At 39.8% G+C, this 144,179-nt stretch overlaps 3 protein-coding genes and 2 pseudogenes across 4 annotated transcripts in view; 1 reads left to right on the forward strand and 4 right to left on the reverse strand.

The window, feature by feature from the left end:
- The window catches only part of LOC103015391 (uncharacterized), a 5,818-nt pseudogene extending 5,224 nt beyond the window's left edge, over positions 1-594 (reverse strand).
- Positions 595-29,849: 29,255 nt separating this feature from the next.
- Positions 29,850-42,426, reverse strand: LOC103015116 (tRNA wybutosine-synthesizing protein 2 homolog; annotated as a pseudogene).
- A 1,398-nt stretch (positions 42,427-43,824) lies between these two features.
- CSTF2 (cleavage stimulation factor subunit 2) lies at positions 43,825-70,184 on the forward strand. 2 transcript variants are annotated; one of them, XM_007181447.2, is made up of 15 exons: positions 43,825-43,958; positions 45,109-45,187; positions 45,532-45,701; positions 46,742-46,878; positions 47,374-47,493; positions 47,587-47,724; positions 50,073-50,196; positions 54,926-54,988; positions 57,830-57,889; positions 58,536-58,677; positions 59,783-59,958; positions 60,124-60,401; positions 63,911-64,021; positions 65,101-65,226; positions 67,404-70,184. In XM_007181447.2, exons 1-14 carry the CDS (start codon positions 43,901-43,903, stop codon positions 65,221-65,223), a joined length of 1,779 nt encoding a protein of 592 aa, XP_007181509.1. In that variant the 5' UTR covers positions 43,825-43,900; the 3' UTR covers positions 65,224-65,226; positions 67,404-70,184. The 2 variants fall into 2 exon arrangements, with proteins under 2 accessions (XP_007181509.1, XP_007181510.1); XM_007181448.2 differs by lacking the exon at positions 57,830-57,889.
- Positions 70,185-70,799: 615 nt separating this feature from the next.
- Positions 70,800-97,843, reverse strand: NOX1 (NADPH oxidase 1). Its single transcript, XM_007181446.2, is given in 15 exon segments — positions 70,800-71,042; positions 75,522-75,646; positions 75,842-75,988; positions 76,413-76,575; positions 76,792-77,025; positions 77,750-77,844; positions 89,082-89,183; positions 89,846-89,876; positions 89,963-90,144; positions 90,248-90,393; positions 90,731-90,818; positions 91,061-91,168; positions 94,321-94,352; positions 94,355-94,415; positions 97,799-97,843. Coding segments are annotated over 15 exon segments (1,686 nt in total). The 3' UTR covers positions 70,800-70,915.
- Positions 97,844-127,231: 29,388 nt separating this feature from the next.
- The window catches only part of XKRX (XK related X-linked), a 16,959-nt gene continuing 11 nt past the window's right edge, over positions 127,232-144,179 (reverse strand). Inside the window, exons 1-3 of the mRNA XM_007181445.3 lie at positions 139,641-144,179; positions 135,125-135,393; positions 127,232-129,116 (exon numbers count right to left, since the gene is read on the reverse strand). The exon at positions 139,641-144,179 is cut by the window's right edge and continues 11 nt beyond it. Coding sequence (XP_007181507.1) covers positions 128,371-129,116; positions 135,125-135,393; positions 139,641-139,975 — 1,350 coding nt within the window. The 5' untranslated portion in view covers positions 139,976-144,179 and the 3' untranslated portion in view covers positions 127,232-128,370. The remainder of the gene's footprint in view (positions 129,117-135,124; positions 135,394-139,640) is intronic.

Genomic DNA, 144,179 nt, shown 5'->3' on the forward strand with positions numbered 1-144,179 from the left:
GCTAGGAGGGCACAAGCTGTTGCAGATTAAGGTCTGAGACAAAGCCTGAGACACTAAGACGTGGAATCCCTGGGAAAGTGAGGAGAACAAAGGGGAGAGTGTTGTGGTTATTGACAATGAAACAGATGTAGTGCCATACACCATCTGACCCCTAATACAAATGAAAAATTTAAATAGTAATTACCCAGATTTCTGATAATAGAGAAATATACCCCAAAACTCCTAAGAGAAAATCTTGCATTCTTTCTCTGCCCATTGAAGTTGTAAATCTTATAATGTCTTTGAAATGTAAATACCCCAGGAGCTAACTAAAACACTGCCCAGGATTGCTCGAGACTGGAGGGGGAAAAAGGCAGAAGAGGCTTTTTAAAACACATACTGCTATAGAAGCTCCCTTGCCCAAAATCAGTTCACAGCCTCTATATGATTATAGGTCAAGGGCAAATACAAATCTTAAAAGTCTTCTCCACAAATATTAGTAAAAAGCTTTATCCATTTGAGTGGCTAATCTTAACTTGTTCTGTCTGCGAGTCACATTTGGATTCAACTATTATTTATAAACTAGTGAGTTTTGTATTGCTGTACCTGATTCATGGCTAAAATTTTGAAATGAAAGCTATATGGTCTCTGTTTGTGTCTGTCTGTATGCTTTTGTATGTCTATTTTTACCTGTTATATATGATATATTTCTACATCCGAATGGTATTGTCAAAATTAATTTATAAAAGAGCTCTATTTAATTGGTAAAGGAAAAAAGCTTTAATATCAATAGTGTACTTAGGTAAAACTATAATTAAATTTTCTTTCATCTTTGAGAAGAACAAAGTTTCCTTGAACTATTGGTTTGTTCTTGATAAGATTATGAAAAGTTTTTCTTTACCTTTTAAGTAATCTTCCTAGAAAACAAAGATTCTGTGTTTTATCAAAATAATTTTCTGTGCTTCATGTTGTCTTTATCAGTTCTTTCATTACTTAAGAAAACTGAGGGGCTTCCCTAGTGGCGCAGTGGTTGAGAGTCTGCCTGCCAATGCAGGGGACATGGGTTCGAGCCCTGGTCTGGGAAGATGCCACATGCCGTGGAACCTGTGCTCCGCAACAGGAGAGGCCGCGATAGTGAGAGGCCTGCGCACCGCGATGAGGAGTGGCCCCCGCTTGCCACAACTAGAGAAAGCCCTCGCACAGAAACAAAGACCCAACTCAGCCATAAATAAATAAATAAATAAATAAATAAATAATAAATAAAGATAGAAAATGGAAAAAAAAAGAAAACTGAGTCTTCTCTGTTAAAAGAGCTAAGATTTTTTATGACTATGTAACTTTCTGATTTTGCCTTCAAAGTCCTTAATTGCCACTTTGGCTAAATAGATAACTAAATATTATTTCACAGTGACCTATAGTCCTATTTAAGCAAGTCTTTTAAAACCTTTTTTGATATTTTTGACAAACTTCCCCAAAATCAAATTCTAAATGAAGTCTTTTTGACTTCAAACTAACTTTGGGATTTTCCAGAGGGTCCCTGGAACATCTGAAAGATTTGTCCTCTCTCCTGATAAAAGAGAGATATTAGGGACTTCCCTGGTGGCGCAGTGGTTAAGAATCTGCCTGCCAATGCAGGGGACAAGGGTTCAATCCCTGGTCCAGGAAGATCCCACATGCTGCAGAGCAACAAAGCCCGTGCGCCACAACTACTGAGCCTGCACTCTAGAGCCCATGAGCCACAACTACTGAGCCCACGTGCCGCAACTACTGAAGCCCACGTGCCTAGAGCCTGTGTTCTGCAACAAGAGAAGCCACCGCAATGAGAAGCCTGCGCACTGCAACAAAGAGCAGCCCCTGATCGCCGCAACTAGAGGAAGCCCGCGTGCAGCAACAAAGACCCAATGCAGCCAAAAATAAAGAGAGAGAGAGAGAGAGAGAGAGAGAGAGATTAAGCTAATTAGACTTATTTGATGTGTTAAATTTGATATGTTAAATTACTCTACTGACCACAGTAGAGACCAGCCCACTGCAGAAGCCATTTGTTTTCTTTGTTTGCCACAGTGCACTATGTGTAGTTTCCAAACAAGCGTGTCAAACCAGCCAGCATTTTCAGGAGGCCCCTGTACTCAAGCAGTGATCCACAAGCATCTAATATATGGACCACCCCTGGCCACACAGAAGTCGTGACCAACTCAAGATACCTCTTTTCCCTCACAGATGCCTCTTTACCAAGACCCATTTCTCAGGTCTCCTGGCCGGCTCAGCAACTGTTGGTTCAAAAACTGGCCCCCATACACAGAGGGCAAGGAGACACTGAAGAAAGAGATAGAGCACTCCAAATTGGTAGGTAGCAGTTCTAATAAGCAACGAAACTTATATACAAGGCTTGTCTTGGGCAGCTGCAAGATGAGTAAATCTCTGCACCAGTCCACGAGAATGTTAAAAGTTTATATAGAGGCATTAACTAGGTTCAGTCACATACACAGTCCAGATGGCCTCAACAACACATTGCTCTTTCAAGGCTGCATCCTTGAAAATGGCTCCTAGTGTTGGAACAGTGAATAGAATGTACATTCCAAGGACAGGGGAAGAGGTGAGTAGCCTCTGATTGCCCAGGTTCAGCTCATGGGTCAACCAGTGGTCATGTCCTCTCAATGACCTCCATCAACAATAATTCTAGTTATTTTAGAAATGATGTTACAGAAATAACCAAATTCCCTTGTCAATTGCATTACAATGAACTCTCATCAGATCTTTAACCATGGCCATTTTAAAGTCTTTTGTCATTTACAGACAGTTATTTTTTTTACTCTGATGCTTTTGCAAAAGTATTCCTGCAAAAGTGCTTCATATTCAAGGAGATTCATGGAAAAGACTGACACATACAGGCTTCTGATAAAGAAGATTATACCACTGAACTGAATAAGAATTCACAGAACTCTAAGGAAAAAAAGGATGAATTTATAAAACTGCTAACCAAAGATCAAGATCAACAAGAATTAATTATATTGGACTAAATGAACTGATGAGGATGATTATAATTTTTACGTGTTTTTGTTTGAAACATTGTTGGTTCTTTTATGCTTTGTTTTTCCGTATTTAAGATAATCTTTCTCTCTTTCCTCAAGTTATTAGCAATTTGCTAACATATACCTTTGTAAACAAAGATGAAACGTTTATCTTTTTCTCCCTACCTGATCCCTCCAGGATTCAGAAACTCTTGGTGAGTAGTCTTATTTTATGGCAACATACTTATTTGCATAAGTTCAATAAGAATCTGTTTTCATTGAAACAGGACACAATTGGAAACTTGGTTATATTACCAAGGCTTTGATTGGAATGTCATATTTTAAAATGTGCATAGAATCAGATATGACCAGACAGGTAATAGAAGAAATTCCCACTAATGCCTGGTGTACAGATGGATCTAGTCAGGGCAACCCGCCCACATGCATTTCAGTGGCTATTCAGCCCAAACTGACACCATCTGGATGGAAACAAGAATGAACCATAGCAGCCTATGTGCTGAACTCAACAATTTGGCTGGTGATCGCTCATGAGCCCTGGCTATTAGCCCTTTGTACTGACAGTTGGGCTGTTCCAAAGGGTTTAACCTTATGTCTTGGACAATGGAAAACCAAGGGATGAATAATCACAAATAAGCCCTCATGGAGTCAGGATATGTAGAAAGACATTTAAGTTCATCTGCAAGAGACTGAGGCAGTCCTCACTGTCCTCCACAGCAGACTGGGTGCATAGAAAGAGTGGCCACTGTAGCACTCAGGTGTGATGGTGTATTACCAAGGATGCCAGATTGCCCTTGGAATACAGTGACTTGGCTAATGCAGCAACAACATGTCCTGTTTGTTCTAAACAACAGCCAAGGCAACTGCCAAAGGAGTCTGGGGCCATCCACAAGAGTTCCCAATCGGTGAGGCACTGGCACATTGATTATATTAGCCTCCTCTATCTCACTGAAGGTGCTAAATACACTTTGGTTTGTGTGGACACTGCATCTGGCCTAACCCAAGCTTTCCATTGTTGCCATGCAAACTAGGCTGCCACCATTAGGAGACTAGAGAAGCTGAGTACCATGTACAGACACCTTCATAGAATAGACAGTAACTGGGGGTTCACATTTCAAATGTCATGGTATGCAAGACTGGCAAAAGTACATGACATTCAGTGGAAGTTCCATCTTCCCTATAGCCCACAAGCAGCAGTGTTGGTAGAAAGGAAAAATGGAATATTAAACAGCAGATTAAATTACTAACAGGTAAAATGACCTTGGCTGAATGGACTAAAGTATGGGCCCAGGCTTTATTACATTTGACAGATCAAACAGTAGGACCTGTTTCCCCATATGCCAGACTGGTTGATACACCCAACACCGTGAAGGTATAAAAAGGTATGGAAGTCATGGAAGACAACTATTGCTTCGACTCTCATCATGGATCAACATGCTATGCTGCTGAGAACACCAAGCCCCATCACGCCTAGGGAAAGTGTTATCTACTGAAATTTGCAATGTTGCAAATCCCAATCATCCCACCAGGATGGGTGAGTTACTTTGCACCTCTGGATGAAGGAGAACTACTCAATCTCCACTGGGATCCCACCATCCTACTGCAAGTCAGACCTACTGAAGCACAACATACCTGGAATGGAACATGCACCATTGAAAGAGGGGAGAAGGTGGAAGTCCTGGTCAGCATATCCCACCCCCCGTCTATCTCCTCATGCCTGACAGTGCTGCCTCCCCTGGCAACGTGTATGGTATGCACAACCAGGTCAGATTCCTAAAGCTGCAGTCATGTTAACACCTACATATCAGACAACAAGTGTTATTCTTACATGAGACGACTTCCCCATACAAGTTCCTGCTAAATATCTGTCTTTCCAACCTTAGACTTCTGCTGTCCCTGTCCTGTGGTGTCCAGTCACTGGATGGGCACAGTTTCCACTGCCAGGGTCATTTGGCCATTGTCTTTATTCCTAACATTAGCCTAGAGGACATTATAGCACACATAGAATCCCTTACTAGATTCACCAAACAAGACTTAAATGATAGCCAGCAAAGCCTTTCTTTACTGAACACTGACAAGTATCTAATGAGAAAAACCATCCTCTAAAATAGGATGGCCTTGGACAGTATTACTGACTCACAAGGAGGCACCTATGCCATTACCCAAACAGAATGTTGTATGTTCATACCTGATGAGTCTACTAATGTATCATCTTTATTAAATCACATGAGGACACAAGTGAATGCCCTGAGTGATGCAATCTCACTAGGGGACTTAGTAAATCAATGTTTTGGATCATGGGGTTCTTGGTGGGAAAAAAATTGTTACTTATATTGAGAATCATTATCTTTATCTGTGTTTTCTCTTGCATGTGCTTATACTGTTGCTGAGGCGTCTACCTCCAATGTAGCCAGAGAGCTACCAATCGAGCCACGTCCATGGTATTAAAACTCTTTGCTGATTACTTAGAGACACTGCAGAAGAGGGGGATGTATAAGATTGTAAGAGCTGGTCACCAGGGATGGAGTATTAGAAGAGGTTATTGAGAGGACTTGACCTCCAGTTGACCTGCAAGCTGGACCTGGGCAATCGATGGCTGCTTACCTGTTCCCCTGTCCTTGGAATGTACATTCTGCCCACCATTCCCACACTACGAGCTGTTTCAAGGATGCAGCCTTGAGAGAGTAACATATTGTTGAGACAATCTGGACTGTGCACATGACTAAACTTTTAAGATGCCGGCTGGTGGGTGCAGAGATCCGCTTGTCTTGTGACTACCCAAGATAAACCTCATATGTAAGTTCCCTTGCTTATTAAAACTGCCACCTACCAATCTGGAGTGGTCTCTTTCTTGGGTCTCTCCTTGTACTCCAAGTATGGGGGCCAGTTTCAAATTTCACCCAGGGACTCCCAAGGTTGCAAACTAACATGAGCCCATATCAGTAAATTCGGCCTGATCCAACTTAGTGTTCCTTCCACCATTACCCTACATTCTTAGTATACATTCGTACAATTTCCCCAGATTTCTGCTTATATAAATTAGAAAACTCAATTAGTTCATTTGGAGTGTAGTGCACTCCCTCATGGATCACACTTTGTACCTCATCTTTAGAGGCCTGCTGGGACCTGAGTATAGTTATAGGTCTACAAGCAGAGAAGGGTGATGGGAGTGGATCCTGAGGGGTCTCACCATGATCTTGTATGGCAACTGCCTAAAGGGAGGCAATTACCATTTCCTCAAGCAATGCCATGTTAATCCCCATAGACAGGTGGAGAGGACCATATCACTGTGGGAGGGGAAACTGGGAGTGGAGATGCTGCTGCCGGTAGGGGTAAGGAGGCTACTTTTTCTATAGTTGGGGAAGACACTTTTCCTGGGGCTGAGGATATCAACTCAGCTGGGGGTAAGGAGGTCGATTCCACTGAAGATGGGGAGGCCGCTTCCACTGGGGGTGGGGAGATCTCTTCCACTGGCAAAGAAGATTTATCAGTATTTAGAGGCTCAATGTCTCCAGCTTCATCAGCATCTTCCCACACATTTCCATCCCAATTTGCAGGATCCCATTATTTCCTAATCAATGCCTTCACTTTAACAGTAGACACTCTGCAAGGCTGAGTTAAATTTGTGTTGTAACTCAGCCAATTACAAGGTGAAGTGCTGTGTTCGATTTTCAGCAATTTTAGCTCTGCTTCTACAGGCGATAAGACTCTTCTTCAAGGCACACAGAGAAGCTCTTAGGTCATTTACATAACACTCGAGCTAGGTATTCAAATCCCTGAGCTTATCCTTTTCTTACACCACTTTGTCCAGCAACATTAGAAGCAACCAACCACATCATTTAATTAATCTTCAAAAAACGTTGAAAAGTATCATTCACTGAGTCACTTAGCCTCTTGCTTCTTATAAGTGGTTGATTAGGAGTATATATTTTGTGTATCTCTATAAACAGTTCCCATCATGGACTATTAATGTTCTCTTTACTACTGGAAATAGAGTCATCAGTGTCTTTAAATCTGATCACATTAGAAAGCCAATTCCAGAAACAACAGAACCAAATTATTTAGGTCTATTACCTATTTTGAGTTAATTTTTGTGAAGGGTGTAAGTTCTGGGTCTACATTCATTATTTTGATAATTCTCTTTAGTGGTATGTGTTCCTTTCTTTTTAGCTTTTGTGTATCTATTGTAGGTTTTTAATTTGTGGTTACCATGGGCTTCACATATATTGAATACTACTACATATACTTCTTTTAAACTGGTAGTCATTTAAGTTCAAACACATTCTAAAACATCTACATTTTTTACTCCCCTCCCCCACATTTTGTTTTTGATGTCATATTTTACATCTTCATGCTTATCCGTTTACTGTTTATTGTAGCTATAGTTGCTTTTACAACTTTTTGTCTTTTAATCTACATGCTGGCTTCTTTAAATGATCTTCAATTCTTACTGTATATTTGCTTTTCCTACTGGGATTTTCCTTTTCCTATAGATTCTTCTTTTCCATTTAGAGAAGACCCTTCAACATTTCTTTTAGGGTGTTTAGTATTGCTGAATTCTTTTAGCTTTCGCTTGTTTGAGAAGTTCTCCTTCTATTCTAAACAATGAGCTTGCTGAGTAGAGTATCCTAGGTTGCAGGTTTTTTCCCTCAGCACTTTGAATATATCGTGCCACTTCCTTCTGGCCTGCAAAGTTTCTGCAGAGATATTAACTGATAGCTTTATGGGGATTCCCTTGTATGACTCTTTTTCTCTTGCTGCCTTTAAAATTCTCTTTTGCCATTTTAATTGTGGTATGTCTTGGTGTGGGATCTGTTTGGGTTCATCTTGTTTGGGACCCACTGTGCTTGCTATACCTCAATATCTGTTTCTGTCTTCAGGTTTGGGAAGTTTTTAGTGATAATTTCCTCAAATACATTTTCGATCCCCTTCTTCCTCTCTCTTCTTCTGGGACCCCAATAATGTGTTGGTATGCTTAATGTTATCTCAAAAGATCTCTTAAACTGTTCCCATTTTTTTAACTTGTTTTTCTGTTTGACGTTCTGGTTGGATGATTTCCATTATTCTAACTTCCAGATCACTTATGTGCTCTTCTGCTTCATTTAGTCTGCTATTCATTCCTTCTAGGGTGTTTTTTGTTATTGAATTCCTCATTTCTGATTGGGTCTTTTTTATATATTCTAGTTCCTTGTTAAAATTCTGTGTTCATCTTTCTCCTAATTCAATTAACATTCTTACTACAATTGCTATAAATTCTTTATCTGGTAAATTGTTTTTCATTATTTGCCTTTCCAGGGTTTTCTCTTGCTTTTTCAGTTGAAACCAGTTCCTCTGCCTTTTCCTTTTGCTTAACTTTCTCTGCCTCTATGAGTTCAGGTGAAACAGTTACCTATTGTGGTCTTAAAGGGGTGTCCTTATGTGGGAGCATCCTTATGCAGGCTATGTGTGCCCAATGCCTTTGGTAGGAGAGCTGGATTTGACGTGGATGCAAGTCACGTCTTCCCTCAGGGCGTGCTGGCAGCTATCGCCTTGGTAGGAGGTGGGGCTGGAGATGGAGGTGCTAGTGCTGGAGCCAGGTGTGAGATAGGGTTTCCCCTCTGCTCAGTGGCCATCACTGCCCTATCAGGGACAGGGTCTGCTCCCAAGTTGCTAGAGCAGAAGTCCTGAGGGTCAGGCCCAAGCTGGCTCTGTTCCCTTAAGTGTGTGCTGTCCCCTCTCCCAGCATTGGGACCCTTGACCCAGAGGAGGAGGAGTGCTGAAGCAAGGGGGGCCCACTAGTGCTTTCAGCTCACGTCAGCCACAAACAATGGTCCAAGCTGTCTCTGATGCACTACCTGTGCAGGTATCCATTGTTTCCCTCACTCTGCTCACATGGAGTACTGGGTCCAAGTCCCCTTTGTCCCTCACAGCCAATCACTCCCCCTAGCCTTTGCCACCCCTGCCCTATTGTAGAGCCACACCACAGGGCAGGGGGTCCCATTTGGACTCTCAGCATGTATCTGGGGGTGAGCTGTGATGGACTGGCCACTGTCAGAGTTCTGGGCTGCTTCTGATGTGCTGCTTGAGTAAGCGCCAACAATGGCCACTGCCATCCCACCCAAACGTTGCCCTGGGACTGAGTCACTTCTGCATCCTTCTGAGCTTTCTCCCAGACCATGGCAGTCCTAAATCCAGTCCCGTGCCGCAATGTGGAGTAAGGGGGGGCTGAAGCATTCACATGGCTCAGGCTGGGGCACTTGCTGAGGCAGTCGCAGGAAACTGGCAGCCACTTGAGGAGTCCTTACTCTGGCCTCTTCGCCCTACCTCAGGGGCAAGCCAGCACATATGCATGCCTCAGGAGTGGAGTCCAGGCTTCCCTAGCCCTCCTGTTAGTTCCAATGGTCCCAATCAGTCAAGGGTGCTCATCTCCCCTGTGTAGGACCCCAGGACTGGGGCATCCAACCTGTGACTTGACCCACTCACTTCCCAGGGTGAATCTCCACCCATGGAGTCTCCCCTTTCCTCTGAGTCCCCTGCCAGGGACACTGGTCCTGACCTGATCACTTCTCTTCCCTTCCTACCTGATTATGTGTGGATCTTTCTTACAGCCCTGGTTGTACATGAGTCTTTCTGGCAGCTTCTAGTTTTCAGTGAGAATTGTTCCACATATAAATGTATTTTTGATGTGTTTGTGTGGGGAGGCGAGCTCCATGTTCTCCTGCTCCGCCATCTTGATCAATCCCTCAATGTATTTTTAAAAAATTTTATTTATTTATTTTTGGCTGTGTTGGGTCTTTGTTGCTGCGCACAGGCTTTCTTTAGTTGTGGCGAGCAGGCGCTACTCTTCCTTGTGGTGCGTGGGCTTCACATTGCAGTGGCTTCTCTTGTTGTGGAGCACGGGCTCTAGGCATGCCGGCTTCAGTAGTTGTGGTGACCGGGCCCAGTTGCTCCGCAGCATGTGGGATCTTCCCAGACCAGGGCTCGAACCTGAGTCCCCTTTGTTGACAGGCGGACTCCCAACCACTGTGCCACCAGGGAAGCCCTCTCAATGTGGTTTTGATTTGCATTTCTTTAGGGACTGTTTATATTGACCATCTTTCCATATCCTTATTTGTCATTTGCAAATCTCCTTTGGCGAATATTCAATCTTTGCCCATTTTCAAATGGACTGTCTTTTAATTATTGAGTTGCAAGAATTTTTATATTTTTGATATAAATCCCTCATCAGATATATGATTTAAATATATTTTCTCCTATTTTGTGGGTTGTCTTTTCACCTTATTCATAGTGTCCTTTGAATCCCAAAAGTTTTTAATTTTGAGAAGTCCAATTTATGTATTCTATTCTTTTGTCATTTATGCTTTTGGTGTCATGTGTAGGAAACCATTGCCTAATCCAGTCATGAAGAGTTCTTTATACTTTTCATCCCTTATATTAAGGTCTATGATCCATTCTGAGTTAACATTTGTGCATTATCTGATGTAAGGATCCCAATTCATTCTTTTGCATGTGGATATACAGTAACTCCAGCACCATTAGTTGGAAAGACTGTTCCTTCCCCACTGAATTGTCTTGGCACTACTGATGAATTTCAATAGATCATAAATGTTAGGGGTTATTTTTCTGGACTCTCATTGAATTCCATTGATGTCTATGTCTATCCTTATATAAATACTGCAGTACCACACTATCTTGATTACCGGAGCTTTACAGTAAATTTTGAAATTGCAAAGTGTGAATTCTCCAACTTTGTTCTTTTTCAATATTGTTGGTCATTCTGGGTTCTTTGTATTTCCATATGAATTTTAACATTTGCTTTCCAGTTTATGCCATAAAACAGATGGGATTTTTATAGGAATTCCATTGAATCTATAGATGAATTTGGGGAGCATAGCCATCTTAAAAATCTTAAATATTCCAATCTATGTACATAGGATGTCATTCACTGATGTAGATATTACCTAACTTCTTTCAAGTATGTCTTATACTTTTTAATAGACTTTATTTTTCAAAGCAGTTTTAGGTTCAAGTAAAATTGAGTAGAAGATACAGAGACTTCCTATATACCCCTTGCCCCCGCACATGAATAGCCTTCCCAAATAAAAACATTCTCCATGAGAGTGGTACATTTGTTACAGCTGATGAACCTACATGGACAAATTATTATCACCCAGAGTCCATAGTTTACATTAGAGTTCAATTTTGATGTACATTCCATGGGTTTAGACAAATGTATAATGTCATGTATCTACCATTATGGAATCATACAGAGTTGTTTCAATGCACTAAAAATCCTCTGTACTCTGCCCATTCACCCCTCTTCCTCCCTAATCCCTGACAACAACTGATCTTTTTACTGTTTTCATAGCTTTGCCTTTTCCAGAATGTCACAAAGTTGGCATCATACAGTATGTAACCTTTTCAGATAGACTTCATTCACATAGTAACACACATTTAAGTTTCCTCCATGACTTTTCATGGCTTGATAGCTCTTTTTTTTTTTTAGCACTTTTTAGGAATATTTAGTGATATTCCATTGTCTGGATGTACCACATTTTATTTATCCATTCTCCTACAGAAGGACATCTTTGTTGTTTCCAAGTTTGGGCAATTAAGAATAAACCTGGGGTCTTCCCTGGTGGCGCAGTGGTTGAGAGTCTGCCTGCCAATGCAGGGGACATGGGTTCGAGCCCTGGTCTGGGAAGATCCCACATGCCGCGGAGCAACTAGGCCCGTGAGCCACAATTACTGAGCCTGCACGTCTGGAGCCTGTGCTCCGCAACAAGAGAGGCCGCAATAGTGAAAGGCCCGCGCACCACGATGAAGAGTAGCCCCCACTTGCCGCAACTAGAGAAAGCCCTCGCACAGAAACGAAGACCCAACACAGCCAAAAATAAATAAATAAATAAATACAATTAAAAAAAAAAAAGAATAAACCTGATATACAGCCAAGACATGGAAGCGACCTAAATGTCCATCAACAGATGAATGGATAAAGAAGATATGGTGTGTGTGTATGTATGTATGTATGTATGTATATATATATATACACACACACACACACACACATGATAGTATATTACTCAGCCATAAAAGAGAATAAAATAATGCCATTTGCAGCAACATGGATGGACCTAGAGATTAACATGTTAAGTGAAGTCAGACAGAGAAAGGCAAATATCATATGATACCACTTATATGTGGAATCTTAAAAAAAATTATACAAATGAACTTATTTACAAATCAGAAATAGACTTGCGGACATAGAAACAAACTTATGGTTACCAAGGGGGAAAGGAGGGGGGAGGGACAAATTAGGAGTCTGAGATTAACAGATTAACACTACTATATATAAAATAGATAAACAACAAGGACCTACTGTACGGCACAGGGAACTAAAATCAGTATCTTTTAATAACCTATAATGGAAAGGAACTGAAGAGAATACATATGTATGTGTGTATATATATATATATGAATCACTTTGCTGTACACCTAATACTACCTTGTAAGTCAACTACCTTTCAATAAAAAGTTGTTTGTTTTGAAAAAAAAAAGAATAAAGCTGATATAAACACCCAAGTGCAAGTTTTTGTGTGGACATAAGCTTTCAACTCCTTTAGATAAATACCAAGGAACATGATTGCTGGATCACATGGTAAAAGTATGTTTACTTTTGTAAGAAACTGACAAATTGTCTTCTAAAGTGGCTGTACCGAGGATTAACCAAGATGGCAGAGTAGAAGGACGTGCTCTCACTCCCTCTTGCGAGAGGACCAGAATCACAACTGGCTGCTGGACAATCATTGACAGGAAGACCCTGGACTTCACCAAGGAGGATACCCCACGTCCAAGGACAGAGGAGAAGCCACAGTGAGACGGTAGGAGGGGCGCAATCAGAGTAAAATCAAATCCCATAACTGCTGGGTGGGTGACTCACAGACTGGCGAACACTTATACCACAGAAGTCCACCCACTGGAGTGAAGGTTCTGAGCCCCACGTCAGGCTTCCCAACCTGGGGGTCCAGCAACGGGAGGAGGAATTCCTAGAGAATCAGACTTTGAAGTCTAGTGGGAATTGATTGCAGGACTGTGACAGGACTGGGGGAAACAGAGACCCCACTCTTGGAGGGTGCACATGGAATAGTGTGCGCATCGGGACCCAGGGGAAGGAGCAGTGACCCTGGGGGAGACTGAACCAGACCTACCTGCTGGTGTTGGGGGGTCTCCTGCAGAGGCGAGTGGTGGCTCTGTTTCACCGTGGGGATAAGGACACTGGCAGCAGAGGTTCTGGGAAGTTCTCCTTGGCGTGAGCCCTCCCAGAGTCTGCCATTAACCCCACCAAAGAGCACGGGTAGGCTCCAGTGTTGGGTTGCCTCAGGCAAAACAACCAACAGGGAGGGAAACCAGCCCCACCCATCAACAGTCAAGTGGATTAAGGTTTTACTGAGCTCTGACCGCCACAGCAACAGGGAGGGAACCCAGCCCCACCCATCAACAATCAAGTGGATTAAGGTTTTACTGAGCTCTGACCCCCACAGCAACAGTCAGCTCTACCCACCACCAGAGCCTCCCATCAAGCCTCTTAGATAGCCTCAACCACCAGAGGGCAGACAACAGAAGCAAGAAAAACTACAATCCTGCAGCCTGTGGACCAAAAACCACAGTTACAGAAAGATAGAGAAGATGAAAAGGCAGAGGGCTATGTACCAGATGAAGGAACAAGAAAAAACCCCAGAAAAACAACTAAATGAAGTGGAGATAGGCAACCTTCCAGAAAAAGAATTCAGAATAATGATAGTAAAGATGATCCAGGACCTCGGAATAAGAATGGAGGCAAAGATTGAGAAGATGCAAGAAATGATTAACAAAGACCTAGAAGAATTAAAGAACAAACAAACAGAGATGACCAATACAACAACTGAAATGAAAACTACACTAGAAGGAATCAATAGCAGAATAACTGAGGCAGAAGAACGGATAAGTGACCTGGAAGACAGAATGGTGGAATTCACTGCTGCGGAACAGACTAAAGAAAAAAGAATGAAAAGAAATGAAGACAGCCTAAGAGACCTCTGGGACAACATTAAACGCAACAACATTCGCATTATAGGGGTCCCAGAAGGAGAAGAGAGAGAGAAAGGACCAGAGAAAATATTTGAAGAGATTATAGTCGAAAACTTCCCTAACATGGGAAAGGAAATAGCCACCCAAGTCCAGGAAGCGCAGAGAGTCCCATACAGAATAAACCCAAGGAGAAACACGCCGAGACACATAGTAATCAAAGTGGCAAAAATTAAAGACAAAGAAAAATTATTGAAAGCAGCAAGGGAAAAACGACAAATAACATACAAGGGAACTCCCATAAGGTTAACAGCTGATTTCTCAGCAGAAACTCTGCAAGCCAGAAGGGAGTGGCATGATATACTTAAAGTGATGAAAGGGAAGAACCTACAACCAAGATTACTCTACCCGGCAAGGATCTCATTTAGATTTGATGGAGAAATCAAAAGCTTTACAGACAAGCAAAAGCTAAGAGAATTCAGCACCACCAAACCAGCTCTACAACAAATGCTAAAGGAACTTCTCTAAGTGGGAAACACAAGAGAAGAAAAGGACCTACAAAAACAAACCCAAAACAATTAAGAAAATGGTCATAGGAACATACATATCAATAATTACCTTAAACGTGAATGGATTAAATGCCCCAACCAAAAGACATAGACTGGCTGAATGGATACAAAAACAAGACCCATATATATGCTGTCTACAAGAGACCCACTTTAGACCTAGGGACACATACAGAATGAAAGTGAGGGGATGGAAAAAGATATTTCATGCAAATGGAAATCAAAAGAAAGCTGGAGTAGCTATACTCATATCAGATAAAATAGACTTTAAAATAAAGAATGTTACAAGAGACAAGGAAGGACACTACATAATGATCAAGGGATCAATCCAAGAAGAAGATATAACAATTATAAATATATATGCACCCAACATAGGAGCACCTCAATACATAAGGCAACTGCTAACAGCTATAAAAGAGGAAATCAACAGTAACACAATAATAGTGGGGGACTTTAACACCTCACTTACACCAATGGACAGATCATCCAAAATGAAAATAAATAAGGAAACAGAAGCTTTAAATGACACAATAGACCAGATAGATTTAATTGATATATATAGGACATTCCATCCAAAATCAGCAGATTACACGTTCTTCTCAAGCGCGCATGGAACATTCTCCAGGATAGATCACATCTTGGGTCACAAATCAAGCCTCGGTAAATTTAAGAAAATTGAAATCATATCAAGCATCTTTTCTGACCACAACACTATGAGATTAGAAATGAATTACAGGGAAAAAAACGTAAAAAAGACAAACACATGGAGGCTAAACAATACGTTACTAAATAACCAAGAGATCACAGAAGAAATCAAAGAGGAAATAAAAAAATACCTAGAGACAAATGACAATGAAAACACGACGACCCAAAACCTATGGGATGCAGCAAAAGCGGTTCTAAGAGGGAAGTTTATAGCTATACAAGCCTACCTAAAGAAACAAGAAAAATCTCAGTAAACAATCTAACCTTACACCTAAAGGAACTAGAGAAAGAAGAACAAACAAAACCCAAAGTTAGCAGAAGGAAAGAAATCATAAAGATCAGAGCAGAAATAAATGAGATAGAAACAAAGAAAACAATAGCAAACATCAATAAAACTAAAAGTTGGTTCTTTGAGAAGATAAACAAAATCGATAAGCCATTAGCCAGACTCATCAAGAAAAAGAGGGAGAGGACTCAAATCAATAAAATCAGAAATGAAAAAGGAGAAGTTACAACAGACACCGCAGAAATACAAAGCATCCTAAGAGACTACTACAAGCAACTTTATGCCAATAAAATGGACAACCTGGAAGAAATGGACAAATTCTTAGAAAGGTATAACCTTCCAAGACTGAATCAGGAAGAAACAGAAAATATGAACAGACCAATCACAAGTAATGAAATTGAAACTGTGATTAAAAATCTTCCAACAAACAAAAGTCCAGGACCAGATGGCTTCACAGGTGAATTCTATCAAACATTTAGAGAAGAGCTAACACCCATCCTTCTCAAACTCTTCCAAAAAATTGCAGAGGAAGGAACACTCCCAAACTCATTCTATGAGGCCACCATCACCCTGATACCAAAACCAGACAAAGACACTACAAAAAAAGAAAATTACAGACCAATATCACTGATGAATATAGATGCAAAAATCCTCAACAAAATACTAGCAAACAGAATCCAACAACACATTAAAAGGATCATACACCACGATCAAGTGGGATTTATCCCAGGGATGCAAGGATTCTTCAATATACGCAAATCAATCAATGTGATACACCATATTAACAAATTGAAGAAGAAAAACCATATGATCATCTCAATAGATGCAGAAAAAGCTTTTGACAAAATTCAACACCCATTTATGATAAAAACTCTCCAGAAAGTGGGCATAGAGGGAACCTACCTCAACATAATAAAGGCCATATATGACAAACCCACAGCAAACATCATTCTCAATGGTGAAAAACTGAAAGCATTTCCTCTAAGATCAGGAACGAGACAAGGATGTCCACTCTCACCACTATTATTCAACATAGTTCTGGAAGTCCTAGCCACGGCAATCAGAGAAGAAAAAGAAATAAAAGGAATACAAATTGGAAAAGAAGAAGTAAAACTGTCACTGTTTGCAGATGGCATGATACTATACATAGAGAATCCTAAAACTGCCACCAGAAAACTGCTAGAGCTAATTAATGAATATGGTAAAGTTGCAGGATACAAAATTAATGCACAGAAATCTCTTGCATTCCTATACACTAATGATGAAAAATCTGAAAGAGAAATTATGGAAACACTCCCATTTACCATTGCAACAAAAAGAATAAAATACCTAGGAATAAACCTACCTAGGGAGACAAAAGACCTGTATGCAGAAAACTATAAGACACTGATGAAAGAAATTAAAGATGATACCAACAGATGGAGAGATATACCATGTTCTTGGATTGGAAGAATCAACATTGTGAAAATGAGTATACTACCCAAAGCAATCTATAGATTCAATGCAATCCCTATCAAATTACCAATGGCATTTTTTACAGAGCTAGAACAAATCATCTTAAAATTTGTATGGAGACACAAAAGACCCCGAATAGCCAAAGCAGTCTTGAGGCAAAAAAATGGAGCTGGAGGAATCAGACTCCCTGACTTCAGACTATACTACAAAGGTACAGTAATCAAGACAATATGGTACTGGCACAAAAACAGAAACATAGATCAATGGAACAAGATAGAAAGCCCAGAGATTAACCCACGCACCTATGGTCAACTAATCTATGACAAAGGAGGCAAAGATATACAATGGAGAAAAGACAGTCTCTTCAATAAGTGGTGCTGGGAAAACTGGACAGCTACATGTAAAAGAATGAAATTAGAATACTCCCTAACACCATACACAAAAATAAACTCAAAATGGATTAGAGACCTAAATATAAGACTGGACACTATAAAACTCTTAGAGGAAAACATAGGAAGAACACTCTTTGACATAAATCACAGCAAGATCTTTTTTGATCCACCTCCTAGAGTAATGGAAATAAAAACAAAAATAAACAAGTGGGACCTAATGAAACTTCAAAGCTTTTGCACAGTAAAGGAAACCATAAACAAGACGAAAAGACAACCCTCAGAATGGGAGAAAATATTTGCAAATGAATCAACGGACAAAGGATTAATCTCCAAAATATATAAACAGCTCATTCAGCTCAATATCAAAGAAACAAACACCCCAATCCAAAAATGGGCAGAAGACCTAAATAGACATTTCTCCAAAGAAGACATACAGACGGCCACAAAGCACATGAAAAGATGCTCAACATCACTAATTATTAGAGAAATGCAAATCAAAACTACAATGAGGTATCACCTCACTCCTGTTAGAATGGGCATCATCAGAAAATCTACAAACAACAAATGCTGGAGAGGGTGTGGAGAAAAGGGAAACCTCTTGCACTGTTGGTGGGAATGTAAATTGATACAGCCACTATGGAGAACAATATGGAGGTTCCTTAAAAAACTAAAAATAGAATTACCATATGACCCAGCAATCCCACTACTGGGCATATACCCAGAGAAAACCGTAATTCAAAAAGACACATGCACCCGAATGTTCATTGCAGCACTATTTACAATAGCCAGGTCATGGAAGCAACCTAAATGCCCATCAACAGACGAATGGATAAAGAAGTTGTGGTACATATATACAATGGAATATTACTCAGCCATAAAAAGGAACGAAATTGAGTCATTTGTTGAGACGTGGATGGGTCTAGAGACTGTCATACAGAGTGAAGTAAGTCAGAAAGAGAAAAACAAATATCGTATATTAATGCATGTATGTGGAACCTAGAAAAATGGTACAGATGAGCCAGTTTGCAGGGCAGAAGTTGAGACACAGATGTAGAGAATGGACATATGGACACCAAGGGGGGAAAACTGTGGTGAGGTGGGGATGGTGGTGTGCTGATTTGGGCGATTGGGATTGACATGTATACACTGATGTGTATAAAATTGATGCCTAATAAGAACCTGCAGTATAAAACAACAAACAAAACAACTAATACTAAACTTTCATTGGGTTATTTGTATGGAAATATGTTAATATAAATGTTTCAGACATTACATGAAATTTCTAAAAATCTTGTATTTGTATGGAAATATGTATGGAAATATGTTAATATAAATGTTTCAGACATTACATGAAATTTCTAAAAATCTTATATTTGTATTTGTATGGAAATATGTATGGAAATATGTTAATATAAATGTTTCAGACATTACATGAAATTTCTAAAAATCTTATATGTTCTGGTATAATGTTATAAGTAATAATCCTAGTTATTACTTTAAAATGTATATCTCAGAAATAACTAATTTTCTTGTCAACTGCATTATTATGAACTTTCATCAAATCTTTAACCATGGTCATTTTTAAGTCTTTTGTCATTTACAGACAGTTCTGGGTGTACTCTGATGATTTTGCAAATATGTTCCTATAAAAGGGTTTCATCTTCAAGAAATTCATGGAAAAGACTCTGACAAGTACAGGTTTCTGGTAACTGACTGTACTGCTGAACTGATTGAATAAGCATTTTCAGAACTCTAATGAAAAACTGATGAACTCATAAATAAGTGCTAACAAAAGATCAAGATGAAAAAAAAAATTAATTACATGGGACTGAGTGAACTGATGAGGATGAGTATAATTTTTGTGACTTTCTGTCTGAATTAAAAAAAAAATCCCACAAGGACTCAGAGGCAAAGAATATACAAATCAATTTTCACTGCAAAGTAAAGGAGCTGTTACAGTGGAGGATTACTGGACTGAATGTCAATATTATGACATAGTATGAGTGTGTTTCATGTTTGGTAATTGCAATCATTGTTGCTTTTGTTGTGGTCATCCATGTACAATGCTTGGTGTCAGTCTATTTATCTCTTGTAAAAATAAAATACAGTGTGTGTGTGTGTGTGTGTGTGTGAAAAAATAAATAAATAAAGTGGCTGTACCACTTTGCATTCCCACCAGCAATGAATGAGAGTTTTTGTTCCTCCACATCCTTGCTAGCATTTGGTGTTGTCAGTGTCCTGGATTTTGGTCATTCTAATAGGTGTATAGTGGTATCTCATTTTTGTTTCAGTTTTCATTTCCCTTATGATGTATGATGTGGAATACTTTTTCATATGCTTAATTTCTACCTATATATCTTCTTTGGTAGGGGTCTGCTAAGGCCTCTTGGCCATGTTTTAATTGTGTTATTTTCTTATTGTTGAGTTTTAAGAGTTCTTTGCATATTTTGATAACAGTCCCTTTATTAGGTATGTCTTCTACAAATATTATCTCCCAGGCAGTGGTTTGTCTTTTCATTTTCTTGAAAGCCTTTTGTAGAGCAGAAAATTTTAAGTTTAATTAAGTTCAGTTTATCAATCCATTTTTTCATAGACTGTGCCTTTGGTGTTGCATCTAAAAAACCACTGCCAAACCCAAAGTCATCTAGATTTTCTCCGATGTTATATTCTCAAAGTTTTACACTTTTTTACATTTAGGTCTCTAATCTATTTTGAGTTGTTTTTGTGAAGGGTATAAAGTCTGCATCTAGATTTTTTTTTTTCGCATATGGATGCTCAGTGATTTCAACACCATTTGTTGAAAAAACTATTTTTGGTCCATTGTGCTGTCTTTGCTCTTTTGTTAAACTGCATGGTACTGGCATAAAAATAGACACATAGACCAATGGAACAGAATAGAGAGCTCATAATTAAACCCTTGCATATACAGTCAACTAATATTTGATAAAGAAGCCAGACACATCCAGTAGGGAAAGGATAGTCCCTTCAACAAATGCTGTCAGGAAAACTGGATAACCACATGCAGAAAAATGAAATTGGACCCCTATCTTACACCACTTACAAAAATTAACTTGAAATGGATCAAAGACTTAAACATAAGACCTAAAACCATAAGCGTCCTAGAAGAAAACACAGGGAAGAAGCTCCCTGACATTGGTCTTGGCAATGCTTTTTTTGATGTGGCACCAAAAGCACAAGCAACAAAAGTGAAAATCAACAAGTGGGACTACATTAAACTAAAAAGCTTCGCACAGCAAAAGAAACTATCAACAAAATGAAAAGGCAACTTACAAAATGGGAAAAAATATTTGCAAACCATGTATCAGATAAGGGAGTAATATCAAAAATATATAAAGAACTTATACAATACATACAACTCAATGATTAAAAAAATCCATAAATGGGCATAAGAACTAAATAGACATTTTTTCAAAAAAGAAACCCAAATGGCCAACAGGCACATGAAAAGGTGCTCAACATCACTAAGCATCAGAGAAAAGTAAATCAAAGCTACAATGAGATATCACCTCACACCTGTAAGACTAGAAGTCATCAAGAAGACAAGAGATAACAAGTGTTGGCAAGGATGTGGAGAAAAGGGAACCCTTGTGCAATGCTGGTGGGATCTGTAAGCTGGTTCAGCCACTATGGAGAACAGTATGGAGATTCCTCACAAAATTAAAAATAGAACTAACATATTATCCAGCAATTCCACTTCTCAGTATATACCCAAAGGAATGAAAGCAGGTTAACAAGAGATATATGAACTCCTATGTTTACTGCATCATTATTTACAATAGCCAAGATATGGAAACAAACTGACTGTCCATTAATGGATGAAAGGATAAAGAAGATGTGATATATATAGATGCAATGGAATACTACTCAGCTATGAAAAAGGATATTCTGCTCTTTGCAACAACATGGATGGACCTTAAGGACATCATGCTAAGTGAGATAAGTCAAACAGAGAAAGATAAATAATCTATGATATCTCTTATATGTGGAATCTAAAAAACCCAAACTCATAGTAGCAGAAAATAAAATGGTCTTTACCAGGCGCTGGGGGGTGGGAGAATGGGAGAGATGTCATTTAAGAGTAAATACTTTCAAATAGATAAATAATTCTTAGAGACCTATACACAGTACAGTGATTATAGACAACAAAACTGTATTAAACATTAAATTTGCTAAGGAACTAATCTTAATTGTTCCCAATATTAGAAGAAATGATAACTATGTGATGCAATAGAGGTGTTAATGGTACAGTGGCAATCATACTGCAAAATAAATGTATCAAATCAATATAATGTACACCTTAAACTTACACAGCGTTATATGTCAAATACAACTCAATAAAAAAAATTAAAAATAGAAAGTCATCAAACCACAAAAGAAGAGATAAAGAGAGGAAGAAAGGAATAAATGAACTACAAATAGCCAGAAACCAATTAACAATGTGATAAGACCATACATATCAATAATTACTCTAAATGTAAACTAAACTCTCCAATCAGAAGACCAAGAGTGGCTGCACAAATTAAAAAAACAAACAAACCAAGACCCAACTATATAATGCCTGCAAGAGACTGACTTCAACTTTAAGGACATATATCGATTAAAGAGAAGGCCTGGAATAAGATATTCCACTCAAATGGAAATCAAAAGCAAGCAAGGATAGCTATACAGTAGTCCCCCCTTACCCATGGAGGATATGTTCCAAGATCCCCAGTGGATGTCTGAAACTGCACAGTATAGAAGCATATATATATATATACTATGTTTTTTCCTATGTATACATACCTACGATAAAATTTAATTCATAAATTAGACATAATAAGACATTAACAACAATAACTCATAATAAAATAGAACAATTCTAACAATATACTGTAATAAAAATTATATGAATGTGCTTTCTCTCTCTCTCTCTCAAAATATCTTATTGTACTGTACTCACCCTTCTTCTTGTGATGATGTGAGATAATATAATACCTACATGATGAGATGAAGAGAGGTCTGTGGTTGTGTGTCAGGAGCAGACTATGTCAGTGATTGGGGATTCCAGGTGGAACAGAGTGGAATGGTGTGAGATTTCATCATTCAATTTAAAATTTATGAAATAAAAAGGATCATAAGAGACAACTATGAACAACTATGCCAATAAATTGGACAACCCAGAAGAAATGGATAAATTCCTAGATACAACCCATGACAACTGAATCATGAAGAAACAGAAAATCTGAATAGACTGATTACAAGGTAAGGAGATTAAATCAGTATTCAAAAACCTTCCAACAAACAAAAGTCCAGGACCAGATGGCTTCACTGGTGAATGGTACCAAACATTTAAAGTAAAATTAACACCAATCCTTCCAAACTCTTCCAAAGAAAAACAGAAAAGAAGGAAACACTTTCAAACTCATTTTACGAGGCCAGTATTATCCTCATAACAAAACCTGGCAAGGACACCACAAAAAGAAAATGACAGGCCAATATCCGTGATGAACACAGATGCAAAAATCCTCAACAAAATATTAGCAAGATGAAATCAACCCTATAAAAGAATCACAGACCATGATTAAGTGGAATTTATTCCAGGGAAACAAGGATGGTTCAACATCTGCAAATTAATGAATGTGATATATACCACATTAACAAAATGAAGGGTAAAAATCATATGAACATCTCAATAGATGCAGCAAAAGCATATAACAAAATTCAACATCCATTTATGATTTTAAAAAATCTCAACAAAGTGTACACAGAGGGAACATACCTTAACATAATAGAGACCATATATGAAAAGCCCAAGCTAACACCACATTCAATGGAGAAAAACTGAAACCTTCCTCTAAGATTAGGAACAAGACAAGGATACCCACTCTCATCACTTTTATTCAACATAGTATTGGAAGTCCTAGACACAGCAATTAGGCAAGAAAAAGAAATAAAAGGCATTCCAATCAGAAATGAAATAGTAAAACTGTTGCTATTTGCAGATGACATATTATATATGGAAAACCCTAAAGACTCCATCAATAAATTCTTAGAACTAATGAACAAATTCAGTAAAGTTGCAGGATACAAAATCAGAAAATGTTGCATTTCTATACATTAATAATGAACTATCATAAAGAGAAAATAAGAAAACAATCCCTTTTATGACTGCATCAAAAAAAATTCTTAAGAATAAATTTAACCAAGGAGGTGAAAGACCTGTACACTGAAAATTAGACGACATTTATGAAAGAATAAATGGAAAGACATTCCATGTTCATGGACTAGAAGAATTAATGTTGTTAAAATGTCCAAACCACCCAAAGCAATCTACAGATTCAGTGCAATCCCTATCAAAATTCCAATGGCACTTTCCAAAGAAATACAACAAATAATCTTAAAATTTCTTTGGAACCACAAAATACCCCAAGTAGTCAAAGCAATCTTGAGAAAGAAGAACAAAGCTGGAGGCATCACACTTACTGATTTCAAACTATATTACAAGGTCATAGTAATCAAAATAGTATGGTATTGGCATAAAAACAGACACATAGATCAATGGAACACAGTAGAGAGCCCAGAAACAGATCCACGCATATACGGTCAATTTATGACAAAGGAGCTAAGATATACAATTGGGAAAGGGCAGTCTCTTCAATAATTGGTACTGGGAAAACTGGACAGTCACATGCAAAAGAATGAAACTTGACAACTACCTTACACCATACACAAAAATTAACTCAAAATGACTTAAAAACGTGAACGTAAACCTGAAATCATTAAAAAGAACTCCTAGAAGAAAACATAGGCAGTAATCTCCTTGATACTGATATTGGTAAGAATTTTTTGGATTTGACACCGAAAGCAAAAGCAACAAAAGCAAAAATAACAAGTGGGACTACATCAAACCAAAAAGCTTCTGCACAGTAAAGGAAACCATCACCAAAATGAAAAGGCAACCTACCAAATGGGAGAAAATATTTATAAATCATATATCTGATAAGGGGCTAATATCCAAAATGTATAAAGATCTCATACAACTCAACAGCCAAAAAAATACAATTGAAAAATGGGCAGAGTATTGCAGTCCTAGCCACAACAATCAGATGAAGAAAAGGAATCCAAATTGGAAAAGAAGTAAAACTGTCACTGTTCGCAGATGACACGATACTATATAGAAAAAAATCCTAGACACCACCAAAAAACTACTAGAGCTCATCAATGAATTCAGTAAAGGTGCAGGATACAAAATTAACATACAGAAATCTGTTGCATTTCTGTACACTAACAATGAAGTATCAGAAAGAGAAATTAAGGAAACAATCCCATTTACTATCACATCAAAAAGAATAAAATACCTAGGAATAAACCTACCTAAGGAGGTAAAAGACCTGTACCCAGAAAACTGTAAGACACTGATGAAAGAAATTGAAGACAACACAAACAGATGGAAAGCTACACCGTGTTCACGGATTTGAAGAATTAGTATTGTTAAAATGACCATACTACCCAAGGCAATCTACAGATTCAATGCAATCCCTATCAAAATGCCAATGGCATTTTTCACAGAACTAGAACAAATAATTCTAAAATGTGTATGGATATGCAAAAGACCTCGAACAGCCAAAACAATCTTGAGAAACAAAAACAGAGCTGGAGGTACCATGCTCTCTGGCTTCAGACTATAGTACAAAGATAAAGTAATCAAAACAGCATGGTACTGTCACAAAAACAGACATATAGATCAATGGAACAGGATAGAAAGCCCAGAAATAAACCCACACACCATGGTCAATTAATCTACGACAAAGGAGGCAAGAATATACAATGGAGAAAAGACAGTCTCTTCAATAAGTAGTGTTGGGAAAACTGGACAGCTACATGTAAAAGAAGGAAATTAGAATATTTTCTTACACCATATAAAAAATAAACTCAAAATAGATTAAAGACCTAAATGTAAGACCAGAAACCATAAAACTCCTAAAAGAAAACATAGGCAGAACACTGTGACATAAACTGCAGCAATGGGCTTCCCTGGTGGCGCAGTGGTTGAGAGTCTGCCTGCCAATGCAGGGGACACGGGTTCGAGCCGTGCTCTGGGAGGATCCCACATGCCGCGGAGCAACTGGGCCCGTGAGCCACAACTACTGAGCCTGCGCGTCTGGAGCCTGTGCTCCGCAACAAGAGAGGCCGCGATAGTGAGAGGACCGCGCACTGCGATGAAGAGTGGCCCCCGCTTGCCGCAGCTAGAGAAAGCCCTCGCACAGAAATGAAGACCCAACACAGCCAAAAATAAATTTAAAAAAAAAAATCCCTTAAAAAAAAAAAATAAACTGCAGCAATATTTTTTTGGATCTATCTCTTAAGGTAAAAGAAACAAAAGCAAAAATAAACAATTGGGACCTAATTAAACTTAAAAGCTTTTGCACAGCAAAGGAAACCATCAGCAAAACAAAAAGACAACCTACTGAATTAGACAAAATATTTGCAAATGATATGACCGATAAGGGATTAATATCCAAAATGTATGAACAGCTCATACAACTCAACATCAAAAAAACAAACAACTCAATTAAAAAGTGGGCCTGAATAGACATTTTTCCAAAGAAGACATATAGATGGCCAACAGGCACATGTAAAGATGCTCAACATTGTTAATCATCAGAGAAAGGCAAATCAAAACCATTAGATATCACCTCATGCCTGTCAGATGGCTATCATAAAAAAAAACCACAAATAAGAAATGTTGGAGAAGATGTGGAGAAAAGGGAACCCTTTTGGTATACTGTTGGTGAGAATGTATACTGATGCAGCCACTGTGGAAAACAGTAGGGAGGTTCCTCAAAAAACTAAAAATAGAACTACCATATGATCCAGCAATTCTACTCCTGGGCATATATCCAACAAAAACAAAAACATTAATTCGAAAAGATACATGCACCCCAATATTCATAGCAGCATTATTTACAATAGCCAAGATGTGAAAGCAACCTAAATGTCTTTCAACAGACGAATGGAAAATGAAGATGTGGTATATATATACAATGGAATACTACTTGGCTATAAAAAAGAATGAAATTTTGCCAATTACAACAAAATGGATGGACTTGGAATACATTATTCTAAGTGAAATAAATCAGACAAAGACAAATACTGTATGATATGTGGAATCTAAAACATAAAACAAACTAGTGAATATAACAAAAAAAAGGAGCAGACTCACAGATATAGAGAACAAACTAGTGGTTACCAGTGGGGAGAGGGAAGTGGGAAGGGGAAATATAGGGGTAGGGGATTAAAAGTTACAAACTACTATGTATAAAATAAATACGCTACAAGGATATATTGCACAGCACAGGGAATATAGTCAATATTTTATAATAACTATAAATGAAGTATAACCTTTAAAAGTTGTGAATCACTATGTTGTACACCTGAAACTTATATATATTGTAAATCAACAATACCTTAATGAAAAATCATGTTAAAAGAGCCAATGCTTTTGTAACTGAGCTCTAATTATTAAAGAATGAATGATTAAAATAAAAACAATAAGAGAACAAGTACCTCGATTAAAACATGGGCCTTACACCTTAACAGACACCTCACTGAAGAAGATATACAGATGGCAAATAAGCATATGAAAAGAAGCTCCACGCCATATGTCATCAGGGAATTGCAAATTAAATAACAAGGAGATATCACTATACACCTATTAAAATGCCCTAAATCCAGAACACTGACAACACTAAATAGTGGCAAAGATGTTGAAGAGCAGAACTCTCATTCATTGCTAGTACAAATATAAACTCGTACAGCCACTTTGAAAGACAGCTTGGTGGTTTCTTACAAAACTAAACATATTCTTCCAATATAATCCAGCAATCACATTCCTTGGTATTTACCTACAGGAAGTGAAAACTTATGTCCACATGAAAATGTGCACACAAGTATGTATAGTAGCTTTATTCACAATTGCCAAAACTTTTGAAAGCAAACAAGATGTCCTTCAGTAGGTAAATGGATAAATAAACTGTGGTATATCTAGACAATGGAATATTACTCAGTGCTAAAAAGAAATGAGCTATCAAGCCATGAAAAGACATAGAAGAACCTTAAATGCTTATTACTCAAGGAACACAAACTGAAAAGGCTACATACTGTATCATTCCAACTATATAACATTCTGGAAAAGGCAAAACTGTAGAAACAGTAAAAAGGATCAGTGGTATCCAGGGGTTGTGGGGCGAGTGGTGGTACTGAGTACACAGGATTTTTTAAGGCAGTGGAATATTCTGTATGATACTACAATGACTGACATAAGTCATTATACATTTGCCCAAACCCACAGAATGTACAGCATCAAGAGTGAACACTAAGATAAACTATGAACTTTGGGTAATTACGATGTGTTGATACAGATGCATCAGTTGTAATAAAAGTACCACTCTGGTGGGGTATGTTGAAAATGGGGGAGGCTATGTATGTATAGAGGCAGGAGGTACATGGGAAATCTCTGTACCTTTCTCTTGAATTTTCTATGAACCTACAAACTGCTCCACACACACACAAAAATTAAGCCTTAAAAAAAAAACCACAGGGCTTCCCTGGTGGCGCAGTGGTTAAGAATCTGCCTGCCGATGCAGGGGACAGGGGTTCGAGCCCTGGTCTGGGAAGATTCCCACATGCCGCAGAGCAACTGGGCCCGTGAGCCACAACTACTGAGCCTGCACGTCTGGAGCCTGTGCTCCGCAACAAGAGAGGCTGCAACAGTGAGAGGCCTGCGCACCGCGATGAAGAGTGGTCCCTGCTCACTGCAACTGGAGAAAGCCCTCGTACAGAAACGAAGACCCAACACAGCCAAAAATAAAATTAATTAATTAATTAATTTTAAAAAAACCACCACAGAATGGAAGGAAATATTTGCAAATCAGGCATCTAATAAGGTTCTAATATCTTGAATATATAAAGAGCTCTTACAATTCAACAACATATTGACAGCCCAATTAAACAGTGGACAAAAGACTTGAATAGACATTTTCCAAAGAAGTTATACAAATGGCCAGCAAGCAAATGAAAAAATGTTCAACAGCATTATTAGAGAAATGCAAAACAAAACCACAAGGAAATACCACTTCACACCCACTAGGCTGGTCATAAGCAAAAAAACAAAGTAACAAGTGTTGATAAGGATGTGGAGGGGGACTTCCTTGGTGGCACAGTAGTTAAGAACCCGCCTGCCAGTGCAGGGCACACAGGTTCGAGCCCTGGTCCGGGAAGATCCCACATGCCGTGGAGCAACTAAGCCCGTGCGTCACAACTACTGAGCCTGCGCTCTAGAGCCCGCGGGCCACAACTATTGAGCCCGCAGGCCGCAACTACTAAAGCCCACGCACCTAGAACCCGTGCTCTGCAACAAGGGAAGCTGCCACAATGAGAAGCCCACGCACTGCAACGAAGAGTAGCCCCCACTCGCCACAACTAGAGAAAGCCCATGCGCAGCAACGAAGACCCAATGCAGCCAAAAATAAATAAATAAATAAATAATTTTAAAAAAACAAAACAAAATAAAACAAAACAAACAAAAAAAAGGATGTGGAGGAAATGGAAACTTTGTACATTGCTTGTGGGACTATAAAATGGTACAGCCACCCTGGAAAGCTTGGCACTTTCTCAAAAAGTTAAACACAGAATTACCATATGACCTAGCAATTCCACTCCTAGGTACATGCCCCAAAAGAACTGAAAACAGGTGTTCTAAATTTATCTAAAATGACTGATATTTGCATACCTCTGTGATTATACTAAATACCACTGAATTGTTCACTTTAAATGTGTGAATTGTATGTTATATGAATAATGTCTCAGTATAGCTGTTATGTGCGTGCATGCACGTGCACACACACACACTCTCTCTCTCTCTCACATACATATGGAATGAAGTACTAATATGTGCTACTACATGAATGAACCTTAAAACATTATGCTAAGTAAAAGGAGCCAGTCACAAAGGACCACATATTATATGATTCTATTTATATGAAATATCCAGAATAGGCAAACAGAGACAAAATATACATTAGTGGTTGCCCAGGGCTTGAGGGAATAGGGGATTGGGGTGCTTATAGCTAAAGGTTATAGGGTTTCTTCTGAGGTGACAAAAATATTCTAAAATTGACTGTGGTGATAGTTCTAGAACTCTGTGAGTATACTAAAAACCACTGAATTGTATACTTTGTGAATTATAGTTCAATAAAGCTGTTTTTTCTTTAAAAAAGTTAAAACATATCACTAGGAGACAAGGGGATTACAACTTGAGTTGAACTAATAAATTAAGGGAATCAACTATGGAAGCTCACTCACAGATGGAACCCTTGTGCCCCTGGATTCACCTCCTCTAGTCAATTAGAGGACAGGGGTGGCGGTTCATATCCAGAACTCTGTGATCCACATGGGCACCACAGGATTTTACTAGCTGAATATGCAAGATCTGTGTCTTCCATGGTTTACTGTGCTCTTGTTGGTAGAGAACGGCAACGTGAGTTTCTACAGGTTGAGCCCACCTTTGCCACTGTGGTTCGGTGACTACCACCAGCATTTCCCTCACAGACACCCTAGTAGCTTTATATTTCCGCTTGTCATTGATAATTTGCTGAGGATACTAACAGTGCTGCTTCTCTTCTATGTCCCTGCTTCCAGGAAGCTAGATTCTTCTTCAGGAAAGGTTCCACATTTCAGTGGACATGCAAAATGCCTCCAGTGTCCTGGTGTAACATTTGGCAGGCAATGAACCAGCCTTCTTCAGAGCTAAGGACCAGCCCAAGAACTACCCTGTCAGCAATGTGCAACAGTTTCAGCTACAAGAGGTGTAAAGAAAATGAAATGAGGAACAACAGCAGTACTTTCAAATAGGACATAGCCATAGCACAGCAAGAGGGAAAATGACTATAAAGATTTTCTGAATTCTCTTTTCCACTTGTGTATTTTGAAAAGACGAAAAACAAAGAAACAAATGTTTCTCCACTTTATTTTGTAGGAAATAAGGAAGACTCATTTTTCATGAGTTTTCACTCCAACTTAACATTTCTCCCATCATTTTCCTCTCCAATTTCTTTTAGAGCAGGCAATCCACATCTTTAAACAGCATTAAAAATCTAAAGTCCCATAGTTTTATTTCAACCATTTTATTATCTTTCTGTACTAGTTCCAGACCTTGGCTGCTTACCCATCTCCTCCTTTACCCAATTACATGCAACTAACTATCTACATGTATCACTCAAATTCTATAAGTGAAATCATTCAATATAAGAACAGTACTTTGTATAGTGAGATGATGAAGGTAAACAACACAGTTGGTCTTACTTTGGATATTTTCTGAAAGTCACTGCCTGGTAGTATATGTGGAAAGTCACTCAAAAGATATATTTCCCCTGTACTCACCTTCCCGTTATCCTCAAAGTAAATTTGGCACCGATGTGCTACTCCATTTATCTCTAGATATTTTTCTCAGAGCAGGTAGAGCATGAGGATTCCAATCACAGGCATGGATGAAGGCAGCATCAGCATAAACTAGGAATGGTAATGTAAAATAGTCAATCCCTACAGGAAGATTAGACACTGGTTGAGATTATGGGTCCCAAGTGGCCAACCATAAATATAGGTTCCAAGCTCTAAGACTCAGAAATAGCAATCTCCTTGAAGGAACACCCAGCTGTGGACTGAGTTGGGAGTTAATTTCCTATAATCACAGCCAAGGGACGTAAGAAGGCAGAGACACTGACTACCTCAGATGTAAGAAGTCCCCTTATTCAAATTTGTTGATGACTATACTCTAGACCTATCTTTATCTTCCTCCTCATTATCAATAAGCAGATACTTAGTACTATATTGACTGGGGTACTTACATACCTGTTCTTTAGGGATAAGACAACATTAATACAAATATTTAGAAGATACATAGAAACACAACCAAACATTGAGTACTTTGAGTATTTATACCATACACGTACCAAAGGCCAGTGCATTCTCGGTAATAACTGAACAGTAGTGTTCAAAAGACAGTAGATAGGGAGGTATTAGCACTCTTTACATTACTCTGGGCAGAGTTTAAAAGGTTATTTGAATGACAGTCTAGTGAAGGAAATGATGAGAAAACGTGTCAGGCATGGGAGTCATGGGAGAAGGTTCACGGGTATAAAAAATGTGGCAATCTAATAGGGGGTGCTGACATTCTGGAGGAGGACTTTAGACTTCATCCACGGTGAAACAGGAAGAGCCTTTAGGAGAAGAATCGCATGATCAAAAGGAAGACAATTTCTTCTTACACTTTAAAGAGCTTACCTGACAAGGGGACATTAAATTTGCCGGGAAGGTAATAAAGAATTTTTATTCTACTAACAAAAACAGATTTGGAGTTCACTGTACTTTAATAGGAATATACCATATTTGAACAACACAATTTTCTCATGGCCTTGAAGAAAAACACTGATTCAAGAGTTTCAAGAGTAGACTGGACCTGAATAGGGGTCTGGGGAATAGGTTACTACTTCAAGCCCATGGTCCCTAGAATCATCACCTGCATAGAGACCCCCACACACCAGTGCTTCTCCAGTACAGGGCAATGACATCACTCACAGCTTCTCGGTGATATCTCAAATGAGAAGATGCACTGGGTCCCACCAAAATCATTCCTAGGAAAAGAAATATAACAAGAAGGAAGTTGAATAACAAAGGCATCAAATTTAAAAAGTAAGAGCTCACAGTTGTTCGTGACATTACAGTAGCTAGTTCAGACAAGAACTGAAACTAAGAATAATAGCTAAGATGTGAATGCTTACCATGTGCAAGGCACTGTGCAAAAGCTTGTGTTCTAAATCACTTAATCATCAGGACTTCCCTGGCGGTCCAGTGGTTAAGATTCTGTGCTTCCACTGCAGGGGGCGCAGGTTCGATCCCTGGTCGGGGAACTAAAATCCCACATGCTGCAGAGTGTGGTAAGTACATAAATACATAAATAAATAAATCACTTCATCATCATCCCAACAACCTCATGAGGTTATTATATCCACATTACAGATGAGGAAACTGAGGTTCACAGACACACAGCTAGAAAGTGACAGAGCTGGCATCTGAACCCAAGGGATCTCTTAGTTTGTGCTCTTAAATTGCCTCCAAATGGATAGTAAACTATCATTCAAGAGAATTGGGTTATGACCCTTCCAGATTTCCCTTTTTCTTTTGCTCCTGTTAACCACCTCCTACACACACATACCCCTCCAAATGGGTTTCCACTGGTTCTATTACAGTCATCTAGATCTTTCATATTCTGGAAGACATTCTGATTTACTAAAAGGAACCAGGTCTCCTTGGAGAAATGGCTGGTTCTCCCATGGCTGTGGCAGGGAATATATAAAATGAGCAACCTGTAGTGCCAGAAAGTAAGGAAGTGTTCAAAGAACAAAACAATGGGGACATGCCAAAGGGATATAGGGTCCAACGTGAAAGAGTTTCTAATGAACAAAGCTGGAACAATTTGAGAAACAAAATAAATAATTCTTCCTTATAGAAGAATGCTAAATAATTTATGTAGATTCTCACCCTCCAGGAAGTGGAGCTTAATCTTCCCCAACCCTTCTTGAAAGTGGGCTGGACTTAGTGACTAACTTCCAAAGAATAGAGTATAGAACGTGGGGAAAATAACTTTATGGAGGAAAAAGCTGGCAAAGGCTGGTCAGCTCATCAAAGCCTTGTTATGATATGATGAGAATGGTATTTTACCTTTGTGGTCTTCCTCTCAAACACCCATAACCCCATTCTCATCATGAGGAAAAAAATTAGACAAATCCCAATTGAGGCACAGTCTACAAAATAACCTGAATAGTACTCCTCAATACTGTCAAGGTCATCAAAACAAAGAAATTCTAAGAAACTGTCACAATCAACAGGAACCAAAGGAGACATGAGAACAATCTAACGTGGTGTCCTGGATTGGATCCTAGAACAGAAAAAGACATTAAGTAAAAACTAAGGAGATCCGAAAAAAGTATGGACTTTAGTTCATCAGTATGGGTTCACTGATCATAGCAAATGTACCATACTAATGTAACATGTTGATAAAAGGGGTAACTGTGTGCAGGGCAGTGAGTGGGTGGATATGGGAACTCTCTGTACTATTTTTGCAACTTTCTGGTAAATCTAAAACTATCCTAAAATACAAAGTTTATTTTTTAAAAAATCACAAAACCTGGAAAAAGAAATAGAATCAAAGCCCAGCTTTTGTCCTCATTAATTGTGAACCTTGTATAAATCACTATCTAAACACTGGTATCTCTGTTTATAAAACAGATAGAATACTGTTTATTTCAGTGACATCTGCAAGTTGGTAAACTAGGAAACTCCAGGTTCCCCTTCCCCCCACCCACATTAACATTTTTTAAAAATCAACTAGAAATTAGCAAAAAATAACTTTACAGGAGATCTGGAAAACAGTCTATAGCAACCAAGCAAAACCTTAATCAAGAAAAAGCCACATAGGAAATGGAAGGAAATTCCATGGTATTTTTACTTACTTGTACCCCACCTCTCCTTACCCTGTAGTGCATGGAAGCACAGTCCGGGAGATGCAGTGGCCTAGCTGTCAATTCCCTCCCTCAAACTGGAAAGAGGAAGGCAGACCTTTTTTGCAATGTTCTAATCTGTCTAGGGGCTGCCTGAGGTACTGGTCTCTTAGAGTTCAGAAAGAGAAAAGTGGTATAGCTCGGATCTCAGGCTAGGAAAAGACAGGAAATGGTGGACACCGCTCAAGAAAGCTGCAGAGGGACTACAGTCTCGCAACATCTGGGGCAAGAGATTAGAGGTGGAAGAACACAACAGAACATCAATGGCCCCCAGAAGAAGCAGTGGTGAGAGTCTTTCGGAAATTAAGACACTTAAAAACAGATGCGTATTTAAGGGAATTGAAAAAGCACACACAGTGGCCTAGGCGAGACGTACGCCTAGAAAAGGTCCAAGAAGACTTTAAGCCTTCACATGAGGCTGATTCCAAGGCCCAGAGCAAACCTTGCTAATTAGTAAATGTCTTCCCCAGCACACAGCCTACCTGCAAGGCTGTTTTTTTCAAATACCCAATTTTCAATTTAAAAAATCACAAAACATACAAAGAAATAGGAAAATATGCCACATTCAAAGGAAGAAAATAAAGTGGCAGAAACTGTCCCTGAAAAGGCACAGGCACCAGAAGCACCAAAGACTAAAACAATTATCTTAAATATGCTCAGAGAACTAAAGGAAAACACAAAGAACCAAAGGAATGAGGAAAGGAATATATTTTTTAAATGAGAATACCAACAAAGAAACAAAAATTATAAAAAGGAACAAAAAAGAAATTCTAGAGCTGAAAATACAGTAACTCAACTAAAATACTCACTAGAGGGGTTCAACAATAGACTGACAAGAAGAAACAATCAGTGAAGCTGAAGTTATCATTTGAAATTATCAAGTCTGAGGAGCAAAAAAGAATGAAGTGGACAGAGATTAAAAGACTAATGGGACATAATCAAGCAACATATGCATTATGAGAGTCCCAGAGGTTGAAAGAAAGAAAAGAAGAGCAGAGAGGTTATTTGAAGAAATAATGGCTGAAAACTTCTCAAATTTGAGGAAAAACATGGATACACAAGTCCAAGAATCTCAATGAACTCTAAGTAAGATAAACTGAAAGAGGCCTACGCCAAGATACATTATAATCAAACTGTCAACAGCTATAGTGAGAATCTTGAAAGAAGCATGAAAAAGCTACTCTTACGTGCAAGGGATCTTCAATAAGATGATCAGCAAATTTCTCAGTGGAAACCTCAGAGACCAGAAGAAGTGAGATAATATATTTATAGGGCTGAAAGAATAAATGTCAACTGAGAATTCTGTATCTGGCAAAACTGTCCTTCAGAAATGAGGGAGAAATTAAGATACTCTCAGATAAATAATATTCAACATCGAAAAGGAAGTTTTAGCCATAGAAATTAGGCAAGAGAATTAAATAAAAGACATCCAAATTGGAAAGGAAGAACTAAAATTACCTGTTTGCGGATGACACGATCTCATATGGAGAACAGCCTAAATATTCCTCCCCCTGAAAAAACTCATTAGAACTAATAAATAAACTCAGCAAACCTGCAGAGTACAAAATAACAAAAGTAAACAAATGGGACCTAATTAAACTTAAAAGTTTTTGCACACAAATGAAACCATAAACAAAACAAAAAGAAAACCCTCAGAATGGGAGAAAATATTTGCAAACGAAGCAACCGACAAGGGATTAGTCTCCAAAATATACAAACAACTCATGAAGCTCAATATCAAAAAAACAAACAATCCAATCAAAAAATGGGCAGAGGATCTAAACAGACATTTCCCCAAAGAAGACATACAGATGGTTAAAAAGCACATGAAAAGATGCTCAACATCAGTAATTATCAGAGAAATGCAAATCAAAACTAAAATGAGGTATTACTTCACACCGATCAGAATGGCCATCATCAAAAAACCTACAAATAGTAAATGCTGGAGAGGGTGTGGAGAAAAGGGAACCCTCCTACACTGTTGGTGGGAATGCAAACTGATACAGCCACTATGGAGAACAGTATGGAGGTTCCTTAAAAAACTAAAAGTAAAGCTACCATATGACCCAGCAATCCCACTCCTGGGCATATATCCAGAGAAAACCATAATTTGAAAAGTTACTTGTACCGCAATATTCATTGCAGCACTACTCACAAGAGCCAGGACATGGAAGCAACCTAAATGTCCATCAAAAGAGGAATGGATAAAGAAGATATGGTATATATATATACAGTGGAATATTACTCAGCCATAAAAAAGAACAAAATAATGCCACTTGCAGCAACATGGATGGACCTAGAGATTTTCATACTGAGTGAAGTAACTCAGACAGAGAGAGACAAATATCATATGATATCGCTTATATGTGGAATCTAAAAAAAGGCTACACAATTATACTCCAATAAAAATATTTAAAAAATTAATTAAAATTAAAAAAGCCTACAAATGAACTTATATACAAAACCAAAATAGAGTTACATATGTAGAAAATAAACTTATGGCTACTGGGGGGTAAGGGGGGAGAAGAGATAAATTGGAAGATTGGGATTGACACATACACACTATATATATATAAAAGGTAACTAGTGAGCATCTACTGTACAGCACAGGGATCTCTACTCAACACTCTGTAATGGCCTATATGGGAAAAGAATCTAAAAAAGCGTGGATATATGTATTTGTATAACAGATTCACTTTGCTGTACACCTGAAACTAACACAACATTGTAAATCAATTATACCCCAATAAAAATTAAAAACAAAAACAAACAAAAACCCCCCAAAATACTGGAATTCTAAATTTCATCAGAATTACTAAAACATATTTATATTTTCCCAAATATTAAAATCATATTGAAGGACCCACTTACAAATAATAACTCAGTTCATTTCTGAACTTAGGTAATGTTTCTGTAGTAATGTTTTTACACATTTTTAATTAAAAATATATATATATTTAAGGTATAAAAAAAATAACATACAAAAGCCAGTTGCATTTCTATACACTAAGAATGAACAATCTGTATAGGAAATTAAGAAAACAATTCCATTTATAATAGCATCAAAAAGAGTAAGTAAAGAAACAAAACCAAAAAAAAAAAAGAAACAAAACCAAAAATAAACAAGTGGACTACATCAAACCAAAAAGCTTCTGTACACCAAAGGAAATCATCAATAAAATGAAAAGGTAACCTACCGCATGGGAGAAAACATTTGCAGATCATATAGCTGATAAGGGGTTAATATCTAAAATATATAAAGAACTCATAACAATCAAAAGGGAAAAAAGCAAACAATCTGACTAAAAAATGGGCAGAGGATCTGAACGGACTTTCTTCCAAAGAAGACATACACATGGTCAACATACACGAAAAGGTGCTCAACACAACTAGTCTTCTGGGAAATGCAAATCAAAAACCACAATGAGATATCACCTCACATCTGTCGGAATGGCTATTATCAAAAAGACAAGAGATAACAAGTGTTGGTGAGGGTGTGGAGAAAAGGGAACTGTTGTGCACTGTTGATGGAAATGTAAATTGGTACAGCCACTATGGAAAACAGTATGGAGTTTCCTCAAAAAATTAAAAATAGAACTACTACATGATCTAGCAATTCCACTTTTGGATATTTATCTTAAGGAAACAAAAACACTAACTTTAAAAAATATATGCACCCCAATATTCATTGCAGCATTATTTACAATAGCCAAGATATGGAAGCAACCTAAGTGTCCATGGATGGATGAATGGATAAAGAAAATGTAGTATACATATACAATGGAATATTATTCAGCCATAAAAAGAAGTAAATCTTGCCATTTGTGACAACACGGATGGACCTTGAAGGCACTACGCTAAGTGACGTAAGTCAGAGAAATACCATATGAGCTCTCTTACATGTGGAGTCCTAAAAAAAAAAAAAACTCATAGTTAGAACAGACTGGTGGTTGCCAGAGGGTGAAGGTGGTCAAAAGATACAAACTTCCAGTTATAAAATAAATATGACCTGGGATGTAATGTAAAGCATGGTGAATATAGTTAGTAATACTGCATTGTGTACCTGAAAGTTGCTAAGAGAGTAGATATTAAAAGTTCTCATCACAAGACAAGAAAGTTGTAATTATGTGTGGTGATGACTGTTAACTAGACTTACTGTGGTGATCATTTTGCAATATATACAAATATTGAATCATTATGTTGTACACCTGAAAATAATATAATGTTACATGTCAAATATATATACATATATATATATCAAACAATAAAATATTCAGGATTAAACTTAACCAAGAAGGTGAAAGACTTTTATGCTGAAAATTACAAAAGGTTACTGAAAGAAATTAAGGAATACACAAATAAATAGAAAGACATTCATGTTCATGAGTGGGAAGATTCAATATTGTTATGATGTCAATACCACCAAAAGCATCTACAAATTCAAAGCAATCCCTATTAAAATCTCAATGACATTTTGGAAGAAATTTTTTTAAAAATCTATCCTAGAATTCACATGGAATCCCAAGGGATTTTGAAGTTACAACAATCTTGAAAAAGAACAAAGTTGAAGGTCTCACACTTCCTGATTTAAAAACTTACTACAAATCTATTGTACGATAATCAAAACAGTGTGGCACTGGCATAAGACAGACATATAGATCAATGGAATAGAATAGGGAGTCCAGAAATAAACGCTCACATATATGGTCAATGGTCAAATGATTTTCAACAAGGGTGTCAAGACCATTCAATGGGGAAAGGGCAGTCTTTTGAACAAATGGCGCTGGGAATACTGGATATCCACATGCTAAAGGATGAAGTTGGACCTTTACCTTAAACCATATACAAAAATTAACTCAAACTGGACCAAAGATCTAAATGTAAGAGCTAAACCTATAAAACTCTCAGAAGAAAACATAGGAGAAAAGTTTCATGACACTGGTTTTGGCAAAGATTTCTTGGAAATGATACCAAATGCACAGGCAACAAATAAAAAAATAGATAAGATGAACTCCATCAAAATTTAAAACTTTTGTGTATCCAAAGGACACTACCAACAGAGTAAAAAGACAACCCACAGAATGGGAAAAATATTTGGAAATCATGTATCTGATATGGGATTAGGATCCAAAATATATATATATATATATATATATATATATATATATATTTTTTTTTTTTTTTTTTTTTTTTTTTTTTTTTTGGCCACGCTGCATGCGGGATCTTCCCCAACCAGGGATCAAACCCGTGCCCCCTGCAGTGGAAGCACAGAGTCTTAACCACTGGACCGCCAGGGAAGTCCCCAGAATATATTTTTAAAAACTCCTACAACTCAACAACAACAAAAAAACCAAACAACCAGATTAAAAAATGAGAAAAGGACTTAAATAGATATTTCTCCAAAGAAGATCTACAAATGGCCAATAAGCACATGAAAAGACATTCAATCTCATTAATCCTTAGGTGTTAGATAACAGAAAATATATATATTTGGTTATGTCCCTGGTTCCTGGCACAGAGCTCCTAAAACCTTTTCCTAAGAGCACTAGGAGCATCTCTTGTTCTAATATTTGGTCTTGGACCCCATCCCTTACACAGGACTCCTAAAAGCCTCATAAATTCCTAAATGATAAGAGCACTAGCAGCATCTTTTGTTCTGAGGCAACTCTGGGTGAGCTCCTGGATGGGGGCTGGTCACCAGAATAACCAAGCCATGATCAGAAGCTTGGAATTTTTGGCTCTGCCCCCTCCCCCTCCTCCAGAGAGGGGAGAGAAGCTGGAAATGGAGTAATAATTGATCATGCCTATGTGATAAAGCCTTCATAAAAATCCCCAAAGTAGGGGGTTCAAAGAGCTTCCAGGTGGATGAACACATCCACATACCAGGAGAATGATGCACCCCCAACTCTTCAGAGACAGAAGCTCCTGCACTTGGGACCCTTGAAGAACTCACCCTATATATCTCTTCAAATGGCTGTTCAACTGTATCCTTTGTCATATCCTTTAGTAAACTGATAAAAGTAACTGTTCTCCCGAGTTCTATGAGCCACTCTAGCAAATTAACTGAACCCAAGGAGGGAGTCGTTGGAACCTCTGATTTATAGCCACTCGGTCAAAAACACAGGTGATAACCTGGGCTTGCGATTGGCATAAGTGGGGGTGGAAAGCAGTCTTGTGGGACTGAGCCCTTAACCTGTGAATTTGATGCTATCTCCAGGTAGATAGTGTCAGAATTGAGTTAAACTGTACGACACCCAGCTGGTGTCGCAGAGAATTGCTTGTTGTGGGGAAAATCCCCCACCACACATTTGGTGACCAGAAGTGTCAAAAGTAAAGTGTTCTATGTGAAAGTAAAGGAGACACACAGGAGAGGAGAACAGTAGGTTTTTCCAGTATAGTACAGAAATGCAAATCAAAATCACAATGTAATACCACTTCATACTTTTTAGGGTGGTTATTATCAAAAAAACAAAAAACAAACCAGAAAATAACAAATGTTGGTGAGGATGAAATGGGAACCCCTGTGCATTCCTGGTGGGAATGTAAAACGGTGCAGCCACTGTGGAAAACAGTATGATGGTTTCTCAAAAAATTAAACATAGAATTACCACACCATCTAGCAATTCCACTTCTGAGTATATATCCAAAAGAATTAAAAGCAGGGACTCAAACAGATATTTGTACACCCATGTTCATAGCAGCATTATTCACAATAGTCAAAAGGTGGAAGCAACCCAAGTGTTCATCAACGCATGAATGGATAAACAAAATGTGGTATGTACACACAATGGAATATTATTCAGCCTTAAAAAGGAAGGAAATTCTGATACATGCTACAACATAAATGAACCTTGAAGACATTATGCTAAGTGAAATAAACAAATCACAAAAAGAAAAAGTGTTAACGATTCCACTTATATGAGGTATGTAGCATAGTCAAATTCATAGAGACAAAGTAGAATGGTGGTTTCCAGGGGCTGGGGGGGAGGAGAGAATGGGGAATTAGTGTTTGATGGGTATGGAGTTTCAGTTTTTGAAAATACGAAAGTTCTGGAGATGGATAGTGATGACAGTTGCACAATGTGAATATTCTTAATGCCACCGAACTATGCACTTAAAAATGGTTAAAACTGTAAATTTTGTTATGTATATTTTACCACAATAAAAGAGATAGCATACTAAAACCATCTCCCAGGTTTTGTGAGAATCAAGTGAGATCTATGTAAAAAAGCTTTGTAATCTATATGGCCCTTCACAAATATTAGCTCTTTTTAATCACCACCCTGTTTACCCCAGCCTGATGCCATTATCCACATGCTTAACTGAGCCATGCTCACCTAGCAGCATACTGTTGGGGTTTAAGTGCTATCCAGTGATATCCACCTTCATTTTGCTAGGCCCTGAATTCCACGTGCCAAGGCAATGGTCTCCCAGAGTTCTGGTTCTGAAATAGAACAAGCCCCCAAACAGACAAAAGTTTCAGACAAGCCTGGTGGTTCCTAGAGAAAAAATTCAAAAGACTTCCTCCTCTTACTCAGTTTTCCCCAATGCTTGGTTCGGAAACAGTCCTCATTCAGCAGCAAGAGGTCAGCATGCCACTGCCAAGAACAAAGGAAATCCTCCAATTCAACTGACCACCCAACTCCCTGGCCTGCTACCAAGCAACATATTTAATGAGGCAGCCTTTGAGCAGGTGAACAATCCTGAACCTCCTTTGAAGGAACAGGATTCTGGGAAAGGAATACAGGAAATATATTCACTGAGCATGAATTGAGAACAGAAGTAGTTACATAAGAAATAAAAAATGAAAATGCTAAAGCTGAAAGACCAGAACAACCTGCTTTGATGGGTTAGACAATTATCTGTAGAGTAGCCTCAAAGCTGAACCCTCAAACATTCTCAGAAAGTATAAATATTGGTGCAGAACCAGTGTGATAATGCAGTAGTGCAAAACCTAGGAATGATGCTTCTTTCTGGAAAGCTAGCCAATTGGTACCTATAGCCAGATACTGACCAGGATCTGTGTCAACATTCACGTGCTCTCTGAGGGCCCCAAGTTTCCTTATGTCTTGCAGGCACCACTGAGGATTCCTCCTAACTTGGGTAATGCTACAGTTCTCTTTGGAATCTTTTTTGTGAAATGTTGTCTATCCATAGGTTTCTGCCTTTCAAAGGGAGATTTCATTCCATGACTGTCTGAGGAAATTTAAATGTGGACCAAACATAAGCAGCACTTACTCCAGCCTTGGAAGTATGACCTTTTATGGCCAGGAGAAATAACCCAAGTCTCTGTGCCCTCACAATCTTGAATGTCTTTGCTTGCTTCACTGGTACCTTATCCAATATTCTTAGTGCCATTAACAAAACTGGATAAGAATTCAGGACTTTACCACAAAACTTTCTGCCAATGTCCCACAAATCTTGCCTGTGGTTTCCCAAATTCTTTGATTCTCCACTACATACCCTTTCTCTTCTGCTCAAAGCCCCCAAATAACACTTAGTCCCATTTGTGTAGAAATGCATCTTTCCTAGTTTTTCCCCTACCTCTTCATACAGCACCTATTTCCTTGTGTTAACTGAGGTTCAGTCATAATACCTACAACAGCATCAGACAACACCTTCTGTCTTCATTTTGCTACAACCTGGAGGCAAAAGGAATGTGTCACTCTGGGAGAGTAGCAACTAAGGGAAAAGACCCTCATGGACAACAGCAATGAGACATGGGGTCACAGGCACATGGTCTATAACTGAAATACAAATATAAAAAACCAAAAGCTTAGGAAATACCCCTTGTACACGTCTTCTTTTATAACCAGTAGGGGTGGTTGATGAAGTGATAGAACCAACAGTCCATTCTCCACAAATGGCTGATAGCATAACAAGCCCTGGCTAAGCGCCTCAACCTATTCTTCGGTGGTTCATTATTATGAGACAGTGATCCACCATCACCAGGCCCTATGCTCTAAGTTCTTTTCCAAAAACGGTTTAAAAAAAAAAAGTTACGCCATTAAAAATTCTGAGTTATACTGGTAGGCAGTAGATACAGCACTTAAACATGCAGCCTCTGGAGCCAAAGCAACCCGAGTTAAAATCATGTCTTAGCTGCTTCCTGCGTACAACCGGTCAAAGATATTTTCTGTTCCGAAGTTTTCTGATACCCTGCCTGCCAACGTCCTCCGCCGCCCCGCCCCCTCACCACCACGAAACACTTGGAGCCCCGAGGCTGCACGAGAGCAGGTAGGGGTCTCTTCTGCGTTTACCTCCCCATCTCCTCAGCTATGTAGGCGCCTTGACGTTGAGCGCCCCTCATTCTCTAGGCTGCCGCGACTGTCTTTCCTCATGTCTCCCCGAAGGTTCACAGCTTTTGCAAAAGAATAAAACGCACGCCGCTGGGGCGGGGCCAAGCTTTTCCCTCCCGTAACAGGGCGGAACTAAAATGAAAATGCCATGGTTGTTTATCATATGACTTCCCTGTTACCATGGTAAAGCCGCCGCCGCCTCATTATTGTGGTCGACAATTACTTGTGTTAGCCTAAGAAAAAAATGAGTAATAAGAAATTCTACATACTAAAAGCCTTCAAATCAGCCGAGCTCCAGCTCAGAACCAAGTTATTCTCAGGCGGGAGCCCAGCGCGGGAGAAGCTGGAGGAGTAGCGCTCTCGTGGACGTAACGCGTGCCGGCTGCTGACGGGATAACGCCGGGGGAGGGACCCTGCGTCCCTCTGGCCCAGGAGTTTCCGGCTCACGCGCCGTACGGAAGCGTGTTCGGCGCTGGGCTCACGCGCCGTACGGAAGTGTGCTCCGGCGCACCGGAAGCCGCTGGGAGAGAGCGATGGCGGGTTTGACTGTAAGAGACCCTGCGGTGGATCGTTCTCTACGTTCGGTGTTCGGTGAGAGGAATTCTGTGGAGCCAAGCATCGGGGAGGGACAGAAAAAGACAGGGATCGGCGAGCAATGCCCCCCTGCACCTCACAAATCTCCGCGGGAGCTGGTAATGGGTCGGGCTTGCAGCTCGACCTGCCTATCCCGTGGGGTGGCCAGCCTGGTGGACTCGTGGGCAAAGTGATGCTCCCCTTCCCCCGAGGTTTCGCAGCCTTTTCACCATGTGGCTGAGGAAGTTAAACCAGCGTTCAGCTTATATGCGTTTCTCTTTTCATGAGCTTCAATTATTATCCAGAAGTGAGGGCTCATGGCAACTGTCCCATACTACTTCTCACCCCCTGTCCCAGAATACAGGTTGTGTGCTGAGGGTATAGATCCTTGTGTCCACTTCCCGCCCTCTCATAAGGGCTTTCATCCTCTGCTTTTTACCCGTTACATTTTAGTTCGTCATTAGTGGTAGCCACTACCCGGCGTCTTAAGGTGGATTGTAAATAAATGAATGAATGAACGACTAAGACCTCATGGAAGAAATTTTAAAGAGGGTGGAGTCTATTCTGAGTAATCTTTTCAACCAAAATAAGTTGTTTATTTTAAAGTATGTGTGGTGATTTTAAAGCATCTTTTGGAAGGAACATGACAAAACAGTTCAGAATAATTTTTTTTTACGGAAATATAGTTGAGTTACAACAATTTTTAAACATCCTCCAGTACATTCATGGTCATTCTCCTTTGAGTGCGTGTATATGTAGAAATACGGACATATGAGCCGGCTTTAAAAATTATAATATTGACATTTTTAGTAGTTATTGATAAGACTTAAACACCTTCAGGTAAATACTAATGCCTAAATATTTATTTTCACCATAGTTAAGGAAAATCTAACACATGTCAGTTAAGTCTGAGAACTGATACTTAGGAGTGCCTACACCTTTTGTGTTTAGTCTAAGTGGTTTATTTATCTTGTAAATAAAGTCAGCAGACAGGATTGAAATCTTGTCTAAGGGAGTACCCTGGAACCAGGATTGGAGGAACGCTGTATTTGTAACAACTGTATTTGAACCAGTTGTTAAATTTGCAGTGATATATGTAGATACTTTCTCACTAAAGATCTAGGTTACAAACTCAGAATTTTGATATGTTATCTATTTTCTTCCTTAGTGGGGAACATTCCATATGAGGCTACTGAAGAGCAATTAAAGGACATCTTTTCTGAGGTTGGACCTGTTGTTAGTTTCAGGTGAGATCCCCTTTTACCACTTGGTGGAAGTTTCTTTAAAATCACCACAAATTTGGCCCTTAGTAATAATGGCAAGGCTTTTACTGGTGAGTTTTCACGTGCATTCTTCTTGTTTGTTTGTAACAGCTTTATTGAGATGTAATTCACATACCATACAATTCACATTCATTTTTACTAAAAGATACATTTTTTTCACTTAAAAAGATGTGCAAAAAATATTTCAGTGAGACAGAGCGATAAGGTTATTTGTCTTATTTGTCATGATCAAATTAGAACATGGCAATGTTAGTGGGAACCCTGTGTGTATGTAACATTTGTGCCTGACACTTGGTTCTGCTCTCCAGGTTGGTATATGATAGGGAGACAGGAAAGCCAAAAGGTTATGGCTTCTGTGAATACCAAGACCAGGAGACAGCACTTAGTGCCATGCGAAACCTAAATGGGCGTGAATTCAGTGGGAGAGCACTTCGAGTGGACAATGCTGCCAGCGAAAAGAACAAAGAAGAGCTGAAGAGTGAGTATAAACCCAAGCTGTGTGCAACATGAGTTAGTAAAGATGTAACAATGAAGATTTTCCACTTAATGATATGTTTTAGCATCTGCTGAAATGGTTATCAGCCACACAGCTTCTTTACCTGACCCACCTGAGGTGCCTGTATTAGGGAAGTGTGTATCTTTGAGAAATAAGGTAAAGTTGATTTAAGTCCTTCCATTGCCAAGGAGTTCATTTCCAGTTGAAGATGAGTTACAGGTTTACCACGCCATTAGTTATGTTAACTATGTCTGTCATTAGTGTTTGCCACTCCTGTAATTATGTTGCCAGATCTGTAACTGATGGGGTTACTGAGGCATTCTCATGGCTTTTTTCATGAGGTAATAGATCCAGAAATTCCATTTTGAAATTAGAATTTTTTTCTATTTGAAACTTTTGCTTCTGAAATGACTTGTGAAAGGAAATGGATATCCCTAGTCCCTAATTTATGTTAACATTGTTCACCTATACAATCCTGGTCTCAGCTTTCCTTTGAGAGTAGAAAATATACTTTGTCACTTTCCTCCACAGAAATAAAAGACTTGCAAGTCACTTATTTCTTTTCTTTTTTTAAAATATTTATTTATTTATTTATTTTTAGTCGTGTTGGGTCTTCGTTGCTGTGCATGGGCTTTCTCCAGTTGCACTGAGCGGGGGCTACTCTTTGTTGCAGTGCACAGGCTTCTCATTGTGGTGGCTTCTCTTGTTGTGGAGCACAGGCTCTAGGCACGTGGGCTTCAGTAGTTGTGGCACGTGGGCTCAGTAGTTGTGGCACACGGGCTTAGCTGCTCTGTGGCATGTGGGATCTTCCCAGACCAGGGATTGAACCCGTGTCTCCTGCATTGGCAGGCGGATTCTTAACCACTGCGCCACCAGGGAAGTCCTGAAGTCACTTATTTCTAAGCTCCAGAAAATTTAAAGTTATCTACAGGTCCTTACAGCAACCCTGGAAAGTAGATACTTGGAATGATTTAGCTCTTTAATTTGCCTCCTTAATGTTTTTGTACTTTCTTCCCAATCAGGCCTTGGCACTGGTGCCCCTGTCATTGAGTCACCTTATGGAGAGACCATCAGTCCTGAGGATGCCCCTGAGTCCATTAGCAAAGCAGTTGCCAGTCTTCCACCAGAGCAGATGTTTGAGCTGATGAAACAAATGAAGGTAAGAGGAGGCATTAGGTTATGGAAAATCATAGCATATCAACTCTTCAAGGAGTCATTGATGTTAATGGAAATTAACATTGAGTTAATGGAAATGATTTCCTGAGCTCAAATAGAAAGTGTGCCTGTTGACCAACATTTCTTGCACCTTCAGTATTACGTATGTGCACAGTGTATTGTATATTTTGTACAAAGAGCTTTCCATTTTTTGTACACAAACACACCTACACAATCTGGCAGGGTTTTTGTGGCCCATAGATATCAAATGTAGATGTTAAAATGTGGCTTTTTTCCTAAATGGTGGTATTATGGTATTTGAAATGCCTCTTCCTTCTCTTGCCTGCCATGACCAAGATTTTGTGTGCTATGTAAAAACTGATAATAGCTTTAAAAGCCTCTTGAATATTACATTTCTCAGATGGGAATAGCTCTAAATCACTGTCAATTTCTGAGTAATAAGTTTTGAACCTGATGATGAATCTGTTTATCTTCACAGCTCTGTGTCCAGAATAGTCCTCAGGAAGCACGAAACATGTTGCTTCAGAACCCTCAACTGGCTTATGCTTTGCTACAAGCCCAGGTAGTGATGAGAATTGTGGATCCAGAAATTGCCTTGGTGAGTGCTTCTGGTTCTTTTATGGAAATGCTAGGGTAAACCTTGAGTGGGGTGGAAACAGACAGCTCATAGATTTGTCTTTTCACTTTTTAGAAAATTCTGCACCGCCAGACAAATATCCCAACACTGATTGCAGGCAACCCTCAGACAGTCCACAGCACCGGACCTGGCTCAGGATCCAATGTGTCGATGAACCAGCAGAATCCTCAGGCCCCTCAGGCCCAGTCTTTGGTAGGACTTTATCCCTTAACATTTTTTAACTGCCTTGAAAATGTCATTTTCATTTTAGGAGGATATATTGGAAGAAGAATGGTGAGCAGCCAGAGATGATAATTTCAGTTTCCAGGCATAAAAGCAGTTAACAGGGTTGCAGAGTACATGACATCTGAATGAATACAGATTTAGCGCCAAGTTTGTAAAACAGAGATCCTTCCTTTATGCCCTTTTTTTATAAGCTGATTTTGTGTGTATGTGCATGTGTGGCACTGTGGTTGGCACTTTGTTATTCCATATACATTATCTCATTTAATACTTAGAGCAGTTGTATGAGGTCGGCACTCTTCACATCTCCATTCTTACTGATGAAGAAAGTAAAGCTTATTTTCCAAGTGTGACACAAAACCCTGAAGCCATGAAAAATTGGTATATTTGAAAACTGAAAAATTTCTGTACAGAGAAAAAGAAATAAACACCAAAGACAAATGACAAATTGGGAAAAAGTATTTGCCACACACGTGATGGACAGCAGGCTGATTACCTAAGGGCCGTTAGTCATATTCAAGAATGTTTATTGCCACATTTTAATAGTGAAAAATTGGAAACATCCTAAATGTACAGCAATGAAAGAATGGAGAAAATGTGGTATATTTATCCAATGAAATACTCTACAACAGTTAAATAAACTACATGTGTCACCATGAATGACTTTCAAAAATGTAGTTTCATATAGCAGTTAAGATGAACTAGGATACATGGTATCAACACAGGTAACTCAAAAACATAATGCCATACAGAAGTGAAAATAAGTGAATGTGGAAATATTTCCAAAATACAGGATGTATGTGTCTGTACATATCCCAAGAACATGTTGAGTGAGTTGCAAAGAATAAGTTTAGTATGTAATGGTTTACATAAAATTTTGAAACATCTATAAGAATTCTTAAGTGGTTGTCTAAGAAGGGGATACAGGATGCAATGGGGAAGACCATACAGGAGATTTCAATTATATATGTGATTTGTTTCCTAAGCTGTATGGTTATTTTATTCTCTATACAACTTAATATGTCTGAAATTTTTCATATTAAAAAACACCTCCTATAAATTAGTAAGAAAATTACCAATAACCCAGTAGAAAACTATGCAATGGACATGAACAGTTCATAAGAATGGAAATACAAATATATATTAAATGTATGAAAAGTATTCAACCTCAAAATAAGATAAATGTGAATGAGTACAATAAGCTATCATTTTTCACCTGTTAGATTGGCAGAGGTAAACAACTTGGATGGCTCATACAAAGTTATGGTGAGGGTCAGCAAACATCTTCTAAATGGCCAAATAGTAAATAATTTTTGGCTTTGCAGGTCGTGGAATTTGTCTTAACTACTCAGCTCTGCCATTGGAGTGTGAAATGAACCACAGACAGTACATAAACAAATGTGCATGATTGTGTTCCAGTGAAACTATTTATGAAACCAAGCAGTGAGCCAGATTTGGCCCATGGGTCATAGTTTACCATCCCCTGCTCTGATTCAATAAATACTTTTTCAGAAATAGAAAGGAAATAAATTAAGGTCCAGAGAGGTTAACTGCTCCAAAAATAACAATCTAAGTGGCAAATCCAGTATCTGAACCTGATTCTGTCTGACATCATAGCCTGTTTTCTCTTAACCACCTCACTATACAGTTTCCTCTTTTCTATTCTAGAGTTTTGTTTGTGTTCTCTGAGAATATATGTGATTTTTAAAACATTTATGTATATCTTAGTTTTTATTTTTCTATTCCAAGGGACTGCTCAGTTCTTTTGGGAATGCACAAATGAAAACATAACATTCCCTTTTTCTCCAGGAGCTTTAATGTAGCATTAGAAAAATTTTACATCCCCCTCCCAACTAGAATTATTTCTGAGGACAGCGATGAGAAAAGATTGGTCAAAGAAAATTTTCCATCTTAAAAATGTAGACTACCAGCAGTTCTGGTTTTTTTTTTTAAAGTCCTCATTTCTTTCTTCTTGCATTCAAGGCATTTTTTTAAAAAACTTTTACTGCCAGGCCCTCGTCTCTAAGTCAACAAATAGGTGCTATATATGGCCTCACCACACAGATAAGACTTGTCAATCTCTGCTTTTATAATATGGTCTGTCGTAATCGTGTTCTATGTAACCAGGCTCATTGCATGTATTGCAGCTTCTGTTCAAAGTGTGTTATAAATCTAATGCTGCATGAGTCATGCTGTCAGAAAAGGGTATTTGGTAGAATATTTGGGGGTGTCAATTTGAAGAGTTCTTTAAGGTCATAGACTTTGTGTGTTGAGTCTTCACAGAGGCATATACATACTCTGGTTTTTCTCTTGGTCAGAGTGGAATGCATGTCAACGGCGCACCTCCTCTGATGCAAGCTTCTCTGCAGGCTGGAGTTGCAGCACCAGGGCAGATACCAGCCACTGTAACAGGACCTGGGCCTGGTTCCTTAGCTCCTGGAGGTAACGTTTTCATTTAGAATTTTCACCGTTTTGGTATTTTGCTAGAGTTTTGTTATAGCAAATGGCATAGGGTAGCCAAATTACTATGTGGCAACGAGATCTTGATATTAAATTAATGTATAGCTAGGCAGTATATATCCTAGGTGGAAGAAATAGTTGATTTCTCATATACACATCCTATATGTCTGATTATGAGAACAGAGGAAAGAACAGTAAATTGGAAAAGTACAGTAAAATTCCAAGTTAACGAGGGGAAAAATAGAATGAATGGAAACTAGACCAAGCCAGCAAATACAGAGAAAAGGAAATGACATTGTGAAGTAAGTAATAATAAACATAGAGTTAAGGTAGAAGGAATAAAATCTCATATAGTCATTATTCTGCTAAATGTGAATGGACTGAATTCTCCCACTAAAAGCCAGACTGTCAGATTAGGTTAAAAAATACATGCGAGAAAAAAACCAGAAGCAAAATGCCTGGTCACATTTGTTATTATATGTAACAAACATAACATTGGATTTCATGAAATATAATTAGACCAAACAACAAAAGGAAAAAAGAATTCTAAAAACGAATATGTTCACTAAAATTGTGTATATAGGAATTAATATTACGCTTGTAGCTTTTCGTTATTTAACAATCATAACTTAAAAAGTTATGGGTGAGGGCTTCCCTGGTGGCGCAGTGGTTGAGAATCTGCCTGCTAATGCAGGGGACACGGGTTCGAGCCCTGGTCTGGGAAGATCCCACATGCCACGGAGCAGCTGGGCCCGTGAGCCACAACTACTGAGCCTGCGCGTCTGGAGCCTGTGCCCCGCAACGGGAGGGGCCGCGATAGTGAAAGGCCCGCGCACCGCGATGAAGAGCGGTCCCCGCACCGCGATGAAGAGTGGCCCCCACTTGCCGCAACTAGAGAAAGCCCTCGCACGAACCGAAGACCCAACACAGCCAAAAATAAATAAATAAATAAATAAAGTAGCTATAAAATTAAAAAAAAAAAAAGTTATGGGTGAAATAAGTGATTCCTCATATAAAACACCAGTATGAACATATGATGCGTATCAGTATTTAAAGTTTTTTGTACAACAAACTCACTTCTTGTTAATTTATCTAATCTGGGTTAGATTGACTACAACACAACTAATGGGCAATAATTTGGCCTTAAATTGTTCTGGTTTATAGAGAAACCAGTCTAAAGAGCTAAGTTGACAGGGAATGGGAGAAGGGATTTTCAAATAAATTTCAGCAAACTCACGATTTTCACTTATCCTATAGAGTTACCATTAAACTTACATTATCTTTCATTGAAAGAAATAGATTCTGTGTTTTATACATTTTTTTGTGTTATAGGTACCTAGCTTACCTTAAAATATCAGAAGTTGTAATGTGGTCCTACTACACATGACAAGTGTGCAACCCATGACATATGCAGCTCATTACATGAGTTGAAAAACACCCAAACTGGTCTATACCCTGTTCAGTGAGACAAGTACACGTCATGCACTTGGATGTCACAGCAATGTCAAGTTGCTATAAAAGTGTCTACTCTCCATTTCTGTAGTTAACAGTCACGAACTGTTAACATACAGTGTGGATCATTGTCATCTGTAGACCACACTTTGACAAAAAAATCTGTAGACAAAAAATAAGTAAGGATGTTGAGAAATAAAATAATGGAATCAATAAGCTTGATTTAATATAGAGAGGGAGCCTTATATCTTCCGATGGGAGAATATACTCCCCCCCATTAAAAAACGACCTTGTACTTAGCCATAAAATAAAAACAAATTTTTAAATGTAGAGATTTTACAGGCTGCATTCTCTGATTATAAGCCAATAAAGTTAGAAATAAATAATTAAAAGGTGACTGGAAAAAACCTTTACTTGTAAAGTTAAGGAACATATTCTTGGTAATCCTTGAATTAAAGAGGAAATAAAAAATTTATAAATTATCTAAAAGACAACAAAAAGTAGTACACTTCATACAAAAAAGTGCAGGAAATAGTGAAAGAAGTACTTAAAAGAAAATGAATACCCTTAAGTGCCTTATTAAAGAATAAAGGAACTCTGCTAGTTCTAAAGTATTAGAAAAATAATTTTTTAAAAAAACCAAGGTACCAAGAAGAGGGAATTAGTAAATACAAAAGTTGAAAGTAAGTGTAAAAGGAACTTAAATAATTGAATTTTCAAGTGATATTTTTTATGCGTTTGTAGCATTTATAGTTCTGAAGTTATCGAAACTTAAAACTTCACTACAATTTTTGAGATACCCTGTACGAAGCTCTTTGGCAGTTGATGAGAAGGGGGAACAAACTAGTAGAAAAGTAGGCAAAGGAAATGAGTAGGCACTTTATAGAAGAGCACATCATAGAAGAGCAAATCCAAATGGCAACAAAAACATTCATTTATATTCAGGGGATTTCAAATTAAGTAATGAGATTTCACTTTACTTAAACCCATCATACTAGCAAAAGTTTCAGAGATGACACTTAATATTGGTGGGGAGAGTGGTAGTATACATTGCTGGTGGAAATGTGAAGTTTTTCAGCCTTTTAAGAAAGTAGTCTCACATTAAAAATTCATATACACTTTGACCCACCAATTCCACTTCTGGGAAGCTAGTCCATATAGATAAAAGTGCCATTATGTGATAGTGTAGTATGATAAATTACCTATGTTGCCTTCTGCCATTGCTTTCCTCAGATCCTAAATTTTTGTATTGTTTTGATGAGTGGTCTGAATAAATCATAGAATGTTATGGCTAGAAGAGAGCTTTGAAATCATTTAGACCTCAAATGTTAGTGTGTATTAGCATCACCTGAAGGGCTTATTAAAACACAGATTGCTGGTCTCCACACCCAGACTTTCCAATTCAGCAGGTCTGAGGTAGGGCCCTGAGCTTTGCAGTTCTGACAAGTCTCTGGTGATGCTGACGCTGCTGGTCTGCGGACCACATTCTGAGAAAACACTGTTTAGATAAACTCGTTCACTTTACAGATGCGGAAGCCTGAGGGTATGTTAATTTTATCAAATCAGTTGTTCAAAATGACAATTACTTAGTAGCATTGGTAGGGCTAGCAGAGACTCAGGTTCTTAATTCATGGCTCTTTGGTTCCTGGCATGTTAAGTGGGGTAAGAGAATGTGACATGTATTGTACTTGGGTATTTTAGGTGAGTATTAATGACCTGCAAACAGTTCAGCTTGTCTTTTCTCCCCACTCGCAGCATATATTGTTCCTTTGAGGAAAACAGAATTATTGCTATGTGGGAAGGACCAGACAAGGACTTATGGTACATGTTTAGTCTTTGTATAGCAATCATACCCCTGCTGGTTAGAGTAGACCTGTCATTCTCAACACTATTAGACCCAGTGGCTCCTTTTTGTAACATATCTTGCAGTGACCCTTTACTATCCTGAAATGAAATGCACAGGTGACATAGCATACTTAACATGGCTTCCAAAAAACATCAGTATAGTTACCCTAACTATAATATAAAGGAGAAGTAAAAGGAAATTAATTTATAGTAAAAGAATATTATAGGGCTTCCCTGGTGGCGCAGCGGTTGAGAATCTGCCTGCCAGTGCAGGGGACACGGGTTCGAGCCCTGGTCTGGGAAGATCCCACATGCCGCGGAGCAACTAGGCCCGTGAGCCACAACTACTGAGCCTGCGCATATGGAGCCTGTGCTCCTCAACGGGAGAGGCCGCGACAGTGAGAGGCCCGCGCACTGCGATGAAGAGTGGCCCCCGCTCGCCGCAATTGGAGAAAGCCCTCGCACAGAAACGAAGACCCAACACAGCCAAAAATAAATAAATTAATTAATTAATTAATTTAAAAAAAAAAAAAAGAATATTATAAATACGCAAGTACTCAAGCACAACTACACTAGAAAACAATAAATAGCAGTCAGGTGCTTGCACCAATACTATAAAACTAAAAGACAGACCCAGGTATGTTGTTTTGGCAATTCAGATACCACAAGGACTGTTGACGTTGATGATGTGATTTTCTGAATGGTGAAAATGAAAACTCTTGGTAAAGTTCTTAACAAAACAAGATACAATACCCATAATTTACTCAGTAATTGCATTCTTGGAAAATTCAACGTGTGTGTGTGTGTGTGTGTGTGTGTGTGTGTGTGTGTAAAAACTGGGCAAAGAAGCGCTTTGTTTACAAATAAAACAGACAAGTTTTAAGTTCAGATGACTATAAAAAGGTTTCCATTTGTGTGAATCTTTAGCAAGACGTTTGAAAGTTTTGCAAGACAGGGTAATCCTTGATTTTGCGGAACTGTCTCATATGTTGCAGGACATCTAGTATCCCTGTTGGCTTCTCATAAAATGCCAGGCGTGCCCCCACAAATCTTTGTCAAAACTGCAACAGTATACCCACCCATTTACAAAGTACACTGGAAACATTAGTGCCTCCTGTGGGAGGAGGTACGTGGGTAAGTGCCGTTGTTCTATATTACAGAACTCCCTGCCAAGGTTTTGGTAACCAGTGAGATTGTGAATTCTTCTTTAACTCACTTTTCTGTCACCAAAGGCTAAAGTACAGTAACAAACTCCATCTTCTGTATAACTGCATTGTTTAGTGGTAGTTATGATCTTCCTTTATAGGTTTCTGCTTGTGGGGCAGAAAGAGGAAATTTGTTAACTCAGCCACTGTCCAGATTTTTTCCCCACTGTCCTAATTTCTGTTTTTCTTTCCTGCCCTTTATCTTCTAGGAGGAATGCAGGCCCAGGTTGGAATGCCAGGAAATGGACCAGTGTCCATGGAGCGGGGACAAGGTAAATAAATATTAATGTCCGATTAATGTGGACTAGACTTGGAAATGTTCTATATCTGCACTATCAGATATGGCAGCCACTAACCACATGTGGCTATTCAAATATTAAATTAATTAAATTGAATTAAATTGAGATTAGGTAAAATGTAAAACTCAGTTCCTCATTCACAGTAGCCACATTCTGAGTGCTCAGTCGCCGCGTGTGGCTAGTGGATACCATACTGGATATTGCAGATATAGAACACTTCCATCATTGCAGAAAATTCTGTTGGGCAGCACTGTCTTGACTTCTAGTGATTCAGAGCCCAGCTCTACAAGAATTGATGATGAAGCAAATGGATCTTTTGTTTCTATTTAATTTATGTCGCCTTTTCCTGATAGTTTAATGCCTCTACTTACATGTTCTCACTCCCTCTATGGAGATCTGAGTAAGGAATTTTAATTATGACCATGTAATATGTGACTGGGTATGTGGAAGACTAAATTTCAACCCCAGAGAAAACTGGGAGGGGGTCAAAGATCTGTGAAGCCTGCTTGGTAAGTGTATGTTATACTGTGGCAGCAACACTGGATACCACAGTGGCAGCTGCTCCAAAATGTCCACGTTGTTTCTCTATGTTACTGGAGTTTGAAGAAAAGAAAATGCAGTGATTCGGTTGAAACCAACATCAGGAAGAGAGAGAGTGAGAAAACAGAAGAAACTAACAGTAAAACTGAGTGCATCTTATAGGCCATGCACTTTAATTTTCATAAACAACCTTGTGAGTTAGGTGGCAGCACCTCAGTTTTCAGGTGAAGAGCTGGAAGCTCAGAGTTCTGAGTTACTTCCTCAAGGGGACATGGTAAGTAAATACTGGTATCTGAGTAACGTGGCCTGGGCTTGGTGCATTCATCTTCTTTTCCAGCTAATAAGTGGCAGAGCTAAGATTCCAAAGTCTCTGACTCTGAAATCTATCCTCTTTCTGTCAATCACACTGCTTCTGTTTCCTTCCAATGTCTTCCGTTCTTATTCATTGTGTCCTTGTGATGAGAAAGAACTGCTTTGGACAAGTGTAGGGAAGCTTAAGTTACTTCTTATTAGCATATGGTCTATAAGTAAAACCCATTAAAAAAACTTTTTTAGGGCTTCCCTGGTGGCGCAGTGGTTAAGAATCTGCCTGCCAATGCAGGGGACACGGGTTCGAGCCCTGGTCTGGGAAGATCCCACATGCCGCGGAGCAACTAAGCCCGTGAGCCACAACTACTGAGCCTGCGCGTCTGGAGCCTGTGCTCCGCAACAAGAGAGGCCGCGATAGTGAGAGGCCCGCGCACCGCGATGAAGAGTGGCCCCCGCTTGCCGCCAACTAGAGAAAGCCCTCGCACAGAAACGAAGACCCAACAAAGCCAAGAATAAGTAAATAAATAAATAAATATTTGAAAAAAAAAAAAACTTTTTTAAATTTATTTATTTTGGCCACGCCATGTGGCTTGCAGGATCGTAGTTCCCCAACCAGGGATTGAACCTGGGCCACGGCAATGAAAGTGCTGAGTCCTAACCACTGGACCGCCAGGGAATTCCCCAAAACCCATTTTTTTTTAAGCAAAATACTAAGATATAGGCCTATGCACTATACTCCTTGTCTATGGTTTGTATACTGATATTGGTTGCTTAAGTGACAGAGCTAATAATCTTGTCAGGCAATTGACAGTGGAACAAGCTCTTCGTCCAGACGTCTCATCTGAGCAGACCATGCTTTTATGCTGTTGTGCCCCACCCCCCTCGGCCGCTATCAGTAGATCGTGTATGTGCCCCAAAGTATTTTTGCAGTAGTGAGAAGGAATTAGAAGTTTCAGTCATACCTCTACCTCTCCCCCAGCCATCAATAAATCAAACTTTGTTTAATACATACTTCCAAAAGACATCTTCCTTCTTGATACAGTTATCTTCACCTTTCTGGTCAAAAGTTAACAAAGGGAAATGACTTGAGTTTTGAAGGTATATCAAGGATGTCTTCATGAAGAGACAAAATGAGACTTTTCTTTTATACTTTTCCTTTAGTACCCAGCAGAGGAAGCAAGAATCTTTCGTTTGTACCCAGTTTGTCATTCTTTTCCTGCAATCCATGCTTCTTTTACACATTTGTAATGTTGAAAAGAGACAATGAGATGTTTAAGAAGAGACTTTTTCTTGCCTTCTGCCACCTTTGTTTAGTGTTGGCGCCCTTGTCATCTTATTAGTCTTTATTTGCTGATGTCGTGATGTTTGTTTATCAAAAACTTACAGTGGCAGAGTACTTCTTGAGGAGTAATATTCTCTTTCTTTGTCTAAAGTTCATTCACTGCATTTCCCCATTTAATAGCAGAAATTTTTGTGCTTTAAATTATGACAAAAATAATACGGTGCCACTTCTGTTAATGGGCTTTTCCAGAATAAATCTTGCCTTCCAGATTCAGTGCAATTTCTTTCATTTTTTGCTTATGAAAATATGTTTACCTTCTTTGCCTAACTGGAGTTTCAGAAGCATCCCTTTTATATTTTGTTTCTCTTTTTCATAGTATCATAAGATTTAAGGGGAATCCTAGTAGGAGAGGTGTAAATTGAAAGTGGCTGGTTATTCCTGCCCAAATAAAATCAGTGGCCCACACGTTTTACCTTAGGAAGCAATCTCATCAAAGCAGAACAGTTTCAGATCCCAAAGAAGCTCATATAGTTTAGGAAGATTTTGTAGCCCAGGGCAAGCTAATGAACTCTTGGCTCTTTAACTTATATGTGTAAATCTCCAGTGTCTGTGTGCCTCTGCATGTGTGCGCAAGCTATTTTAAGTGTCTGTTCTTTCTCCTTTTGAACTTACTGCTCACCTAGGAACCCTACAGCACTCGCCCGTGGGACCCACCGGGCCTGCATCAATTGAGCGAGTTCAAGGTACCCATTGTATCTGCGGGTTTCCTTTTGCTTGTGGTGTTCAGGGTGGGACGTTGAGAGGTCAAGGGCTGCTTGGCAGTCATCCTCACGTTCGGAACCCAAAAGGGTAGTGTTTTGGGTTTTTTGTTTTTTCATTTTTTCCTTTTGGGGCCACAAGCCTAAGATTGACCTCTTCACACAGGGCAGAGAACATGGATGATATGGGCATCTGTCTGAGGCTGTACTCCCTCCCTACTGGTGTCAGGAGGCTTGGATGGAATAGCAGTCTGTAAGGAGACAGCAGGTTCTTGCAGAGCCATGGCAGTGTTCACATATGCCAAGACCCTACCTCTCTTTTGTGACTCTGGTCCTTGAAGTAAGATTGATTATAAGCAAAGCCAGAAGCCTAAGTTTCTTCAGGTTGCAGCGCTAGGCCTTGGCAGGTTGCTCCCCAGTTTGTTCTTTACATAATTCCATCCATACCTCTGACATGGAACAGATTCTGCCTACACCCTGCTTCTGTTCTTGAGCTGCAAGAGAAGTCTGTTGTGGTGAGGTTTCACCCACTCTAAGGGGTCTGAACTATGTTGTCAGTGGTATATAGAGTCATTTCTTCTTGCCTTACATGTCCTTCACAGCAGTACCTCCCCGTTTGTTTCCCTGTCAGTGCCGATGCAAGACCCCAGAGCAGCTATGCAACGTGGGCCCTTGCCTGCCAACGTCCCAACTCCTCGAGGTTTGTTGGGAGACGCTCCAAATGACCCACGCGGAGGCACTTTACTTTCTGTAACTGGAGAGGTAGAGCCTAGGTAAGCACTGACACAGAAGGAAAAGACTGGAGGAATCAGAATTTCCCCTTGCTTTGAGAACCAAGTCTTTTCATACCAGTTGTGCCTGTTTGCTTACTTCAGAAGATAAATAGGGCTTCCCTGGTGGCGCAGTGGTTGAGAATCTGCCTGCCAATGCAGGGGACACGGATTCGAGCCCTGGTCTGGGAAGATCCCACGCGCCGCGGAGCAACTGGGCCCGTGAGCCACAACTACTGAGCCTGAGCGTCTGGAGCCTCTGCTCCGCAACAAGAGAGGCCGCGATAGTGCCAGGCCCGCGCATCGCGATGAAGAGTGGCCCCCACTCGCCGCAACTGGAGAAAGCCCTCACACAGAAACGAAGACCCAACACAGCCAAAAATAAACATAATAAATAAATAATAAATAAAAATTAAAAAAAAAAGATAAATAAATATTCATGGCCATTGTCCAAGATGAAGCACTTCCTGGGCAGAACTATGTAGTTGAGTATGTCATTTTGAACTAACCATTGCTACTCCATCCTCAGAAATTGGAAATTCTAGCACACATGTCTAAACAGGAAAAACTTATATTGCTTATTGTTAGTAGTAATACTAGTAATAGCAATAATAATAATAATTGATATTAGTGGGGATTATGCCTCTCAATCTGCTCTGAGTACTTTACTGAGATCATCTCACTAAATCCACACAACAGCCCTGTGAGATTGATATTGATATCAGTCCCATGTTACAGATGAAGAAACTGAGACTTAGAGAAGTTAAGCAAATGTGCCCAAGATCACACAGCTAATAAATGATAGAGCCTAGATTTGAACCCATACAATAACCCATGTTCTTAAGCACCCTACTGCGTATTCATTATATATAATGGATATCCATTCATTCCTCCTTAATTTGAGTGCCCTGACCAAATACGAAATTCTAGAATACATGGATTTACATCTCAATAGCTTTTCTTTGACCTGTTTTGTGTTATTCTCTTAGCATTTGTAGACTGATGTTTGCATCAGCTCTTTATCTAATTGTACTGATCTTCTGGTTGACACTTTTTTCTTATTGTTTTGTTCTGTTTTGAAATATAACATTTTTTTCTCCGTCTCTAGAGGTTACCTGGGACCACCTCATCAGGGTCCGCCCATGCACCATGTCCCTGGCCATGACAGCCGTGGCCCACCCCCACATGAGATGCGGGGAGGGCCATTAGCTGAGCCCAGACCTCTAATGGCAGAGCCAAGAGGACCCATGCTAGATCAGAGGGGTCCACCATTGGATGGCAGAGGTAAGGGGAAACCACGTCACAAGACTGACTGGTAGTTGTGGGCTCATGATGAACGTGCTGTCTTAGGCTCCAATCTGGGATACAGAATGCTTTATTTGATTGTTGGTTATTCTTGCAGTAAAGGTGGGTAGCTACCCAGTGGTTTTCTTGCAACTGTTTTTATAGGTGGAAGAGATCCCCGAGGCATAGATGCACGAGGGATGGAGGCAAGAGGATTAGATGCTAGAGGATTGGAAGCCCGTGCGATGGAGGCCCGTGCGATGGAGGCTCGTGCAATGGAGGCCCGTGCAATGGAGGCCCGTGCAATGGACGTCAGAGGGATGGAGGCCAGAAACATGGATACAAGGGGCCCAGTCCCAGGCCCTAGAGGCCCTATACCTAGTGGAATCCAGGGTCCCAGTCCAATCAACATGGGGACAGTTGGCCCCCAGGGATCCAGACAGGTATATGTAACACTCACTTCTCACTTCTATGTGAAATCTTGATCTATTCAGGAATTGATTATTGAGGCTGATTATTACTGCTTTCTGATTTGGGTTGTTTTCTCAGCTCTTTGGGGAAGATTAGAATCTCCCTTCCTTTAGTTTCTCTGTTCCTTAGGGTGGTGGTTTTCTGACTACCAGGATTATAGTCCAAAAGTGTAACCTTGTCCCACAATTTCAAATTCCATTCAGAGCAGAATCCCTGATTTTAGGGGATAGAGAGCACATCAGTAGAATCTAGGCATGGATAATTTGAAAAATCTCCCCCAAATGATTCAAATGTATAACCCTAAGAACCACTGCATTAGAGCATATGAAGAGCTATTAGTGGTCATTTAGCTGATCTTAGGTTTGCAGAAATCTATTTTAATTTACTTTCATCACATAGCCTAAAGTGAACAGTGGAGTTGAAAGGCAGTTTACTAATGCGTGTCTTAAAAGCTGTGCAACTAAATTCTTATCTCTTCTTTCTCTTTATTTGGCTTTCTCCAGCTATGTGTAATGGTGGTCTATGATTGTCTATGTGTTCTCATCTCCATCCTTTTTACCCTCCAGTTGGTTGTGGGGAGGTAGTACATGTGTATCTTCCCTCTGAGTTTGGTTTGTTTTGTTTTGTTTTTCCGCTAACACCTTCGTTTCACTCTAACCCTTCCACCTTCATTTTTCCTCAATGTGACTTCCTCCTTCCTCTATGTACTTCTTTATCTCTTCTCTCTTCCATATGCTTCTGTGCCTTACTTCCCCTTTGTGTGTGTGTGTGTGTGTGTGTGTGTGTGTGTGTGTGTGTGTGTGTATGCACAAGAGAGAGAACTGTATTGTCAGAGCTGGAATGGAGCATGTCAGTCACCCAGTTCTCTCATTTTATAGGTTTGGAAACTGAGACCCAAGAATTCAGGTGACTTATCCAAATTCACACAACTAAAAAGTGGCAGAGCAAGGAATAGAACCCACTATTTTTTCCGCTATGCTACTCTGTCTTGTTATCTGCACGTTGTATATGTGTGTCTATCCCTCCTCTCTAATATGAAATATGAATATGTTGTTTTCTGGTATGTGTAGGAAAAAACTGTTTTCTATTGTTTTTCAAGTTTCACTTTAAAAAAATGTGTTTGTGGGCTTTGATTTTTATCATACCCTCTATGGTCAGTAGCCTCATAATAAAAATGGGTTTTATGCTTTCAGTCAGTCGTTCAACACATATTTATTGAGCACCTACTATGTACCAGACAGAGCTATAGATACTGGGGATATAGCAGTGTGAACAAAACGAAGTCCTGCCCCCATGGAGCTTATATTCTAGTGGGGAGATAAATAACAAAGAACTACATGATGTCCTTATATAGTTCTGTCAATAATTCTTTGGAGAAAGATGTCAAAAATAATGGTTGGAAGACCATGTATCAATAATTTCTTGCTCCTTTATCTGCTAGTACTCGAACTCATTACTCTAATATTACGTTTATTATAGTTTTCATTAGTAGATTCTATAAAGCCAATTAGATCTGAGGTAGAGAAAATAATTTTACCTTCAAACTTTTTAAAAATTGTTTAATATGTTTACTTATAAATAAATATATAAAATACATTCACTCATGTACAAAAGATACACAGTAAGAACCTCACTTCCTCCTCATACCTGTCTCCCTTGTGACCCCCATCTCCTATAATCACTTTTATTATAATGCATCTTTCTAGCAAATAAGAATATATATTCTTATTTTTGCAAATATGAATATACATGTATTCTTACTTTTTCCTCCTTTCACTGTTCTGCACCTTGTTTTTTAACCTAACTATGTCCTTAACTCATAATTTTAAATCAAATTTTGAAATTAACTTCAGTCCACCTTGTTGGAAACTTGTTGGTAAAAGGCTTATTATTACTAGGGTGATTATATAACTTACTATCCAAACAGGGACACATTTGAGAGTGCTGTTAGTAATTACTGTGGGGCAGAAGCTTAAACTGGGACTGTCTTAGCAAACCTGGATATGTGGTCAGCTGTATTATTACTTGAGAGCCTAGAACAGGCTCTTCTGGAAACTTTAAATGGCCATTATTAAATGGTTAGATCACATTACAGTACCTCAAATTAGTATTGACTGAAGCTTCAAAAAGGTTATTCTCATCCATTTTTCAGGTCTGTAACAGCTCATTAAGGTTCAGACTGGTCTCCGGATTCAGTATTGATAAAGAACAGAAAGTGATAATATTCTAGCAATCGGTACAAAGCTGTACTAATGCTTCATGTCTCTGGTGTCTTTGGGAAATTAGTTAATGCATCCAAATGAATGTTCCAGATAATAGAATTATTCAACCAAGTTTTTAAACTATTGTAATGAAAAATCATTTATAAAGTGTACTATACTTCCTTCTCTTCTTAAACAGGATACAAAAAATTATTTTGATAATTTTTGATTACTCAGGGTCATCATTAAATGTACCCATTATTGTATAGGCTATGATAGAAAGCATAGCATCTCCTGTTTTGGTTTCTGGTATCCTTCACTGTCAGTTTGTCACCTGGCTCTTCACATTGCTGTCATGATATCTGCTCCTAATGGTTTATCCACATTTCTTTCATGCTTTGCTGCTTCTCATCTGCTGGGGAAGCAGGTAACATGTTTGTTAACAATTTGTATTTAATAAGAGTACCACCTAAGCTCTGGGTGAATGCCTGAGTGTGAACATAAATCCAGCATAGGGACCTTTTAACAGTTATTCTAGGTGCTCTGAGGCCTTTTCCTTGGGTTCTGGTTGTCTTCCAAAACATTGAACCCGTCGAAGATCTTAAGTACCAGTAAGCATGATATAACTGCACTTTGTTAACTCAGGTCAGTCGTGTTTCTTGGTCTGTATGTAACAGAAAGCAACTGCTGCATATTCTCTGAGGAAAGTCATAAAAAGCAAATGTTGGGCTAATAGTAGTCCTTTCCCTGGAGGCCTTCCCATCTCCTCTCTGCCTCTGCCCTTATGATCATCTCTGCCTTACTTGTGGCATAGGGCCTGTGTCTGATTGAACTAGAGGTAGGCGGTATCCCTGTGACTGTAGCTTCCCCAGTGGACCAGCATACATTATTCTAGACTCTGTCGGCTTTCGTTTCTGTTTCCACTGTGTGCTAGTTTCTAGAATGCTCTCAGTTTCCGCTGTGCTTATGTGGCTGAATTTTGCTTGATTCGATGGTATCCACTTGTGCCGTGTGATACTTGTTGATGATGCTGGAGCTATTGTAAGAAATTTGTCAACTTGCTAGTTGATCTCTGGCTAAACCCTGCCTTCTGCTGATGCTAACAGTAGGAAATGATCTTCAGAGTCATTAATTTGCTTTTTTAACTCATATCCACAATCAGGTATTTTTTCACTCATATCCACAATCAGGTATTTTTTCACATTGCTGTTATTACTGGCTTCTGGTTACCTAAATGAGAAGTACCGAAAATCTCTCTTCATCTCTCTCTGTGCACATAGGTCCCAGTCATGCAGGGAGCGGGCATGCAAGGAGCGAGCATTCAGGGTGGAGGCCAGCCTGGTGGCTTTAGTCCTGGCCAGAACCAAGTCACTCCGCAGGACCATGAGAAGGTAAGTAATGCTGTCCAGCTGCCTCCATATGCACAAGTCTTTTGGAGTCCTCTTTTCACAGTCACCATGTGGAGGTCCTGGGTCTTCAGAGTCCCTTTGGAAATGATGTTTTTACTCTTAGAACTCTTTATGATCTTGTCACCTGGAAATCTGTGGGCTTGGTCCTAAAATTCTTAAATGGATGTATGTGAATGGCGGCTTATCTTACATTTCGACTCATCTGCCAGTAGATTTTTTGTGTGCAGGCCTGATTGACCTGGAAATCCAAATCCCTTTCTTCCTCCCTTTTTTACCTTATCCCTAAAAACAATAGCAGATTCCCCATGAGCATATCTTTCTGTTTCTATATTTGACCATTGTAGGGAGCTTATATCTGATGGAAAGGCTAAAACTTGTGAAAAGGAGAAACTTTTTTTTTAATTTATTTTATTTTTGGCTGCATTGGGACTTCGTTGCTGTGCGCGGGCTTTCTCTAGTTGCGCGAGCGAGGGCTACTCTTCGTTGTGGTGCGCGGGCTTCTCATAGCGGTGGCTTCTCTTGTTGCAGAGCACGGGCTCTAGGCACGTGGGCTTCAGTAGTTGTGGCACGCAGGCTCAGTAGTTGTGGCTCGTGGGCTCTAGAGCACAGGCTCAGTAGTTGTGGAGTATGGGCTTAGTTGCTCTGCAGCATGTGGGATCTTCCCGGACCGGGGCTCGAACCCATGGCCCCTGCACTGGCAGGTGGATTCTTAACCACTGTGCCACCAGGGAAGTCCCAGGAGAAACTTTTAAAGCAGGATTAAAAACTGTAGACTTCCCAGGGCTCACAGGTGTCACCTTAGTCTGTAAGAATTTGGGGTTCATGAGGGTGTCTGTTTTGAGTCTTCTGATCTTAGGCATTGTACTTGTGTTTTTCATTGTGCCTTTTCTCACCAGCTGGTTTTGGTTTTTTCTTTGGTTTGGTTTGATTTTTTTTTTTTTTGGCCTGCTGTTTTTTGTGTGTGAACTATCCTTCCTCTATCCTTCCTTTTTGGACAGAAGCTGGTGGTGTTTTTTTAGCTGCCATCATTAAAACTCACTACCTTTTTTTCCTCTGCACAGGCTGCTTTGATCATGCAGGTTCTTCAACTAACTGCAGACCAGATCGCCATGCTGCCTCCTGAGCAGAGGCAGAGTATCCTGATCTTAAAGGAACAAATACAGAAATCTACTGGAGCGCCTTAAAAGGTGAGCAGACTTACCCTGCCTGAGTCAGACAAGCTCCTCGTGCATTTGGGATATATACTTTCAAGCTTAACCAACAGGACTCTCCAAGGCCTGCACTCCTCTTGGCTAGACCCTTCACCCTTCAGTAGCTCAGTCCCTATCATGACAGGGGAAGGCAATAGGCATTTGTTCAGTTATTGAATGGATTGTAATCTAATTTAACCTTTCTTTCCTAATGACAAAAGTGACGTATGATCAATTTAACCAAATTAATCAAATACAGAAATGTAGAAAGTTCAGGGTAAAAGCTCTGCCCTCTCAATCTCATTCCCTAGACATAACCCCTAAATATAGTTTGATCGTATATTCCTCCAGAATCAGTTGTTATTTTATTCCAAAATAAAATAACATAAATAAAATAAATAAAATATTTCCCCATCAAAATGAAGAAAATACAAACCATTTCAATAAAACGTATAAGCATTCAGTTTCCAGTATTTATTTTACATTGAATACTTTGAGGTTAAACTATTACAGCACATAATTTAAGGTAGTGAATGTCCACCATCGCCATCAGTCCCTGTACATTTTAGAGGTTGCTGTACACTGCTGCCCTTATTTTTCTTGCTCATCAGTCAGGTAAAAAGGAACATAGTCATGTGACCTAAATTGATTACATGTATTGGCGTTTCTTTTTAAAAAATTTTTCCCCAACATCTTGTATTTCATAAACAATTCTGCTTTCTAAGAACAGTTTAAAATGTACATTGTCCCAATATCAGTTGGAATATCACATTTTGAATTTCTGCTTTTTATTCCATCTTTATTATAATTCCCATCCATGTATTATCATATGATATGACAGTGAACTCATTTACACTAACTAGCAGTCTTTACTAAATATATTGTAATTTAATCCATATTTGTAATGTTGTTAAAACATCCAAACTGGAAATGTGCATTATATCTGTATCTAGACTTTAAATGACTGACCTTTAATGGGAAGCTGTTGTAGATGGATGGAGTAGACTTTCAGTATGACCAGCACTTTTAGTCCAGATACCCAAGGCATTCAATTTTCTTCAGTAAAAGTATAGACTATTATAGACCTATAAAAGTATAGACCTGTTATATTCAGAGGAATAGATATATAAAAAAAAAACAACTATTCCTCTCTTTTACTTTTCCTAATGTATTTATGCCAGAGAAGGCATTCCCTACAATGTGAGGAAATTATGTTTTGGGATAGTAGAGGTAAAAATGTTTCTGAAAGTTCTTTCATTGTGTATTCTTGCTTATAAGATATCTCATTTTAAAGCCTTGCACATAAACCACAGGGCAAGGTTTTTTGTTTTATCTTTTATTTTGAGATAATTAAAAATTCACAGGAAGTTGGGAAAGTACTACAAAGAACCTTGTGTACCCTTCCCCTAGCTTCCCACAATGATAACATCTTGGGAAGCTGTTGTACACATACCTTTTTGGTTTATAGTGCAAAAGGAAGAAATTGACTTTGGTACCTTACCGTTAACTAGACTACAGACCTTATTCACCTTTTACCATTTTTACTAAACCTGCATTAATATGTGTGTGTGTGTGTGTGTGTGTGTGTGTGTGTACGCACACATAGTTCTGTGCAGTTCTGTGTATGTAGTTCTATGCAGGGAAGGTTTTAATGTGTATTTGCTGGTATTTGTGCATACTGTAGCCGAGATGTTGGCTCTCCCTCCGTCCTATACCTTGCTCATTGTGATCCAGCTCTGCTGTCACTGACAGGCTTATGTACCATTACCATCAGGTCAGTGGTTCTCAACCAGAGGCAGTTTTGCCCCCTACACGACATTTGGAAATGTCTGGAGACATTTTTGGTTATCACAGCTTTAGGGGGTATGGTGTGCTACTGGCTTTCAGTGGGTGGAGACCTGAGATACTGCTAAACATCCTGTAATGCACAGGACATCCCCCAATAACAAAGAGTTCTCTGGCCCTAAATGTCAGTAGTGTTGAGGTTGAGAAACTCCGCTGTAAGGGATGATTACTTTGGGGAAGCAAGAGGCAGACACCTTAGGGATCTGTCCCTGGTGATTTGCTCATATGTGTAGCCTCCCTCCCCCACCTTTAAATTTTTTTTTCCTGATGTTTGGGGAAGAGAACTTTGTCTCCACTTCTGATGGCTTTCTCCCAACTTTTCCTTACAGGTTTTCAAAACTACCTGGCGACAAATCTGGAAATTAATTCCATACCTTTGTTGAAATGTTGCAAAAAGATGGATACTTCATCCTAACCCTTGAATGACTCAAATTGGTGCCAGGTGGAGGACTCCCATCACCTTCTCTCAGAACAAAATCAGTTCATTCTGTTGTCTTAGTTTGTATGTTTTCTGTGACTTGAAATAAACTTTGAACACAATTTTAGTATACTGCAAATTGATATACATGACCTTTTTGCTTTTAAAAGGGTGAAACCTTACATGTGTTTTCTACCCTTACTGCAGTATTGAACTTTAATATTATGTTGCCATAGCTCTGTTTTTCCTTTTAAGTTAACCATTTATTCTTCTTGATGATATTTGAGAATTTCTCAGAAACAGTGTTTTCTGGAACTTAGTTTTTGCTTAGTTTGCTTCCAACAGGAATAATATTTGCCCTTTGAGAGCTTGCTAGAACTTCTGAGTCTACTGGGAGACAATAGCATGTGCTTAGAGCTGTAAAATGGTCAGAAGGCCAACAATGCAAAGAGCCTACCTAGGAGAGCAGTGTATTTAGTTTAGAAAAATCCAAATATCAAAATGTATTTTTTGGTCAGTACCAAGTCTATTCACACGCATAGTTCAGAGTTAAGACAAAGATAATGTATGATCACTGGTTTGAGTGTGTCAACAACACAAGAGACTGTTGACATTTTCTTGTCTGTTTTAAAACTCTTCAGTCTGGGTAGTCAACCTTAAAAGTTAAGAAAGCCACTAATTTTTCACATGTTCAAGGTGAAATAAACACTGAACAGAAATCAAACAAAATACATTTCATCCTGCCTTCTAAATAATTACTAACCTACAGCCCTACCCAGTAACCAAATTTATTCTAGGAAACTAAAACATAGAAACTCTAAAACTTTTACATTTTTCTCATTTATTTTAAGAGGACCAAATGTAGAGCATAAGCTGTCAGATTGCCCATTAGGCCTGCCCCTGCCTGCTTCCTTTCAAATAGGTGTGAACATAATCAGTGCCACTGGCTCTAACCTATTGCTCTTCCAGCCTAGTATTCTCTCTCTCATAGTGGCATTAAGGAGAAACATGATTTCTCTCCATCAGGCCAACCTCAAGAGGTTAAGAGGTGCCTTAATAATTAGTAAAGTTCCACTGGAACTACTCCTGAGCCTATTTATGTTCTCAGAGTCCTAGCCTCTGGGTTAGGATTATGGTCAAGTGAATTAAAAGCCTGCCATAGGCTTAGAGAATGTAATAGCATATTGCTTACCTGTGAAGCAAAAGAATGCAAAGATAATCAACTTTATGAGAGACATTAAAATTGAGGGATTTTCTACTCTGATATATAAACATTTACTGCAACAAAAATTTGCTGAACAAGATACTTGATATTACAACCTAGGAAGAAAAACTTGCTCAAAACAGCTGAGGAGCTTTCTGGGTATCTTGCTCATCCCCAGTTCAGGCTTAGATGTTGATTATGTGTAGGATTTATTATCATTACCTTTTCTGCCTACTTCCATGAATATTCTAGGCCTTGATATGTTGTTGATTTTAGCAGCAGTCATATCTTGAAGTGTCAATATATTTAGACATTAAGACTAAGAGTACAGCCTTTCTCCTTAGGAACTCATTATAAGTTTCAAGAACACTAAGATTCCAAATCAGACTCACTGAAGATCAAACTATAATTTGGTCAGCAGTTGTCTAGTAGGAACCATATCATCAAGGTTCCATTGTGCATGTTCCTAAAGCCTTATTAAATTTAAATTAGCTGAAATCCGGGAAATTGGTAACAGCAGGGGTATCCCAATCTATTCCCATGGAAACATCCATTAGTATTTTTTCCTGATGTCCAGTTAATAAATGAAACACAATTAGCTACCATGAGTTCATGACCTACCTTTATTTTGTTCAAACTAGTGACTGAAAAAATTGGTTTTACTAATCTTTCAAGTCATGTAGGTTTCTGGATAATTAGAAACAGTCATTTATTCATTTTTGCTCACTTAATGGTAGAGAAATAGGTGCTATAATGTTGATTCAGTAAAAACATTCTTGTAAATCCAGTGATTTGAATTGTCTTTGGGCACAACAAAATGTGGATTATTTTTCCTCTTGTAAGGGCCCCGATCTTCTTTCCTTCTACTGTTTCACTGTGACTACTGACATCCCAGAGCCAGGTGGATGGAAGAAATAAAAAGCATTTCGATAGGAGAAAGAAAAGGCATTTTGCTGATGTCATTAGGTGAATGATTCCTTAATGAATAGGTACGTACGAGCCAAAAAATGTGTTGTCAAAATTTTAAATTATCTTTTTTGAAGACTAGACATTAATAAACCCCCTTGATAAAAATGGCAGTAAAGAGTCCTTGTTGACTAAATAATCATCCTAAGATGGAGTTCAAGTTTTCACAATTATTTCCAACAGAACAATGCAAGCTAATGACAACATAACTGACTTTCAATTATAATACAATTTCAATTACGATTAGCATACTTTCAAGATTTTCTTTCCCAAATGGAGAGCCTAGGTAAAGTAACAAAAGATTTATTCATTAAGCAAAGAAGAAAATCCTTCATTTTTTGACAAGCAAAAATAAGTAAAGCATAAATTGCTGTTCACACTGGATAAGACCATGTTTAGCAGTAAGAATGTACATAGTGTTATATAGGGATTGGGTTCTTGGTAATTCTATGTTCGTTGTTTTACTATTTATGCTTATTATTATGTTTTGTCGTTAATTCTTTAATAAATTTTTATTTTAAAAAATCACCCTACTTAGAAATCTTCTTTGCGGGTGGGAGGGAGAGGAGAGTGTGACCCAGAGTCCAGGAGACAGTAACACTTGGAATCAACAAAATCACCTGGGGTTAAATTGTGTAACTGTCAACCACGTCTCCTATCAAGCCTTGCTTCAATCATGGCATTCCAGAAGGATTTACAGTTGTTTTCCCAAGAAAGGATCCATGGGCTTTGCAGTTATTGTGACTTCTGAAGTTCTTAGGTCCATGAAGCTCAGTGATGACAGAAGTTGAGCCCAATCAAAAAAGAATACCAGGGCTTCCCTGGTGGCACAGTGGTTGGGAGTCTGCCTGCCAATGCAGGGCACACGGGTTCGGGCCCTGGTCTGGGAAGATCCCACATGCCGCGGAGCAACTGGGCCCGTGAGCCACAATTACTGAGCCTGCGCGTCTGGAGCCTGTGCTCCGCAACAAGAGAGGCTGTGATAGTGAGAAGCCCGCACACCGCGATGAAGAGATGGCCCCCACTTGCCACAACTAGAGAAAGCCCTCGCACAGAAACGAAGACCCAACACAGCCATAAATAAATAAATAAATAAAGACTTTCTATAAAAAAAAAAAAAAAAGAATACCAGGGAGTCAAGGCTTGAAAGAAACATGTTACTGTCCTTAAGTGGTTGCCCAAACCTGACCAGACCAAGTAAATTGTTGAAGATACAGAGGCTAAATGCAGATTACCATCCTTATTCTTATAATTCAGAAATTTTCATTGTTGAAGTAGAATTGAACCTTCCTAGGATCCAGGCTGGAGTACTGATGACAGCATTTGCGCAGGCTCTTTGCCAAAGTCTGAGGACCACATAGGAAGACTCCCACCGCCGACCTGCAAGAATAGAATGGTAGCCAGAGTTAGAATGCAGCAAAGGCTGCTGACAATGTTTGTGGGAATGGTTTCCGCCTCTGCTAGGCCTCTACTACTCCCAACAACCTTACATAAAAATTCAGTTATTGACTTTTTCATGTTCTTCATGTTCGTCTTCTCACCTTCTCCGCTTGCAAGCCCCAAATATGCTCCCAACCCTTAACCCTCTCAGCACTCAGCCTTGCCTATTCTATTGAGCACAGACACTCAGGAGATGGAGTGCAGTGCACTGATGAAGTACTAGACTCTGGAGCCAGGCTGTCTAGGTTCCAATCCCCTTTCTGACATTTGTCCCAGCTGTGTGACTTTAGGCAAGTTTCTTAACCTCTCTGTGTTTCAATATTCCCCCCTGTAAAATGGGATAAAAATAGTATCCACCTCACAGGGTTGTTTGAAGGTTTAAACAAAAATAATATATGTAAAGCAATTAGAAAAATGCCTGGCACATAGCAAGTGCATATGTTAGCTGCCATTAAATCCATCCAGTGTTTTCTCACACTGAAGAGGTGGTGGTTCTTATTGCCAAGGATAATCTTTCTAACTAGGCTCTGGGTCTCACCCTGTCCTTCCTTCCCTCATACCTTCCTCTCCCCTCTTTTTTACTTGAGACATAATTCACATGACTTAACAGTCACCCTTTTAGAGTGTGCAGGTAGTGCTTTTTAGTATAACCACAAAGTTGTGCAACCATCACCACGATCTAATCCAAGAACATTTCCATCTTCCCAAAATGAAAGCCCATACACATTAGCAGTCACTCCCCATTTCCTCCCAACCACCCCCACTCCCTGCCCTAGACAATCAAGTATACTTTCTGTCTCTAGATTTGCCTATTCTGAACATTTCATATAAATGGAATCATACAATATGTGGCCTTTTGTGTCTGGTTTCTTGCACTTAGCATACTGTTTTCAAGGTTCCTCCATGTTGTAGCATGTAATATACTTCATTCCTTTTTACAGCTGAATAATATTCCTTTGTGTGAATATACCACGTTTTGTTTATCCATTCATCTGTTGATGGACACGGGTTGTTACCACTTTTTGGCTATTTTACATACATTCACATACAAGTTTTTGTGTGGACATATCATTTCTCTTGGGTATGTACTTAGGAGTGAAATTGCTGGGTCATGTGGTGACTCTATGTTTAACATTTTGAGGAAATGCCAGAGTTTTCCTAAAGTGCTGCACTGTTTCACATTCCCATAAGCAACGTGGGAGGAACTTGCCTACAATTTCCCCATTTCCTCGCCAACTCTTGTTATTGCCCTTTTATTATGGCCATCCTAGCCCTCTCTCCCCTTTTGTATGTTTATTTTATTCCTATCTACTGGCTCCTGATCTGTCCATAAATATGCTTAGATCATCCTTAAACTAAATAAGCATTTCCTGGACCCTGCCACTCCTCCAACCCTGTTGACAATGCTCCTCTAATATTTCCTCCCTTGGCTTCTGTGATACTGCTTCTACACATTCTCCTACTTCTTCCCTGGCTCATCTTTCTCCCTTCCCACATAATGTATGCATTCCTTAATACAACTTCAACTATGATCAACCCGACACAATAATTAACATAATCTCTTTTGTTTACATGCTGTTTTACAGTTTACAGAACATTTTTTATGTATTGTCTTGCTTATTATTCACGACAATCCTGCAAGTGAGTAGAGCAGGCGCTTACTAATATAAACCCCCATTTTACATATGAGGAATCTGAAGATCAGAGGGCTTTGTAGCTCAAGGTCCCAGAACTAGAAAGTGTCAGAACTAGCAGTAGGACCCAGGATCATCTGAATCCGAGTCACTAAGTGTTCTCTCCACTGCCTTCCTGAAGCCTTTCCTGATCACCCCATATGGGCATAGACTTTTCCTCCGTGTCCATGTACCTGCTTCATGGAGTGCATTATTCTGCTTGAGTTGATTATATGCATCTCTTGTTAAAATGTGTGCTCCTTGAAGGCAAGAACCATATCCTATTTTTCTTTCAACCTCCAAATCTTTTAGAATAGTGTGTGCTGTACCCTATAGAAGGTAACCAATAATGTTTGTGGAATTGATCTTCACCTGCCAACTTGTTCCAGGGATTTACCTAATACGATCAGCTTAATCTTCCCATTGGAATGGCTGATTTTATGGCTGATTTTCATGCTCTAGCATGTCTCAGAACCCCTCAGAAAACTGAGGTCAGGTCATCAGTTAACTAGTTAATACACTCCAAACCCTTGTTACTTTAAGTAGAGGTCATTAAGGCCCAAAACAATGCATTTTTAAAAATTTAATTGTAGTTGACTTTTACAATATTGTGTTAGTTTCAGGTGTACAGCTTCAGATTCTTTTCCATTATAGGTTATTACTTCCCTGTGGTATATGGTAAATCCTTGTTATCTGTTTTATATATAGTGGTGTGTATCTGTTAATTCAATACTCCCAATTTATCCCTCCCCCTCCCCTTTCCCCTTTGGTAACCATAAGTTTGTTTTCTATGTCTGTGACTCTGTTTCTGTTTTGTAAATAAGTTCATTTGTACCATTTTTTTAGATTCCACATATGTGATATTATATAATATTTGTCTTTGTCTGACTTACTTCACTTAGTATGATAATCTCTAGGTCCATCCATGTTGCTGCAAATGGCATTATCTGAGTAGTATTCCTTTTTTTTTTGAAAGAAATTTATTATTTTTTAATTATTTATTTTATTATTTATTTTTTGGCTGTGTCTGGTCTTGGTTGCGGCATGCGGGATCTTCGTTGCTGCTTGTGGGATCCTCCACTGCGGCGCATGGGGGCTCCTCATTGCGGTGCTCAGGCTTCTCTCTAGTTGTGGCCCGCGTGCTCAGTAGTTGCAGCACACGGGCTTAGTTGCCCCATGGCATGTGGGATCCCAGTTCCCCAACCAGGGATTGCACCCGCGTCCCCTGCATTGGAAGGTGGATTCCTAACCACTGGACCACCAGGGAAGTCCCTGAGTAGTATTCCATTGTGTGTGTGTGTGTGTGTGTGTGTGTGTGTGTGTGTGTATCACATCCTCTTTATGTATTCATCTGTCAATGGACATTTAGGTTGCTTCCATGTAAATAATGCTGCTATGAACATTGGGGTGCATGTATCTTTTCACATTAGAGTTTTCTCTGGATATATGCCCAGGAGTGGGATTGCTGGATCATATGGTAACTCCATTTTTAGTTTTTTAAAGAAACCTCCATACTGTTTTCCATAGTGGTTGCACCAATTTACATTCCCACCAACACTGTAGGAGGGTTCCCTTTTCTCCACACCCTCTCCAGCATGTACTACTTGTAGACTTTTTGATGATGGCCATTCTGACTGGTGTGAGGTGAAACTTCATTGTAGTTTTGATACGCATTTCTCTAACAATTAGCGATGTTGAGCATCTTTTCATGTGCCTGGTGGCCATCTGTATGTCTTCTCTGGAGAAATGTCTGTTTAGGTCTTCTGCCCATTTTTTGATAGGGTTGTTTTGTTTTGTTTTTTTTGATATTGAGTGGTATGAGCTGTCTGTATATTTTGAAAAGTAAGCCCTCATCAGCTGCATTGCTTGCAAATATTTTCTCCCAGTCTGTAGGTTGTCTTTTCATTTTGTTTATGGTTTCCTTTACTGTGCAAAAGCTTTTAAGTTTGATTAGGTCCCATTTGTTTATTTTTGCTTTTATTTCTTTTGCTTTGGGAGACTGATCTAAGAAAATATTACTACAGTTTATGTCTGAGAATGTTTTGCCTAGGTTCTCTTCTAGTTTTATGGTGTCATGTCTTATATTTAAGTCTTTAAGCCATTTTGAGTTTATTTTTGTGTATAGTGTGAGGGAGTGTTCTAACTTTATTGATTTACATGAGGCTGTCCAGCTTTCCCAACACCACTTGCTGAAAAGACTGTCTTATCTCCATTGTATATTCTTGCCTACTTTGTTGAAGATTAATTGGCCGTAAGTGTGTGGGTTTATTTCTGGGCTCTCTATTCTGTTCCATTGATCTATATATCTGCTTTTGTGCCAGTACCAAGCTGTTTTGATTACTGCAGCTTTGTAGTATTATCTAAAGTCTGGGAGGGTTATGCCTCCAGCTTTGTTCTTTTTCCTCAGAATTGCTTTGGCCCAAAACAGTGCATTTGAATTGTCCCCGTTCTCTATTTTGTTTGGTAATACAACCAGAACTGAGTCTCTTTGCCTCACTGTTTGAATGAATGTGGGGACAACAAATGTCTTCTCATCAATTACAAGATCAAGACCCTTATTTCGCTGAAACGCCACAGGAAATTTCCTCACTTTTAAGCAAGAATCTAAGATTGGTGCAAATAGTTTTGGCCCCAGAGATCTTTCCCAAGAGTGTTCAACATGCTGTAATACATTTCCTAAACCTAAATCTGCAAAATCAATCAGTGCTGCAAAATCAATTCTGTAACTAGAGGAGAATACACTTACTTGGGGTGGGCGGTAGCTATTGTAGAAAACTCATTGTCCCACATAGGTCTCCCAAAGGAGGTTTTCTGTTTCAGACCTGTAAGGATATCAGTGGACTTGTCAAAGCTTAATGCCGCATGACCAGCCTGGAGTCAGAGAAATAGGAAGTTAGAAAAAGCAGGTCCTGATAGCTGCCTCTTCGTTCAGCCACTTTTAAACTTGGGTGTGAAGGTGAGAACAGGTAGGAAATCATAAAAAATGATTATTTCTAATCAGCATGCATTATGTTTCGTGTGACATTCATCTTGCATCTTGGGAATTAGTCTGTTGTTTGAACTCACAAAGTTGCAGTCCCATCCGGTGAGGAAGAGACGGTAGTTTAGGAAACCCACTTTGCCTAATTCCTCCATCTCCTGTTCCAGGGAAACCAATAGGTCACTGAACCAAGCAAACGCACCTGTCTCCCTGTAGATCCAGTAGAAATAGATCTGGAATCAGCAAGAGAGAATATAGCCTTATTAAGTGCCCTTTACAATGTGCACTATGGTGACATGATTATGTACATATACACTATATTTGTTGATCCAGTCTAAGAGTGACCTGAAAAAATCACCTCTACAGTACAGCAGACCTCAGGTGGCATTAATGTCCAGAGTCCTAACAACTCCCCTTATGGAAAGAGAACTCCAACGTCAGCTTTAGTTCAAGGTGATTTTAAACTCCAGTTGAAAATGAAGACCCAGTTCTTATGGTAAATCTGTAGAAGCGGATGCCTTGGCAGGGAGAAGTGATCACTCACTCTCATAACTCCAGGGAGGGGTTACTCTCTTACCAGTTGTAAAGAGCTTAGCCCATGAAAGCAATGGACCTATCAGGCCCAGACCAGATGAAAAGTGGTATTCGGGAGCATACCGTTTGTGTTTTGAGGTTGTGATCTGCATTCTGGAATTTGTACCAGATGGATTTCAAGATGGAAGCAAAGGGGGTGACCCCAATTCCTGCTCTGACCAACACAGCCACTTCATACTGGAAGACATCCTCACTGACAGTGCCAAAGGGACCATTCACCTTGATCCTGGCAGAAGGCAAAAAACAAAGGGCAAGTGAAGTCTCACCTCCACCCACAACCTCAAAAATCCTCCCAGAGGCAGAGCTGTTCCACAGCTGATTGCTACCTGTTTATTTTAATCATACTCCATTGTACCAGACTTAAGTTTCAATGCGGAATTACTTTCTCTTCTCTGCTTGGTCTGCGTTCTGGTCTGGGTCTCTGCTGCTCTTAAGGACCTACCTGGGAACTGGTGAATTCTGTTGTTCAAAAGCCCTTATGAGATTTTCTGTCCAGTCCCCCACTGTTCAGATATGAATGGAAAAGAAGTCTTCCTCTGGAGCAGAGGTCAGGGTAAAGGGATGCCACTCCAGGTAAGAGATTGAGGGGCAATTAACAAAAATATACTGTCCCACTTCCATGCTGAAGCCATGCTTGTGCATCTGCAATTCCAAAACTTTGGATGGGTGCATGACTCATCCTATGAATAAAGCACAGAGGCCAAAGGAGGCAAATTCAAATGGCGACAGGGGCAGGCAGATAAAGTAAATAAGTAAAGCTGGAGAGCTGGTGATGGCCGTAAATTGCGAACACAAGTCTTTTCTAAAGGGGGCAGCAGTTACCAAGTCCAGACAATGGTCGCACTACGGAGCCAAGACTCAGCATTATCAGGTTGCCTGATTCTTCAAGAGAAGCCAGAAATGGCACTTTTAAAAACTGAAGCATGGTTGATTTACAATATTGTGTTAGTTTCAGGTGTACAGCATAGTGATTCAGTTATTATTTTCAGATTATATTCCATTATAGGTTATTGCAAGATATTGAATATAATTCCCTGTGCTGTAACTGGGTAGGCTGGAAAAGCAACAAGAAATGCCATTTTTTAAATGTGAAAGCCTCCATCCAGATTTCTAAATGTTAGCAACCAATTTGACTTTCTAAACAATCAGGGTGTGTGCCAAACAAAATATGTCTGTGGGCTAGACATGGCGCAGACTGCCTGTTTGCAGCTTCTGACATAGACCCATGCTGATGACTTCTGCCAAACCTCTCTTTCCAGCTCTGTCCAGCTCTGGAGGAACTCAAATATATTGCCCTCAAATTCTTTTTTATTCCCGTCAAGGTGACAACGTGGCAATTTATTTCTATAATCAGGAAGAACACAACTCTTAGCAGAGCAAGAAGAAAGTGCATATTCTTTACCTTGGTAATCACAACCTTCTGCTGGGAGCGATAAAATCGGAGGATCCTTTCAAAGATGTAAATAATGACTGGTGTAAGGATCCACTTCCAAGACTGCACACAGAGACAATAAAAAGTGAGGTTAGGGCTTCCCTGGTGGCGCAGTGGTTGAGAGTCTGCCTGCCAATGCAGGGGACACGGGTTCGAGCCCTGGTCTGGGAAGATCCCACATGCCGCGGAGCAACTGGGCCCGTGAGCCACAACTACTGAGCCTGCGCGTGTGGAGCCTGTGCTCTGCAACAAGAGAGGCCACGATGGTGAGAGGCCCGCGCACCGTGATGAAGGGTGGCCCCCGCTCGCCGCAACTAGAGAAAGCCCTCGCACAGAAACAAAGACCCAACAGGGCCATAAATAAATAAATAAATAAAACCCAAAAGTTAAAAAACAAAAACAAAAACAAACCCCCCCCAATTTAAAAAAAAAAGTGAGGTTACACATTAATCTCTTCTCTAGGATTTGTTTGTGTAGCAGTTCATTCCTTCATTCAATAAATACTTACTGAGTTCTCTGATGTGTATCATTATTAAGCCGCTAATTTCACCAAAGCTTGAAGACGGAAATGGAAAGGAGTAATCCACAATGGTTTTGTTTGCTAATCTGTTACTCATAAAGCAGATCATTTCCTGAAATCTTACAGGTCTCACCAGGAAGCAAGAGAAAAGCACAGAAATAAAATACATGGTAATTATATATATTCTTAAATTATATTTAAAGTTTAATTTTAAGAATCTAAGACTATCTTCCAGGACAACTTGTCCAATCTGAAAAACCACCAGAGAAGGTAGATGTGAAATAGCAGCAGATGATTAAAAACAAAACAAACAAAAAACGGAAAGTGTGTGGCTGACACTATTGGTAACAGTAATATATAAAACTTGGTATTTATCCATCACCTCTTTTTTCAGGTGCTCAAAACATCTAACATAGTAAAACACTTTTTATCTTGTATACTTTTTTTTTTTAAAGCAGTCTCTCTATCCCTGAGATCTTCTCAAAGGCAGCAGTTTGCTTCTATATGCACAGGAGCTACTAAAAATGTATTTCCTAGCAGTGCTAAGTCATGTTCTTTTTTGCCCAACTGCTCAATCACAATACATTGGAACTGTGTGGAATGAGGTTTCTTATCCTGTTTCAGGCAAGATACTTTCTTGGGTATCTCTGGGGAGGAAAGGGGCAGAGATGGGGCCAGTAAATCGGAGAGTGGGTATAATACAATTTGATGCTACTTCTTATTTGGAAAAAAATCCCCAGCTGAATTCAGAAGACATGAAAGAAATATATTTAAGAAGTGGCTAGGACCTCCCTGGTGGTCCAGTGGTTTGGACTCCGTGCTTCCAGTGCAGGGGGCACGGGTTTGATCCCTGGTTGGGGAAGTTCTGCATGCTGTGGGGTGTGGCCAAAAATAAATTTTTTTAAAAAGTGGCTAATCACCAATGTGGGAAAAAAATGTTAGCTTTGAAAGTAATCAGAGAAAATGAATATTAAAACAAAATAGCATTTTAGCGTCTCAAATTGGAAAGCAGTTTCAAACAATAATGCCCACCATTAAGTGGGATGCAGGGAAATAGACACATTCACATGTGCACCTGGTGGAAGTACAAATAAGTAGCATCTTCCCAGAGAGCAATTTGGCAAAACATCTCAACAGCCTTGAAAGCATTCCTTCTCTTTGACACAGGAATTTTACTTCTAGGAAACAGAGCATAAAAGAATAATTAAGGTGTGCACAAAGTATATAAGTATAGTCATGACCCCTTATTTACTAAGAAAAAAATGACAAAAATGGCATATCGGACTCCTCTGGTGGCACAGTGGCTAAGAATCCACCTGCCAATGCAGAGGACACGGGTTCGAGCCCTGGTCTGGGAGGATCCCACATGCCGTGGAGCAACTAAGCCCGTGCGCCACAACTACTGAGCCTGCGCTCTAGAGCCCGCAACCCACAACTACTGACCCCGTGTGCCACAATTACTGAAGCCCACGTGCCTAGAGCCCGTGCTCTGCAGCAAGAGAAGCCACAGCAGTGAGAAGCCTGCGCACCACAACGAAAAGTAGCTGCTGCTCGCCGCCGCTAAAGAAAGCCCGCGTGCAGCAACAAAGACCCAACGCAGCCATAAAGAAATAAATAAATTTATTTTTTAAAAAAAGTGGCATATCATACAGATTTTTTTGGCTAATACCAAACTGTCTTTTCTTAATTTTTATTTATTTTTTTGTATAGAGATATAACTGACATATATTAGTTTCATGTGCACAACATAATGATTCAATATTTGTATATATTGCAAAATGATCACCACAATAATTTCAGTTAACCTTTCTCACCATGCATGGTTACAAAAAAAAGTTTTTCTTGTGATGAGAAATTTTAAGATCTACTTTCTTGGCACCTTTCAAATATGCAGTAGAGTATTATTAATTATAGTCACCATGCTGTACATTAGATCCTCAGGACATTTTATAACTGGAAGTTTGTACCTTTTCACTACCTTCACCCATTTCACCTACACCCCAATCCCTGCTTCTGGTAACCACCAATCTGTTCTCTGTATCTATGAGCCTTTTTTTTTAGAGTCCATATATAAGTGAGATCATACAGTATTTGTCTTTTTTTGTCTGACTTATTTCACTTAGCATAATACCCTCAAGGTCATTAAAAATGATCATGTAGAAAAAAATGACAAAAATGGTATAACATATGGCATTTTTAAAACAAATTCTTCAGGGATTTCCCTGGTGGTCCAGTGGTTAGGACTCCACACTCCCAATGCAGGGGGCATGGATTCAATCCCTGGTCGGGATTGAAGATCCCTCATGCTGTGTGGTGCAGCAAAAAAAAAAAAAGTTTCAGTAGAATGCTTGACAATATAGGAAAGGATCCATGATATAGACTAAAGGAAAAAAGTTATTACTTCTAGGTGATAAAATTCTGTGAAATTTTAATTTTCTTCTAAATATTTTTCTGTGTTTTCCAAACTTTCTACAATAAGCATGTATTATTTTTATAATTTTTAAATGGGGAGAATGTGGAGAGAGTATTTTTGTGTGTGTTTATGGAAGAAACAAACCAATACATTCAAACAGATGGCAAAACCGGTATTCTCTCCCTTGTGGTATTTATTACATGACTATTCAAAGCAACCCCTGAGTTCTAAGTATACCTCCAAATAGGCCAACTATACCTTTATCTCAGGTAATAGATGGGAAAGGGATAGAAGCTGATGTGCAAGGTAAGACAGGGGATTAATTGCCTTAGCTAGTAAGGGACTAGTCAAGCGTTATAGCTTCTTGTCTTTAAGGACCTCTTACTGATCAAATAATATAAAAGGTGTCTGGTCATAGCCTACAAGTTCCACTGACTTTAGAAATGAAATGTGCTATTAACATATATCAGGTATGTCCTTTTAAAATTATTTTTATAATAGGTAATACACGTATATGTCACAAAATTTCAAAGTACAAAAGGGTATACAATAAAAAGTAAATCTCCCTTCCACTGCTCCCCTCAGCTCCCCAAGGCAGTCAATATTATTATTTTGTGAATCCTTTTGGAGAATATGCATTTAAATGATAATATTACATTAAGTACAAATGGTAGCAGAGCATACATACTGCCCTGACTTTTTTTCATTTAACATCTTAGAGACTGGTCCATATTCACATCTAGAAAGCTACCTTTTTATTTTCAATGGTTACAGAGTATGCCATTGTAGGAAAGTCCTGTAATTTAACTAGTCCCCTATTGATGGGCACTTATTTCCAATCTTTTGTTCTATCAAGCAATGCTTCAATGAATAACCTAATACATGTAATTTAACACATTTGCAAGCATATTTTAGATGCTCACCAGCAATGCTTGCTTGAGAGCATTACCAACACAGCACATGAGCAAACTCTTTGATCTTTGCTAATCTGTTAGGTTTATTACTGTGATCACTCTGTTCATATCTTCTACATCTTTTTTTAAAATCAGGTTGTTAGACTTTTTCTTATTGACCTCTATATTTGTATATTAGGAAATTAATTCACGGTCTGTGAACTGTAAATACTTTTCCTACTCAGTAATTTGTTACCTGTCTTTATTTATGATGGATTTTTTTTTGCCATAAAAAAATATATGTATGGATGGATGGAGAGAGAGAGGGAGAGAATAAATAAATTTGAATAAAAATATATATTTTCTTTCTTTTTCTGGCTTCGAGCTTTCTAAAAATATTATTTAGAGTATTTATACTAACACTCCAGTATTAGAAAAAGATTCGCATGTGGTCTTAGGGTGCTTTTATGATTTCTTTCTTTTTTTTCAACATTTAAATCCTTGATCCATGCATCCTTGACCATATTTTACTGTAAAGTGTGGAATAAAGAGACAGCTTTTTTCCCTAGATGTCTATCCTATTATTGTAAAGAAAGGTATTGAATAATGTATCTTTTTTCCCAACTGATTTGCAATGTCAACTTTAGGGGATTTTCTTTCTTTCTTTTTTTAAAATTAATTAATTTTTGGCTGTGTTGGGTCTTCATTGCTGTGCGTGGGCTTTCTCCAGTTGCAGCAAGCAGGGGCTACTCTTAGTTGTGGTGCGCGGGCTTCCCATTGTGGTGGCTTCTCTTGTTGCAGAACACAGGCTCTAGGCACGTGGGCATCAGTAGTTGTGGCACGTGGGCTCAGTAGTTGTGGTGCATGGGCTTAGTTGCTCTGTGGCATGTGGGATCTTCCCGGACCAGGGCTTGAACCCGTGTCCCCTGCATTGGCAGGCAGATTCTTAACCACTGCACCACCAAGGAAGTCACAGGGGGTTTTCAAAAAACATTTTTCTCTTTCTACATGAGGACAGAGCTATTGCTCTTAATTCTGCATATGATTTAAAGACTTTAATCATCCTCAGAGCACTTTAAGACACCACAAATCAACCTTTCCCTTCCATTTCTTCCTCAATCTAACATATTTTATGAACAAGCAAAGGTAAAGTGTAATATCCATGGCAATTACCTTGAGGCACACCTTAAGTTCCCTGGAATCCAGTTTATTGATCATCCATTATCTAACAATAATTTCCAGGCATGTTCTTACAATACCAAAGAAAGCCAACTTCAAGAACGGTTTAAAAAATAAATTGAGGGGGCTTCCCGTGTGGCCTCTGCCAATGACATATGGCAAAATAGGGCACTAAGCTCCCCGATCCTCAGGTTCCCCATCCAGGAGTTGAGGAGAGGACCTTCCTTCAGAGGGTTCTTGTTGGTATTTTATAAAATCACAAGGCAGCGGGCTGTGGCCAAGATGGTGGAGTAGGAAAACCCTGAGCTTGCCTCCTCCCACACGCACACAAACATTACAAATATTTACAGAGCAACTATCTATGAGAATGACCTGAAGACCAGCAGAAAAGATTTTCCACAACTAAAAATATAAAGAAATAACCAAAACGAGATGGCTAGGAGGGGTGGAGTTGTGTAATAGTCAAGACCCATACCCCCAGGTGGGTGACCCACAAACGGGAGGATGATTACAATTGCAGAGGTTCTCCTCAAGGAGGGAGGGGTCTGAGGCCCACATTGGGCTCCCCAGACTGCGGTTTTGCACGAGCCCCTGAAATTTTGGCTTTGGAGGCCACTGGGGCTTACTTTTTGGGAGGCCCAGAGGGCTGTGAGAAATAGAGTCTCCACTCTTAAAGGGTGTATACAAAATCTCACATGCTCTAGGACCCAGGGCAGAAACAGCTGTTTGAAAGGAGCCTGGGTCAGACCACCTGCTGATCTTGGAGAGCCTCCTGGAGAGGCAGGAGGTCATTGGAGCCCAACCTCTGGGATATAGATACTGGTGGCAACCATTTGGGGGAGCTCGTTCTACCACTAGAACACTGGTGTTGGCAAGTGCCATTTTGGAGTCCTCCCTCTAGCCTATTAGTGCTGGGGGCTTACCCACCTACCAGTGGGCTGGCATTGGAGCGCCCCCAGCTGCAAAGAGAGTCACACTGGGACATGGTCCCACCCAACAGCAAGCTGGCACCAGCCCTAGGACCCCCAGACTATGAAGGCAGCCACACAGGGACCCAGCCACCCAGCAGGTTGGCAGCCACTACAAGAGGCAGGGCCTGGCAGCCAATGTGGCCAAAGGCCGGTCATGCTTACCAGTATGCCCACAGTAGTCAGCCTCATCACAACAGAAGAGCCCATGCAGCTCACATAGGTGGCACCCATACAGCATATAGCTCTGGTGATCAGAGGGGAGTGTGCTACTGGGCCCCATAGGATGTCTCCTACATAAGGCCACTTCTCCAAGATCGGGAAATGTAACTGACCTATCTAATACACAGAAATAAACAGACAATTAGGCAAAATGGGGAGACAGAGGAATATCTTCCAGACAAATGAACAAGACAAAACCCCAGAAGAACTAGGCAAAGTGGAGATAAGTAATCTACCTGATAAAGAGTTCAAGGTAATGATCACAAAGATGCTCAACACACTCAGGAAAATAAAAAATGAACACTGAGAAGTTTTAACAAAGAGTTAGAAAATATAAAGTAGAACCAAATAGAGCTGAAATAAAATAACTGAAATAAAAAATACACCAGAAGGAATCAACAGTAGATTAGATGATACAGAGGAACAGATCAGCACACTGGAAGACAGAGTAATGGAAATCACTGAAGCTAAACAGAAAAAATAATTTTAAAAAATGAGGAGAAAAAAATGATATAAGTCTATATTGACCTGAAAAGATGCTCAAGATATATGGTTTTCTTGAAAATCAGGAATCAAACAAGTACTACAGAATTGTTCCATTATTAAAAACAACAAAAAACTAGATACATATGTGTGAATATGTATGTATATTAAAAAGCCTATAAGAATAAAAAAATGAGGAGAGCTTAAGAGACTTCTGGGACCACATCAAGCATGCTAACATTTGCAATATAGGGGTCTCAGAGAAGTAGAGAGAGAGGAAGGGGCAGAGAACTTATCTGAAGAAATAATAGCTGAAAACTTCCCTAACCTGGGGAAGGAAGCAGACATCCAGGTCCAGGAGGCACAAAGAGTCCCAAACAAGATGAACTCAAAGACGTCCACACCAAGACACATTATAATTAACATGGCAAAATTAAAGATAAAGAGAGAATCTTAAAAGCAGCAAGAGAAAAGGAACTAGTTATGTACAAGGGAACTTCCATAAGACTAGCAGCTAACTTTTCAGCAAAAACTTTGCAGGCCAGAAGGAAGTGGCACTATATATTCAAAGTGATGAAAAGAGAAAACCTACAACCAAGAATACTCTACCTGACAAGGCTACCATTCAGATTTGAAGAAGAGATAAAGAGTTTTACAGTCATGCAAAAGCTAAAAGAGCTTAGCACCAGTAAATATCAGAGTGGAAACAAATGAAATAGAGACTGAAGAAAAATCAATGAAACTGAGAGCTGGTTCTTTGAACAGATAAACAAAACTGATAAACCTTTAACCACACTCATCAAGAAAAAAAGAATGGGCCTAAGTAAATGAAATCAGAAATGAAAGAAGAAAAGTTACAACTGACACCATAGAAATATAAAAGATCATAAGAGATTACTATAAAAAAAATATTATATGCTAATAAAATGGACAATCTAGAAGAAATGGATAAATTCCTAGAAACATACAATCTCCCAGGACTGAATCAGGAAGAAATAGAAAATATGAACAGACTGATTACCAGTAATGAAATTGAATCAGTAGTAAAAAAAAAAAAAAACCTCCAAACAAACAAAAGTCTAGGACCAGATGGCTTCATAGCTGAATTCTACTAAACACCTGAAGAAGAGTTAGCACCTACCCTTCTCAAATTATGCCAAAAAATCACAGAAGAAGGAACAATTCTGAATGCATTCTGTAAGGCCAGCATCACCCTAATACCAAAACCAGGCACCACAAAAAAAGAAAGTTACAGGCCAATATCACTGATAAACATAGATGCAAAAATCTTCAACAAAATACTAGCAAACAGAATCCAACAACACATTAAAAGGATCATACACCATGGTCAAGTGGGACTCATCCCAGGGATGCAAGAATGGTTCAATATCCACAAATCAATGCGATACACCACATTAACAAATTGAAGAATAAAAATTATATGATTATCTCAATAGATGCAAAAAAGCTTTTGATAAAATTCAACATCCATTTATGATCAAAACTCTTAACAAAATGTGTATAGAGGGAACATGCCTCAACAAAATAAATGCCATATATGACAAATCTACAGCCAGCATCATACTCACTGGTGAAAGCCTTAAAGTATTTTCTCTAAGATCGGGAACAAGATAAGGATGCCCACTCTCGCCACTTTCATTCAACATAGTATTGGAATTGTTAGCCACAGCAGACAAGAGAAATAAATAAAAGGTATCCAAATTGGAAAGAAAGAAGTAAAGCTGTCACTGTTTGTAGATGACATAATAATATATATAGAAAACTCTAAAGACACCACCAAAAAACTATTAGAACTAACAAATTAATTGAGTAAAGTTTCAGGGTATGAAATTAATATACAGAAATCTGTTGTGTTTCCATACACTAAAAATGAACTATCAGAGACAGAAATGAAGAAACAATCCCATTTACAATGGCATCAAAAAGAATAAAACACCTAGGAATAAATCTAAACAAAGAGGTATAAAAAACCTATACTCAGAAAACTATAAGAAATTGATGAAAGAAATTCAAGAGGACACAATACATGGGAAGATATACCGTGCTCATGGATTGGAAGAATTATTCTTGCTAAAAAGACCATACTACCCAAGGCAATCTACAGATTCAATGCAATCCCTACCAAAATACTAATGGCATTTTTTGCAGAACTAGAACAATAATTCTAAAATATGTATGGAAACACAAAAGACCCTGGATAACCAAAATAGTCTTGAGAAAGAAGAACAAAGCTAGAGCTCCCAGGTTTCAAACTACACTATAAAGCTACAGTAATCAAAAAAGTAGGGCTTCCCTGGTGGCGCAGTGGTTGAGAGTCTGCCTGCTAATGCAGGGGACACGGGTTCGAGCCCTGGTCTGGGAAGATCCCACGTGCCGCGGAGCGGCTGGGCCCGTGAGCCACAATTGCTGAGCCTGCGCGTCTGGAGCCTGTGCCCCGCAACGGGAGGGGCCGCGATGGAGAAAGGCCCGCGCACCGCGATGAAGAGTGGCCCCCGCTTGCCGCAACTGGAGAGAGCCCTCGCACGAACCGAAGACCCAATACAGACAAAAATAAATAAATTAATTAATTAAAAAGAAAATCCTTAAAAAAAAAAAAAAAAAAGTATGATACTGGCATGAAAACAGACACATAGGTCAATGGAGCAAAATAGAGAGCCCAGAAATAAACCCACACTTAGATGGTCAATTAATCTATGACAGAGGAGGCCAGATCATACAATGGGGAAAAGATAGCCTCTCCAATAAATGGTGTTGGGAAAACCAGACAGCTACAGGGAAAAGAATCAAATTGGACTACTCTCTTACACTATAAATAAAAATAAACTCGAAATGAATTAAAGACTTCAATGTAAGACCTGAAACCGTAAAATTCCTAGAAGAAAACAGGCAGTATGTTCTTTGACATCAGTCTTAGCAATATTTTTTTGATACGTCTCCTCAGGCAAGGGAAACAAAAGCAAAAATAAACTAATAGGACTATATCAAATAAGAAGCTTTTGCACAGTGAAGGGAACTATCAACAAAACGAAAAGACAGCCTACTGAATGGGAGAAGATATTTGCAAATGATATATCCAATAAAGGGTTAATATCCAAAATATACAAAGAACTCATATAACTCAACATCAAACAAACAACCCGACTAAAAAATGGGAAGAGGACCTGAATAGACATTTTTCAAAAAAAGACATACAGATGGCCAACAGACACATGAAATGATGCACAATATCACTAAATCATCAGAGAAATGCAAATCAAAACCAAAATGAGATATCACCTTACAGTTTTCAAAATGGCTATTATAAAAAAGACAACAAATAAGTGTTGGTGAGAATGTGGAGAAAAGGGAATCCTTGTGCACTGTTGGAGGGAGTGTAAATTGGTGCAGCCATTATGTAAAACAGTATGGCAAAAAAAAAAAAAAAACAAAACAGTATGGCAGTTCCTCAAAAAATTAAAAATAGAACTATCATAGGAGCTAGCAATTCCACTTCTGGGTACAGTTGACCCTTGAACAACACGAGTTTGAACTGCACATGTTCATTTATATGCAGATTTTTTTCAATAAATACATACTATAGTACTACAAGATCTGTGGTTCGTTGAGCCTGCTGATGCCAAAACGTGGATAAAGGCCAGCTGTAAAGTTATACACAGACTTTTGTCTTTCCAGGATTGTCACTCCTAACCCCTGAGTTGTTCAAGGGTCAACTGTATTTTTCCAAAGTAAACAAAAACACTAATTTGAAAAGATATATGCATCCCTATGTCCATTGCATCATTATTTACAATAACCAAGATACGGAAGCAACCAAGTGTCCATTGATAGATGAATGGATAAAGAAAATGTGACATATATATATATATAATGGAATATTATATATATGTACATACATAATAGAATATTACTCAGCCATAAAATAGAATGAAATCTTGCCATTTGCAACAACATGGACAGATCCTGAGGGTATTATGCAAAGTGCAATAAGTCAGAGAAAGACAAATACCTTACGATTTCACTTACACGTGGAATCTAAAAAACAAAACAAATGAACAAACATAACAAAACAGAAAGAGACTCGTAGATACAGAGAAGAGACTGGTGGTGCCAGAGGGGAGATGGAGGGGGGCAATGAGTGAAATAGGTGAGAGAGATTAAAAGGTACAAACTTTCAGTTATAAGTCAAAGGGATGTAATGTACAGCATGGGGAATATAGTCAGTAATATTTTAATAAATTTGTATGGTGACAGATGGTAACATATTAAGGTGATCATTTTGTAATGTATAAAAATACCAAATCACTCTGTTGTACACTTGAAACTAATATAATATTGTAAGTCAATTATACTTCAATTTTAAAGAAAAGAAAAAAAGTTGAACTCAGAAACAGAAAGTAGTAAGGGGCTGGAAGGTGGGGGAAATGGGGAGATGCTGGTCAAAGGGTACAAGCCTTCAGTCAGAAGATGAATAACGTATAGCATATGTCCTCCATAGGAGCCAGCACCAGGCTGAGCTAATAATGGTTATAATAAGAAGAGTAATAATAACAATAACAATAACAGCTCCTAACAGGAATCTACTATCCTTGTCCTGGTCTTACCTCAGCGGGGAGCCCTTCAAATTGGGGAGGCTTGCAGTGGGAGTCAGGATCGTTCCACTTCTCGAAAAACTCTGCACACTTGTGAGGATGATTCTCATCCATGTTCTTTTTTTTTTTTTTTTTAATTTATTTTTGGCTGTGTTGGGTCTTCATTTCTGTGCGAGGGCTTTCTCTAGTTGCGGCGAGCGGGGGCCACTCTTCATCGCGGTGCGTGGGCCTCTCACTATCGCGGCCTCTCTTGTTGCAGAGCACAGGCTCCAGACGCGCAGGCTCAGTAGTTGTGGCTCACAGGCCCAGTTGCTCCGCGGCACATGGGATCTTCCCAGACCAGGGCTCGAACCCGTGTCCCCTGCATTGGCAGGCAGATTCTCAACCACTGCGCCACCAGGGAAGCTCCCTTTGTCTCTTATTTCTCAAAATAATCAGCCCAAATAATCCTATGCCAAAGAGACATAGTTTTTTAACTTTTGGGTTTTATTTATTTATTTATTTTTGGCGTGTTGGGTCTTCGTTTCTGTGCGAGGGCTTTCTCTAGTTGCGGCGAGCGGGGGCTACTCTTCATCGCGGTGCGCGGGCCTCTCACTATCTTGGCCTCTCTTGTTGCGGAGCACAGGCTCCAGACGCGCAGGCTCAGTAATTGTGGCTCACGGGCCCAGCCGCTCCTCATCATGTGGGATCTTCCCAGACCAGGGCTCGAACCCGTGTTCCCTGCATTGGCAGGCAGATTCTCAACCACTGCACCACCAGGGAAGCCCCTCATCCATGTTCTTTTCTGTTTGATCCCGGACAAGTCCACTGAGACAGACAAAAAGACAATATGTGGCAAAGAATTACGCAAGGTCAGGAATTGGGGCATGAAAATGGGAGTTTGAGTACCTTACCCAAAGCCATGAATCCCTAAGCCAATGAAGTACATGATAAAAATATGGTGTGTATACCAGAAGACCTCAGAATAACTCCTCCGGATAAATTCCATAGGTAAAGTCACCATGAGAACCAGAGCTATTGTGATGATCACTCCAGTGACACCAGCAGTGTAGGTGAATGTCACATACTCCATTGTCTATGAAAGGAGAAATTTCAGCCTGACACAATTTCCACCAGGGACACCATGCCTTTCCTGCTCATGACCAGATTCCAGGTGCTTTGCCCTTGAGTCAACTCACCGTGTTTGAGGACTGGATGGGATTTAGCCAAGAATCTTTCTCCTGATGAGATAGGTTGGAGAGAATGGAAGCAAGGGATCCATCTGTGGCCTGTCGGCTTCTGCTATATCGTTCAAAGTTAAACAGGTGTGTGGTGATGTGAATAGCTAAATGAAAAGATGGAAAGGAATGTGAGAGTTGTCTCAGAAACATCATGGCAGGCATGCCCCACTAGAAGAGGAGGATCCTATATGCAGTGCCAAGCAGAATGGTGAGTACACAGAAGGTGCCCAATAATGATTACAGAGAGAATCAAGATCTTTTTTATACTCACTCTGTCCCCAAAGGAATAGAATGTAAATTCCATGAAAGCAGGTTTAGAATAGTGACTGGCAAATAGTGCCAGGTGTTCAATAAATATATTTTGAATGTTTATATGCGTGGATGAATGAAACTAGATTCTGAATGTTCGGGAGCCTGCAGTTTCATCGTTTGCCCAGTTACCTGTGTGTAGGCAGATTATATATGCTACCAGCTTGTGGAAGGTGAGGTTGTGATCCAGTTGCTTTCCCAGGGTGCGCCTACAAAACGACAAATGTAAAATGATCAAGATGAGGTGTATCCAGGCAGCTTTATGAAATTTGCTAACCCATAACCAACATGTCTTACATAGAGTATGCCAATACACACCCACTCTTGCTCACCCCCTTGGTTACCAAAGGAGACCCCTGGCTTCCATTCCCAGGGGCTTGGTGTTGAGCTGTCCTACTGAGACGTCAAGAGTCTCTTGTCTTTAATGTGAAAGTTGACTTACAAGTGGCTGGGACTCAGTGAGCAGGTGCCTCTCAGGAAGGACAGCAAATTTCGACACAAGGGAAGCAGGATCAGCATGCTGTTAAAATGCAAGCTGCGAGCAGAGGCTCGGGCCCAGGCCAATGCCGACTAGAACAGAGGAGAGAAGAAACCGTTAGCTGCTTCATTCCTCATCTTGCAGGTGAGCATGGGCCCAGTCCCCTTGCCTGAGACCTGGACAATCAGTCCAAAATCTCTGTTTACAAATGACAGAAAATTTGCTGAACTTAACATTGAATTGAGAAATCCTCATGACAGTGGTTTGGAAATGTTTGACTATATATTTATCAATATGAAAGAGAACAAGATTTAATGTTAACAAATCAATTCTATGAATGTAATACTTTACGAGGATTTTTGCTTAATACACTCAATTATGATTTTAGTTTGTCACTTGTAAAACAATCTTGAAGATCATATATATTTTATTTGCACTTTAAATAAAGCTTAGATATTTTGAGTTATAATTACAGACGGTAACTATTTTTCCTCTTTTCTATATTTTCTAATGTTGCAATTATAAGCATGTAATAATCATGTAATAAAAGCAATAAAAAATTAACCATTTATATTTAAGATCTCTTTAATAATTGAATAAAACTGGCAAAATGAATGAACCCCTCAGAGCAAAAATTTTAAACTTAGGTAGAGATTTGAGAAGGGAGAACTTCTAAGAACAAAATTCCAAACTGATTTCCTTGGGTGGCCAGGCAGCATACATCAAGATCAATCTGATCCAACAGTAGAAGCTGCTAGAAAAGGAGACAAGGAATCACTGCTTCAAAGAAGTATTGAGCCCAGAAATAGGCTTGATTAGGTATAGGCTAGACAGAATATGTTCAACTCTGTGGTAACTAATTCTGACTTCTCTCCTCAGCTGTACAACTGGTCTCGGAGTCAGCTCCTTGGGATTGCAGACAATGGAGTGTGACAGTTTCACAGCAGCAGTGAAAGTGGTGGCAGCAACCAGGCAATTTTTGTTCACTTCAGCTGACTGGTCAGCCTTACATGTGTGCCTGTCAATGACTTGCTAAAAGAATATGAGATAGAGTTAACAATTTCTCGGCCTTTTCTTTATCTTTTCGGCACAAAAACTATTTTTCCATACAACCTAAACCCGGGACAACGTGACATTGGTTTAATAAGCCAGGTCAAGATCTGCCTACCATCCATAATGGCTTACAATGTCAGGCAGTGCAATGAACATGAGCTACCCTACTGTTTTCCATTTCTGACTCTTCCACATGACCTGTGTTTTCTCCCTCTGCTGAGTCACACTCCAACTGTTTTTGGTAGAGACGGCCTGTTCTATTTCTGAGTAAATTTTCTCTGCTCATCTCAAAGATCCTGCATTTCCACATTGGTTCCCAGTGCTTGCTTATTTGAGTCACAGAGGTTCCTTAAAGCTAAAATTGACAAGTGAATTGAAGAACATAGGACTACAATTTCACAGTTCCATATTCTGTGGAGGCTATCTGTATGGGATGAATTCTTTTTTTTTAATTAGTTATTTATTTATTTATTTTTGGCTGTGTTGGGTCTTCGTTTCTGTGTGAGGGCTTTCTCTAGTTGCAGCAAGCAGGGGCCACTCTTCATCGTGGTGCATGGGCCTCTCACTATCTTGGCCTCTCTTGTTGCAGAGCACAGGCTCCAGACGCGAAGGCTCAGTAATTGTGGCTCACGGGCCTAGTTGCTCTGCGGCATGTGGGATCTTCCCAGACCAGGGCTCGAACCCGTGTCCCCTGCATTGGCAGGCAGATTCTCAACCACTGCGCCACCAGGGAAGCCCTTTTTTTTTTTAACACATCTTTATTGGAGTATAATTGCTTTACAATATTGTGTCAGTTTCTGCTTTATAACAAAGTGAATCAGCTATACGTATACATATATCCCCATATCCCCTCCCTCTTGGGTCTCCCTCCCACCCTCCCTATCCCACCCCTCTAGGTGGTCACAAAGCACCCAGCTGATCTCCCTGTGCTATGTGGCTGCTTCCCACTAGCTATCTATTTTACATTTGGTTGTGTATATATGTCCATGCCACTCTCTCACTTTGTCCCAGCTTACCCTTCCCCCTCCCCATGTCCTCAAGTCAATTCTCTACATCTGCGTCGTTATTCCTGTCCTGCCCCTAGGTTCTTCAGAACCCTTTTTTTTTTTTAGATTCCATATATATGTGTTAGTGTACGGTATTTGTTTTTCTCTTTCTGACTTACTTCACTCCGTATGACAGACTCTAGGTCCATCCACCTCACTACAAATAGCTCAATTTCGTTTCTTTTTATGGCTGAGTAATATTCCATTGTATACATGTGCCACATCTTCTTTATCCATTCATCTGTCGATGGACACTTAGGTTGCTTCCATGTCCTGGCTCTTGTAAATAGAGCTGCAATGAACATTGTGGTACATGAGTCTTTTTGAATTATGGTTTTCTCAGGGTATATGCCCAGTAGTGGGATTGCTGGGTCGTATGGTAGTTCTATTTTTAGTTTTTAAGGAACCGCCATACACCAACGTGCCATACCCACCCCCACACTTCCTCTTCTGTCCTTGATCTGCTGCTTCCCCAGCCTTCTCCATCCTGTTACTCTGACCTGACCCCACCTTTCTACAGGCTTTGAATTTGGCAACACCACCCACTTCACAAAACCCCCCACCCCAAGTATCCCTCTTGTTTGATAGGTATTCTTCTGTGAGATCAGTCCACAGCGGTGGTTTTCAACTTGTTTGTTTATTTGTTTTCAACCAAACTCTTTCTTAAAATCATAAGCAGGAATCCATAAGACAGATAAAGGCTGCTTTGGTTGAAGTAGAGACACTGCCCAGTTAGCCTTCCCCTCACACCCTGTAGGGATACCTGAATTTCTGTGGAAACCAGTTTGAAAATTGCTCAATATTTCTTTACTGTGTATTTTCATTATTGGATCCGGGGAGTGTGCCCTGGATAGGGCTGTCAGATTTAATGAACAAAAATACAGATGCCCAGCTAAATTTGAACTTCAGATTTTTAAAAAATGAATAATTTTCTAATATGCCCCTGTCTCATGCAATATGTGGAATAACTTATACCCCCAAAAAAATATTTGTTATTTTTCTGGAATTCAAATTTACCTGGGCATCCTGTATTTTTTTTCTGGCAACCCTAACTCTAGGCGAAATGAGTGCATTGGGTCTCAAAGAAGCCAGTGTCAGAGATAAGAAAAAACAGAGATTTCCCACATCACAACTGTGATACTCACCCCCAGGATTTGTCTTGTGTAGTAGTACTTGTTGCCTTCTCAAATGACAGGAAGGCATGCACAAACAGGAAAACATTCAGCCCCAACCAAGCAGCCTAGAGGAAGAAAAATTAAGCAAGGGATAAAGTGAAATTTGGGTACGGGAAAGAGTAGATAAGGGGTAGAAAATAGTGTTACCATTTGGCTATCTTGTGTTTATCTGTTTTCATTTTGGGGGCGGTGGGTGTGCCGCGCAGCATGTGGGATCTTAGTTCCCTGACCAGGGATAGAACCCATGTCCCCTGCAGTGGAAGTGCAGAATCCTAACCACTGGACCGCCAGGGAATTCCCATATCTGTTTTCATTTTAAATGAGTCAACTTACTCTCAGAGTCAGTTAGGACTTCAAGACATGCATTAGATGCTAATGACCAGGGTCAGCAAATCAAGGCTCATAGACCAAATCTATCTTACCACCTGTTTTGTACAGCCTACAAGCTAAGAATGGTTTTTATATTTTGTTGTTTTCACATTTTTAAATGGTTGGAAAAAATCAAAAGAAGAATATATTTCATGACATGTGAAAATTATATGAAATTCAAATTTCAGTATCTATAAATACAGTGGTATTGGAACTTAGCCACACCTACTTATTTCTGTATTGTTTATAACTGCTTTTGTGATTCAATGGAAGTGTTGAGTAGTTGTGACAGAGAACATATGGACTGCAAAGCCTAAAATATGTACTACCTAGCCCTTTACAGAAAACATTTGCCAACTTATGGATTGGAGCGTTCAAACTATTGCACCTAAAAGATGGCAATACGTGAATAAATGGATTTCTAAAGAAATAGAAAATAAATTTAACATCTGTGACAATACCCATCTGAAGGGACTAAACCATTCCAGATGGGCCTGCCTCTTTAATACACTTTCCTGACATACACTTTCCTGTTTTTAGATTGTGATTCTTTTTTCAAACTAACTTATCATTGCTTTGGACTCATTTGAGCTCTTAAGACTTCTTTTGTCTGTCCCAAGATCTGTCTCTACATTGGCAAAGGGGGAAATTTGGAACCTACTGCCCATTGCCTTGGAGAACAACTAGGTGGGCTTTAGCCCAAGCTTGAAGGTGCTAGTCTGTAATTGATCAGGACTCTAGGGCACTGGGATGCCTCTGATATATATCCATGGCCCCAGGATGGTCCAGAACCATCTCAGCCCCACAGGTAGAGGGCCTTTAGCCTAGAACATGGCCCATTCAGATTCCCTAGATCTGGACCACTCACACACCTCTGGCATCATAACATAGTGATTCGAAGTGTGATATTGGAGTCAAACTCCTTGGGCTCAAATTCTAGCTCCACCACTTTCTAGCTCTGTAACCTTAGATCTGTGATTTAACTTTTCTGGACCTCCATTTCTTCACCTATAAAATGAGGACAATAACTATATCTACCCCACAGCAATGCTGTGAGGTTTACATGAAATAATGTATGTGAAGTGATTAATACAATGCTTGGTGCATAGTAGAAGCTCAATAAATTCTGCCTGTGTCATCACCAGACTGGCTTTACCAATCAATTTCTTCCTGCATTCTTTGCCCACACACCCTTTCCAGAGTTGTGTGTCTTCCAGAGATCATTTGACCTTAATGGAAAAAGAGAGGTGAAAGCCACAGATACTTCAAGAGTTCAGAAGACAAAGGAGAGAAGCTTATTTAGAGGGAGCAGAAATATTTCAGAATCTGAGAGGGACACAGAGGCAAAGACCTCCGTGTCGGCCCATCATCAGCTGTAGGTAAGATGAATGATGAAATACAGTGACATCTGAGAGTAAGGAATTCCATTCCCCACCTTGACTATAATTTCCTCCACTATGAATGGAAAAGAAAGAGTAGAAGACCTGGCAGGAAGAGTAAAAATATTTTGCGGGTAATTTATTTTTCATTAAAAAAAATAGTTCAAAGGAGTGTATGTCAGAGATAACAAGAAGTCTGAGCCTGCCAGTGGGATTGGTGCAAGGTGGGAAATCAAAGCTAGTTACATCATCATCACCACCAGGGGTGATGAACTCTCCAAGCAAAACCTAAGAGAGGAATAAAAAATGCAGAAGGGGTGCTTCCCTGGTGGCGCAGTGGTTGAGAATCTGCCTGCCAATGCAAGGGACACGGGTTCGAGCCCTGGCCTGGGAGGATCCCACATGCCGCGGAGCAACTGGGCCCGTGAGCCACAAGTAATGAGCATGCGCGTCTGGAGCCTGTGCTCTGCAACAAGAGAGGCCGCGATAGTGAGAGGCCCGCGCACCGCGGTGAAGAGTGGCCCCCGCTTGCCGCAACTATAGAAAGCCCTCGCACAGAAACGAAGACCCAACACAGCCATAAAATAAATAAATAAATAAATTAGTGCTTAGGAAATCTATTAAAAAAATGCAGAGGATTTTAGAGCTAGAAACACACTTATATCTAATCTAGTTTTCATTAATCCCCCCCCACACACATACACACACAGGTGACCTGAAGGCTAGAGAGGATAATAATTTGAACAAGGTCACTCAATTAACAGCAGAACTGAAACTAGAGTTCAGTTAGAGAGTGCATTAGAAGGGGATTGTGCATATGTGGTGTGGTAAAGGCATTCTGGCTTGAACCCTGGGGAGCTAGATTTGAGTGATGGCTCTGCAATCAATTCACTGTGTGACGTCTAGGTCTTATTTTCCCTTATAAAATCAAAGAGTTGGTTTGGTTTTGCACTACACAAAGCTGTAGCCACTAAGCACATGCGGCTACTAAGCACATGAAATATGCCTAGTTTTAATTGAGATGTGCTGTAAGTATAAAATACACATCAGATTTCAAAAACAGTAAAAATAAAAGAATATAAATTATCTCATTAATATTTTCATATTGATTACAGGTTGAAAGGATAACTTTTTGATATATTGGGATAAACAAGATATATTACTGGACATTAATTTCACCTATTACCTTTTTCAATTGTCTAGGTATTAGACAATTTTAAAATTACATATGTGACGTTACATTATATTTCTAGTGGACAGCACTGGACCATAATCTCTAAGATCACTTCTATCTCAAATATTCAATTTTATTATTTCTTGATGTGAGCAATATAAGAATGGAGAGAAATGAATGCTCCATGGCACTAGTTAGAAGTGACATGGAAGAGAAAAAGAGAACACAAAAAATGAAAACAGATTGAAATTCCAAATACTTGTGGTTTATATTTTTGTCTCTTTACCAATCAATTTCTGGAGTTGGACATTTTTTCCTTTTCTAAAATGCTGAAATATATCATACACAGAAAAGTATATAAAACATATATATGTAATCCTAGAGTTGGACCTTTCAGCTGATAACTGGCCTTGATGAGCTCAATATTGGCATGGAATCTTTCCCTTTCAAGTAACTTCACAAATATTAACAAACATAACGTCTCCTTACTCTAAGAGTAATTATTAGAAAGTGAAACATCACTTACCAGAAACAAAACTGAGAACCAATGGTTAACCACCCAGTTTCCCATTGTCAAGTGGTGGTTTGGAGCCTCTGTAGGCAGCAGGGAAGATTCAGCAACTTGGATTCTGGAGAGATTCTTCAGGGTTGGCACCTCTGTCCAGCTCAGGGACTGTGAATCTTTATGATGTGAAAGATGCACACCTACCCACAAAGCTTTCAGGAATGAATACATGCACTCTGCCTTCCTCCTCTGGTCAGAACTATGTTATCAGCTTTGGTAGACCAGCCCTACCTATAAGTACCACGGGTGTTTTCCCTGGTGAGGTTTTATCCCTTCAGGAAATGACAATCTTCTTGGGTGAGAATGTTCTCTCCCATCAACTTATCAACATGATTTAATGTGAGGCATTGTCTTCCTTGATAAGACATTCGTTAAGGTTTCTCATAAGGAAGATTTTAGGCTGAGGCTATAAACAGATGATCTCAGGAAAAGCAGGGCAGAACACAGGCAGGTTAAGGAAGCTGCTTTAAGGTGGGCTTTCAGAAGAGCTGCTGCAGCTGCCTGCTGCAATTTGGACCTCAGCCTGGCTAGCTCAGAAACTTTGTTTTCCAGTTCTCCTGGAAGATGATCTGGCTCTGGGGAGCGCTTGACTGGTTGGAAGGACAAGTGAAAAGAATGGCCACATAGAATAAAAGAAAATTTAGCAGGTACAAATGAACACCTCGGTTCAAAAAAAACAGAGGCAAAGTATTCCAAACGAGAGAGGTGATTGTCTTCTAGTATGATGGAGTAGCTAGAGTTGTGTGTTCAGTTCTGGGCACTGATATTTTTCCTTTTCTAAAATGGTGAAATATACACAGAAGAATGTATAAAACATATCTATGTAATTTTAAAAATAATTTTAAGGAATGAATATCTATGTACTCAGTACCCAGGTTTAAAAAATTGAATATTTACTTCCAGTATCTTAAAGTCCTCTGTGTGTCCCTCTGTGATCACGGTTTCCCTTCTTCCCCAGTCTCTCCCCCATCAGATGTAACTACTATCCTGAAATTTGGAGTAATCGTTGCCCTGTTTTTCTCTACAGTTTTACTAACTAAATGCATTCCTAAACAACATATTGTTTAGTTTTTCCTGTTTTTGAACCTCTAAATAAATGGAATCTAACTGTTTGTATGTATATATGCTCCTGTGATTTGCTTCTTTCAATCAACATTGTGTCTCTGAGATTCATACATGTTGGCACGTGTAGTTCCCACAGCTTGCGGGATCTCAGTTCCCAGAGCAGGGATTGAACCCGGGCCATGGCATTGAAAGCCTGGAATCCTAACCACTAGGCCACCAGGGAACTCCCAGTTGAGCATCTTTTAATTCAACTGTTGGCCATTTGAGTGAGTTTTCTTCTTTGAGAAGTGCCTAGTCTAGTTTCTGGCCTTCCTTCCTTCCTTTCTTTTTCCTTTCTTTCTGGTGTGATTTCCCAAGTCTTTATTGTGTGGTTACAGAGGATGTGGAGATTGGTTTCAGGAGTTTTGACATGGTGGGAAAGATGTCGTATTCCCTGAGCTCTTCAATGTGTCTGTAGGTTTCACAGTGCTTGGCTCTGCATCCTTGTTTGGCCACCTTACACCAAAAGACTAAGTTTTGGAAATCAGAAGTTCAACCTGGCTTCAGCCCCTCTTGGAAAGGTGATAGTATGAACTTGTTTCTTTCTTTTTTTCTTCTCTTTCTTTTTCTTGATGTTTCATCTTTTGTCCTGTCTCATTATGGTTCCTTCTCTATATCTTTAATTGTAGAAGATCTTTTCTGCTAGTCTTTTGTTTTTCGAATCAATAGTTTCTCTGTAAATAATTGTAATTTTGGTGTGCCCATGGGAGGAGGCAACATATGTATATGTATAACTGATTCACTTTGTTATAAAGCAGAAACTAACCCACCGTTGTAAAGCAATTATACTCCAATAAAGACGTTAAAAAAAAATGAGCATGAGAATAGGCTGCCCTATAAAGTATTTTGTGCTGTGGGTTGAAAGCTTAAATAAGTAGTTTTAGCTAACTAGTTTCAATTCTACCTAAATGAGGAAATTATAGAAAAATTATTGGGTGAAATATTGGTCAAATAATATCAGGATCCTTTTACCTTCTGTAAGCACCAAATAATGTACTGTCATCAACAGGGAAACCTTCACTCAGATCTCTGTTGCTTGTCTTGCTATGGAATTGCAACTCTTTGTACATAAATATGAAATGGATGGTAATATGACAGATTCATGGTTCCATTTCTAAAATAAGAAAATGTTGCCTTTAATGAGACCAAAGCAGATGAGAGGTAGAGGAGAAAGTGTAAGTAAGTCAGGCAGGCAGTCTCCTATGTTGTATAATCTTTTGAGAAATTCAAAATGACATTCCTCTTCCCCACCCTACTAAAAAATAGCCTTTTCATTAGTCTGTCATAGGGTAGGAAATTCTTACCATTGGAATTAAAAAGCTGTGCTCCCAGAGGCTATGATTAAATTCCATTGTTATCTTGTATTGGTGGAGGGGTGGGGGTTGGGGGATGAGGCCTCTGATCTAAGGAGAGGGAAGTAACGAATCGAGCCACTATCACCTGTAACTCATATTTTCACAGAAGGCAGGATCCAGAGAGAAGGGGACCTATGACAGATTCCTGGGGCATCTGGCAATAAGGAGAAGTTAGAATGGGGGACTGCAGCAGAGGACTTTGGAAAACAGGGGTGCATTGGGTGTTTGGAGGTGGACTGAAGCCAAAGTGAATGCCTGAAGACCCCCTTGATCCACCTATAATGCCCTCTCCGTACCTACTGAATCAGAATTTTCATTTTAACAGGATCACCAGGTGATTCATGTGCACATTAAATTTGAGAAGTGTTGCTCTTACAGAGTCTGCAACTCACAAGGGCTCAAACACTTAAGCAGGTTGGGAAAAAGATTAAATGGAAAAAAAGTTGGGAATTGATCTCACAAAATGGTTTAATTAGATTCCTTTATTTAACAAAGATTTGTCCTTTAAGAAATGGTTTAGAAACTAAACTTCCTTCCCCCCTTGCTTGAATCTTCCCGGATCGCAAACCACACACAATCCCCCTTTTTTTTATTACAGGAAAAGCCTCAGTTTAGGTGAAATAAACATCAAGATTCCGGGGTTGGAGCCCTTCTTTTGATTGTTAAGGAAATGAAAACAAACAATAATCAAAAAACCCCTAGAGACTTTGTTTAGCTACCACTTTATCTTAGCACCTGTCAGAGGTCATACAGCTGAGAGCTGGGAGGTAGGTGGCAGGTCAGATCTCAAAGTGGACTGCTCTTAAAAAAAAAAAAAAGGAACAAAATATAGTCATTGCTCCAACTTAAGGCTCTTACATTTAGAAATCTCAATTGGAACTCAGCTTAGTTCCTTGGACATTTCTGAGCAAGCTGATTCAATGAAAAGGGATCCCCTATTTTTCCTAATAGGTAGTCTAGCTAGGCCCGTTAATGTGTGCCTATTAGAAGGGAAAAAAACTAGCCAGGCTGGAGACAGAGCAGGTGGCAGACAATCTTTGAGGAAAGATTGAAAATGTGCCTCTGCCTTGGAACTGACCTCTCTTCACTCTGATTTTTTGCTACCCTCAGGTGGCTTCCTGGTAGTATAAAGAGAGGAAAAACAGGTAACTTTGGGGGAGACAAGGAATATTATTTTACTGTTTTATAATTGGATTATAAATTAGTTCATTTCCAAGGCAGAAAATGAATACCTTGAGGAGTTTGGGGTAAGTTCCATTTTCTCAGGGAAAATTTGATTCTACTGGGCTTTCCAGAGACTAAATCAGAGAATCAACAAAGTGAGCATTTGCTCATTCAATGTTCACTCAACAAACATTTATTAAATACTTACTCACTAACAGGCACTGTGTTAGGAGCTGATGATACAGCAGTAAATAAGATATACAAGCTCCCTGTCCTTATGGAACGTATATTTTGGTGGAAGAGACAGATTAAAAACAAATAAAAAGAAATATACTTCAGGTAATGAGGAGTGCTATGAAGAAAACTGAAACAGGGAAGGGAATAGACAATGATGTGTGTGGTGGAGGGGCTATTTTAGATAGGATGATCAGGGAAGACTTCTTTGAGGAGTTGACATATGACACTTGTGTGCTGAGAAGGGAACAGTCATGCTTCTTTGGCGTTCTAGAGGGAGAACTAGTACATATAAAGGACCTGAGGTGGAAATGAGCTTGGTGTGCTAGAGGAACAGCAAGAAGGCCAGTGTTATGGGTTGAATTGTGTCTCCTCTAAAATTCATATGCAGGGGAATTCCCTGGCGGTCCAGTGGTTAGGACTCAGCGCTTTCACTGCCGAGGGCCCAGGTTCAATCCCTGGTCGGGGAACTAAGATCCCGCAAGCCCTGTGGCGTGGCCAAAAAAGAAAAATTTGTATGCAGAACCCCCAGTACCCTAGAAAGCAACCTTATTTGGATGTAATTCATTAAGATGAAGTCATACTGGAGTAGGGTGGGCTTTTAATATGACTAGTGTCATTATAAAGGGAGGAAATTTGAACACAGACATGCACACAGGGAGAACACCATGTGAAGATGAAAGCAGAGATCAGGGTGATAGTTCTATAAGCCAAGGAATACCCAAGATTGCCAGCAAACCATCAGAAGCTAGGGGACAGGCATGGAACAGATTCTTCTTCACAGCTCTGAGAAGGAAAAATCCCTGCCAACATCTTGAACTGGGACTTCTAGCCTCCAGAAGTGTGAGACAACAAACTTCTTTCTGTTGAAGCCACTCAGTGTGAGGTACTTTGTTATGGCAGCCCTAACAAATGAATACAGCCAGTGTTGCTGGAGGCAAGTGAGAGAATGGGGTAAGAAGTGAGTTCAGAGAGGTAGGTAAAAGTCAGATTATCTAGGGTCTTGCAGGCCTTTGCAAATGTGATGCAAATAGACCTAAACCCATTGTTTTTGGTAGACTTAAGGAGCCTCTAAAGATTAGAGGTAAATGAGGGCTATAGGTCGCCTCTCCCACAACCTCCTTACTAGGTAGAACATTACAGAGAAGGTAACTGTCAGACTAAATTCTATGACACATGCAGTTATTAGCAATCAGGGGTCAAAACAGTCACATAGCCTCTTCTTGTAAATTGGGTGAAGTATCAATACATACTCTCTGTCTGACCTTTAGGAACTCCAGCAAGTTGCTTGCATGAAAGATTTACCTGAAACAGATGGCCTAATAATATGGTAACGGGATCAACCTATCTTCTGGGTGGAGCAGGAAAATCTTCCATTAAGTGATATATATTAGTTATCTATTGCTGTGCTACAAATTACCCCCAAATTTCGTGCCTTAACAACAAACATTGATTATATCACATAGTTTCTGTGTGTCAGGAATCCAGGATCAGCTTTGTTGGCTGCTTCTGGCTGAGAGTCTCTCGTGAGGTTGCAGTCAAGATGTTGGCTAGGGCTGCAGTCATCTAAAGGCTTGAATGGGCCCGGGGATCTTCTTCCAAGGTGGTTCACTCATATGCCTAGCAAGTTAGTGTTAGTTGTTGGCAGATCTCAGTTCCTCAACACATGGCCCTCCATTTCTCATAACGTGCAAGCTCAGAGCAATGATCCAAGACAGAGCAAGACAGAAGCTGCAATGTCTTTTCTGACCCAGCCTTGGGAGTCACATTTGGTCATTTCCATAATAGTCTACTGGTTACATTACAGTGGTTACATTCTTCCCTATTCAGTGTGGGAAGGGAGTAACTACACAAGGAAAGAATCACTGGGGACCATCTGGCAGGCTGGCTATCATGTAGTGGGATAGAGGACCACACAGAGTCTGAGGCCTAGAATGCCACTCCAAAGAGTACTGAGCTGTTGGGTTTGCTTGCCAGATCTTTATATTCTGATCATGCAAGGATGGAAGCACCTGGACAATATTTCTAGCCACTTCACATATTTGGAAAGCAATCCATTTCACCAATGAAATATATTTCTTACATCTTTTATGCTGATAAGTGGAGTCTGTGGTGCAAGGTTTCCTAACCTTGGGTCCTGGGGATAGAATCCAGGGGGTTCTGGGACCTTGATGGGAAAAAATTATGCCTTTATTTTTTTTTCTTGCTGAATGTAGTCAACAAACCACAGTCTTATTAGTAGTACCTGTGACTTTGTCACCAGTACATATCAAAGATATTTTCATATCACATTATAGCTATTGCCAATATCTTAAAAGATCATTAAATTCATTACTATTTCAAAATTATGGTGATTATTAGATCTGCTGCTAGATCTTGGTATTTGCTGGGCTAATAAAGAAATATATATATTAATATGTCAAAATTGTATCTTTAATATTTTTTTCCTATTTCTTTTTTTATTATTATTAATTTTCATTGGAGTATGGTTGCTTTACAATGTTGTGTTAGCCTCCACTGCACAACAAAATGAATCAGCCATACTCGTACGGATATCCCCTCCCTTTTGGACTTCCCTCCCATTTAGGTTACCATAGGGCAGGGCATTAGGTAGAGCTCCCTGTGCTATACAGTATGTTCCCATCAGTTGTCTATTTTATACATAGTATCAGTAATGTATATGTGTCAATCCCAGTCTCCCAATTCCTCCCACCCCCCCCTACCCTGTATCTTTAATATTTTGATAATTGCGTTTCAACACAATTGGTTTTAATTGTAATCTTATGTGTTTTATCTTGTTGTGCATTAAAAACATGACTCTGAATCGGGTTCAACAGTTGGCCAAAGGGGCCCATGGCACAAAGAAAGTTTAAGAACTCCTGCTTTAGCACAGGTTCATATAGGAAAATGTGAACATGGTGTGGGGGGGAGGGGCATGTAACTATCTTTGGGGTAAGGACACCTGAGTAGGATCTTTCAAATGCTAACTAACCACTCCTGAGTCTATATTCCTGATTAGGATAATTCAAATGTTAACTAACCACCCCCAGAGTGTGGATTAAAACTAATTTACAGTGAGGTGAATAAATTGTTTATCAATATGAATAATCATTGCCTGTTCTTTCTCCACTTCAAAATATATACTAAACCCACCCCTTCTTCCTACCTCCACTGCCCCCACCCTAGACCAATATTTCAAAAGATTATTTTTTAGACCAATACACCATTTCATTAAATCATTAATTCTATGAATCCAAGATGTCCGTAGGTTGTAAGACCCATCATTCTCTTACGCACCAAGAAAGAAAAATTGCTCTTAATTAAACTATGCTGTACCATTAATGGTAAAATTCATCCCAATTTCAGAGGTGATGAAAAGTGAGAAAAATATGCATCTTAGAATAAACAAGGTATATTACACAGCTGATACTGAAGGGTTTTGAAGTAAATTATAGGCAATATAAAACATTGCACACATACAATATAACATGGCGAGGAGTTTGGATTTTATTTTAAATGTGATAGAAAGCTGTTTTGAGCAGGGAAGAGATGTGATCTGATTTTCATTTTTTATACGTATACTCTGGTAGTTGTGCAAAGAACAGATCAGGGGAGAGGTGGATGTGACCAGAGAGGCTTGGTCTAGGGTTGGAGCAGTGGAGGTAGGAAGAAAGGGTGGATTTAGTAAACACTTTGAAGAGGAAGAAGACCAGTAATGTTCGTTCATATTGATAAACAATGTATACAACTCATTAAGCAAAAAGAAAACATTGCTACAAATCTAAATAATTCTTAACTCTTGTTTTGACATTCATTAAGTCAGTACTACTGCATCTCTTTGACTTTCAGAAGCTCTGCCAATCTTTCATTAGCTGCAGCTAAGTCCCACCTCCAGGTGCCAGTATTTCACTTCATTGTAAAGGAGAAAGCAGCATGAATGACTAGCACAAGGGTGGGAATGACTGACAACAGCCCCTTGTGTGAGCCTTCCCCAGGGACATTGATATTTTCATATGGGTGCTTTAAAATACAAAGTAAGTATGTGTATTAGTTTGTTCATGCTGCCTTAACAAAATAGCACAGAGCAGGTGGCTTAAACAACAGAAATTTATTTTCTCACAGTCCTGGAGGCTGAAGTCCAAGATCAAGGTCACCATCAGGTTGGTTTCTGGTGAGAGCTCTCTTCCTAGCTTGTAGATAGCTATCTTCTCGCTGTGTCCTCACATGGCATTTCCTCTTTGTACATGGAGAGAGGGAAAGAGGGAGAGACGAAGAGAAGGAGAATGGGAGGGAGACAGGGAGACAGGGACACCAGCCTTATCAGATTAAGGCCCCTTCCTTATGACCTCAACCTTTATCACCTACTTATATGCCTTATCTCCAATACAGTCTCATTAGGGGTTAGGGCTTCAACATATGAATTTTGGGGTCACACAATTTAGTCCATAAGATTACCATTCTTCAAAATATATTAGGGACATAATTTGAAGTACGGAAAATAATTATGAATAAAGATGTTCATTGCAGCATTATCTGTAGTGGTCAACAAAAAGGAAACAATCTGAATGCTCAATAACAGAGAATAGTCAAATCAATTATAGCATATCTACACAGTGGAACACTACACAACTATTTAAAAGAATGTAACAGGAAAATGTGTATGATTTAAAGTTAATGGAGAGAAAAACCAAGATATCAGAATAATCACAACAATGTATAATTTGGCATGTAAAAGGCCTGAAAGGAAATATAGCAAAATATTAAATGTGGCAATTGATAAGTAATGAGTTTCTTTATGATTTTTTTTTGATTTTCTGAATTTTCTACATTTTTATAATGTGCATCATTGCTTTTATATTTTAATTTTTAAAATTTTTATCAAAGTTATGCATTATCGTAGTTTACAGAGTTTAAAAGTTCTACAAGTTTTGTTATGAAAAACAGTGCCCTTTGCCCTTCCCCATAATTTCCCTCTCCCCAGAGGCAAGAGTTTTCAACTCTTTTAGCTGATTCTTTTGGTATTTACCTTGGTTCTCTAAATAACATTATTTTATTGCTACTTCTTGAATTTTAAGTTTTTGACATTGTCTATTGGCATTACCTACACTCACCCTGCCCTCCCAATTCACCCAAAGACCCTTTTTATACCTACATTCTTCCAATATAGGCATATCATAATTTTGGTTAGACCACTATTCAATGTTTACAGTATGGTGACCAAGGAAACTTTATTCACAGCCATGAAGTCACAAATACTTTTCCTTACTTGCACAACTTTTTGTGTTTCCTGGAGCTGATAATTATTTTGTTTTTTCTTTAAATAATTTTCTATGTACTTAGCAAGAATTCAACTTTAAACTCTTGATCAGTTACCTCCAGCTCCTCTCCATGTGTTTTGGTGTATCAGGTATCTTGAAGATATCTCTCCTGAAGTCTCCTGACCTGTATGAGCTAGTTGACCTCTATTCCTTCTTTGTGTGCAGCTGTCATCCTGGAACCTACCTTCACCCTCTTCTGGAGCTTCCCTTTTGCCTCTTTCTTATGCTGGATCATCTCCCCACAAACCCAAGTCCTTCTGCTTTCTTGGTTTAAAGAGGTTTCAAACAGGGAACTATACTGAATATCCTGTGATAAACCATAATGGAAAAGAATATAAAAAATGTATACATGTGTATAACTGAGTCACTTTACTGTACAGCAGAGATTGGCACAACATTGTAAATCAACTCTACATCAATAAAAAAAATTTTTTAAAGAACGAGGTTTAAAGAGATTTCTTTCTTGGTTTCAAGAGGTTTATGAGGGGTAAATTTTTGAGACCTTGCTTATCTGAAATTGTATTTGTTCTATCCTCACACTTGATTGACAGCTTGGCTGGGTACAGAACTCTAGGTTAAAAATAATTATCCTTCAGAATTTTGAAGGCATTTTTGCTCATCTCCTAGTTTCCAATGTTGATATTGAAAAATCCAAAGCCATTGTGATTCCTGATCCATTATATGTGACCTGTTTTTATCTCTGGGAGCTTGTAAAGTCTTCTTTTTAACCCAATGTTGAGAAATTTTATGAAGCTGTGTTTTGGTGTGGGTCCATTTTCATCAGTCAAGGATATTTCAACCTGGAAACTCATGACCTTCAGTTTGGGGGAAATTTCTTGACTATATTAAACATTTTATTCCCTTCATTTTCTCTTCTCTCTAAATAGAATGCCTCCTCTTCCGATATTGGACCTGCTGTACAGGTCCTCTAATTTTCAAATATTCTTTCTCCTATTTCAATCTTTGTCTTTTTGCTCTCCTTTCTGGAAGATTCCTTCAACTTTATCTTCAACTTTCCTATTGAATTTTCTCCTATTGTCATATTTTTATTTCCAAAGAGCTCTTTGTTATTCTGATTTTTCCTTTTAAAAAGGTGCAACCCATTCTTTTTTTTTTTTTAATTTTATTATTTATTTATTTATTTATTTTTGGCTGTGTTGAGTCTTCGTTTCTGTGCGAGGGCTTTCTTTAGTTGTGGCGAGTGGGGGCCACTCTTCATCGCGGTGCGTGGGCCTCTCACTATCGCGGCCTCTCTTGTTGCAGAGCACAGGCTCCAGACGCACAGGCTCAGTAATTGTGGCTCACGGACCTAGTTGCTCCGCGGCATGTGGGATCCTCCCAGACCAGGGCTCAAACCTGTGTCCCCTGCATTGGCAGGCAGATTCTCAACTACTGCGCCACCAGGGAAGCCCAACCCATTCTTACTAATGGTTTCTCTTAACTCTAGGGATACTAACAATAGTTCTTTTTTTTTTTTTAATCTTTTCTTCTCCCTATGTAGCAGACGCCTGGTGTACATTGCTTCACATTCTTTCAGCCCACAGTTTAGCCCAGCCATTGCTGTGGCAACCAGTCTTTTGCAGGAGTAATCTGACAGTGCCTCACTTTAGCTGCACCAAGAATTGCTTCACGCCCTAGAGCTCTTCTGACCTACAAAGTTATGCTTGGGGAAATCAGCTCTGCACTGCAGCCTACATAACCCAGAAGTGCACGGTAGTTGACATCCTTGACCAGTGAAGGATGGGAGCCAGTGGATTAATGCTCTCCCTTTTCATAACTCAGGAGGATAATTCTGAGATAGGTTCAACATAGCTCCTCAGAAGGTACTAGCAAGATAGAACCCCAGTTGCCAACAGCAGTGACTACTTGATAATGCATCCTTTCCTTCCTTCCCTTTTTTTACTATCCCAGGTCTCTCATTCTTGTTTCCTGGGATTACTTCCCAAAATAAATCACCTGCAGGCAAGCCTTTACCTCAAGCTCTGCTTTGGGGTAGAGGAAACAGACTGACAAACTTTACATTATCCACTTTTGCTATGTTTACATGGGCTACTATCTTTCATATTAGAGACTTTGTTCAGATGTGTACTGACCTTTGGCCATCTGATTATAATTAACAATGGGAAGCTAAAAAGCGAATTGGAAGTTCAAAGCCTGTAGTTGGTGTTTGTCAATTGTGACACTCACTGTAGGATAATGTAGTTAGGCCATTTCATTGGGGAACATTTGGCATCAATATATTTAGGTCTTCATTCTTGGGCTCTTCTGATTCTCCAGAGAAGAGTCTTCCAGTCTCCTATCTGGAGGATACATAACTGGCCACCAGCTTTCTGGAAACTGAGTGGGGAAGAGGGCTAAAGTATCAGCGTTCAGTATGTAAACATTCACTTAATCTCTCTGTTTCTGGTTGGATACCTTTGTCCTCAATTGTATCTAGTAACCCTCCTGTCCAGACATTCTCTGTTTTACATCTTCCAGAAAATAAATCTTCAATCCTTTGTCAGGAAAAAGAAGGACAGTTGCTCTATGCATGGAATGAAGGAAGGATTCCGGGGATTTGCTTTCAACCAATCCCCCTGTTTTTAGCCCCATCTTCATTCCCACTTTTGAAGGTTCTGTCAATTCCTGATCCCTTTTGGGGGGCAGTGCAAATTGTTTTTTTTCTTGCTGTTGTTATAAGGTTCAGCTTTGTCAGATCTGCTGAGTAAATTACCCACTTCACCATTGCTTTCCAGCTTTCAAAATACTATCTATGCTATCTTCTTTCCTATTCCCTTCAGTCTTGTGGGTTATGCCTTTTTTAAAAATCCCTTCATTGTCATTTTTAAATATTAAACACACATATTCTGGATACTAATCCTTTTGTTATTATTTTGCAAGTCTTGGAGGTTTTCTTTCACTGTCATTTAAATGGGGCTTGGTGAAGGAGCAAAACCAAATTCACATGTTCAGTCTGCCATATTTAAGTGGAACCATGTTTTGCTTTTATAATTTACAGTACATATTTTCACATACAAGTGAAAATTTCCGGAAGAGTAAAAGTCTAGTGGAGAACATCTTTTTGGCCCCGGAGTCTTCCCAGACCCCTTCGGATCACAACATTTAGACTACCACTGAAACATCAAGTCAGCTCTGGGGAAAAGCTTTAATGAGCTGCAGTACCCAGCATGTACCATGGATAGAAATAACTGATAGGATACTGTGAAAATTTGCCATTATATCAGAAAGTGCTTTCGGTTCCTCTCTCAGCTTGCTAATTCAGGGTCCCTGCAGCAGCTGAATAGACGATGTTTGCATGACATGATTTCAGGAAAAGGTCTCACTCTCAAGTTTGTATCCTCCCTTCATTCTGCCATTGCCACCCTCCCTGGAGCCTGAACTCCTTTTAGCCAAAGACAGAGCCTTTCTTTTCACAGTCAGAGGACAAACTCTCCAGGACAGGAATGTGATGACATATGGTCACAAGAGGCTATTGATAGGTGCAGAGACCACCAGGGCTCTGAGTATTTGAGGTCAGAGAGAGGGCACCTTGAAGAAGGGCTGGGAACACAAGAATAAGGGGAGGTCTAGAAAAGAAAACCTTGGAACATTGGTAATGAACATTTTCTACCTCACAATGTTGCCAAAGCTGGTGGGGGGTGGAGCCTCAGCCTGTTATAGTTTAGAAAACACTTTCTTCACACTTCTGAAAAGTCAATATTTCAGTTCTTAAGCCTGCTGACCTGCCATAAGACGGCAAGAGCTCCAAGGAGACACTTGGAGAAGCAGTGAATGGAAGTGAAGACAAGTGCCTCAGATGAAAGAAATATCAATAACAATAACAACAATGTGTTTGTCTTTTGGATGCCTCCAATGGGTTTATTTCAAAGTTGACAATAGTGAACAGAAAACAAGTACTTCAGGGAAGTATAAAGATGCACATCTAATGTCCCATTCTGCCTTGTGCGTACTGGTCTATGCCCTTCAGTCACAGGGTCATAGGCAAGATCATATGATTGGTATAGACGGCGGACAATGAGGACTATTTGCAATCAGGCTGTCAGGGCTGTTTAACATGTTTCAGAACCTACTTCAGCCTCAGGCAGCTTGTGACCTGGCGCAAAACAAGCCAAGGTTTGCCACGTTACTTTGTTCCTCATTACTGTCAGGCAACCCATTTGTTTTTAGCACAGGGTATGTAATAGAGAAAATAATAGGATGCAAGCTCTCTTATGTATCTGTGGGATGAGTGGTGAGGAAGGTGAAGGCTCTCCTGTGCCATGAAGGCCAGAGTTACCAATTTGATCCACACTGGCCCTGTGGAGAGATATAAAGAGGCCTGAACTCTCACACATTGGTGATGGGAATGAAAAATGGTATAGCCCCTACGGAGAGGAATTTGTCTCAATCTAGTAAAATTAGACTTGCATACATAAAGCAATCTCACTTTCCAGAAACTATTCCAAAGGCATATTGGAAAAAAATTCAAAAATAGCATATGTCCAATGTATTCATTGTGACATTATTTGTAATATCAAAAGACTGAAAGAAACCCAGTACCTCCACGAAATGGAATAATATACAGTTACGAAAAGGGATGAAGATAATCTTCATGTATTGACATAGAATGATCTCCAGAACATACTAAGTGGTAAAAAGCAAGGTAGAGAATAGTTTCTATAGTATGTCATCTTTTATGTACAAAAAGGGTAGAAATACCTATACATATTTGCTTATATTTTTCAACAAGAAACATCAATAGTATAAACCAAACTGGGAGAAGGAGGGAAGAGTGCAGTGACAGGAATAGAAGCTAAATTTCTCTGAATGTACCTTGTTATCTAGTTTTGATGTTGGAAGCATAATTAAAAATAAAATTAAATCAAAAGGAAAATAAAAATCAATCCTTAAAAACTGAAAACAAACTGAAACAAATGAACCTCACTGTCTATCAAGTTGGTGGCATAATCACACAAAGAAGAGAATAACGTCAAGTGACTTTAAAAGACAGTATTTTGGCTGTACATCCCTAGCTATATATGGTCTAAGAACAAAATGAACCACAAAGATGGGAATTCTCCAGCTCCCACTGCAGGAGGCACGGGTTCGATCTCTGGTGGGGAGCTAAGATCCCACAAGCCACATGGTGTGGCAAAAAAAAAAAGAAAAAGATATCTTAAACTGCTTTCAGTAATCCTACTGTTAATCATAATATTGGCATTGTTATTTTAAATTATTATTGGCTTATTTAGAATAAAGTAAATAAGTATGATGTTAATGTAGTTATAAACCAAGATTACCAGGGTAAGAGAAAAAAGATATAAGTACAAAATAAAGAAATTAGGTAAAACCCTGTACTATTAAATTTGAATTGGAAATATCATTACGAACTCATATTTTTTGTTTTTTTAAACATCTTTATTGGGGTATAATTGCTTTACAATGGTGTGTTAGTTTCTGCTTTATAACAAAGTGAATCAGTTATACATATACATATGTTCCCATATCTCTTCCCTCTTGCATCTCCCTCCCTCCCACCCTCCCTATCCCACCCCTCTAGGTGGTCACAAAGCATGGAGCTGATCTCCCTGTGCTATGTGGCTGCTTCCCACTAGCTAGCTGTTTTACATTTGGTAGTGTATATATGTCCATGCCACTCTCTCACCCTGTCACATCTTACCCTTCCCCCTCCCCATATCCTCAAGTCCATTCTCTAGTAGGTCTGTGTCTTTATTCCCGTCTTGCCACTAGGTTCTTCATGACCTTTTTTTTTTTTTCCCTTAGCAGTATGGAGGTTCCTTAAAAAACTAAAAATAGAACTACCGTATTGCAGGTTTTTGATTTGTGGTTACCACAGGTTTCATATACGTTGACCTATAACTATATCTGCTTGTTTTAAACTGGTAGTCATTTAAGTTCAAACACATTCTAAAATATCTACATTTTTACTCCCATCCCACACATTCTGCGTTTTTTCCTGTCATATTTTACATCTTCATGGTCATCTTTTAACTGTTTATTCTAGTTATAGTTGCTTTTACAATTTTTTTCTTTTAATCTTCATACTGGATTATTTAAGTGGTTGATCTTTAGTCTTTACTTTTATTTGTTTTTCCTAGTGGCATTTTCCCTTTCCTATAGATTTTTACTTCTTTTCCACTTAGAGAAGATCCTTCAACTTTTCTTTTAGAGTGGGTTTAGTATTGATGAACTATCTTTTAGTTTTTGCTGGTCTGAGAAGTCCTTTATCTCTCCTTCTATTCTAAAGGATAATCTTGCTGGGTAGAGTATCTTAGGTTGCAGGTTTTTCCCTTTCAGTGCTTTAAATATATCATGCCACTCCCTTTTGGCCTGCAAAGATTCTGTAGAGAAATCAGCTGATAGCCTTATCAGGGTTCCCTTGTACATGACTCTTTGTTTTTCTCTTGCTGCCTTTAGAATTCTCTCTTTATCTTTAACTTTTGCCATTTTAATTATGATATGTGTTGTGTGGGTCTGTTTGGGTTCATCTTGCTTGGGACCATCTTGCTTCCTGTACCTCAATATCTGTTTCCTTCTTCAGGTTTGGGAAGTTTCCAGCCATAATTTCGTCAAATAGATTTTCGATCACTTTCTCTCTCTCTTCTCCTTCTGGAACCCCTATAATGTGAATGTTGATATGCTTAATGTTATCCTAGAGATCTCTTAAATTGCTTTCATTTTTTAAATTTGTTTTTATTTTTGTTGTTTATAGCAAAACAAAAACAGACTCACAGATATAGAAAACAAACTAGTGGTTACCAGTGAGGAGGGGAAGAGGGGAGGGATACGTTAGGGGTATGGCATTAAGAGATACAAATTACTATATGTAAAATAGATAAGCAGCAATGCTATATTGTACAGCACAGGGAATTATAGCCATTATCCTGTAATAATTTTTAATGGAGTATAATCTGTAAAAATACTGAATCACTGAAATTAATGTAATTTTGCAAATCAAATATACTTCAGTAAAAAAGGAACTTGATATAAAACCAAAAAAAGAAACTTGCAATGATATGGCATTTAAAGAATTAGAAGATATAAAGATTTTTAAAATTTTCTAAAAGCATGCTAGTTGGAATGGAGGAAACAAAACTATGTAGAAAACCCCAAAGAATTTACAAAAAACTCCAGGGACTAATAAGTGACTTTAGTGAGATAGCAGGATATAAGGTCAATGTCCAAAAGTTCATTGCTGGAATTCTGTTTCTGGGAAGTTGAAGTAGACGTACTTTTTCCTGTTACTCTCACTAAGTACAACTAAAAATCTGGACATAAGCAAACATAAGAAGCCTCTGAAAGATGGAGATAAGAAGTCATACAGGCTAGAGACCTCAGAACCCAAGGTAGTACATGGCGGTGAGTTCTCTGGGTTTTCTTTTTTGCATCACATATCATAGACTTGGATCTGAAGAAGCCAGCAAGTTGGAAATGCCAATGAGTGTAGACCAAAATAAAACAAAACAAAAAAACTCCAACAAAAGTCTGCTGTCTTTAGCCAATGGACTAGGCAAGGGGCAGCCTAGTAAGACAGAAAACTTTTAGACAACGACTGCTCTATTCCAGCCAAACATCACAGAAAAAAATGTGGTCCCACCCCATCCATGCCAGCAAAGGCTGAGCGGAAACCTAGACTTTCACCATCACCAGATTGTAGCAAGGCACCATGAATGAATGAGAGAGAGAGAGAGAAAGAGAGAAAGAGAGAAAAGGAGGGAGGGAGGAAGGAAGGAAGGAAGGAAGGGTTGGATTATAGCCCAAAGAATAAAATAAATATCCATGATGCAAATAAATGATTGAACAAATAAATAAATTGGGGAGAATAGACAAATCTCCCATACAGATGAATTCCAAATAATTTATGTAGATAATGCCTCCTCAAGGAGATGGAACTTAACTCCTCACCCCTAGAGTGTGGGCTGTTCTTAGTGACTTGCTTCCAAAGACTAGAGTATGGAGTGAGTGGTGGGGATACTATTACAGCAGAGAAACCTGGCAAACACTACCTCAGCCAGGTGATCAAGTTTAACATCATTAGTGATAAGTCATGTTGCTAGCATGTATCCTTGATATGATGACAACACTTTATCTCTGTGGTCTTCCTCCCAAGAACACATAACTCCAGTCTAATCATGAGAAAAATATATGCAAGTTCTACGAACTACCTGACCAGTACTTTTCAGAACTGTCTAGGTCATCAAAAATAAGGATAGTCTGGGAAACTGTCACAGACCAGATGAGGCTAAAGAGACATGACAGTTAAGTGTCATGTTGTATCCTGGGTGGGATCCTGGGACAGAAAAGGGGCCCTAGGGAAAAACTAGTAAAATCTGAGTAAACAATGGAGTTTAGTTAATAACAATGTATCAATAACGGTTTCTTAGTTGTGACAAATGTACCATAGTAATGTAAGATATTAAGAATAGGGGAAACTGTGTGAGGGATATATGAGAACTCTGTATTATCTTTGCAACTTTTCTATAAATCTAAAACTAGTTTAAAATAAAAAGTTTATTAAACAAAGAATAATGACTGCATTGGATTGAAGCACATCAAACATATAAAAATACATAAATTCATAATGATGCTAAAAGCAAAAAGCCTTTGTTGAGCACCATTGGAGATTGCTAAGGCAACAACTTATTACTCAGAAAACCAATAAAGAGAAAAGAAATGAAGCATTTATTCTGCCTTTCCTTGTATAAATGGTTTCTCAGAGTAAGCAGATAGCTGATGAGGGAAAGTTATTATTTATAGAATTCCAGCTAACAAATGCCAAAGAAATGTTAGCACTAGAAAATCACCATCTTGCAATTCCATAATAATCTAGGCAAAGGTTGACGGAGAGCTTTATAATAGGGGAGATAAGCTGGCATCATCTAAACTCACTGACTGATCTTAGCATCAATCAAAATGAGATATGCAGACATAATGCACCTCACAAGCTGATGTGGTAGGAAGCACCTAGCACCATCTATCAGGTATCCTTGCCGAAAAATTGATGTTGAATCTAATCAAATCTCTAGATCTAACAGTTCATAGGAAATATAGGTGATGGGAGAGCAAGTTAAACAATATCATAAGGAAGCAATTGCCCAAATCCAGAGTGCATGACAGTCTACAGAAAAAATGATCCTGTTTCTTCAACAAATCAGTGACATAAAAAAGGGAGTATGGACTACTACAAAATAAGAGAGACTTGAGACCTATTACCCAAGTGCAATGTGTAGATCTTGTTTGGATCCTGATCTGAACAAACCAACAGTACAAAGACATCTTGAAAACAATTGAGAAAATTTGAATATGGACTGAAATTAAGGAATTATTGTTAATTTTGTTGGATGTGCTGATGGCATAGTGCTACGTGTATTTCTTAATGTCTTTAACAGTTATAGATTGCACACCAAATTAATTATTGTAAATTTTTAAAAAACATCCTCCAGCCAGATGAAAAGAAACAACGGTTGGAAGCTTGATGAAATAAGAATGGCAAAATGATAATTGTTGAAGCTGGTTGGTGGTACATGAAAGTATATTATATTCTCTCTTTTATGTATGTTTGAACACTTTTATAATAAAAAGTTTTTTAAAAAAAAGAAGTATAGACTAGGGGTATGAGCCCTAGATTCCATTCTGATTTATACTTAATTAGTTGTGTGATCCTGGCCAAGCCACTTCATTACAGTACCTTAACTCTTTCCTTAGTAACTTAGAAATTATAACTGATAAAATAATGATAAAATTTACTGTCTAATGTGTGCCTAGAATTATGCCAAGTAGTACAAAGGAACAAAGAACTGTATATATACTACCTATTCTCCTACCTATTCTCCAGGCATCCGGGTTAGGGTGGGGAAGTGGGAGGAGAGGAAATGTGGCTTTTGGAAATGTAAACTATTATAGAGAAGAAAACTATCACTTCTAATTCCATCATGCAGAAATAACACATTAAGACCTTGGTGTAGGGGACTTCCCTGGTGGCGCAGCGGATAAGACTGCGCTCCCAATGCAGGGGGCTTGGGTTCAATCCCTGGTCAGGGAACTAGATCCCACATGCATGCCACAATTAAGACCCGGCACAACCAAATAAACAAATAAATATTAAAAAAAAAAGATCTTGGTGTATATTTATATACCTTCCAGACATTTTACTATCTATATATACATGTCTTTTTAAAAAAATATAAGATTTGGACTATCCTGTATGTGTCCTTTTGTGGCTTGTTTTTTTTTGTTTGTTTGTTTTGTTTTGTTTTGTCTATAGTGTGTACTATTATACCCTCTGAGTAATCAATGGAAACTAAAATATATCAAAACATTATAGATATGTAAACATGACCTAGTTTAGTTTCTTTTTTTCCCCTACAGCTCTGATTAATTACAATCGGCCCTTTAATGAATATGTACCACATATGGTCATCTCTAGTTTAAATTCTTGCAGCTGGTCTCTCGACATCTAGTTTTACCCTCGTGTAATCCATCCTTCACACACCACAAAAGTGATCTTCTTGAAATAGCCCTAACTACATCACTCCTCTGCTCAAAAACCCTCAATGCAAGAGGCTGTGTACTGTATAATTCCATATGTATGACATTCTCAAAAAGACAAAACTATAGGGAAAGAGAACAGATCAGTGGTTGCCAGGGGTTTGGGGTGTGGGGAGGGTGTGACTGTAAAGGGGTAGTATAAGGAAATTCTTTTGGGTATTGAAATTGTTTTATGTCCTGATTGCAGTGAGCCAATCCAATGGGAAAGAGCAAATTGAAGAGTCAAGTGAGGCAGGCAGAGGTTGGTAAACCAGAGAAGTAGAGTAAAATGGGTCCGGAAAGCAAGAAGGGACTGGAGTCCAAAGCCAAGAATATGAGCGCATGGAGGTCAGGAAACTATATAGAGCAGGCTAAGCCATAGGTTAGTTTGGGTATATATCAGAGATAAGCATCCTTTGTTCCCTTCTGTGAATGCACCTGCCCCTTTTAAAAAGTCAAAGCTGAATATAAAATACCCACTGACTTCAGTCCTACCCAGTCCAGACCATTGGACCAAATATCTATGGGAGGCAATGTAGTAGAATGGGAAGGATATGAGCTTTGGAATAAAAAAGACCAGGATTCAAACTCTGCCTCTTTCCCTGAGTAGTGTGACCTTAGGCAAGTCACTGTCAGCTTCAGCTTCTTTGTCTGAAAAATGTAGATAGATAGCATCTACCTCAGAGGAGTGTTGTGATGAAATAAAATTATGTAAACGATCCGACATGAACCTTGGTATCTAATAAGCACTCAACAGATGATAGCCCACATCCTTCATGGGCACCTATCTTAATTTGTCTTATATTTCTAGTTAGTTGTGTGCAGTACATCTCTCCCTCTTCAACCAGATCTTAAATTTGTTGGGGGCAGACACTGTGTGTGAATGATTTTTTTCACATATATTTACTTTTTAAAGTAATATATTTTTCAGATTACAAACATCATGTAAAATTATACAAAATTCAAATATTACAAACTACTTAACACAAAAGAAATCCCCAATCATGTCCCCCACTTCCCCAACCACAGAACTGCTGTGACGAGTTTGGAGCATTTTCTTCCAGCTCCTCCCACCACCATATTGTTGTTTTTGGTTTGTTTTTACAAAAATGGGATCATTGTTAAAGTATGATTTTCAAAATGTTCAAAAAAAGTTTTATACAAAGATTGTGAGCATGTGTCAAAGTTTAATTTTAACTCATGAAGGAGGAAACCAGCAGGATGGCAAAGTTAACTCAAAAGAGGATGTGAGAACTGGTATTTTATATATAGTCAGTTAAAAAACAAAGGAATGTTAAAATAATATTGCTAAGTTAGACTCAAAGCTGATAAATGTCCAACAGGGCAATAAGAGCCATAATCATGGTGTCTTCTTTAGGTGGACAGAAAATGTCACTGCATCAGTTTTACAGAATTGTAAAATGACTAAACCCTAATCAGTTGTGCTAAATTACACTTCTCTTAGACCTAGAGAGTCAGATGACACTTAAACAAGCCTGTTAGAAAATGCTCTCAACGTGACATTAAAGCATCAAGTAATCATCTTTTCCCTTTGTATTAGTTTCCTAGTGCCACTTTAATAAAGTACCACAAACTAGGTCCTTTTATTTAAAAAAAAAAAAAAAAGAACATTTCCTTAGAGTTCTGACAGAAATCCAAAACCAGTTTCATGGGGCCGAAATCAAAGCGTCAGCAGGGCCCTGCTCCTTCTGGAGGCTCTATGGGAGAACCTATTTCCTTGCTTTTTACAGGTTCTAGAGCTGCATTTCTAAGTTTGTGGCCCCTTCCTCCATCTTAAAGCCAACAGTGTAACATCTTCAAATATCTCTGCCTCCATCTTCACATCACCTTCTCTCTTATAAGGACCTTTATGATTACATCTAGCACACCAGGATAATCCAGGGTAACTTCCTATTTCAAGGCCAACTGATTAGCAACCTCAATTCCTCCTTAATTCTCCCTTGCCATGTAACATGACATATTCACAGGTTCTGAGAATTAGGACAAGGGAGATCTTTGGGGCAGAGTGGGAGGGAGTGGGTATCATTCTTCCTATCACACCCCTGTTTCCAAATTTTGAGTAATTCTTCATAACCTTATGCTATATATTTTGCTCTCCAACTTGCTTTTTTTTCACCTATCTTTTCACTCAGCACATGCTGTATACACCTACCCCATTCTTCTTCTTCTTTTTTTAAAATAAATTTATTTATTTATTTACTTTTGGCTGCATTGTGTCTCCGTTGCTGCACGTGGGCTTTCTCTAGTTGCGGAGAGTGGGGGCTACTCTTCGTCGCGGTGTGTGGGCTTCTCATTGCAGTGGCTTCTCTTGGCGCGGAGCACAGGCTCTGGGCATGTGGGCTTCAGTAGTTGTGGCAAATGGGCTCAGTAGTTGTGGCTTGCGGGCTCTAGAGCGCAGGCTCAGTAGTTGCAGTGCACGGGCTTAGTTGCTCCGTGGTATGTGGGATCTTCCTGGACAAGGGCTCAAACCCGTGTCCCCTGCATTGGCAGGCAGATTCTTAACCACTGCACCACCAGGGAAGCCCCCCCCCAATTCTTCTTAATGACTGGACAGTATTCCAGTTATGGAATTGCCAGAATTTAGTCATTTCCCTGTAGATGGAAATTTAAGTTACCAGTTTTTCATGGTTATGAACAGTGCCTCAATGAACATTCTTGTACATATCTCTCTGCACACTTGTGGCTATGTTTCCATAGGAAAAATTCCTAGAGGTTAAAATTCTGAGACAAAAAGTATGCCCATTTAATTTTGACTAATACTGACAAGCTGCCTTCCGAAAATTTGTGTGAATATTTTACTCTCATACTAGTAATATATGAGAGTGCCTATTTACCTCCAACATCACTTACACTTGATATATTTTTTTGACATCCTTATTGGAGTATAATTGCTTTACAATGGTGTGTTAGTTTCTGCTTTATAACAAAGTGAATCAGCTATACACATACATATATCCCCATATCCCTTCCCTGTTGCATCTCCCTCCCTCCCACCCTCCCTATCCCACCCCTCTAGGTGGTCACAAAGCACCAAGCTGATCTCCCTGTGCTATGCGGCTGCTTCCCACTAGCTATCTATTTTACGTTTGGTAGTGTATATATGTCCATGCCACTCTCTCACTTCGTCCCAGCTTACCCTTCCCCCTCCTCGTGTCCTCAAGTCCATTCTCTAGTAGGTCTGCGTCTTTATTCCAGTCCTACACCTAGGTTTTTCATGACCATTTTATTTTATTTTTTTTAGATTCCATATATATGTGTCAGCATACGGTATTTGTTTTTCTCTTTCTGACTTGCTTCACTCTGCATGACAGACTCTAGGTCCATCCACCTCACTACAAATACCTCCATTTCATTTTTTTTATGGCTGAGTAATATTCCATTGTATATATGTGCCACATCTTCTTTATCCATTCATCTGTCGATGGACACTTAGGTTGCTTCCATGTCCTGGCTATTGTTAATAGAGCTGCAATGAACATTGTGGTACATGACTCTTTTTGAATTATGGTTTTCTCAGGGTATATGCCCAGAAGTGGGATGGCTGGGTCATATGGTAGTTCTATTTTTAGTTTTTTAAGGAGCCTCCATACTGTTCTCCATAGTGGCTGTATCAATTTACATTCCCACCAACAGTGCAAGAGGGTTCCCTTTCCTCCACACCCTCTCCAGCATTTATTGTTTGTAGATTTTTTGAGGATAGCCATTCTGACTGGTGTGAGGTGATATCTCACTATAGCCTTGATTGGCATTTCTCTAATGATTACTGATGTTGAGCATTCTTTCATGTGTTTGTTGGCAATCTGTATATCTTCTTTGGAGAAATGTCTGTTTAGGTCTTCTGCCCGTTCCTGGATTGGGTTGTTTGTTTTTTTGATATTGAACTGCATGAGCTGCTTGTAAATTTTGGAGATTAATCCTTTGTCAGTTGCTTCATTTGCAAATATTTTCTCCCATTCTGAGGGTTGTCTTTCTGTCTTGTTTATGGTTTCCTTTGCTGTGCAAAAGCTTTTAAGTTTCATCAGGTCCCATTTGTTTATTTTTGTTTTTGCTTCCATTTCTCTAGGAGGTGGGTCAAGGATGATCTTGCTGTGATTTATGTCACAGAGTGTTCTGCCTATATTTTCCTCTAAGAGTTTTAGTGTCTGGCCTTACATTTAAGTCTTTAATCCATTTTGAGTTTATTTTTGTGTGTGGTGTTAGGGAGTGTTCTAATTTCATTCTTTTACATGTAGCTGTCCAGTTTTCCCGGCATCACTTATTGAAGAGGCTGCCTTTTCTCCACTGTATATTCTTGCCTCCTTTATCAAAAATAAGGTGACCATATGTGCGTGGGTTTACCTCTGGGCTTTCTACCCTGTTCCATTGATCTATATTTCTGTTTTTGTGCCAGTACCATACTGTCTCGATTACTGGAGCTTTGTAGTATAGTCTGAAGTCAGGGAGCCTGATTCCTCCAGCTCCGTTTTTCTTTCTCAAGATTGCTTTGGCTGTTCGGGGTCTTCTGTGCCTCCACACAAATTGTGAAACTTTTTGTTCTAGTTCTGTGAAAAATGCCAGTGGTAGTTTGATAGGGATTGCATTGAATCTGTAGATTGTTTTCGGTAGTATAGTCATTTTCACAGTGTTGATTCTTCCTATCCAAGAACATGGTATATGTCTCCATCTGTTTGTATCATCTTTAATTTCTTTCATCAGTGTCTTATAGTTTTCTGCATACAGGTCTTTTGTCTCCCTAGGTAGGTTTATTCCTAGGTATTTTATTCTCTTTGCTGCAGTGGTAAATGGGAGTGTTTTCTTAATTTCTCTTTCAGATTTTTCATCATTAGTGTATAGGAATGCAAGAGATTTCTGTGCACCAATTTTGTATCCTGCTACTTTACCAAATTCATTGATTAGCTCTGGTAGTTTTCTGGTAGCATCTTTAGGATTCTCTATGTATAGCATCATGTCATCTGCAACAGTGACAGCTTTACTTCTTCTTTTCCGATTTGGATTCCTTTTATTTCTTTTCCTTCTCTGATTGCTGTGGCTAAAACTTCCAAAACAATGTTGAATAATAGTGGTGAGAGTGGGCAACCTTGTCTTGCTCCTGATCTTAGTGGAAAGGATTTCAGTTTTTCACCATTGAGGATGATATTGGCTGTGGGTTTGTCATATATGGCCTTTATTATGTTGAGGTAAGTTCCCTCTATGCCTACTTTCTGGAGAGTTTTTTTTATCATAAATGGGTGTTGAATTTTGTCGAAAGCTTTCTCTGCATCTATTGAGATGATCATATGGTTTTTCTCCTTCAGTTTGTTAATATGGTGTATCACATTGATTGATTTGTGTATATTGAGGAATCCTTGCATTCCTGGGATAAACCCCACTTGATCATGGTGTATGATCCTTTTAATATGCTGTTGGATTCTGTTTGCTAATATTTTGTTGAGTATCTTTGCATCTATGTTCATCTGTGATACTGGCCTGTAGTTTTCTGCCTTTGTGACATCTTTGTCTTGTTTTGGTATCAGGGTGATGGTGGCCTCGTAGAATGAGTTTGGGAGTGTTCCTCCCTCTGCTATACACTTGATATTTTGGATTCACTTGTCTTTCAGCATCTATGTAGCACTTTGAGATATCTGTATAGGTTTCACAGGCACAAAATAAGAGTTTAATAATTGTTTGATGAATTGAATTGAAAGTTAGCTATTGTATTTATTTATTTATTTAATACACTCATGGCTAAATTTATTTATCCTTATTACATCAGCCTTCTTGCCAGGCTTCTTCTTTTTTAATTGAAGTATAGTTGATTTACAACATTGTGCTAGCTTCAAGTGTACAGCAAAGTGATTCAGTTTCTTTTTCAGTTTCTTTTCCAATATAGGTTATTATAATATATTGATTATAGTTCCCTGTGCTATACAGTAAGACCTTGTTGTTCATCTATTTTATACATAGCAGTGTGTATATGTTAATCCCATCCTCCTAATTTATCCCTGTCATTAGAACAATACAAATTCATGTGTACAACTCAGAGGGCTTGTCCTAACAATGACACATTGGTAAGAGAGCAATATGTGTAAGTGTGTCTTGAATATTATAAAGTGCTATTCAGATGCTAGTTATTTCTATACATGGAAATGTGTTTTCACAGGTAGTTCTCATATCTCACACAGATTGGCCTTGCTGCTTCCCAGGTTCACATGGTATATGCTTTGTTGCCAAGGCCCATAACATACTTTCACTGTGCACCCCACAGGCTCTAAGGTCTAAAGTGTGTGACTGATGGTGCCCGTCTTTCAGGAGGAAAGGCATGATAAGATTATGGGCATACGTGTCCCCTGAAGATAGTAATTGTGTGGCTGAACCACACTGACTCCATTTTGTCAGCTCCATCTTAGGCCCGTGGTCCTACTCCCTCCCCTCTCTGCATGACTGAGCTTTAGCTTACTCACTAGGAATGCACCCAAGCCAGATAAGTTCCCTATCAACTTTTACCCTTGCCTTCATCTGATATGAAAACTAGAAGAATACCTTCTGCTGACATAGATGGGTAATGGTAATGACACCCCTGGGGTGGGGGAGGAAAAAAGCCTGGTTCCCATAGGTGCAGCCGTGCTTCTCCCTTGGTAGCCAGATTCTATTTGTAACTTTGGCCCCTTTAAGCTCCCCCATACCCCTTTTGGGGGCACAGAGTGCAGCTGTGAATACCTCTGGATCATTGTCCACCCGATCCTGCCTGTATGTAAGTTACCCCCAACAAACTTCATAATTGTACTTTATGGAGTTGCCTGCTTCACTTTTCGGTCCTAAAGTTCCTTCTCAGTTCAGAGGATATTACTCAATATCCCCGCCTCCCAGCAGTAATAAAGCCCAATAGCAAAAGCTTCAGAGAAGGAGGATCTCCATTCTTAGATAAATATTTTGGAGGGTCCAGAGTCAACTGATTTTGTACTAAAAGATTTCTCAGAGACAGAGTCTCATGGATTTAGATGGAATGTTCTGGGGAGTACCCAACCCTACAGCCGCCCACCTCGCCTATCCCAGGAAGTAGCAATCAATTCTGTAATGCTGAGGACTATGACCTTGTGAGGTGCAGGGATGAGGGGGCTAGCTGAAAGAGCACTCAAGGTTGACCTAGCCTCTCAGGACTAACAGCTCCCAGAGGGGCATTATTCTGTACCATCCCCATCCTCTGGCCTGCTCTGGGAGTCAGCTTCTCAGCAGGAGTAAGAGCAGTGTTGGCAAGAGAAAGTATAAGAGAATGAGCTTCAGCACTACCCTGCTCTGATTGGTTATTTCTGGAGGAAGTACTCATACAAACCTGACTGGGAATTGCTCCCTCCAGTTTTATCCCCACAACCAGGGTCTAGAAGGTACGTGTCTAAGAATATACAGGAGACAAAATCCTGAAACTAGAAAGGAAATGATTCCCTTCACCCCCCACTTCCTAACTCTCCCAGTCCCCAGCCTATAAGTGCATGTGAACACATGCTCGGTTTTTATCCTAAGCTTTTTAGGACTTGACCCTTCTCTAGAGTGAACTGAGTGGTGACCCCTTGATAAGGAGTGTTTGTGAGAAAGCATGCTTGATATGAACCCAGCCATAGCCCATAAAATATTCTTGAAACCACTAACATATTAAAATAATTTCACAAAGGACCTAAGAGAACTTAGAGGTTTACGTCATGATCAAGAGTATAAGGTCTGGAGCCTGAGTGCCCAAGACTGAATCTGGCTCTGACGCTCTCTGTGACCTTAGGCAGGTCACTTCACTTTTCTATGCCTTAGAATCCTCATCTGTAAAATGTGGAATAACAGTACCTACCCTCATAAGAGTTGTTTTGAGGATTGAATGAAATAATGCATATAAAGGACCATGCCAGACATATCGTAAGTGCCCATAAATATTAGCTAGCCTTTCATTATCCGACAGTGCCTCATGGTTCTATGCCCATAGTCTTTAAGGCATTTGTGGAGCAAATGAAATTGATGACCATTAGTTTATTTAATACGTTTCCTTAATATGTTCATTTCCCCATACTTAGCCTACTGACTTTCCAATGACACGAGGATAGTTGTTGTTACAGTGGCCTAGCATTTACACCCAAACTTTGTGATTCTGCACTCCTTTTCCAAGACCCATTTGCTGGCCCCATCTCTGCCTCCTCTCCCACTCCATTAGACTTACCCCTACAAAAGTACCCTGTGTTACTTTAAGATTTGAGGATAAAAAGAGAGTTGTCAATTAAAGAAGTGTTTGCGGATGGAAGGGAGCACTTTCCTCTGCTCTACCCCCCGTATTCCACAATTTCTTCATCTCCTGTGTATTTAAGAGACTGCTGTGGAACAGAAAGGCCACCACCTATAGGAGGTTCTGAAGGTTCATTTGTATAATGTATCACTAGTGTCTCTTCTCTGTAGGTAAGGGCAACAGGTTTTTCAGGTGGAACTTGCTCCACACTCCTTACCCTAAACTCGCTGCATTCCTGGGATATTAAGTCACTGAGGCTGGAGAGGATACGTGGGGGAAAACATGCCTGGTCCGGCATGAGGCACATTTTTCTGCCCTGTGTATCTCCACTCCAGCTCTAATTGGCTTGCCTTGCTCACTGTGTGTCTCTGTGTTCTCATAGCATCTGACCCTTAAGTAGCCGAGTCACACGGTTTTTGTGGACCAAATTATAGTTCTACTCTGCTCTTGCTCTTAAAGGAAGGCATATTAACCATTAGGGAGAAATTCTTGCTTGAATTCCAAAGAGGCAGTGTGTTCTTCTGGAGGTTTGGTAGATTATTTCTTTCAAATGCACCTTGAATAACAGTCAGAGGACAGCAGTGTATGCTTTTTATGACAACAACCTACATCTCCATCATGAAAGATGAGGATGAGGAATGCGGGAGTTAGGTTGAAAAAGGAAATCTCCACTGCTCCAAAGCAAGTCACTTCACTCTCCCCCAACTTAAGTATCCAATCCTTTTAGCCCCAAACAGTGGTTGAAGATGGGAAAACCACACTAGACATATCAGCAAATAGGACAATTCTGGCTCATAGCCCTGCTACTTAGAAGAGGGAGCTCTTCCAACATAATGTCCTGACACTGTATAAGAGGAGGGGAAATGGCTAAAGATAAATTCTTAACATGATCCCAAGAGTAAAACTGGATGAGAATGGAAAGCCTTAGGTTAGATTGTTCACAGTTCTTCACAGCATTGTGGTGGGCACAACTGTACACGCTACTAGGAGCTCTTCTCACTTTCCTGGTCTGTGAGGGGCAAGCATTAGTTAGGTAAATGCTGGGATACTCGATCCCAATAGGCAGTGGCCACAGTAACTTCAATTCCTTGGTGACTTTAGAGGCATCCAGCTGACTTTCTCATCAAAATACCCAACTCATAAAAGATATAAACATTAAGAAACATAAGGAAGGGAGAACTGCATTCATCCACTGGGGGTGTGGGAGCGAGCAGATGGTTGATAAGCATATGCTCCTTATTAGAAAATAAAATCCTGTGGGCAGAAAGTAGTACCGATGATGATTTAACGTGATCTCGTTTCCCTCCTCTGCCTTCACTCTACCTTGGAGTGTTAGCCACTCTCCCAACCCCAAACAACATAAAGGCGATGTCCTAGCTATCATTACCTCTCTCTCCCCCCTAAAAAACAAATCAACAAAATACTCAGGATAGTAGGAAACACAAAGCAATCTTCATTTCTTCCACACATTAGAAACATTTTCAATTACAGTTCAGCTTCTCTGAGATCTACATCAATGTTGGTCAAAGAGCACAGAAAAGCCAGGTTGGAGGGAATCCCTGATAAGGAGGCATGAAGTGAGAGCTTTGATTCAACCACTCCACTCAGCACAGTGGAGGCCCATGCAGGTCCCTGAGATAGTCATTCTGCTTTATGCCTTGAAGGAAACCCACTCTGTACTCCCTCCTCAGAGTGTGCCTTTGAAGGGCCACTGAAAAGAAAGATCCTTGATGAATGATCACTAGTAAAGTCCTTTTAAATTGTATTTATTTATTTATTTATGGCTGTGTTGGGTCCTCGTTTCTGTGCGAGGGCTTTCTCTAGTTGCGGCGAGCGGGGGCCACTCTTCATCGCGGTGCGCGGGCCTCTCACTATCGCGGCCTCTCTTGTTGCGGAGCACAGGCTCCAGACGCGCAGGCTCAGCAATTGTGGCTCACGGGCTTAGTCGCTCCGCGGCATGTGGGATCCTCCCAGACCAGGGCTCGAACCCGCGTCCCCTGCATTGGCAGGCAGATTCCCAACCACTGCGCCACCAGGGAAGCCCGGGGGTTTTCCTCTTAATCAGTGTTTCTCACTGGAATGAGAAGACCCCAGCCACGTTCACAGTTGCAGGTTTCACATAAGTCAGACTGTTTCCTGGGAGGTACCCATAGCTGATAAGCAGGCACATCCTCTGATCAGTCAGGATATATTCTGGTGGGATTCTGGGCCATTCAGTCCAGCCCACAGAAACCTCAGTAACGCTCAAGCCAATGAGCAGAGCTACAGAGAGCCTTAGGTGCATGGAGGTAAGTTATCTCATAGGGCAGCCAGACAGCTGACCTGGGTGGGAGGAATGTGAATGATATCTCTGACCCTCCCACGTACACAGTGGTTACCTTGGTGTCCAAACATAGCAGTCAATCTTAAGGAAATAAAATCTATTTGGGGGCTGCTCTTTCTTCTGATAGGCTTACAGAAAACTCAAAACAATGTCCTGGTGGGTACTCACCCATGAGCCTCATCGTCTCCTTCAATTTCACGGTTGCTCTTGGCAACCCCAACCCATCCCAAAATACCCGAAAGACAGAATCAGACAATGCTTTGCCCTGCTTCAGCATCAACGGATGGCTCTGAGTTCTCAACCCTGCCCCGAGGGTGCTGGTAGCAGCAGACACAGTAGAGATAGTCCACTACATTGTGGGTGAAGAGTGAGCGCAACGGGTGCAAGTACTTGAAGAAAAGGAGCATGAAGCCAATGGAAGTCAGATAAGCAATAATGAGCTGCAAGGCAATCAAGGAATGACAGTAATTCAGCAACACTTTCACTCCAAAGAACTTAAAAACCAAGACCATGATCACATTCTCTAACAATCTCACACTATAGTGCAGGCCCATGTGTCCCCAGTTCTGACCTTTCTCAACAAGGTCGCTGTCTGCTAACTTCAACTGCAAAGCTGACCAGCAAGAGAAGTTGATGCCAGCATAGAGGACGGTAACGGAAATCAACACCACTAAGGTGCCAAGCCGGCTGAAATTTTTCTCTATGTTACTGGGCATATGGGCACCACTCCTCCAGAACTTAACCCAAGGCTCAAAGAGGATGATCAGGAAGTTCAGCAATAAGAAGGGCACAGCCTTCAATTTCAAGGTGGCTGAAAAGAGCACGAGAATCATGAGGCGGGAGGTGATCTCCAATGTCCGCCAAATGGTGATGCACAGGACTTCTAGTGGCCCAAGGCGAATCTTGTATTCATCGTACTTGATCTGGATAGCCAACATATTGCAGAGGGTAGCCCCATAGGTGACAGATATCAGGGAAAAGACTATTAGCACAGCTGTAAGAAAAAAAAAGAAACAGAAGAAAATAGATAATCAGTCAATGTTGGTGAAGTTTGTACTCTGACCCAGAGGTCCAGAGAGATGATAGGTGAGACTCAAGGGCCCAAGTTAAGAGCAAACCTACGAATGAACAGAGCTATGTAAACAAACAGCATACACAGAAAGATAATGGAAATAAACTAAATTTTTTTGCATGACAGGGATTGGGGCAGTTTTTAATTTTTTCTACATTTCTCTAGTTTCTAAATTTCCCATGAAATAAGAAATGAACATATACTGGTAATATTTTAATAATCATATAAACATACAAAATAAACTAAAAAAACAGTGGGCCTCAGAACCATCATTGAGAGGTCACTAGCATTGAGAGGTCACTAACACAAGAAGAGTACAGATAAAGGGATGGGCAGCATCTACCTGATGAAACAAGCTTCTGAGAAAACAGTGCTGGAGGCAGAGAGAACTTGATCTGAAAAAAATCCAGTCTTAGGAGACTCAGAGAGAATGCCTTTGGTTATAGAAGTCCCTGCTTTGATGAACATCTTCTTCAAGGAACTAATCTTGCTTGTGTATGCTTCTGGAACATAAAATATATACTGGAAATCCCATGAGGGCAGAAGGGACCATGACTATTTTGTTCACTGCTGTATCACCAGAGCCTAGCACACTGCCTGGAGCATAGTAGGTGCTCAACAAATGTTTGTGGAATTAATGAAGAATTCTGAGTTTAGAGAGGCACCATAACATACCTACGATTAGAAGTGCTTGGTTCAGCAGTGTGAGAGCTTGTGCAACTCACTGAATATCCATGTGCCTCGGTCCCCTAGGTGACCTACACTGAGATACTCTAGAGTTGCTTGTATTACTCATCAGCAATACCAATTTCCCAATGCTTTGGTATACTTTAGGAATCCCCAAACTTCTGGCAGAGTGGTTTAAAAATTTAAAAATCCCATTTCCTAGCCCATAACATCCATACCACTGTGCGTTAGAGTAGGGGCCCTGAAGGATCAGGATGCCCTCTAATCCTGCTATCCTAAGTCTCAACTATAGGTCACACAGTGGCTCTTTCCTTTTCTTCCTTTCTTTATATCAGAGGATACCAATCACTAAGAAAAATCTAGTGGTCTCAAGGAGAGTGAGACGCCAGAGTGTACGCATCCAAAAGAAAAGCTGGAGCTTTCTGTTCCAATAAAAACACTGGATCCAGGGAACTAGAGCCATTGAAATGTCAATTTAATCTGCAAGCAAAGTAAAGACCTTCTGATAGAAACCCAAAAAGAAGCACAGCGTTGTTTCCGAGATCTTTTCCAGCTCTAAGTAGAGGGTTGCAGTCTCTAAGACTGGAAGACTCTCTTAAAGTGTCTACTCTTACCTTTATTTTTATTACTTATTATTTTTTTCCAGCTTTATTGAGATATAATCAACATATAACATTGTATTAGTTTAAGGTGTACAGCATAATGATTTGATATACTCTTAGCTTTATAAACCACTCTCAGTCCCATCCTCAAGAGTTGATGCTCCTTGTGGAGTTTGGAACATCAGGACATATGCACAGCCAGCCAAGTGTGGTGATGCTTTCCCTTAAATTTAGAACTCGTTTATTGATAGTAGTGTAATAAAAAGCAGAAAGCCTGATGCTTCCAATAAATGTAAAAACACCTTCCATCTGTCTCCCTACAAAAAGACACATGCCATAAGAGGTCATAATGCTACTAGTGAAATTTGCTCATCTATGCTGATCTGGATGGCCTTCCAGAGAAAAAGGAATAAGAAAAGGGGTAGCAAAGAGAAGACAGGAGGGTGGGTGAAAATGAGGAAAACTAAAACCAAGAAGTAGTTCACAAAACCTTAAAAGAGAGGATGTTGTCAGAAAGTTTTTAATAGGAGAAATTACTGAAGAATTGAAAACAAGGCCTTGTAGAAAGTTTCCCTTACATCCTTTGTAGAGTGACCTATAGTTAGAAACACGGATCCTAAAGGTAGATGTCCTGCATTCCAAACCTCTTTGCCATCTATTACTTATGGAACCTTGTGGGGGAATTCACTTAACCGCTCGGTGCCTCTGTTTTCTCATTTGTAAAATGTGGATAATAATAAGTATCTCATAGTGTTGTTGTGAAGATTTAAATGAAATAGAGAAATGCCTGGAACATAGTAAATGCTATCTGTTAGCTCCTATTATCATCATCATCATCATCATCACCATTCTCTATTTCCAAAAGTGCAGGAGATGCATTTACTTTGCTTAGGTGCTACCCTGACACTTAGGAAATCAGGTGATTTCAAAACTGATAGATAGACATAAGCCTTACAAAAATGTGAAAAACCTATAATAAGAAAATGATACAATTTTACTGAAGTATATTTAAAAATATTTAATGACATGTACTTCGGTAAACTTGTATATAGTTGGCCCTCTGCATCCACAGATACAACCAAAACCATGGATAGAAAATACTCGGGAAAAAATTCCAGTAAGTTCCAAAAAGCAAAACTTGAATTTGCCATGCACTGGCAACTATTTACTTAGCATTTACATCATATTCATAACTATTTACATAGCATTTACACTGTATTAGGTATTATAAGTAACCTAGAGATGATGTAAACTATACGGGAGGAGGTACACAGGTTATACACAAATACTACACCATTTTATATAAGGGATTTGAAAATCTACGGATTTTGGTATCCGCAGGGGGTCCTGGAAACAATCCCCTGCAGGTACCCAGGGTCAACTATAGTTTTCTTGCTACGGGTCTTACATATTTATGGCACAGAGTGTAGCGATGCTGCACCGATGTATATTTATCTCCAAACTCATCAAGTTGTACACATTAAATCGGTAGAGGTTTTTGTTTGTCAACTGTACCTCGATGAAGTGATTTTTAAATATTTAACGAAATGGAGAGTTAAATTATCTTCTGATATGAAATAGATTGATCCTGTAAAGATGTAAACTCCCTCTAAAATAACCTAAACAATTGAATGCAATCCCAATCACAGTCTCAATAAAATGTTTTTTCTTTTGTTGTTATTGTTTTGCTTTGTTTTGTTTTCTGGTGGGGGAATTGACAAGTTGATTGTGAAAATTCATTCTGTTTGGAAGATCAGGCTAAATTGCTCTACTAGATATGAGCTGTGAGAGGCCTTTGAAAGGCACAAGACCTAAAAGCAATAAAGAATTTGAATACATAAAAATTTAATACTTCAAAATGCCAGAAAAGACTACAAGTATATTGTCTCTTACATATAGTGTGTTGCACATCTGTTACATGTATGACATGTATATGCACATTTAAAATGTGTGTGTGTACACACATACAGAACATTATACAAATGTATACATACACACCTATCCACAGCAGAGAAAGGATTAATAGCCAGAATAAGTAAATAGATCCTCCAAATTAATAAGGAAAAGATAAACAACACACTAGAAAAAGTGAGTAACATATAAATAAGATATTTAAAGAACAGAATGACCAAATGATGCTCAGTTTCACTCATAAAGAAAGTAAATTATTAAAACAGTTATTTTATAATTATATAAATATTTAGTTTAAGATATAAAGAAACAGGCATCTTCATACACTGCTGGTGGGAATACAAATTCATACAACCTTTTGGCAGTACTGCTAAAATTCTAAATATGCATATCTTTCCTCCCAGCAATTCTACTGCTAAGAAGTTATTCTACAAAGTCTCATTCCAGTACACAGATGCTTATAAAGATGTTCACAGGAGCATAGTCTGTAATCAGAGAAAAACTTTTTTGCATGGATGGAAAAATTATAAACAAACTTTAATCCTACCAACAGAAGATTAGGGAAATAAGAAAGAATGGTCCAATTCATATAAAGGAAATATATAGTATATTTATCATTATTATTATTATATATATAAATAACTGTTGAAGAAATATTGGCATACTTTTGAAAAAAACATGCTGCTGAATAGAATGTTTAATTTGCCTTTTTTGGCAAATATATATATATACACATATATATGTTGTATGTATGTTTATATTTACATAATAAAAAGAAGTCTGCACTACTGTGTATAAAATAGATAACTAATGAGAACCTGCTGTATAGCACAGGAAAGAAAGAAAGAGAGAGAGAGAGAGAGAGAAAGAAAGAAAGAAAGAGAAAGAGAGAAAGAGAGAAAGAGAGAGAGAGGGAGGGAGGGAGGAAGGAAAGAGTCTGGAAGGATATACACTAAATGGTAAACAGATTACCTTTGGGAAGTCAGATTACATCTTCTATTTTATATATATTCTGTACAGCTTTGAATCTTTACCATAACCATGTCTGATTTTTATATTTAAAAAAAATAAGGACCAAAAATAGTAATACATGATCATGGTAAAAAGAAATCCAAACCATATAAAAGGGTATAAAGTAAAAGCTAATAAAAGTCAGCTGACTTCTCATTTTCACTCGCTAGAGGTAAATGGTTCCTTGCATATCTTTCTAGAAATAGTCTGTGCATGTACAATTACCTGCAGGCCATCCGGTTTGTGCATGTATTACTTTTATGATGCATACATATTTTAATTAGATGATTTAATTACCCTCAAAATTCCCAGGAGGAAGAGCATCATCATTTCCAGATTTTTCTCCCCATACTACTGTCAATTCTAGGTAGGTAAAAAGCTTCAAGACCAGTAGAACTTCATGAACAATTCTTAGTAGAGAAAAAAAGAGGGCACATTTCCTCCTTTATTTGAAACATACAGCTTTGCCAAGCAGGGTCGGCACCTAATAATAAGGAAATGGTCCAAAGCTGTACCCACGGGTGCTTCCCTGGTGGCGCAGCGGTTGAGAATCCGCCTGCCAATGCAGGAGACATGGGTTCGAGCCTTGGTCCGGGAAGATCCCACATGCCGCGGAGCAACTAAGCCCGTGTGCCACAACTACTGAGCCTGCGCTCTAGAGCCCACGAGCCACAACTACTGAGCCCTTGTGCCACAACTACTGAAGCCCGTGAGCCTAGAGCCCGTGCTCCGCAACAAGAGAAGCCACTGCAATGAGAAGCCTGTGCACCGCAACGAAGAGTAGCCCCCGCTCGCCTCAACTAGAGAAAGCCCGCGTGCAGCAACAAAGACCCAACACAGCCAAAAATAAATAAATAAATAAATTAAAAAAAAAAAAAAAAAAAAAGCTGTACCCACAGCTGTACCAGCTCCAGCCCAAGCTAGAGGCTTACTCATCTCGGGATCCCTCTTTTACAAGTGGGAAATTAAGACAGTGACCTCTTTGGTAACTTCCTCTAAAGATTACAGAGAAGGTCAGGACTGGGACCAGGCCTGACTCGCATCAGTATTCATTCCACACCCCTTTTTCTTTCTCCCCACTGGAGTTGGAAGGAGTGATTAAATCAGTGGTTCCCAAAAGTGGCTGATCAGAATCAACTGGGGTACGTTAAAAAAATGCAGATTCTTGGCCTCCCACACTCAGATTGATTCAGGTCTGAGTATGGGATGTAAGTTTTAAAGGAAGCTTTCCTCCAGTAATTATGTTTTCTCATGGGAACCTCTTACTTAAAGGCAGCCATCCCTAAACCAACCAACCAACCAACCAACCAAACACACTCAGTACAATTTAAACACTGTGGGTAGGGAAAATGTCCTACTGGCTGCTGGTATTACTCACTTCTTCTGGGTCCAGAGAGGGTTTATCTGTGGCATTTTTAGTCTAAATACCTTACCCCAGTTTAAGAAATCTGGCAGGCCTGAGATGTCTGGCTCCCCAAGTTGACTCTCGGTGCTGTCCAATAGAACTAGTTCTATAATACCAATAGAGTAATCACTAGGCACACGTAGCTACTGAGCACTTGAAATGTGGCTAGTATGACTGAGGAAATAAATTTTTCATTTTTCATTTTAATTTAAATAGCCACATGAAGCTGGTGGCCAGTATATTGGACAGCTCAGGTGTAGATTTCTAAGACCCTTGATTTCAGTGGAGCCCTCCCCTCTCCTGACCCCACTCACCTCTATCCAGGGGGACCTCTGCAGAGATCAGGGTCACATAGAGCTGACAGGTCAGCTGGGGCACTGAGCCCAGGAAGGCTTGGATCTGTGACATACGTTTGTAGGCACTGCGGTGCATAGCCAGGGTCCGGATGGAGTGGCCCACCTCCCATTCTATCAGCACCTCCTCGCCATTTATTAGCATTTTCTTTCGGGTGAGGTTGACATAGGGCTCCTCCTGCCCTCCTTTCTTCCACAGTGTGAGGTACTTAATCATGGCTTCCAAACATCTGCAGAAGTAAAGCATCATGAGTACTTAACTAAAGCTGTCCTAGGAAGGAAAGTTGTAGTGAGGGCGGAACAATAACTCAGGAGGGCTGTGCTACTTTTTGCCATTCCTTCTCTCCTGTTCTACTCATTTCTCATGAGGCAAGGAGTTGGTCATGCCTTCCACGTGTCACTTCAGTCTAAATCCTTTGTGTTGGGTTGGCAATCGACCAACCTAAGAACACCAGTTCAGAAGTGTTTGAGGACTTAAGAATAAGCCTGTGACAGAAAAATGGCTTGAACACAAAGACATTAAAAATGTGTTGAGAGAAAATGATGAAGGTTCCAAAAGGCTCTGGTTTTCATAACACCTCAGGTTCCTGAGGTAAAGCATTCCTTATTCAAAGCTTTCAGCTCCATAATCAGAGCTTTTGAGCTCTGCTTTTTCAAGACAAAGCCCACAACTATAACTGTCGCAGCCAAAAAGTCTTGGAGGGGATCTGGAAAAACCTCTCAAATACACAGGAAAGCCATTTAGCAACAAAGGTACTTAAAAGGCTTGACAACTCAGAACCGAGTGTACTATATACCTAGGGAACCTCAAAAGATCTCTTTAAAGGTTGTTCTGGGTGCCTCTTGACCTGTTTGGGAACAATAGCCTTTTAAACTTCATTCTTTCTCTACAAAGAGTAAAACATCCTTATGAGATCCTATCATCCTTGAAATAATATTAAGACCACATTTCCTGCTGTACCTGTCCCATATCCCCCATATAAATCAGAAGTCTTTAGCAGTTCTGATGTGGTGAAAAGAGAAGCAACTAGAACATATTGTTTTGGAACACCTGAGTTACCACTTCCCCCACTCACACTGAAATAAATGGAAACTGTGGACTATTTCTTCTAAGTAAGAACAGTTGTGTCAAAAATTAAGCAGTCTTTCCTGATAGGCTGAGGGCACGGGTTGCATTTATCTTACCCACTGCTCTTATCACATAGTGGGCATTTGATAAATATTTGCTGAGTAAATGAAAGAGTAAGAAGGAAAAAAAAGAATACAGGGTGAGAAGTGATGGAAGGAGAAGATAATAATTAATAATGGCAATGTAATTTAACAAAAAAAAAAAACAGACCAAAGACGAGCTCAAATTTATATGCTCTCTAGGCCTTTGGCTCCCAATAGAAAAGCTTGGAACAGTGCTGGCTGCCATTCTCCACAGGACCCCTTTTTTAAAAAAAATTATTTTATATTGGACTATAGTTGATTTACAATGTTGTGTTAGCTTCAGGTGTACAGCAAAGTGATTCAGTTATACATATACATATATCTATTCTTTTTCAAATTCTTTTCCCTTTTAAGTTGTTACATAATATTGAGCAGAGTTCCCTGTGCTACACAGTAGGTCCTTGTTGGTTATCTATTTTAAACATAGTAGTGTGCATATGTCAATCCCAAACTCCCAATTTATCCCTCCCCCCACCACCTTTCCCCTTTGGTAACCATAAGTTTGTTTTCTCAGTCTTTGAGTCTGTTTTGTAAATAAGTTCATTTGTATCATTTTTCCACAGGATCCCTTTGAGATTGGTGCGTGTGTACCAGCCTAAAGCATGTAGTTTGAAACATCCATGTTGTAGGGAAAACTCTAAAATCCAGGAGAGAAAAAGATGGAAGGAGAGAACAGAAAAGGAAAAAAAAGCAACTTTCTCTTCTTATTCAGGAAAAATGCGTAAGTGCATTTCCAACAAGAGAGTTTAGATTTTAACCCAAGCCCATCAATGTTATTGCTGAATAAAACATTGGGGGAGGTGGTGGCATGAAGAATTCTGTTTATGCTTCTATTCTTAAGGCCATTTACTGGTTTAAGTAAGCGTGTTTGCCTTGCTTATAAGCGGCAGCAAATGAGAGTACATTGTCATTTCCAGAAGTATCTTTGCATTTCACACAAGGGAGCCAGGCCCTCCAAACACCTTCATGTGCCTAATAGCATTCATCAAGTTGCTGCCTACCTAAAAAGTAATTTGCCTTGAAAATAAGCATTATCAAGGATATGATTTATGAGCTTTTAATTATTTTTTTTCCCTGCTGTGGGGTAGCTGACTGAGATTATAAATGCTTTCCGATCATTTCTAGTGGGAGCTAAATGACAAAAATGAAACATAGTACTCAACACTCCATATGGACGGTCCAAATCAAAGATGGCTTGGGAGGCCACAAAGCAAAGAGAGAAGTTGAAACGGGGAGCTGGGGCACAACTTACTGAAATTTGCATCTTAAGAGTGATTGATCCGTTAACTCAATATATTGCATTTGAAAAGGGCAAGAAGAATGGTTTCCTTGCTCTAATGACATCTCTAAATGATATCTTGGTTCCAAGTTCGAGATGAGGTCTTCCTTTCACAGCTTAACTTCAAAGATTTAGAACTGGAAAGGCCCTTTAGATTACCTAGTCCAGAGGTTGCATAGGCCAGCTGAGTCACATCTGACGAACAGCTGTGGTGTGTTTGGCCCGGACAGTGCTTTTATTTAATTACCAAAATCAGCTGTCAACATGTTCAATCATTCTATTTCACATAAAATCCTGTCTTGGGAGCTTGTCCTGAAAAGTTGGGGCCTTGGCGATCCTGGGTCTGAATTCCAACAGGGAAACAATGGGCTGGAGCTGTAGAGCGGCTGGCCTCCTTTACGCAGATCTTGCGGACTCCAGATCGCCACAGTACTCACTAACGCTCCATCATTCCTCTAACACCGAGACTTCATTTTTACTTATCATCACACATGAAACTACTGTTTTTTCTCATCCTTGGCTTGCTTCAGTCATTTATGATACCTGCCTGGCTGGCCCCTGTAAGTGTTTGAGTTTGAGACCCATGATCTAGCCCAACCCATTTATTTTACAGATGAAGGAACTGAGGCTCAAGGCATCTTCAGGGATTTCACCAAGGCCATGTAACTAGTCAATGACAGAGGGCAAACTAGATTCCAGGTCTCCTGAATTCGAGGCCACTGTTTCTGTCGATGTCTCATATTTTCGCTGATGGAGTGTAATCAATTCCTCCCCATTTAAACATATTGATAAAAAATTTTTTTAAAGGGGGCAGTTCCATCCTTAGTCAGTTTCAGACTGTGTTTATTTCTAAGGATGAAATATCTTCCCATTGCAATTACAACATCAACACTCTGACCCATATTCCTCAGCTGACTGCAAGTTTCTGCCTCTCTTGCAATCAAGATAAACTTGGTCCATTCTTTCCTACTGACCTCAGAAGTTTTGCAATGTCTCTCTACCTTGAAAATCACATAGCATCCAGATGAGACTTCTGACACAGATGCCTGTATCCCTAGGATAAGGCACATTCTTTCTTTGTTTTTTTAAACATCTTTATTGGAGTATAGTTGCTTTACAATGGTGTGTTAGTTTCTGCTTTATAACAAAGTGAATCAGCTATACATATATATATATCCCCATATCTCCTCCCTCTTGCGTCTCCCTTCCACCCTCCCTATCCCACTTCTCTAGGTGGTCACAAAGCACCGAGCTGATCTCCCTGAAGGCACATTCTTGTCCCTTCAAAGCAATCTGAATGGAAAGACTCAATACTATTACATTGTGCTACAGCATCCAGATGGAGAGATAGGCTATCTTCCTTTGCCCCCTTCTAACCGTGTACCTTTATTGCAGAAAGATACAGAGATAAATAGGAGACCAATAAACTGACAGAGAAAAATAAACTACAATGGGTTCAGGTACCAGATGAGCACAAATGGCTTAAAATACTTTCCAGATGTCAAATAACTCCAGAAAATTTGAAAATATCAGTAGCAGCAGCCCAAGCAACTCAGGGTAAAGAAACTGAATGTGAGATGGGATGGAGGGGGTAAGGAACTTCCATCCAATTTAAAGAGCATCTAAAAGGCAGAGTCAAAATAACACACTCTGAAGCTATAGCCTGTGTTTACAAGGTGACCACATCAATTGGTCTCATACCAGTTTTCACAACCCAAATCCAGATAGCAAACATTGTCAAATGAAGTCTTGTTAATGGTACCATACATGGTTTCGGAACACAGGTACATGCTATATGTTCATTGTGGTGGCACTTAAGACTGCAGATAAGACTTTTTGGATGGCAGGCAGGGAAACCAAGAGTGGGAGGGAATGGGAGAATCGATTCGATTCGAAGCACAGTAACAGTCTTAAAAATATTAAATTCATCTTTCTCTGCACAGTTGGGGGGCAGGGGAGGAGGGAAAAGATTTAAAAGTTGCTCACCTGATAACAGGTCCCAAGAGGATTAGATGCATAAACAGTGATAGTGGCTTGTCTTTGGCCAGATCTCTGTGGACAAAAATGAGGGTCAACTGGACCATAATGGATGAAAACATAAAGAAGGAAAAGGTGTATGTCATCCAGTAGGTTTCACTATTCTTCCGATAGATTGTAACCATGTACAAGGCAGCTGCTGCCTCCCCACAGTACAAAAACGTGGAGAAGAGGATGCCAAATGGAAAGGTAAATCGGGGGTTGGTCCCACGGGTGACATCTTCCTCCAGAGAGGATATCGGCTCCACGTTTGGCTCCTCAGGAATTTCAAAAACTCGGTCCATTGTTGAGGTTCTGAGTGTTGTGGTCTGGTCTTCAGAGCACTCCCATCCCCACCTCCCAAGAGAACCCTGTAGCCACTGCAGTGCAAGTATTGGTGAGGAGAGCTGTCAAGTCCAATTCCAGAACGGAGATCTACTAATTAGAGCAGGAGACCGCTCTCTTCTCGTCTCAAACTAGACTTGATGGAGTCTGGGATGAAGAGGCCAGGAGTACCACTTTGAAACTAGACTCTTGATTGGCCCAGGATTCCAATCGTCAACTACGTGCTGTGGAAGTTGGACAAGGCAAAAAGCAAGCATCTTAGCGCCCAGTCCGGAGTCCAGTTCCAGGCGCGTCAAGAGCCATGGGAACAGCTGTTGCCGTGGCGGCTCCGCCTTTCGCAGCCCCCCAGGCAGGGCGGGTAGCCACTCTCTCTGGGGCACCGACACTCAGCAGCTCCTCTGGAGGAGCCCTGACCAGTGTGCTCTCTCAAATCAGCCGAGAACTGAGCCAGGGCAGAAGAGTGGGCGCAGCCTGAGCGTCCCTTCGGGGATCCAGTTCACTGCCCAGGTACCCTAGCTAATGCTAGGCTGCGGCTATTAGCTCGCCTGCTCGCCGGCGGTCTCTCCGCACCGGCGCTTAGTCAAGCGTTCTCACGGCGGCTCCTCCAATTCCCCAAGCTCCGCCCCCAAGGCAGCCAGGCCAGGGGCAGGAGCAAAGCCACAACCCCGGCCCCGAGCGCAGTCACCGGGGAGAGAAGCAGAGCGCGCGCCCGCTACAGGATCAAGAGAAAGCTGGAGGGGCTTCTTTTCCACAGAGAAACTTTGCTAGCGAAAAACACGACGTGCGGGGCGCCAACCCGGCCCGACGGACGTCGGCAAACTCTCGGGCGCCGTCTGCTGCCGGGGTCCCTGCCTGGCTCGCAGTTCCAGCTGTGAGAGGTCGTTGGCTTCAGGAACGAAGGCGCCGATGGCGGGGCTGCACGAAATGGGAGAGACAGCTGGGGCCAAACAAAACCAGCCTGCGAGTTCCAGGGCGGCCAGATGAAGGGTACTCGCTGCATAGAGGCGCGACACAAAGGGGCTTGGGCCAGCCTTCAGAAGCACTTCTCATCACGACCCCCGGACCCTGGAGGAAGCCACAGCTTTCCTCTTAGCCAGCAGCAGCAGACCCCCAGTTCTACCCCGCCCTCCCTAACTAGCTCGCTCCCACACTCGCTCAAGCCAGGCGGTTAAGCAGGAGTGTCTCTCTCGGCCTCAGGGTTGAATTTCCCTAGGTCCTATTGCCCTACAGATTTTATCACGGTGGGGTTGGGGAGAGACCTGGGGGGCAATTGGGCCGTAGAGTTTCCTTTCCAAGCGAGAGTGTATGTAGCAGAAGGAAGAAAGAGAAAGAGGGAATGTCAAAGAAAGACTCAAGGTCATATCTAGGATGAGCAAGAAATAAACCTTTAGTGTTTTACACCCCTGAAAAAAAAAAAAAAGACTCAAGGTCAGCCCACAGACCCATATTATATGCCTTGATTTCTCCACTTGCAAAATGAGGCCAGGATGGGAACTTTAGAATGAACTTTCAGGTCTTTGGCTGTAAGGTTCTGAAGAGGTGCCAAATTCTAAATAGACTGGAGAGGAGCCAGGAGAGCTGTTAGTAAAAATTGAGAGGGGTGTCTTAAAGAGCTCTGAAATTTGCCTAGATTCTTAAGAGCCATCTTCCCCCACCTCGCTGAGCTTTTGTTTTTGTGCCTTCATCTGCATAATTCTAAACCCCGGGGGGAAAAGAGAAAACATCTGCCTCCTGGTAATAATATAAATGTAGCGGAGCCTGTGCCAATCTCCTTCTGCTGCAGGAAGTCAGTAAAAAGGATCTATGTGAGGAGCGGCCAAGTAGCAGCCACCAAAATGATGGCTTCAAGAAAGGCTTAGCCTTGCTGTTGTATTGGTTTTTAAGATTCCTGCAATTGCTGTCTCCTTTCCCCGGGGCTGATTCAAGAACAGATCAGCTTCAAAAGGTTGTTGCTTTTGAAGCAGATGTCCCATCTTGGTCTGTACCTGTGTTAGCAGCTGGGTTAGGAGGCTGACACTTCCTCCTGTTTCACAAGGCGGGGCAATGCTATCTGAGAACACTTCATACATAGTGTTGATGGCTTGGGCCTTTCCAAAAGGCACAAAGTTCTCTGCCAACAGTATACAGTGCAGAACTTCTTGTGGGCTTCTTCAGGACCTATTCCCAAGATGGATCACAAGTAGGGTGAGAAACTCATCTGTTTGCTGAGTTGGGATGAGTTGGCCACCCTGACATGGGAGACTGAAGCTAGGAAGACTGTAGAATCTCCATGTCTTTCTTTTAGCCTCTCCTTGTTCTTCCTTGTGCCCTTGTCATTCCCCAAATACACAAATCTACACTGCCTTCCTACTTTGTTCCAATATGACTCCTTCTGTCTGACATTTAAGGCTCTCTATAATCATCAGACTATTTTCCTCTCCAACTTCATCGCCCACGCTACCCTGCCACACCCTTTGCTCCAGTCCAGCAGGTTTTCTCACTTAATCACACTTGCCTTGCTCTCTCAGTGCCTTGTTGAGGCCGTTTACAATCCCCTTCACTCTTTTCTCCATTAGCCCAAAGCCTAATCTTCTTTCAAGGGTCAGTTCAAGTATTACCTCCTCCAGGAAGCCTTCCCTCACCTCCCCAGCTCTCACTTTTCCCTCTGTCTTTGTGCTACTGGCATGTATTCTCTTGATCTAGTCCTTCAACTCTTTCTGTGTTTGCCCTGCCTCCTAAACAGAAGTGTAGACTCAGGGAGGGATGCTCAATTAATGTTTGTTGTGGTTCTTGTTGATGATAGTGATTAACAAATAGTGATGATGATGAAGCTTCCTCCCCTGTGTTTCCTCCAGGAAAACATACAAGACTCAAGGCACACTCATCTCTAAAAGCTGCAGCCACTGTAGCTGGAGCATAAAGTCCTGTAGGGCACCTACTGCCTCAGCCAGCCATTCAGCTCACAGAGGATGTCAGCCCACATGATCTCTCCCTTCTCAGAGCTCCTACAGCACTTTTTTGGGTCAATCCCACAGTTTAGCACCAAATTACAACTTATTTCAAGTATATTAATTTTTATTTCACCACTAAATTACCATAAGCTCCTTGAAGGCAGAGACCCTACTGTTACATTTTTTTTGGATTTCCCCAAGGTTGGTATATACGCGTAAATCTCCTGCCACTTGATCCCCCTCACCCACTAGCTTCTCTGTTTTCAGCCCTAGGACTCTCTGGCGCTTTAGGTCACTAAATCCTCTGGTCTCTTATTTCCTTGTTCCTTTTGCCCTGCTGGGAGAAACTGACTGAGAATTTGCCCTGTTTCTGTCCAACTCTCCTTCCTCTTTTAGACAATCTCTAGACTCCAGCCCTTTACTCTTCTTAAGACTACAGACCTGGAAATGTTGATACTCATGAGACTGCTGAGGACCTGGGAACCCCTTCCCCATTAAGAGCACTGTTCTCCCAAGGACTGCTCATCTGAGGTGATAACCCCGTGCTTCCCCGTGAATGCTAGGCCGTGTTCAGGGGTTTGGTTCTGCAAGAAAGGGAGACCCAAGATTTGACTCCCCACTCCCCCTACCTCCAGCCCCCGACTCAGCAGGAACAGAGAACGGGGTCTAAAAGCAGTTTGATTGAAAAGCTCTTGGCGTATTTATCAGCTTTCAGAACCCCTCTGAACTACATAAGGTTCGGAGATAGGTTTGAGCTTACAAAGCCCCTGCAGCCAGAGCTGATTCATAAGAGGTAGCTGGCATCCACGAGGGAAAAGGAGAGGAAGGAGAGAGATGTGCTGCAAGTGGCTGATAGTCCAGTCACAGAACACTGTCTGGTGAGAGGTGATGGACAAGGCCTGGAGAATCAGTAGTAAGGATGGAAGAATGGCTTCCATCTGTAGAATGCTCGGTTTGGACTGTTAGAATCCTTAAAAGATATGTAATGCAAAATCAGTCAGGTATCCTCTGGGCCTTCTCTTTTTGCTCTAAGCTCCCTAAGGACAAAGACTTTTGATTATCCTTTTCCAAGCCACTCTCTCACCATCCATTTTCCAAAGTGGCTGCACCATTTTACATTTCTATCAGCACTGTGTTTCTCCCCATCCTCAACAGCACTTATCTTTTTTCATTATAACCATCCTAGTGGCTTTTGATTTGCATTTCCCTGATGGCTAAATTAATTGATTTTGTG

This window comes from Balaenoptera acutorostrata, chromosome X (assembly GCF_949987535.1).
Source record: "Balaenoptera acutorostrata chromosome X, mBalAcu1.1, whole genome shotgun sequence".
In the NCBI taxonomy this organism is placed as follows: domain Eukaryota; kingdom Metazoa; phylum Chordata; class Mammalia; order Artiodactyla; family Balaenopteridae; genus Balaenoptera; species Balaenoptera acutorostrata.

Coding starts and splice junctions, on each gene's coding strand:
- CSTF2 (XM_007181447.2), top strand. CDS start 43,901: ATGGCGGGTTTGACTGTAAGAGACCCTGCGGTGGATCGTTCTCTACGT. Junction 43,959..45,108: donor TTCTCTACGTTCGGTGTTCG/GTGAGAGGAATT, acceptor TTTCTTCCTTAG/TGGGGAACATTCCATATGAG. Junction 54,989..57,829: donor GTCCATGGAGCGGGGACAAG/GTAAATAAATAT, acceptor CTGCTCACCTAG/GAACCCTACAGCACTCGCCC.